Consider the following 144179-nt stretch of genomic DNA (forward strand, 5'->3'; position numbering starts at 1 on the left):
AAGCCCCAAGCCATGATGAGCACTGCTGCACTCAGGATCATTTCAGTGGGGCACATGGAAGAATGCAAACCTACCAGACTCCCAGTGCCTACAGATGTGTCTTCAGATCAACTACTAAGCAAAGGAAAAACAAATGCTAGCCATCTTTGCTGACTTTCAAGAAGGCAAATGTCTCTGTGAGATTATTTCTCCATTCAGTTGAACTAAGTAAACCTATGCAAAGAGCCTTGCGTGCCTGGACTGGACTACAGTACTAGAGCTCAGTGCTGTGGTACAGATCAGGACACTGGCCTTACCTGACATTGTGACCGTCCTAGAGGCTCTTGCCCCAGCTGAGGGAAATAGGTATGAAGGAATTCTTGTTACAAATGCTCCTTCAATGGCTCTGTCCACACAGATGATATGATCAGTTTGCTTTTTGCTTAAAAGGTCGCAATACACCTTTAATGTCCTTGCATAAGGCCATGAGCAGGAAGAAGTCCCATTCCCAGATGGAGCACTGGGCTTCCACACTATTGTTGACATCCGCATCCTTCTGGTACATCCTGGCATGTGTACGATCCCACAAGGCCAGATGCTATGTTGACCATGCTTAGCAGCATAGCAGGGTCATTAACAGAAGCATGGACAAGGACCTTGTAGGAATACACATCATTCTAGAGATATCTTCCAAAATTTGTCCTGTCAGTCACAACAAATGAGAGCCCCCCAAACTCCGTGGAACTATTCTGCTACTGGCACTCTTGCATTCCCCTCATGGGCCCTGATTGCAACCATCTACTAAGTTTCAGAAAACACATCTGCATATGAAAGGATCTCAACTAATAGGATGGTCTGGAGGTAAACAAAAAAATCTTCCCAGTCACATTTTCCCTTGAAACTTCTGATCTGATTTCCAGATAAAATTCTCAGCACTTCTCTGTTCATCAGTTAGTCTTTGGAAGATGGCAATTCCACAGGACAGGGGATTAGTCTGTGACTCTCTATGTCTAACTTCCTGGAGTAGGGTGAAAGGCACATACCTCTTGAAGACAATTATGTGCCTTTTATTGGTTTGTTGGATACTGAGTGCATGACCCATGACTAAGAAAAATACTACAATCAGAAATATTGACCAAGTATTTCACAACTTTAGTTTTTATCCTCTAGTTATCTTAGGATATTTATACATTAGGTCAAAGTATAAAATATCTACTATATATATGTATACACACACAATTTATGAAGCAAAGAATAAGGTCATTGGCTGTAATTAACTTTAAATAATTTAAAGTTATCTATAATTAGTATACTTACTGTGTTTTTTCTCTTTTTGCTGCTTTACTGTCATTTGGCTTTTTGACATTGATTCTTGATGGTCACGCATAAGATTTGCATCTGATATTTCCTCTTGAGCTACAAGAGAGATATAGTTAGCCCACTGAACAGAAAAATACATCTATTATGAAATCTCTACATATCAAATTCATCATAAGCAAACAGAAATATTCTAATTTTTCTGAAGTTATAGTGTAGTTACCATAATGCTAGATCTGATAACACTGTGAGAGGAGTTTTAATAGATGTGTTTTGAATCTTTCTCATTATCTTATAAATATTTCCAGGCATTATATATAGTTTGTATTTGTCTCTGTTTCTCTTAGGTTATTTATATTTTATAGATTGACATAGACTTCAGAGACCAACGAACAAAACATATGTGTACTATTTGCTAATTACAGTAATATTTGTAACTGCATATAAATGTTCATGCATGGGAAATTGGATAAACAATCTAATATATGTACTATAAACTTTGTGAAGTGAAGTGAAAGTCGTTCAGTCACGTCTGACTCTTTGTGACCCCATGGACTATACAGTCCATGGAATTCTCCAGGTCAGAATACTGGAGTGGGTAGCCTTTCCCTTCTCCAAGGGATATTCCGGACCCAGGAATCAAATCAGGGTCTCCTGCATTGCAGGCGAATTATTTACTAACTGAGCTATCAGGGAAATTCCATAAACTCTGTAAATTATGCTAAATAATATGGTATCATCAGATGTATGTAAAGATGTAAAAGGAATCAAATGAATCGCTATAAACTGACTTGGAGGGATTTCAAGGAGATAATATTAAGAGAGGGGAAAAAAAACCAAAAAGATAAATGTATGGTACCTTTCAGATAAGGAAGATGGGGGGAAAAGGAAATAAATAAGAAAGAGGAAGGGAGAGAATTAGAGAGACAGTTACCTTTACAAAATGACACACAAGTGAGATAGAAAAAAATGTAACTGGTTACCTACAGGATGCAAAGGAGCAAATTGAGGAAGAAATGGTACTCCTTTAAGTATACCTTTTTGCATAGTATTTACTTTTGGAAGCAAGTTCAGGTTCCACATGTTTCAAAAATAAAATTAAAACAAAAAAGAGAAACTAAAACTGAAAGCAAACTTAGAGAAATTAACCTACTGCAAACAACAAATACTAATGCAAGTAACTCATCAGTACAACATTTGACATATACCCTCATTCATGGGCAGAAGCGTGGAGAGATTGTCAACACATGACAAAGTATTTCCAGTAGGCTTTTTTTCCCATACTAATAGGCAAAACAATTTCAAAATCATTTTCATAGTCTAACAAATGCGTAAGTGTGTTATTTAGAGAGAACAGTTGTAGAGTGTGTGCATGTGTGCTAAGTCATTCAGTTGTGTCTGACTCTTTGTGACCCTTTGGACTGTAGCCCATCAGACTCCTCTGCCCAAAGGATTTTTCAGGCAAGAATACTGGAGTGGGTTGTCATTTCCTTCTCCAGGGGATCTTCCTGACCCAGGGATGAAACCTGCATTTCCTGCGCTTCCTGCACTGCAGGAGGATTCTTTACCCACTGAGCTATGAGGGGAGCCCCTTAGAAAGAAAATACACACATGAAATGAAAGAATGCACAACAGTCCTGAGGGGGTCCTGAGGGGGTAAAGCAGAATTGAAGATTTCCAAGATTTATCATGAATTCTAAACATGTCTATGCAGGTTTATATACACATATATAGGTATACATGCTAATGTACATGTATAAAAATATGTATGTATGTGTAAGTACATATATAAAAATGTGAACATACTTTAGAAACCTGACCAGTCTAGATCTTATATGTGATCTTTCAGGCAGAATCAGACAACTATAAAGGCATTACCCGGAGTTAACTTTGGGGCTTCCCAGGTGGCGCTTAGTGGGAAAAAAAATCCTCTTGCCGATGCAGGAGACAAAAGGGACACAGGTTCAACCCCTGGGTTGGGAAGATTCCGTGGAGCAGGGCATGGCAACGCACTCCAGGAGTCCTGCCTGGGGAATTCCCTGGACAGAGGAGCCTGGCAGGCTACAGTCCATGGGGTCACAAAGAGTTGGACACAACTGAAGCAGCTTTGCACACATGCAGCATGTACCATGGGGAAAAGAAGTTTAACTCACAGAGACTTGATGCACAGCCAGTGCACTGCAGCCACTGGAGAAGCTGCAGTCATGGACACAGCCCTCCCTTCCCACCACTCTCTTAAGCACACTGCATTCTTAGCTCAGTCACCATCAACTGGAAGCCTCAGTGTGGCAGTAGTAGGGGTGGGCTTGATTAGGGCGTCGTACTATTCCAGTACTGCCACTGACTACATTACCTTATGGGAGGAGGGTGAGGAGGGACTGAAGAAACTTTTCTCAGTTATGATTCAGTATTCAAGATGTCTCAGAGGATCCATAAGATACCAAGAGTCTTTTGTCTGGTGCTCCTTCAGCTGTGAGGTGATACTCTTCTACATCTCATACCAGGTTTGCACCGGTATTAATACATCTAACCCTCACCTACTGCTGCTCCAAGTGGGGAAACAGAACATGGCTATAGCTTGGGCCCTTTCCTGCTTGAACAATTGCAGTAAGTGAGTAAACATTTATTACTTTTAGTTTGGCTTGCTGTTTTAATTGGCCAACTCAAAAACTGGTATCTCTCTCTCAGACAAATTGGAGCAGCAAGCAGGGTAAATGAAACTCAAAGCCTTTCAGAAGGCACACTTTGGGATGGCACACTTTGGGATGTGCTTAGTAAATCTGTGGGACATTCTGGGGTGAGGTGGGGGAGGGTACCACAGGAGCATTAGCAAGAGTCTGAGGGGACCCTGGGGCGCTGTGACAGCCAGGCCAGTGTGTTTTGGACAGGGCTAGCAACCACACAGGGTGCCCTAGGAGAGTGCAACTGTATTTCTTTAGGCTTTTCAGTTCTGAGGGGGAACAGTTTCTTTTCTCTAGACCTTGATTCATTAGCCAAGACACCTGCTGGGTCAATCAAATAAGATTCACCAGAGGGGCTCTGAGAAAGCTAGGGCAGCAATTTGTGTGCTACTGCTTATGGTCCACTAGCGATGGGATGTAAAGCTGTGGGAAACCGTGCATGTCGAGCTGTACCCACTAACTACTGTTAGCTACTGTTAAATTTGCTCCTAGGACTGACAATGAGCTATTGAGATGTATGTTTTACCAAAAAAAAAAAAAACAAAAAAAACGAGAGAGAGAGAGAGAGCCGTAGGATCACTGTTCCCAGTAGCAAAAGAAGAGAAATCTGGTAGTTTGCCTTCATACTAAAGGTATTAATCTTGTTAAACTTAGTGAAGGAGAGGGGCACACACACACTGTGCAGAAGGTACAAAATACCTTCTTTAGAGAGCCTTGACAGCAGTCATGTTGGCTGAGGAGGTGGAAGAAAAGTGGGGAATAAAAAGAGCATACATTTGAAACTCTCTCCTTCATCAGCAGGCAATTATTTTGGCTCTCACAGAATGACCAACCTGTGATGAGTTCTCTACCACTGAAAAACATGTTTGGATCATCACTGCAGAAATGATAGTGTCCTTTTGTGCCACACTGGTGGTCCCAGGGTCTACAGTGAGAACAGTGAGATATTTAACCAAATTTGGATTTCTTGATTCATTCATGTCACCCTTGCTAGATAACTATTGAGCTCAAATAAGCCTCCTCATAAGGTCAGGTTATTGGGAACTATACAGTCTAGATATTGACTGACAGATTGTTGGACACGGAATAGCACCTACTGCCAATGTAGCAGTGATTAACAGTAAAAACAATGTGAAAACAGTAATCAGTAACCTATTCCTGAACAATCTAGGCCTGGATCCCCAGAAGAGATCTACCAGTGAATATCCAATATGAGGTGTCAAAGAGGTAGGCTGATGGGATTACTGTCAAGGAACTTAAGACCCACTGCATGCCTAGAAGGAAGCTAAACTAGTGTCCGCCTAGAGATGACTCCTACAACTAATACAGTGTCACTGCTCAGTGCTTTCCACTGAATTTTGACATGAGTATTCTGAGAGCCCACCAACTTCTATCAAGAACTCTCTTGGACTTCCTTGGTGGCACAGTGGATAAGTGCCAATACAGGGGACACAAGATTGATCCCTGGTCTGGGAAGATTCCACATGCTGTGGAGCAACTAAACCCATGCACCACAGCTACTGAGCCTGAGCTCTAAATCTGGTGAGCTGAAAAATAGCCGAGCCTGCGTGCTGCAACTGCTGAACCCATGTGCCTAGAGCCTATGGTCCACAACAAGAGTAGCCACTACAATGATAAGCCCGAGCATTGCAACAAATAGTAGGCCCTACTCACTGCAATTAGAGAAAGCCCACTCAAAGCAATCAAGATTCAGTGAAGCCAAAAATAAGTAAATGTCTTAAAGAAAGAAAAGAAAAAAAGAACACTTTGCTTTCAAAAATGCACAAGACTATGAGTTAGACCAAGTCCCTATGTCCACAGTGGGAACATGAGGACAGAGTTCAGTATATTTCCTGGATCTTTCGGATACGGTGGTTATATGACTATGATCTCAACTCCTGACACCAGAATGATGGAGAAACACACAATATTTACCACATAAGGGAGAGAGATCTGGGTAAGCACCCCAGGCCATTGGGTCTGAGGCCATTACCAGTGGAATCCTTACCAGATCCAACGATGGGTGTGTCCCTTTAAATCACTACAAATTTCCATTGTTTTGGCCCTACTGATATATGTATCATTAGCATAGGTTAACTGTCAGTGTGAAACCCTGCTTTGTATTCCTGAGAGGGACTACCATACTTCCACAAGGCTAACAAAATTCTCTGAATATCTGTCATCAATGCAAAAGTGATGATATGAAAATGTTCCACTATCAAAGGGTGCAACAGACTTCCACTTTATTGATGACATTGTCTTTGGGTCCAATATGCACCCTACTAGACAAAGACTGGATGGATGTGCCACAGACCCACATATGGCAACTCTGTGGAGCCATTATTACGGACAAGGTAGTTACCTGGCACTCTTAATAAAATGACTGAGCATGATCTGTAAGGGGAAAGATATCTCATTCCAGAAAACAGTGCCAAGCTTTGGTCCTCTCTACTTCCACAAATGAAGAGAAGGCCTGGAGACTGGTGGGACAACTAACAGATTACATTCTCATATTCCTTATGTATAGTCTGTGATGACACTCATCTATAGGGTAAATAGAAAGGCTGCTTCCTTTCCATGGGGCCATGACTAACAGGATGCCATGGAGACCCTACAACAGGTCATCAGGCTTCCCTTCCCTGGCACCCTTCTAATCCCTATTTGTTCTTTGAGTTACAGAATTCAGCAGCATTTCTGTTTACCAGTTGGAGGCTGTGGCAGAAGACCACTGACATAGGTCAGAGGCACCCCTTTAGGCTTTCAAACCCACATCTCTAAGAGTCAGCTGAAAGGTAAACATCCTTTAAGAGAAATTTACTGGTCTATTATAGGGCCCTGGTAGATGCTGAGTGATTGACCTATGACCACAAAATCAGAAATACCAAACAAGAGATATGAATAATTTTGCCTTTGTTCTCTAGTTATCTTAGAGAATTCACACAGTAAGTCTTCTATATAGCATATTTCAAATACATACTCATGAGCCAGAGAAATAATCTACTGATGAGTTTAATTAAAAATAAGTTAACATTATCTATAATTATTATACTTACTACTGAGTCTTCTTCCTTTAGAAGGTCTTTGTTTCTTTACTTCCAGTTGAGTTTCTGACATTGACTCTTGCTCAAGCACAGGATTTTCATCTGGTACTTTATCACTAGCTATATAAACAAAGATATTTACTCCAATAAATGGAAAAATAGATACACTGTTTGATTCTATACTTTCAAATTACTGACAAGTGTATGTCAACATTTTCTCACATTTTAAAAAAACTATAGGAAAGTAGTATAATACTGGACTGATATGAGAATGGTAAGAAGAGTCTTAATGATATATACTGAAACTGTCTCATCACTTCATTCATATTCATAGGTTTCAAATATGTTCTGTTAGGTCTCCAGTTTCCTTAACACTTCAGGTTAAAACATAGTCATAACCACAAAATGGTATATGCACAAGATTATTCATCACAGCATATTTGCAATTACAATATACTCAAAATCACTTATACGTGCAAACTGGTTCACCAATAAGCCAAAGTATATACTATAAACTATGGTATTATCAACTACGGTATACAGTATGGCCCAAACAACTGTGCACACAACTGTAAAGGAAATGAAAAAGATACCATAAACTAACATGGAGGTATTTCCAGTATATAGTTAAGTGAAATAAAAAAAACCTAGATATCTAATATACTATCTTTTAGGACAGAACAAAAGAAAACCAAAAAACTTGGCAGTTACCTTTACAAAATGAAACATAAGGTAAATCAGAAAACAAAACAGTTTGTCACCAAAGACACTGCAGACCATGCTCACTGAATTACGCTTGATGACTACTGTTAGTGCTGTTTGTCCCTGGCACTGGTAGACAGCCTACAACACAGAGAATTTTTGAGACTCATTTTTAGTGAAAAAGTATCTAAAGCTCTCAAGGTCATTTTGCCAGTGACCTGAGGAAACCAGTCAGACTGGGATACTTCTCAAGAGGTAATTGCTGAGTCTTGGTGAGGGGGTGTGCCACAACAGACTCCCTCATTCTGAGTGCTTTCACAGTGACCACTCTGCCCAAGAAAGGGGGAAGACAATGATGTGAACACTTGATTCCCTCTCTCCTTCCCCAGCTTGTTTCTTAAGTTTGGCCCACTTATGACGAGTATACTAACACTTAAGAAAGTGATGCCTGATAAGCATCTGATGGTCTTTTGGTTCAACAATGAACATAAAGAAGAGTAGATGATGTGACTGGTAACCAGACTCAGATTACCAGTGTCATTTGTGCCAGCTGTGCTGGTTTCCTAGCTATACTAAGCCTCCTTTTAAGGTTATATCAGTTGGTTCACAAGACAATCCAGATATTCAGTGACAAATTTCAGGGAAAGGAAGAACCAGTCACAGACAGATGTCGTTTGGCCAGTGAAGGAAGTGTCCTAAAAATGGTAATCAAGAACCCACATATGGATGATCTGATTAAGTGGTTTCTCAAGGAAATCTCTGGGTCTAGTTACTTAACCATGGGATCTCAAGAACACTGAAGGGCTGTCCACCAAGGAATTCATGGCTAGGTAGTGGTCCATAGGTGATCCAAAACCCAGAAACTCTAGAGTTCAAATGATGATGACATCTATGATTAACACAAGTGCTCTTCTTTTGCATTTCCCAGTGAATCTTGAGGTGAATCTGAAACACACCCCACCCCTACTACTTTTATGCAATTTCCCAGTATTCTATACAAACAAGGTTAGGCCAAGGTCCACATAGTCAAAGTTATGGTTTTTCCAGTAGTTATGTACAGATGTGAGAGTTGGACCATAAAGAAGGCTAAGCAATGAAGAATTGATGATTTCAAACTGTGGTGCTGGAGAAGACCCTTGAGAGTCCCTTGGACAGCAAGGAGATCAAACCAGCCAATCCTAAAGGAAAGCTGTCCTAAATATTCATTGGAAGGATTGGTGTTGAAGCTGAAGCTCCAATACTATGGCCACCTGATGTGAAGAGTCGACTCACTGGAAAAGACCCTGATTCTGGGAAAGACTGAGGGCAGGAAGAGAAGGGGGGATAGAAAGAGAAGTGGCTGACAGAGGATGAAATGTTTGGATGGCATCACCAACTCAATGGACATGAGTTTGAGCAAACTCAGGGAAACAGTGAAGGGCAGGGAAGCCAGGTGTGCTGCAGTCCATGGGGTCACAGAGAGCAGACTTAGCAACTGAACACAACCAAGCTCCTTAACTTCCCAGTTGTGACATGAGGATACATGATAAAGTCACAGTTCAGTAGAGAGATAGGTGAAAATTGCATATCTGGGCCTTTTGGATACTGATGTACATATGACTAATATCTCCGTGAGCACAGACACAACAATGAGGAGGAACCAGATAATGCTCACTGGTTTTTGGTCTGAGCTCACCAAATGGAATCGTTATCCAAATTCAACTATAGGTGTATCCTTACATGCCACTAAAATTTTCCATTGTTATGGCTTCCATTACTGAAAGTATTATTGGTACAGATGTATTTTCTACAGCATCTCACTCACTTCCACCATTAAGATCTGATGGGACCTACTGTATTTTGGGTCATTTTAATAGGGCATTTTGGAAAACTATTTTTGGGCAAGAGGAGAAGGGGGTGACAGAGGATGAGATGGTTGAATGGCATCACTGACTCAATGGACATGAGTCTGAGCAAACTCTGGGAGATGCTGAAGGACAAGGAAGGCTGCTATGCTGCAGTTCATGGGGTCCAAAGAGTGGGACACAACTTAGCAAATGAAAAACAACCAGACTACCAGTGTCTAGCACCTTTACCATCCAAAAACAGCTCACTGTGCTTATTGCTGAGCTTAATGAAACTAAAGTTCTCCACAAAGTTATTTCTCCATTTATACATACTTTCAGTCTGTGTGTAAGGCCTAGGGATGCCTAGAGACTTGACTGATTCTTGTTTGCTCAATGCCACAGTATAGCTCTGGATACTGGCGATTCATGCTCCTGTGACCTTCATAGAGATTTACTGCCCAAGTAGAGTGAAGTAAGTATGCAGCAACTGATATCACAAATGTCTCTCCCCCTCCCCCACCCCCCCCCCCCCCCCCCGCCACCTTTTAACATTCCTGTTCACACTAATGACCAGGATTGGTTTGCCTTATGTGGAATGGGTTGTGTTATACCTTCATGTCCTTTCACAAGCCCATGACCTAGAAAAAGCCCTGCTCCAAGATTAAGTACTATCCTTCCACTATATTGGACTTACCTGGTGGCTCAGATGGTAAAGCCTCTGCCTACAATGCGGGAGACCTGGGCTTAATCTCTGGGTTGGGAAGATCCTCTGGGGAAGGAAATGGCAACCCACTCCAGTACTCTTGCCCCCAACATCCCATGGATGGAGGAGCTTGGTAGGCTACAGAACGTGGGGTTGCAGAGAGTTGGACATGACTGAGAAACTTCACTTTTACTTTTTTACTTTCCACTCTATGGATGGCATTCTCCACTGGACCCAAACAAGTGTACTACCCAACAAGGACTGGATTCCATGATGACCCACATATGACCATATCTGAGTCATTAATGTAAAGATGGTACAAGGACCTAGTATTTAACTGAAATCCCTAAGGGCAAAGTGGAAAGGGGTACATTGTCTCATTCCAACCTTCAAGGGACCGAGGTTTTCCCTTCTCTATCCCCCCAAAATACCAAGCAGGCCAAGCTTTTTTTGAAGCACTCCAAAGTGTCAATCTTATTTCAGTCTCTACCACAACAAACACAAAGGACACTCAGTGTAGGTGTATGAATATATGTATGTTTATGTGCATGTTTATGTGCATGTATATGTACATATATATGTATACACGAGTTCAACTCCAGGTCAAAATCCTATGTTTGATTTTGCAGGTCCAACCACAGATAATTACAAAGTATCCATCTGACAGTTCTCATGGGGGAATACTTATCACCTCATACCAAATTTGATGCATATCCAGTGAACTTTAAACACCGAAAGTAGTTGCAGTAGAGGACCAAGGCCCATCCACACCGTGTTTTTATGCATTCTAGATTCCTATACCAGCTGCCTCTATTAGAGGCCTCCCTATGAAAGGGAGAGGAGGGGTTTGTACTTTTCAGGTGCCTCTCACAGACCACTTTACTGGGGGAATCTGAAGATCGTTTTCTTGGTTACTACTCAGTATTCAGGACTTACACTCCTAGCCATCCTGCATCAGTATTCACAAGGTTATTTGGGCCACAGTAAGGAAGAGCCTTCTGTGTGGGGCTCCTTCAGATATGACATCATCTTCCCTCAGCCCCTACTCCCATCAGTATTGATACATCTGACCCTTGCCTATTTTCTTTCTGTGGGGAAAATTAAACAGTGGTGGAGCTGAGGCCCTTTCCATTTAGACTTACTTATACTATTAAAGGAAGTGAATAAAAGCTTGTTACTTTCAGTTTGGCTTGCTCTCTTAATTGACCAAGTCAAAACAGGCAGCTTTCTCTGCCAGATTAGTGCAGAGAACAAAGTAGTCACTAAAGTAAAATTCTTTTCTGGAAGGAGCACTTTGAGAGGTGCTAGGGAGACTCTTTCAAGGCTCAGGGTTGGATCATTTGCAGGAGTCGAAGGGCCCCACAATGCACATTGTCCGTTGGACTAATGTGTCTCCAGAAGAGCCAGTGGACACCATGGGGCTCTCCAGCAGAGTACCACTGTATTGTCTACGTGCAACTCTACTCACATTCTTCTAAGCCCTGCTTAACTGCAGTTAAGGCCATGTTAAAGGAGGATAGGAAGATTGTGAACCTATCCAATTTGAACACCTGTCTCTCAAAAATTTGCCTGGGAAAGAAACAGAAATAACTGCCCTCTTTTCTAAGCTTCATGCAGAAAAAGTCCTTGAGACTATATCCCTATTCAGTAACTCATCTTACTTGTATACCAGATCATGAGTTCACAGTTACTCAACTGATTTTGGCTGTTCAATCAACAGAACAACCTTGACAACAGTAGTATCTGACATCATGATGATTGCAAAAACTTATCCAGAGTGTGGGAACTTGTTAGGCAGCAACTGATGCCACAAATGCCCTTTTCCATATTCCTTCAAACAGGGATGATTCAGATCAGTTCATCTTTGTGTGGAATGATAACAACTCACCATTTACACCCTTCCACAATGCTACTTGAATTTCCTATTTGTCAGCAATGCATCACCTGGAAAACCTCCCACTACTAGAGGAGGGGCTTGTCTTTCTACTCTGCTGATAATATCATTCTATTGAGTCCAGAGAAGAGAGCTACCCAGCAAGGGCTGAACATCCTGCTAACACATAGGTGGCAACTTGCTGGGCCATTTATTACAGAAAGCGTACAAGCACCCAAGTGAACTTTCTGGGCATGATCAGGATATGGTGTCTCATTGTCTCATTCCGTGGGAGAAGACTACTTCTGACCCTCGCCACTCCAACAATTAAAAAGGAGATCCATGGACTGATGGAACTCTTCACCTGCCTGCATTCTTAATGCCAACCATTTACAGGGTTACATAAAAGGTCATTTCCTTTCAATGGGGCCACAGCCAAGAGGATGACCTGGAAGCCCTTCAACAAGCCCCAGGCTACCCCCTTTTTTGGGGCCCCTCTGATCCATTTTGCCTTTTGAGTTAACAGATATCAGCAACCACTCTATTCACCAATTGGACTTAAAGGCAGAAGGACACTGCCAGAGGCATCAGCTGGAGTTTTTAATTCATCATCTCTAGGAATAGCTGGCTGAAAGGTACACAGCCTTTAAGAGAAAATTATTAGTCCATTATTGGGCTTTAGTGCATACTGAGCACATGACCCATGACTGTGAAATAGTCTCAAGAGAAGAAGTTCCAACCAAAAGTTATCAATAGTTTTGCTTTTGCTCTCTAATTATTTAAGGGCATTCCCACTTTAGGTCAGTGTAAAATTTGTATAAAAATATGACCAGATAGAATTCCTGGAGTGGAGATGGCCATGCTTGCTCTGCTGCTCCTATAGTTTAGGAGCATACAGCATCATCTGAGGATGGCTCATAAGCTGGACAAGTAAGACCTTGTGGTTTATTACTGTCTTTTCTATGTGATGCAAACTGGAATGAAGATTGACAGTAGAAACTAAATGTCATAAATTTTTATAAAAGCTAATGAATCAGTTAAAAGTTCTTAAACAGTTGGGTGATAATGAATGTTACTCAAGAAATAATAGTTGTTGTTCACTCAGTTGTGTCTGACTCTTTGCAACCCCATGGACTGCAGCATGCCAGGCTTCCCTGTCCTTCACTATCTCCCAGAGGATGTTCAAACTGATGTTCATTGAATTGGTGATACCATGCAACCATCTCATCCTCTGTTGTCCCCTTCTTCTCCTGCCTTCAATCTTTCCCAGCATCAAGGCCTTTTCCAGTAAGTCAGCTCTTTGCAGCAGGTGGCCAAAGTATTGGAGCTTCAGCTTCAGCACCAGTCCTTTTAATGAATATTCAGGGTTATTTTCCTTTAGAATTAACTGGCTTAAACTCCTTACTGTCCAGAGGACTTTCAAGAGTCTTCTCCAGCACCACAGTTTGACAGCATCGATTCTTTATTGCTCAGCCTTCTTTACAGTCCAACTCACATCCACACATGATTACTGGAAAAACCACAGCTTTGACTATACGAATCTTTGTCAGCAAAGTGATATCCGTGTTTTAATATGTTGTCTAGGTATGTCATGGCTTTTTTTCCAAGGAGCAAGTGTCCTTTAATTTCATGGCTGCAGTCTCTGCCCATTTGGAGATCTATGCTTTGAAAATGTTTTGTATACAGATAATGAAGTTCATGCTGGGTGATTTCACAAAAACATGATCAAGTCCCACTATACTGCAAGTCTTTTAATAGATGTCAAAACAGTGTTGGAGAACTCACCGATGAAAATGTATGGAAGATGAAAGGCAACATGAAAGATAACATATATTTATAATTGTTTAAAGAATGGAGAGACTTGGGACTGGTGGGACTGAAGAATATACTGATGTTGAAGAAAAATGAAAATATGGGAGCAACCTCTCTGCTGACTCAGCCACTTCAGCCATGATCTTCAACTTAGGACCCAAGCAACATGACATCAGGCAGCTATGAAAGTGAAAGTGAAGTTGCACAGTCGTGTCCGACTCTTTGTGACCCCATGGTCTGTAGCCTACCATGCTCCTCCATCCATGGGATTTTCCAGGCAAGAGTACTGGAGTGGGTTGCCATTTCCTTCTCCAGAGGATCTTCCCTACCCAGGGAGTGAACCCGGGTCTCCCACATTGTAGACAGACGCTTTACCATCTGAGCCACCAGGGAAATTTGAACACAAATTCCTCCTGGTGCCCACAATCCAGCATTCCAGCAAATATCCCAGCAGAAGTTCCTCACAGTTCAAGTTTAGCAAGTAACACTACCCAGCCTACTCCACAGACCACTCCAGGCATTGATTCTGCACTGTACTGCAGTTTCCCAGGGAGATATTCAACTAACATCAGAGGACTCTGCTAGAGCTCAGAAATATACCAAATATGCAGGCAGAGCTTTGCACTATGATGTCACCAATGCAGTGCAAAATCTAGAGAAGGCCCTCAAGTTACTGGCTATACCTAGAGAATGCAGTCTTTGTAGAAAAGATCCATGCTTAAAGAATTAACAGACTAACATGCTTAAAGAACTCAATCTTCAGCTTATCATGAGCAGTTTTAAAGACTTCATTTCCACTATCTGTAACAATGAAATCTGTGTCTGTGTATCAGATTCCTGTTGATGCTTTCAACAGACTTAACCCGTTTTCTTTGTCCTTTAGTGGATCCAGAAGTGACTGGATATATGGGAATGATGTGAGCAAGGTCCTAAAAGTGCCCACTGAACCCTGCTTGTTCTAAAAATGAAACATACATCTATAAAATACTTTGGAAATTAGCTTAGTATTTTAATCTACATAAATTAAGGAATCTTTAAATCTATAATTTGGACCAACAGTCCATATTACTTTGCTATAAAATGCTAAATTGAACTTTTAATAAATACTACCAGAATACTCTACACTCAGTTCAGTTCAGTCGCTCAGTTGTGTCCAACTCTTTACAACCCCATGAATCGCAGCACGCCAGGCCTCCCTGTCCATCACCAACTCCCAGAGTTCACCCAGACTCACGTCCATCAAGTCAGTGATGCCATTCAGCCATCTCATCCTCTGTCGTCCCCTTCTCCTCCTGCCCCCAACCCCTCCCAGCATCAGAGTCTTTTCCAATGAGTCAACTCTTCGCATGAGGTGGCCAAAGTACTGGAGCTTCAGCTTTAGCATCATTCCTTCCAAAGAAATCCCAGGGCTGATCTTCAGAATGGACTGGTTGGATCTCCTTGCAGTCCAAGGGACTCTCAAAGAGTCTTCTCCAACACCACAGTTCAAAAGCATCAATTCTTTGGTACTCAGCCTTCTTCACAGTCCAACTCTCACAGCCATACATGACCACAGGAAAAAACCATAGCCTTGACTAGATGGACCTTAGTTGGCAAAGTAATGACTCTGCTTTTGAATATGCTATCTAGGTTGGTCATAACTTTTCTTCCAAGGAGTAAGAGTCTTTGAAACCAGATGCCATGATCTTCGTTTTCTGAATATTGAGCTTTAAGCCAACTTTTTCACTCTCCTCTTTCACTTTCATCAAGAGGCTTTTTAGTTCCTCTTCACTTTCTGCCATAAGGGTGGTGTCATCTGCATATCTGAGGTTATTGATATTTCTCCCACCAATCTTGATTCCAGCTTGTGTTTCTTCCAGTCCAGTGTTTCTCAAGATGTACTCTGCATATAAGTTAAATAAGCAGGGTGACAATATACAGCCTTGACGGACTCCTTTTCCTATTTGGAAGCAGTCTGTTGTTCCATGTCCAGTTCTAACTGTTGCTTCCTGATCTGCATATAGGTTTCTCAAGAGGCAGGTCAGGTGGTCTGGTATTCCCATCTCTTTCAGAATTTTCCAGTTTATTGTGATCCACACAGTCAAAGGCTTTGGCATAGTCAATAAAGCAGAAATAGATGTTTTTCTGGAACTCTCTTGCTTTTTCCATGATCCAGCGGATGTTGGCAATTTGATCTCTGGTTCCTCTGCCTTTTCTAAAACCAGCTTCAACATCAGGGAGTTCACGGTTCATGTACTGCTGAAGCCTGGCTTGGAGAATTTTGAGCATTACTTTACTAACATGTGAGATGAGTGCAACTGTGCGGTAGTTTGAGCATTCTTAGGGATTGCCTTTCTTTGGAATTGGAATGAAAACTGACCTTTTCCAGTCCTGTGGCCACTGCTGAGTTTTCCAAATTTGCTGGCATAGTGAGTGCAGCACTTTCACAGCATCATCTTTCAGGATTTGAGACAGCTCAACTGGAATTCCATCACCTCCACTAGCTTTGTTCGTAGTGATGCTTTCTAAGGCCCACTTGACTTCACATTCCAAGATGTCTGGGTCTAGATGAGTGATTACACCATCATGATTATCTGGGTCATGAAGATCTTTTTTGTACAGTTCTTCCATGTATTCTTGCCACCTCTTCTTAATATATTCTGCTTCTATTAGGTCCATACCATTTCTGTCCTTTATTGAGCCCATCTTTGCATGAAATGTTCCCTTGGTATCTCTAATTTTCTTAAAGAGATCTCTAGTCTTTCCCATTCTGTTGTTTTCCTCTATTTCTTTGCATTGATCACTGAAGAAGGCTTTCTTATCTCTTCTTGCTGTTCTTTGGAACTCTGCATTCAGATGCTTATATCTTTCCTTTTCTCCTTTGCTTTTCGCCTCTCTTCTTTTCACAGCTATTTGTAAGGCCTCCCCAGAGAGCCATTTTGCTTTTTTGCATTTCTTTTCCATGGGGATGGTCTTGACCCCTGTCTCCACTACACTACACTAGAGACCATGTTTCTGTTTTCCTCAGAAAAATGGATATGAATGTCTCAAACTGTTACATGAATCTGAAAGAGACTTTTTAAGTTTCAACTTATATTCATACTAAACATAAATGCATTTAAAGTTAAAATGTTCATGGAAGGAAATATATTAAGGTAAAGAGGCAGAATCAGTTTTAGATGTAAGAATGACATTGGCTTCCTAACTGTTTTCCCTTATCCATTGAAGGTGAAGATGAATTGTGATTTGCTTCACAGGAATTTAACCATGTATTAGAGAATGAAAACAACATGTTTGCAGTAATGCCTGGAAACTTGGTGCTTTGAGATAAGGTTCTTTGCTATAATGGAATGAATTCCAAAGAGTGTACAGCTATGAAAGATGGAGATCATAAGAACATAGATTCTCAGTTGCTAATTATATAAGTTTTGTGAGCAATTGTGGATTTACAATGTCTCCAGCATTTATACTATGTAAAAAATAAATACAAGGACTCTTTGAACTAGTTTTTTTTTTTAAATCTCAAATACATCTTCATGAACCAAAGAAAAGATCTTCTGATGAGTACATTTAAAATTTTTTTCATGTATTCAAAAACTATTTATTGGATGCCTGTTTTGGGTCAGGCACTGCACTTTTGCTGAGGATATACTAGAAGCAAGATAGCCCAGGGTCCATCCTTGTGGTGCTTACAGCTTATTCAGAGAGACAGCAAGGAAACATAAAACAGTGTGAAAATTGGAACAGGTTAAAAACAAGGTTATCCACAATTATTTTACTTACTAATGACACTTTCAGGTCCAGAAGATTTTTGTTTCTCTACATGAATTTCTGTTTCTAACTTTAAGTCTTGCTGCATAAACATGAGACTTTCATCTGATACATCATCACGAGCTACATAGAGAGACACATTCAGTGCATTAAGCAGAAAAATGGATCTTGAAATCCCTATATATCAAGTTTATACATGTGTTTACAGTATTTTTTCCTTTTTATAAATATATAAATAAACTACCATCATGTTAGACCTGATATGAAAATGGTGAGAAAAATTTCAGTGTGTCTAAGTCTCATTATTTCACAAATGTTTGCTGATGTCAAATATATTTTATATTAGTCCCTACTTGTTTTACATTATTATAGTTTAGGTTAATACATACTCATAGACCAAATGATGAAAATGTATATGTAAAGGTTATTCATCACACCACATTTTTTATCACAAAATACTCAGAAGCCCCTAAATATATTAGCATATAAGATTACTTGAATAACAAGGTACTTACTATAAATTAGGGTAATATAAATTATTATTTATATAAAGAGTTACACATAAAGCTATAAAAAAGATACTTATAATCCAACTTGGAAGTATAGCTAGATGAGAGGTTAAGTATAAACAAAATAATGGAAAGAGAAGATATAAAATATTCTATTTTTTAGGAAAGAAAAGAGTAAGAAATAAAAAGAAAATATAAGATATTTACCTTTAGAAAAAGAAATACAGGAAAGAGAAAGAGAAAATAATGTATTTGGTCACCAAAAGTTGCATGCAGAACTGGTCGCAATGACTAGTATTAAATCTAAACATGTTGCTGGCAGTGATAACATCCTCAATACAAGAACTGTTTCTCATATTTAATGACAAAGTAGGTAGAGCCCCAGGGATTGCCTTGCCCAGCGACACAAAGAAATGATAGAGATTTGGATAGTTTGACTCCACTATAAGGAAAGTAATATTGTTAGAGTTAACTGGAGACAGCAGCACCTTTTCTGGTGTGTCACTGCAGACCCTCTCTTTCAGAGGTTACTGTCACTGCAGACCCTCTGTTTCATGGTTATTATGCCCAAGGAGGATGAAGAAAGGGGTAGGTGGGAGAAAAGTCATGTACACCTGAGCCTCTTCTTCCTTTACTAGCTATTATTTGCTCTTGACTGGTCCAATGGTGGTTAGTTCTCAAACAATTCTCAAAAAACTTTTTTGGCCCACCCTTACAGCCACCTGGTAAGGTGTTCTGCAAGCCACTTGATAGTCCCTTGATTCAACAACAACAACAACAAAAAAAGTGAGAAAAGTAAATGATTAGATTGTTTACCAGACTCAGATCTAAGGTCATTCTTGCCACTCTAACTGGTTACCTGGCTCAATTAAACCTCTTCATAAAGTGATGTCAACTGGTTCACAGCAATCTATATGTGAACTGAAAACTTTCCAAGCAAAGAAAAAGCAGTAGTAGTCAGAGTGATGTAAAAACGGTAATAGGGTACTTACTCCTGGATCACAGGGTCAAGATCTTTCCCAAAGACATCTATGGGTTTTCTTACCCAACAGTAGGTCTCAAGGAGGAGACTGACAGGCTCTACATCAGATATCTGGGACTAGATAATGACCTTTGGGCACAATGGGGTCCACATACTAATGACTAATGAAAGTAACATTCTCTCCAACCCTTCCAGTGAATCTTGATATGAATCTTGATATGAATCAGAGTGCATCCCCTTACTTGTATCCAGATCTCTTAACTTTAAAAATAAACAAGGCTATGAGTTAGGCCAAGGTCCTTCTGTCTCCACTGGGAACATGAGAATGTTTTACAAATCTCCCCTGTCCCCAACATGAGGATGGGGAGGTGAGGAAGAATTTCATTCTTTGGTCTTTTTAGAGCAAGATGAGGGGAAAGTTTGTGTGTGTGTGTTTATCCCCAATCCATGCTCAGAAATCCTATAACTGAGGCCATTTCAGAGGCCCTACATAAAAAACCGAACCTAACAAACTACCAGTACCTAGTGCCTTCGACAGCCAAAGCAACTACCTAGAGGATTAAAACCTCATTACTGAGCTTAATGCAGCAAAAGTTCTCCACAAGACTATTTCTCCATTTCAGTAACCCCATCTGGCCTGTGGATGAGGCCTCAGGTATATAGAGTCAATTGATTATTAGAGGCTTAATGCTGAGCACAGAAGAATTGATGCTTTTGAACTGTGGTGTTGGAGAAGACTCTTGAGAGTCCCTTGGACTGCAGGGAGATCCAACCAGTCCATTCTGAAGGAGATCAGCCCTGGGATTTCTTTGGAGGGAATGATGCTGAAGCTGAAACTCCAGTACTTTGGCCACCTGATGCAAAGAGCTGACTCATTTGAAAAGACCCTGATGCTGGGAAAGATTGAAGGTGGGAGAAGGGGATGACAGAGGATGAGATGGTTGGATGGCATCACTGACTCGACGGACATGGGTTTGAGTGGACTCCGGGAGTTGGTGATGGACAGGGAAGCCTGGCGTGCTGCAGTTCACAGGGTCACAAAGAGTCAGATATAACTGAGCGACTGAACTGAACTATGGAGAACAGTATGAGGGTTCCTTAAAAAACTAAAAACAGAACTACCATATGACCCAGCAATCCCCCTACTGGGCATGTACCCTGAGAAAATCATAATTCAAAAATACACATGCACCTCAATGTTCATTGCAGCACTATCTACAATAGCCAGGACATGGAAGCAACCTAGATATTCACTGACAGATGAATAGGTAAAGAAGATATAGTATGTATATACAATAGAATATTACTCAGTCATACAAAAGAAAGAAATTGGGTCATTTGTAGTCACATGGTTGAACCCAGAATCTATCATACAAAGTGAAGTCAGTCAAAAAGAAAAACAAATATCAAATATTAACAAATATATATGGAATCTATAAAAATGGTACTGATAAACCTATATGCAGAGAAAAAAAAGACATGCAGGCATAGAGAATGGACTTGTGGACAAAGAAAGGGAAAGAGAAGTCAGGACAAACTGAGAGATTGGGACTGACGTAAATACACTACCACGTATAAAATGGGTAGCTGGTGAGAACCTGTGTACAACACAGGGAGCTCAACTCGTTGCTCTGTGGTGACGTAGATGGGTGGCAGGGGGGACACAGGGTGAGAAAGATCCAAGAGGGAAGGAATACATGTATACTTACAGCCAATTCATGTTGTACAGCAGAAACTAACACAACATAACATTGTAAAGCAATTACACTCCAACTAAAAAAAGATCCTATGATAGCTGAGTGGGCTATCATCCATGGAGTCACAAAAGAGTTGGACATGACTTAGCAACTAAACAGCAACAGCAACAATGAAAAACCATAATGGAAAAGAATATTTTAAAAAAGAGTGTATATATATATATATATATATATATATATATGTATAACTGAATCACTCTGGTATGTAACAGAATTAACAACAATGTAAACCAAGTACACTTCAATAAAAATAAATAAGAAAAATAATATTTAAAATAAAATAAAACACATGCCATATACATATTTATGAACCAAAGAAAAAAGATAATTTGATGAGTTTAATTTAAAATATTTATTAAAAATTATCTATATTTATTATACTTACTAGTGTGTCCTTCCCTTCTGTGACTTTTTCCTTTCTTTACATATTGTTGGATTTTTGAATCTTGATTCTCACGCATATGCTTTTTATCTCGTACTTTATCATGAGCTATATAGAGAGATACATTTAGTCCACTAAGTGAATAAAACAAATATTATTGTGAAATCTCTAATTTCAAATTTATAATAATTGTGCAATAACATATTCTCTTATTTTAATAAAAATTTAAATGAACTGCCACAATGCTAGATCCACATGAAAATTTTGAGGTAAATTCTGATAGATGTAAGTTGAAGCTGTCTGTTTCATAGGAATCAAATATTTGTATATTAGTCTCCAGTTTTCTTGTGTTATTTACACTTTAGGTAAATACATATAGACTAAACAATGAAAATGTGTATGTACAAGTTTTCCATTACAATATTATGTGTAATTACAAAATAATTAAAATCACCAAATATATAAACATAGAAGATTGGTTGATCTTTGGTTGATTGGTTGAGTCAACTAAAGTATATATTATAAACTATGGTAAAGTATAAATTACAGTACTTGGTAGCATAAACAAGTGTACCTATTGCTGCAAAGGAAATGAAAAAAAACCTCTACAAAATGATTTGGAGGGATTTCAAGGAGGTAGTATTAAGTGAAAAAAAAAACTTAAATAAGTATCTTACATACTACCTTTTGTGAAAGACAGGGACATAAGAAAGAAATATAAAAACAGGGGAAAAATGAGTTATTTTTCAATCAAACATGGAGAAGACAAATCAGAAAACAATTTAGTTGGATACCTACAAAAGGAGGGTGAGGACTAAGGAATGCAGGGAAGGTATAAGAAAAGGAATGACAATTTACATATATCACTTTGCCCAGTTATTACTTTTGGGAAAAGGTTCATGTTTTATATATTCAAAAAACAAAACTAAATTAAAAAATAAAAAGGAAGACTAACATTGAAAGCAAACTTGAAGCTACTGAATGAAAAGATAAGCACAAATACAAGTAACTCATCAACTACAGAACAACCATCAGCTGCTGAACCACTATTAACAGGAGGATGTTGGAATCCACCAAGAAAAAGATACTCCGTGTCCCAGAACAAAAGAGATGCCACAACAAGGCAGTAGGAGGGAGACAATCACATTAAAATCAAACCTTATACCAGCCAGAGATACTTGGAGGGCACAAACAAAACCTTATGTGCACCAGGACCCAGGGGAAGGACCAGTGATCCCTACAAGATCTAAGCCAGGCCTGTCTGAGAGTGTTTGAGGGTCTCCTGTAGAGGCATGAGTCAGCAGTGGACTAACATGGGAACAGGAGCACTGGCAGTAGTAGTCCTGGGAGGTGTGGCATGTTGGCATTAAGTTCTCTTGGAGATCACCATGGGTCCTACTAAAGAGCCTACAGTCCTGACACAGAGACTGCAGACTCTAGGAATGGGCCACCTCAGGCCAAACTACAGGGAGGGAGCACAGCCCCACCCATCAGCATAAAATTGTGTAACAGATTTACTGAGTATGGCCCAGAGTAAGACCCAGGTTTCCCCAGAGCCAGCGACTTAGCAGCAGTAGCAGCATGCCCCAACTGATGCCGAAGAAGCTGAATGATTCTATGAAGACCTACAAGACCTTCTAGAACTAACACCAACACAAGGTATCCTTTTCATCACAGGGGATTGAAATGAAAACATAAGAAGTCAAGAGATAGCTAGCTGCTGCTGCTGCTAAGTTGCTTCAGTCGTGTCCGACTCTGTGCGACCCCATAGACGGCAGCCCACCAGGCTCCCCCGTCCCTGGGATCCTCCAGACAAGAATACTGGAGTGGGTTGCCATTTCTTCTCCAATGCATGAAAAAGAAAAGTGAAAGTGAAGTCGCTCAGTCATGTCCGACTGCTAGCGACCCCATGGACTACAGGCTACCAGGCTCCTCCATCCATGGGATTTGCCAGGCAAGAGTACTGGAGTGGGTTGCCACTGCCTTCTCCAAGAGATAGCTAAAGAGCAAATTTGGCCTTGGAGTACAAAATGAAGTAGGGCAAGGATGAGTTTTGCCAAGGGAATGCACTGATCATAGCTAACACTCTCCCAACAACACAAGAGATGACTCTACAAACGGACATTCAGTTCAGTTCAGTTGCTCAGTCGTGTCCGACTCTTTGTGACCCCATGAACTGCAGCACGCCAGGCCTCTCTGTCCATCAGCAACTCCCGGAGTTCACCCAAACTCGTGTCCATCGAGTCAGTGATGCCATCCAACCATCTCATCCTCTGTCGCCCTTTCTCCTCCTGCCCTCAATCTTTCCCGAGGTACTCTTGTTAAACAATGGGCCATGAGGACCTAACATGTAGCCCCACTATGGTTCACTTTTTGCTGGCCGCTATGAATAAAGCAAGTGCTATTTTCTATACTTTTATCAATAAATCTTGAGACAGATCGGAAACTAGCATATACACTTATCCTGATTCCCAGCTTTCAAAAATAAACAAAATAGGACTATAACAAAGCACCTATTTCCCTGGTAAAAATATGAGAGCCTATTCCAGGACAAAGTTTGAAAGGCAGTTGGAGGAGAATTACATTTCTTGGGCTTTTTGGATCGTGGTACACTAATATCTGTAATCCTCACAAGCCCTGGCACTAGAACGAGGGGGAAACAGATAATGCTGTCTGTTTTGGGGCCACCACCACAAACAGAAACCTTTTCCAGGCCAGACTATGGTACGCTGTATTGTTATTGCCTTCATTGCTGAACGTATTATTGGTAGAGATATATTATTTAGGTGTCCCACCACTTGTATTCACTTCCAAGCTGTGACAGGATTTGATAATGTTAGGATATTTTAATGGGGCAGGCTGGAAGATCTTGAGCCATCCAATTACCAGAACCTAGAACCCTTATCTGTTAAATTCCAAAAACAATACTGACATGCTGGGTGTAAAAAATAAATAGCTGCCCTTGTTGCTGAGCTTAAACAAACCAACAAATTCCACAGACTATATCTGCATTCAATAGCCCCATCAGACCTGTGCACAAAACCTCAGGTGCCTACAGACTAACATGATTAAGGCTGCACAAAGTGTTAGTACCAACCTCACACTGGTATTGTGACTGTCACAGAAGCTATTGCCCAAGGTAAAGGAACTCAGTATATAGCAACCAACAACTTGAATACTGTTCAGCATCTCTCTTCATGCCAATGACGATGATCAATTTACCCCTATGTATAATTAATTGAAATATGCCACTAATGTCCTTCCACAGGGATCTCTCAATTCCCCATCTGCCTATCTTCAATGGGTAGAGCATGACTGAGATTAAGTCCCACTCACAGAGGGAATGATAGCCTTGCTATATTGATGACATCTTTCTGATCCCACAAGCGCTGAACATCCTGTTGATCCATATGGGACAACATAGCTGGGCCATTAATATAGACAAGGACCTAGTATCCAAGTGAAATTCCAGTGTGTGACCTGTAGCAGATAAAAATCTTACTCCAGAGATGTTTGCAAACCTTTGGGCCCTCTCTTCCTCAAATTATTTATTTTAAATGTATTGATGGGACTTTTGATGGGATTTGTTGACTACTAACACATTTGCATGCTGCCCACAGGGATGTGATGGCGCATTTCTAAGAAATTACCATAAAGGCTATCCCCTTTGAGTGGAGACCCAGCCAAAAAGATGCTCTGGAAGACTTCCAGCAGATCGTTCAAGCTCCTTCCCTGGACTCTTCTGAGTCCCCATTTGTTTTCTGAGTTACTGACCTCTTTGTAGCTTACTGACATTGTAGCCTATAGCAAAAAGACACTGACAGAGGTCAGAGGCAGCCATTGGTTGTTCGGAGCAGAAATTTCCCAGGTTGGCTGAAAGGTACATAGCCTTAGTGAGATAACTACTGATCTATTATTGTCCTTAATGGATACTGAGCATGAAATAGTCTTAAGGTCAGAAATCCCAACTAAACTGTATCAAGAACTTTGTTTTTGTTTTTAAGCTGCCTTAAGGTATTCACATTTTAAATCAAAATGTAAAATTTTATCCATACAAAACATATGCTGAGATATATCTTCAGGAAACAAAAAAGATCTGATAAGTTTAATTTTAAATGATATGAAGTTATTTATGATTATGATGCTTACGAGAGAGTCTTTCCTTTTTCAGAGTTCTTTGCTTCTTTACTTGCATTTGGGTTTTTGACACCAAATCCTGATGGTTAAGCATAACCTTTTCATATGATGCTTCATCATATCCTACATAAAGAAGTACATTTAGTCCACTGAACAGAAAAAAACAGATCTACTGTGAAATATCTAAACTTCAAATTTATACAAGTGTACAACAGAATTCTCTTTCATTTTGATAAAAAAAATTATCATAAAGCTAGATATGACATAAAAATTGTGAGAAAAGTTTTAGTGAGTGTTTTGAATATATTTCTATCAGTCTCTAGTTTTCTTGGGTTACTTATACTTTAGGTCACTATCAATCATAGATCAAACAATGAAAACACATAGGCACAACATTACTCATCAAAGCATCATGTGTAATTGCATAATATTCAAACTACCTGAATATTCATAGATCATTGCTTGAATAATCTAAGATATGTACCATAAACTATGATATAAATAATGGTTTAAAATGTGACACAAACAGCTGTACATTCAGCTATAAATTGAATGAAAAAGTTATCCAGACATGAAAGAATTTCCAAGAATGTTATGTAAAAAATAAAAGTGAAAAAGTATATATTTAGTATATTACCTTTGAGGTAAGAAAGAAGGGGAAGTTAAGGGGAAAATTAAGAAAAATAGACACATTTACAAATGATTTAAAGAAATAATAAACCAGAGGACAGTATAATACATGGTTACTTACAACAGAAGGGATAAACTGGGGCATACACGGGAAGGGATTCAGGAAAGCATGATCTCTTGCAATCTCTTTTAGAGGTAGGTTAATATCCTATATATTCCAAATGTGAAAGCAAATTAAGGGGGCAGTCCTAAGATGGTGGAGGAATAGGATGGGGAGACCACTTTCTCCCCAACAAATTCATCGAAAGAACATTTGAACGCTGAGCAAATTCCACAAAACAACTTCTGAATGCTGGCAGAGGACATGAGGCACCCAGAGAGGTACTCCATTGTCATCAAAAGGAAGTAGAACAAAATATAAAAGGTAAAAAGAGAGACAAAAGAGGTAGGGATGGAGATCCATCCCGGTAAGGGAGTCTTAAAAGAGAAGTTTCCAAACACCAGGAAACACTCTCATGGGGGTCTGTGGGGAATCTTGGAATCACAGAGGGCCACATAACCGGGAGGAAAAATTAGTCAATCAATAATTAAAACCCACAGATTACAGTGCCTAGTTACAACTCCCAGTGCTCCCAGCTGCCACCAGCAAGCAGGGGATGAACAGGGAGGCCCAGGCTGCATTGCTTAGGGTAAGGACTGGGCCAGAATGCCTTGAGGGCAATCTGAGGGAACTAAAGTGAGATAGCAACCCAAACTGTGGGATAGCCAGAGAGAGAGAGAAAAAGAGAGAGCGAGAACTGTCCTGCGAAAAGCCCTAACCTGAGGCACTGCCAGGCCTGCTCACAAAACAAAGGACTGAGCAAACACCAGAGGAGAGCTAGCAGGCTGCAGACTGGCCCATCCCCCGCCGGAGACAAGCAGGCAGGGAGGCAGCCAGAGCCAGAAAGGGGCAATCACGGCCCCAGAGAGGCATCCTCTACCAAACTGCAAACAGGCCCCATTGCTAACCAAGAGTTCTTGGGTTTCTGGATGGTTGACATCCACCGGGAGGGTGACAGCCAGAGATCAGCTCCCCAGAAGAGACACATGGCACACCTGAGAAGGCACGCCCATTGTACACCCAGAAAACCAAGCTGCTGGGATGGGGCAGGCGATAAGACACACACCCCCCCACCTGGAGGAGACTGTGCTCGCCAAGCACCTGGTCACCAGAGCTGCTCGGACCTGGGAAGGGCACAAAACACAGGGCCAACTGAGTCTGCCATTTGGGGAGTACTTGAGAACCTGAGCAGCTTAGACCTGGAAAATGAACGCAACCCACGGCCAGCCTCAGACAGTTCCCGGCAGAGCAACTTAGAGCCTGAGCTGTGTAGACCATGAAAGCACACATGCCATGAGCGGGGGCAAACCCAGTGCAGCAGAAACACTGCGAGCACTCCCCACACATGCCAGTGATATTTGTTTGCAGTGTTCTTCCCTCCCCACAGTAGGACTGAACAAGTGAGCCTAAATAAGTGACCACCATTGCCCCCTGGTGTCAGGGTGGAAATTAGACACCGAGAGACCAGCAAACAGAAGAAGCTAAAATAAACAGAGGGAACGGCTTTGGAAGTGACAGGTGCAACAGATTTAAACCCTGTAGTTAGCACCAACTACAGTGGAAAGGGCCTATAAATCCTGAGAAGTATAAGCCGGATCAAGGAACTATCTGAAAATGAACTGACCCCATACTGTCTGCAACAGCTCCAGAGAAATTTCTAGATATATTTTTACTATTATCATTTTATAAATTTAAAAAAAAAAACCTGTTTTTAATTTTAAGGCCTCTATACTCTTTTAATCTTCATTTTTATAATCTATTACCTTGCAAAAAGAGACTATTTTTAAAGCAAATTTCATATATATGTATTTTATAATGTTTGAGACTTTATTTTGTTTATTAATATTGTATTTTTGAGAGTCTAACCTCTACTCTAGATTTTTAATCTTTGCTTTCTGGTATTTGTTATCAATTTTGTACCTTTAAGAACCCAATCTGCAGTACCCATTTTTACTTGGGAATGTGATTACTGGCTTGATTGCTCTCTCCCCCTGTTGACTCTCCTTTCTCTCCATCAGGTGGCGCCTATCTCCTCCCTCCCCCTTCTCTTCTCTACCCAACTCTGTGAATCTCTTTGTGTGTTCCGGGCTGTGGAGAACACTTAGGGAACTGATTACAGGCTGGATCTGTCTCTCTCCTTTTGATTCCCCCTTTTCTCCTCCTGTAGTCAAGTCTATGATTTTTCCAGTGGTCATGTATGGATGTGAGAGTTGGACTGTGAAGAAAGCTGAGCACTGAAGAATTGATGCTTTTGAACTGTGGTGTTGGAGAAGACTCTTGAGAGTCCCTTGGACTGCAAGGAGATCCAACCAGTCCATTCTGAAGGAGATCAGCCCTGGGATATCTTTGGAGGGAATGATGCTAAAGCTGAAACTTCAGTACTTTGGCCACCTCATGAGAAAAGTTGACTCATTGGAAAAGACTCTGATGCTGGGAGGGATTGGGGGCAGGAGGAGAAGGGGACAACAGAGGATGAGATGGCTGAATGGCATCACTGACTCGATGGACGTGAGTCTGAGTGAACTCCAGGAGTTGGTGATGGACAGGGAGGCCTGGCGTGCTGTGATTCATGGGGTTGCAAGGAGTCGGACACAACTGAGCAACTGAACTGAACTGAACTTTCTCCTCCTGGTCACCTCTGTCTCCTTCCTCCCTCTTCTCTTCTCTGTGTAACTCTGTGAACATCTCTGAGGGGTCCAGACTGTGGAGAGCACATAGGGAATTGATTATTGGCTAGCTTGCTCTCTCCCCTTTTGATTCCCCCTCTTCTCCTCCTGGTCACCCGTCTCTCCCTCATCCCTCGTCTCTTCTCCATGTAACTCTGAGAACCTCTCCAGGTGGCCCTCACTGGAGAAACTTTTCATCATTAACCTAGATGTTTTATCATTGGTGCTGTATAGATGAAGAAGTCTTGAGGCTACAGTAAGAATAAGACTGAAATCCAGAGGCAGGAGGCTTAAGTCCAAATCTTGAGAACACCAGAGAACTCCTGACTCCAGGGAACATTAATCAATTAGAGCTCATCCACATGCCTCCATACCTACACTGAAGCCAAGCACCACCCAAGGGACAACAAGTTCCAGAGCAAGACATACCACACAAATTCTCCAGCAACACAGGAACATAGCCCTGAGCTTCAATATACAGGGTGCCCAAAGTCACACCAAACCCACTGACATCTCAAAACTCACTACTGAACACTTCATTGCACTCCAGAGAGAAGAAATCCAGCTCCATCCACCAGAACACTGACACAAGCTTCCCTAATCAGGAAACCTTGACAAGCCACCTATCCAACACCACCCACAGTGAGGAAGCTCCATAATAAAGAAAAACTGCAAACTGCCAGAATAGAGAAAGGACACCCCAAACACAGCAAATATAAACAAGATGAAAAGGCAGAAAAATACTCAGCAGGTAAAGAAACAGGATAAATGCCCACCAAACCAAACCAAAGAGGAAGAGGTAGGCAATCTACCTGATAAAGAATCCTGAATAATGATAGTGAAAATGATCCAAAATCTTGAAAACAAAATGGAGCTACAGATAAATAGCCTGGAGACAAGGATTGTGAAGATGCAAGAAATATTTAACAAGGACCTGGAAGAAATAAAAAAGAGCCAATATATAATGAATAATGCAATAAATGAGATAAAAAACACTCTGGAGGGAACCAACAGTAGAATAACGGAGGCAGAAGATAGGATAAGTGAGGTAGAAGATAGAATGGCAGAAATAAATGAAGCAAACAGGAAAAAAGAAAAAAGAATTGAAATGAGGAAAATCTCAGAGACCTCTGGGACAATGTTAAATGCCCCAACATTCAAATCATAGGAGTCCCAGAAGAAGACGACAAAAAGAAAGACCATAAGAAAATACTTGAGAAGATAATAGTTGAAAACTTCCCTAAAATGGGGAAGGAAATAATCATCCAAGTCCAAGAAACCCAGAGAGTCTCAAACAGGATAAACCCAAGGTGAAACACCCCAAGACACATATTAATCAAATTAACAAAGATCAAATACAAAGAACAAATATTAAAAGCAGCAAGGGAAAAACAACAAATAACACACAAGGGGATTCCCATAAGGATAACAACTGATCTTTCAATAGAAACTCTTCAGGCCAGAAGGGAAAGGCAGGACATACTTAAAGTGATGAAAGAAAATAATCTACAACCCAGATTACCGTACCCAGCAAGGATCTCATTCAAATGTGAAGGAGAAATCAAAAGCTTTACAGACAAGCAAAAGAATTCAGCACCACCAAACCAGCTCTCCAACAAATGCTAAAGGATCTTCTCTAGACAGGAAACATAGAAAGGGTGTACAAACTTGATCCCTAAACAATAAAGTAAATGGCGATGGGATCACATTTATCAATAATTATCTTAAATGTAAATGGGTTGAATGCCCCAACCAAAAGACAAAGACTGGCTGAATGGATACCAAAAAAAGACCCCTATATATGTTGTCTACAAGAGACTCACCTCAAAACAAGGGACACATACAGACTGAAAGTGAAGGGCTGGAAAAAGATATTCCATGCAAACAGAGACCAAAAGAAAGCAGGAGTAGCGATACTCAGTTCAGCTGCTCAGTCATGTCCGACTCTTTGCGACCCCATGAATCGCAGCACGCCAGGCCTCCCTGTCCATCACCAACTCCCAGAGTTCACCCAAACTCTTGTGCATAGAGTCAGTAATGTCATCCACCCATCTCATCCTCTGTTGTCCCCTTCTCCTCCTGCCCCCAATCCCTCCCAGCATCAGGGTCTTTTCCAATGAGTCAACTCTTGGCATGAGGTGGCCAAAGTATTGGAGTTTCAGCTTTAGCATCAGTCCTTCCAATGAACACCCAGGACTGATCTCCTGTAGGATGGACTGGTTGGATCTCCTTGCAGTGCAAGGGACTCTCAAGAATCTTCTAAAACACCACAGTTCAAAAGCATCAATTCTTTGGTGCTCAGCTTTCTTCACAGTCCAACTCTCACATCCATACATGACTACTGGAAGAACCATAGCCTTGACTAGACAGACCTTTGTTGTACTCATATCACATAAAATAGACTTTAAAACAAAGGCTGTGGAAAGAGACAAAAAAGGACACTACATAATGATCAAAGGATCCATCCAAGAAGAATATATAACAATTATAAATATATATGCACCCAATATAGGAGCACTGCAATATGTAAGGCAACTGCTAACAAGTATGAAAGGGGAAATTAACAATAACACAATAATAGTGGGAGACTTTAATACCCCACTCACACCTATGGATACATCAACTAAACAGAAAATTAACAAGGAAACACAAACTTTAAATGATACAATAGACCAGTTAGACCTCGTTGATATCTATAGCACATTTCACCCCAAAACAATGAATTTCACCTTTTTCTCAAGCGCACATGGAACCTTTTCCAGGATAGATCACATCCTGGGCCATAAATCTAGCCTTGGTAAATTTAAAAAAAAAACTGAAATCATTCCAAGCATCTTTTCTGACCACAATGCAATTAGATTAGATGTCAATTACAGGAGAAAAACTATTAAAAATTCCAACATATGGAGGCTGTACAACACACTGCTGAATAACCAACAAGTCACAGAAGAAATCAAAAAAGAAATCAAAACATGCATAGGAACGAATGAAAATGGAAATACAACAACTCAAAACCTACGGGACACTGTAAAAGCAGTGCTAAGGGAAAGGTTCATAGCAATACAGGCTTACCTCAAGAAACAAGAAAAAAGTCAACTAAATAACCGAACTCTACACCTAAAGCAACTAGAAAAGGAAGAAATGAAGAACCCCAGGGTTAGCAGAAGGAAGGAAATCTTAAAAATTAGGGCAGAAATAAATGCTAAAGAAACAAAAGAGACCATAGCAAAAATCAACAAAGCCAAAAGCTGGTTCTTTGACAAAATAAATAAAACTGACAAACCATTAGCCAGACTCATCAAGGAACAAAGGGAGAAGAATCAAATCAACAAAATTAGAAAGGAAAATGGAGAGATCACAACAGACAACACAGAAATACAAAGGATCATAAGAGACTACTACCAGCAACTATATGCCAATAAAATGGACAACTTGGAAGAAATGGACAAATTCTTAGAAAAGTACAACTTTCCAAAACTGAACCAGGAAGAAATAGAAAATCTTAACAGACCCATCACAAGCATGGAAATTGAAACTGTAATCAGAATCTTCCAGGAAACAAAAGCCCAGGGCCAGACGGCTTCACAGCTGAATTCTACCAAAAATTTAGAGAAAAGCTAACATCTATGCTACTCAAACTCTTCCAGAAAATTGCAGAGGAAGGTAAACATCCAAACTCATTCTATGAGGCCACCATCACACTAATATCAAAACCTGACAAAGATGCCACAAAAAAAGAAAACTACAGGCCAATATCACTGATGAAAATAGATGCAAAAATCCTTAACAAAATTCTAGCAAACAGAATCCAACAACATATTAAAAAGATCATACATCATAACCAAGTGGGCTTTATCCCTGGGATGCAAGGATTCTTCAATATCAACCAGTGTAATACACCACATTAACAAATTGAAAAATAAAACCCATATGATTATCTCAATAGATGCAGAGAAAGCCTTTGACAAAATTCAATATCCATTTATGATTTTAAAAAAAAACCCTCCAGAAAGGAGGAATAGAAGGAACATACCTCAACATAATAAAAGCTATACATGACAAACCCACAGCAAACATTATCCTCAATGGTGAAAAATTGAAAGCATTTCCCCTAAAGTCAGGAATAAGACAAGGGTGCACACTCTCACCACTCCTATTCAACATAGTTTTGGAAGTTTTGGCCACAGCAATCAGAGCAGAAAAAGAAATAAAAGGAATCCAGATTGGAAAAGAAGAAGTAAAACTCTCACTGTTTGCAGATGACATGATCTTCTACATAGAAACCCCTAAAGACTCCACCAGAAAATTACTAGAGCTAATCAATGAATATAGTAAAGTTGCAGGATATAAAATCAACACACAGAAATCTCTTGCATTCCTATACACTAACAATGAGAAAATAGAGAAATTAAGGAAACAATTCCATTCTCCATTGCAATGAAAAGAATAAAATACTCAGGAATATATCTACCTAAAGAAACAAAAGACCTATATATAGAAAAGTATAAAACACTGGTGAAAGAAATCAAAGAGGACACAAATAGATGGAGAAATATACCATGTTCATGGATCGGAAGAACCAATACAGTGAAAAATCAACATAGTGAAAATATACTACCCAAAGCAATCTATAGATTCAATGCAATCCCTATCAATCCACCAACGGTATTTTTCACAGAGCTATAACAAATAATTTCACATTTTGTATATAAATACAAAAAACCTCAAATAGCCAAAGCAATCTTGAGAAAGAAGAATGGAACTGGAGGAATCAACATCCCTGACTTCACAGGGATGAAGCCACAGTCATCTACTACAAAGCCACAGTCATCAAGACAGTATGGTACTGGCAAAAAGACAGAAATATAGATCAATGGAACAAAATAGAAAGCCCAGAGATAAATCCACACACATATGGACACCTTATCTTTGACAGTGGAAGCAAGAATATACAATGGAGGAAAGACAATCTCTTTAACAAGTGGTGCTGGGAAAACTGGTCAACCACTTGTAAAAGAATGAAACTAGATCACTTTCTAACACCATTCACAAAAACAAAATGGATTAAAGATCTAAACATAAGACCAGAAACTATAAAACTCCTAGAGGAAAACATAGGCAAAACACTGTTCAACATAAATCACAGCAAGATGCCCTATGACCCACCTCCCAGAATATTGGAAATAAAAGCAAAAATAAACAAATGGGACCTAATTAAAATTAAAAGCTTCTGCACAACAAAGGAAACTATAAGCAAGGTGAAAAGACAGCCTTCTGAATGGGAGAAAATAATAGTAAACAAAGCAACTGACAAAGAATTAATCTCAAAAATATACAAGCAACTTATGCAGCTCAATTCCAGAAAAATAAACAACCCAAACAAAAAATGGGCCAAAGAACTAAACAGACTTTTCTCCAAAGAAGACATAAAGATGGCTAACAAATACATGAAAAGATGCTCAACAGCAGTCATTATCAGAGAAATGCAAATCAAAACCACAATGAGGTACCATTTCATGCCAGTCAGAATGGATGCTATCCAAAAGTCTACAAACAATAAATGCTGGAGAGGGTGTGGAGAAAAGGGAACCCTCTTACACTGTTGGTGGGAATGCAAACTAGTGCAGCCACTATGGAGAACAGTGTGGAGATTCCTGAAAAAACTGGAAAAAGAACTGCCATATGATCCAGGAATCCCACTACTGTGCATACACACCAAGGAAACCAGAATTGAAAGAGACAAGTGTACCCCAATGTTCATCACATCACTGTTCATAACAGCCAGGACATGGAAGCAATCTAGATGTCCATCAGCAGACGAATGGATAAGAAAGTTGTGGTTACATATACACAAGGAGTATTACTCAGCCATTAAAAAGAATACATTTGAATCAGTTCTAAAGAGGTGGATGAAACTGGAACCTATTATACAGAGTGAAGTAAGCCAGAAAGAAAAACACCAGTATAGTATACTAATGCATATATATGGAATTTAGAAAGATGGTAACAATAACTCTATATGTGAGACAGCAAAAGAGACACAGATGTATAGAACAGTCTTTTGGACTCTGTGGGAGAGGGCAAGGGTGGGATGATTTGCGAGAATGGCATTGAAACATGTGTATTATCATATGTGAAACGAATCACCAGTCCAGGTTCGATGCATGATACAGGGTGCTCGGGGCTGGTGCACTGGGGATGGTATGGGGAGAGAGGTGGAAGAGGGGTTCAGGATGGGGAACACATGTACACTTGTGGTAGATTCATGTCAATGTATGGCAAAACCAATACAATATTGCAAAGTAATCAGCCTCTAATTAAAATAAATAAATTTATATTAAAAAAATAAAAATAAAGGTTGGGTTAAAAAGGGAAAGACTTAGTGAAACTGAACAGAGGTAAACTGAGATTATCCAGTCTGAGGACCATGAAGAGAAATAAACAGAGCCTCAGAGATAGATGGAAACAAGCGTATCAAGATAAGCACAATGGGCAACAAAGAGGAAAAGCAGAGAAAGAAGAAATAATGATCAGTAACTTCCCCAATATTATGAAAAACAGTAACCTTCACATAAAGTAGCTCAACAAGCCCTAAGTAAAGCATACTCAATGAGATCCACACATATACATATCATAGTCAAGCTGTCAAAAACAGTTTCCTAGAACTTCCAACATTCTTAATTTGAGGTGGGATTTTTGAGATTAAAACTTCATCTTCATTTGACATATTTTCATCTGATACCCATTTTCTCAACTATAAGAAAAGATTTTAATCCACTAAAACAGGAAACTTTTATTGTGAAGCTTCTGAATTAAGATAGACCAAGTATCACCTAAAGTTTCCTTTCATTTTTGTAACAATTTAAGTAAATGACCACAATTTTTTAAAAGATCAAAATATAAGACTGGACTATGATGTTTAGCGTAACCATGAGAGTGTTTCTACTGAAAAAATGTGTAGGCACTCTGTTATTTCATACATATACTTAAAAGTTGAAGGTAACTTCATTTTTCTAAGCATATTCACTTTTTTTAAGTTTTCACATTTTAAACCATGAGATTGATTTTAAAACTGGAATAAAAAATAGTGATTCAATATTCATTTAAAAATGAAAAATGGAATACGAGGGTAAAAACATAGTATCCAAGGATATTTATATCCAATATATTTATAGTTTTAATAATTATAGATTATGTGTTCCTGGAATAAAGGAAAAGATATTGGATTTGTAAACAATCTGACTATAAACTATTTATAAGATACACCACACCAAAGCTTAATAATACATAAAGGTGGAAAGCAAATATATGAAAAAAGATATGTATGCATATATTAATCAAAATAGATCTGCTATAGTTATATCAACGTCAGACAAAACAGAATTTAAGTCAAAGGAACTTACCAAAGATTAAGACAGTCTCTTTAATAAAAAGTTGAGTTCACTAGAAACATGCACTTTTATAAAACTGTATATACTTAATAACACAGGCAGTATAAGGAGGCCAGTAATACAAAAATAGATAAATCCAAAATTATAGCAAAAGAATTCAATATGCATGTTTCAGCAAATGGTAGAATGAACCAAAAATTCAAGAAAACCAAGAAATTAAAAAAAATTTTAATATAACTTTTAAAAACTTTGCAGTGATATTGTAAGTCTGAATCAGGCTACATGTCACTTAATTAAAATCAATTAATTCAATTAAAATAATTTAATAATTTTTATAATAATATTTACCACTGAATTTTTTCTATCGACTCCAAGGAAAATAATTTATCTGATACTTCATGCATACTCTGAGCTATAAGATGACTTTCAATGTACTAGACAACCAGATTTGTGCTATAAGCAATATATGCAATATATGTTAATTACCCAACAATATTTTGTCTCATTTATTAAAATATAAACAAGTCATACTCTGTGGTAATAAAGCATTAAAAAGATTATTGAAGAATAAACATACGTGACTACATTTTTCATGTCTATAAATAGAATCAGTCTTGTTTAGATATTCAGAGATATCAATAATCTAAAGTGAATAATAATTTAATATTGGCTAAAGCTCAACATTCAGAAAACAAAGATCATGGCATCTGGTCCCATCACTTCATGGGAAATAGATGGGGAAACAGTGGAAACAGTATCAGACTTTATTTTTTGGGGCTCCCAAATCATTGCAGATGGTGACTGCAGCCATGAAATTAAAAGACGCTTACTCCTTGGAAGGAAAGTTATGACCAACCTAGAAAGCATATTGAAAAGCGGAGACATTACTTTGCCGACAAAGGTCCGTCTAGCCAAGGCTATGGTTTTTCCTGTGGTCATGTATGGATGTGAGAGTTGGACTGTGAAGAAAGCTTAGTGCCAAAGAACTGATGCTTTTGAACTGTGGTGTTGGAGAAGACTCTTGACAGTCGCTTGGAATGCAAGGAGATCCAACCAGTCCATTCTGAAGGAGATCAGCCCTGGGATTTCTTTGGAAGGAATGATGCTAGAGCTGAAACTCCAGTACTTTGGCCACCCCATGTGAAGAGTTGACTCACTGGAAAAGACTCTGATGCTGGGAGGGATTGGAGGCAGGAGGAGAAGGGGATGACAGAGGATGAGATGGCTGGATGGCATCACCGACTCAATGGACGTGAGTTTGAGTGAACTCGGAGAGTTCGTGAGGGACAGGGAGGCCTGGCGTGCTGTGATTCATGGGGTCGTAAACAGTCGGACATGACTGAGCGACGGAACTGAACTGAGCACTATTTAAAATATTATTTCACTTTCTTGGCATATTCACACTTTCATTTCAGTTCCGTCGCTCAGTCGTGTCCGACTCTTTGCGACCCCATGAACCGCAGCACACCAGACACTTTAGAATAAAGTTAAAATTTGCAGTGTTAGATATGTCTAAGAAAAAATATGTAATTATACAAAAATATATATCAGAAAAAGAGTAAAAGAAACTTATAAAGCAGGAAGAATTGAAGCACAAAGAAAATGGCATAACTTTACTCTCAAAGCATCAATATTTGATGAAGTGTGACTATGACTGCTAATTAAAAGACAAAGATATAGGGACTTCCCTTGTGGTCCAGTGATTGAGACTCCACCTTACAATGCAGGGGACTTGGGTTTAATCCCTGGTCAGGGAACTAAGATCCTACATGCATGGTGCAACTAAGCCCATGTGCCACAACTAAGACCCAACAAAGCCAAATAAACAAATATTCAAAGAAAAAAAGACAAACATTTCAAGCTGATTTTGAAAAATACTCAGTTATAATCTTCATACTAAAAGAAAAATCATAATGATACAAAATGATTAAAACGACAGGACAGAAAAAAAAAATGTGTCATGAAAATACCAGTCAGAAGTTAAAGCCACATTAAAAGCAGGCATGGTAGTTTTTTTATGGCAAAAAAAAAAAAAAAAAAAAACCTATAAAAATGATAAAGTGGGTCCTTTATTAGAAAAGGGTCTGTCCTCTCGGGGCTTCCCTGGTGGTTCAGATGGTAAAGCATCTGCCTGCAATGCAAGAGACCTGGATTTGTTCCCTGGCAACCCTGGAAAATCCCCTGGAAAAGGAAATGGCAGCCCATTCCAGTACTCTTGACTAGAAAATTCTGGGAAAATTATTCATTTTAACTTTATATGAATGTCAATGATAAAGTATCATAAGACAAGACTTGATACAACATAAGAACAGAACAGAGTAATTCATAATCATAGCAGGAAATTTAACCCATCCAACTCAGGAATTATAGAACACAGATAAATAATCAATGAACAAAATACTTATAGATACATTCATAAACTATGGATCTAAGCTCTCCTGAATTTAACTGAAAATATTTTTCAAGATTTTAAATTAATTACTTACTATCAAAACTGCCATTTCCTGAAGCTTCAAGGTTAATTTGAGACTTCCTGTTGAAAACTGAAGCTATATCCTCAGGCAATTGATCATCAATAGTTATAGCTTTTGGCTCTGTTATAAGAAACGCTAAATAGAAAAATGGATCTATTACAAAACTTCTGAATATACCAAGTAATCAGCAAAGTTTCTTCCAATTCATTCAACACTAAAGGAGGAGGACTGCAAAGCAGTGAATTATAATACATATTCAGAGAGACCCTGGAAGAGAAGTAGGCAATTTGTGTAAGCAGTTTTCATGAGTGTGTGTGGAGGCAGTCTTGTTATATACTAGTCATTAACCATGCAAATACCAAACAAAGTTGATCAAAGGTTTCATTTAGTTTTCTAGTTATCTTAGGGTATTTACACTTACATCAAGGCGTAAAACTTCTATAAAATATATGCACAAATATTTATAAGGTGTTGTTCAATTTTTTTGCTCTATCTTGATCTTTGTTGCTTTATCCATTATTTAATGAAAATTAAAGAAAAAGTATCTTTTAATGAGCTTAACTTCAAATAATTTAAAGTGAAATTTGCTCAGTTGTGTCCGACTCTTAGCAACCCCACAGACTATACTGTCCATGGAATTCTCCAGGCCAGAATACTGGAGTGGGGAAGACTTTCCTTCTCCAAGGGATCTTCCCATCCCAGGGATCGAACCCAGGTCTCCTGCATTGCAGGTGGATTCTTTACCAGCTGAGCCACAAGGGAAGCACAAATAATTAAAAGATATCTATAATTCTTACCATTGCGTCTATTTGCTCTAGCAGTTCCTGGTTTCAACAACTGTTTTTTAGCTTCTGATGGTGTTTCATTCTCAAGCAGAGGATTTTCATCTAATTCTCTACCAGGAGCTACATAAAGAGATGCATTTTAGTCTACTAAATAGATAGAACTATTGTGAAATCTCTATATTTATAACAAACACACAGCAGAATTTTCTCTCATTTTTTTAAAGTTATAACTAAATTGCTGACAAAAGTTCATATAGTCAAAGCTATGATTTTTCCAGTATTCATGTAAGAGAGTTGGATCATAAACAAGGCTGAGCACTGAAGTGTGCTTTCAAAGTGTGGTGCTGGCGAAGACTCTTGAGAGTCCCTTGGATAGCAAGGAGACCAAACCAGTCAATCCTAAAGGAAATCAACCCTGAATATTCATTGGAAGGACTGATGCTGAAGGTGAAGCTCCAATACTTTGGCTATGGTCATGATGGGTAGAGCTGACTCAGTGGAAAAGAACCTGATGCTGGGAAAGACTGAAGGCAAAAGAAGTGGGCAGCAGAGGGTGAGATGGTTAGAGAGCATCACCGACTCAATGGACATGAATTTAAGCAAACTACAGGAGACAGAGATAGTGGAGGACAGAAGAGCCTGGCATGCTCCAGTCCATGGGGTTGTGATAGTCACACATGACTTTGCGACTGAACAACAACAACTAAATTACCATAACGCTAGGTCTGACATGAAAATAGCTTCAATGGGGTTGTGTTTTATTATTCTAGCACATAATGTTAAATGAGAAAAAAAGAAAAAGAAGATATTCAGTATGTTACCATTTGAGAAGGAAAACATGGGAAATGAGGGGGTAAAGTGGAGAGAAACAGGGACACTAATCTTTACAAAACAAAACACTAGAAATTTAAATCAGAAACAATATACTTATTTGCCTTCAAGGGGGTAATAGTAGGGCTGGAGAGTACAGGAGGAATGACAGTTCTCTAAGTACAGTTGGCCATTTGTATCTGTGGGTACCACCATCTGCAGATTCAATCAACTGCAGGTTGCAAACATTCAGAAAAAATTCCACAAAGTTACAAAAAGAAAAACTCTGCCATGTGCTGGCAACTACTTAGCTAATATTTCCATTGTAGTTACAACTATTTACATACTGTTCACATTGTATTAGGTACTCTAAGTAAGCAAGAGATAATTTAAAATATTTGGGAAGATATGCATAAGCTATATGCAAATATAGCAAATATATGCACCATTTTATATAAGGGACTTAAGCATCTCTGGATTTTGGTATCTAGGAGGGTCCTGGAACCAATCTTTTGTGGGTACCAAAGGACAACTGTACATCCTTTGCATGCTTATACTTTGGGAAGTAGGTTAATGTTGCACATATCACCTGCAAAATAAAAGAAACAAAATACTAAAATGGAAATAAAATGGCAAAGAATTCTCAAACAAATTTAGCAGCATTATAGGATACATCAAATGAGTAAATGTGCTGCTGTTGTTCAGAGTCAAGTTCACACTGTAGAAGGAAGGACATACACATACAAAACAAAAGAAGGAAAAAATAAGACCTGAGAGGATAAATTAGAATTGAAGACATTCATGAGAACTCGTGATTTTAAAATATATCTATGTATATGCATTTATGTCTATGTAGGTATATATGTGTATGAATATGTGTATCTATATTTGTGTATGTATATTGAGGAGTCCACCTCCAGACCAAAATGTTATGTGTGATATTTCATGACTGACCATATGAAGTTACAGACAGACACTACAACAATAATATTCAGAGACTTTAATAGTCCAAATTTAACCATGTTCATGGATCGGAAGAATCAATATAGTGAAAATGAGTATACTACCCAAAGCAATCTACAGATTCAATGCAATCCCTATCAAGCTACCAGCCGTATTTTTCACAGAACTAGAACAAATAATTTCAAGATTTGTATGGAAATACAAAAAAACTCAAATAGCCAAAGCAATCTTGAGAAAGAAGAATGGAACTGGAGGAATCAACTTGCCTGACTTCAGGCTCTACCACAAAGCCACAGTCATCAAGACAGTATGGTACTGGCAAAAAGACAGAAATATAGATCAATGGAACAAAATAGAGAGCCCAGAGATAAATCCACACACCTATGGACACCTTATCTTTGACAGTGGAGGCAAGAATATACAATGGAGGAAAGACAATCTCTTTAACAAGTGGTGCTGGGAAAACTGGTCAACCACTTGTAAAAGAATGAAACTAGATCACTTTCTAACACCATTCACAAAAACAAAATGGATTAAAGATCTAAACATAAGACCAGAAACTATAAAACTCCTAGAGGAAAACATAGGCAAAACACTGTTCAACATAAATCACAGCAAGATGCCCTATGACCCACCTCCCAGAATATTGGAAATAAAAGCAAAAATAAACAAATGGGACCTAATTAAAATTAAAAGCTTCTGCACAACAAAGGAAACTATAAGCAAGGTGAAAAGACAGCCTTCAGAATGGGAGAAAATAATAGCAAATGAAGCAACTGACAAACAACTAATCTCAAAAATATACAAGCAACTCATGCAGCTCAATTCCAGAAAAATAAACGACCCAATCAAAAAATGGGCCAAAGAACTAAATAGACATTTCTCCAAAGAAGACATACGGATGGCTAACAAACACATGAAAAGATGCTCAACATCACTCATTATCAGAGAAATGCAAATCAAGACCACACTGAGGTACCATTTCACCCCAATCAAAATGGCTGCAATCCAAAAGTCTGCAAGCAATAAATGCTGGAGAGGGTGTGGAGAAAAGGGAACCATCTTACACTGTTGGTGGGAATGCAAACTAGTACAGCCACTATGGAGAACAGTGTGGCGACTCCTTAAAAAACTGGAAATAGAATTGCCTTATGACCCAGCAATCCCACTGCTGGGCATACACACTGAGGAAACCAGAATTGAAAGAGACACATGTACCCCAATGTTCATCGCAGCACTGTTTATAATAGCCAGGACATGGAAACAACCTAGACGTCCATCAGCAGATGAATGATTAAGAAAGCTGTGGTACATATACACAATGGAGTGTTAATCAGCCATTAAAAAGAATACATTTGAATCAGTTCTAATGAGATGGATGAAACTGGAGCTGATTATACAGAGTGAAGTAAGCCAGAAAGAAAAACACCAACACAGTATACTAACACATATATATGGAATTTAGAAAGATGGTAAGGATAACCCTGTATGTGAGACCGCAAAAGAGACAAAAATGTATAGAATGGACTTTTGGACTTTGAGGGAGAGGGAGAGGCTGGGATGATTTGGGAGAATGGCATTGAAACATGTATGCTATCATGTAAGAAACGAATCGCCAGTCTATGTTTGATAAAGGATACAGGATGCTTGGGGCTGGTGCACGGGGATGATCCAGAGAGATGATATGGGGTGGGAAGTGGGAGGGGGGTTCAGGATTGGGAACTCATGTACACCCGTGGTGGATTTATGTCAATGTATGGCAAAACCAATACAGTATTGTAAAGTAAAATGAAGTAAAAATAAAAAGTTAAAAAAAAATAATGGTCCAAATTTAAACAATGAATACAGCAACTAAGATCAAGAGGGAAACAGAATTGAACAAAACTATAAGAGTTCTGCAGAGGTTTTTTTATTTCTATAGAACATTCCATCTAACAACAGCTAAGTCTGTATCCTCCTTAAATGCATATGGAAAGACACTGTAGCCAGCTTTCAGAGATAACTGGAGTTCCTGTGACTGCAACTTCTACCAGTGGCTAGAGCTGGCACTGCAGTGAGACTAACCCCACTGACCCAAAATGCTCTCCAGAATCAGGATACTACAGCAACTTTACCATCTATGGGACTGGAACTGTTGCTCTATCTACATCCCATTTCAGATCCCAAGTCATTGCTCTGACCAACCATTAATAGGTATGAGCTGCTATTTGTGAGTGAAAAGCATATACTGATACTTTTGCAGAACATACCATATAAAACAATTAACTCAAAACTAAATTCATAAATCTCCTATAGCAAAACATAGGAATAAATCTCTATTACCTTGGATTTTGCAATGGATTCTCACATATAACACCAAGAGCACAAGGAACAACAACAAGAAAAAGATAAGGTGAGCTTTGTAAAATTGAAAATTCTTATCCATTAAAGGATATTATCAAGAAAATGAAAAGATAACCTATAGAATGACAGAAAATATTTGCAAACCATATATCTGATAAAGGTTTAATAGCCCAAACATATAAAGAACCTCTACAATTCAACAAAAAGAAATGACCCAATTAAAAAATGGGTGAAGCACTACTATTCAACATAGTTTTGGAAGTACTAGCCACAACAGTCAGAGAAGGAAAAGAAATAAAAGGAAACCAGATGAGAAAAGAAGTAAAACTCTCACTGTTTGCAGATAACATGATCCTCTACATAGAAAACCCTGATGACACCACCAGAAAATTACTAGAGCTACAATGAATAAAGTAAATTTGCAGGATATAAAATTAACACACAGAAATCCCTTGCATTTCTATACACTAACAATGAGAAAACAGAAAGACAAATTAAGGAAACAATCCCATTCATCACTACAACAAAAAGAATAAAATATTTAGAAATAAATTTACCTAAAGAAACAAGAGACCTATATATAGAAAACTATAAAACACTGATGAAAGAAATCAAAGATGACACAAATAGAGGAGAAACATACCATGTTCACAGATCAGAAGAATCAATATAGTGAAAATGAATATAATACCAAAGCACTCTATAGATTCAATGCAATCCCTATCAAGTTATCAACAGCATTTTTCAAAGAACTAGAACAAATAATTTCACAATTTGTATGGAAATACAAAAAACCTCGAATAGCCAAAGCAATCTCGAGAAAGAAGAATGGAACTGAAGGAATCAACCTCCCTGACTTCAGATTATACTACAAAGCTACAGTCATCAAGACAGTATGGTACTGGCACAAAGACAGAAATATGGATCAATGGAACAAAACAGAAAGCCCAGAGATAAATCCATGCACCTATGGACAACTTATCTTTGACAAAGGCAAAACTATGCAATGGAGAAAAGACAATCTCTTTAACAAGTGGTGCTAGGAAAATCAGTCAACCACCTGTAAAAGAATGAAACTAGAACACTTTCTGACAGCATACACAAAAATAAACTCAAAATGGATTAAAGATCTAAATGCAAAACCAGAAACTCTTAAAACTCCTAGGGGAAAACATAGGCAGAACACTCTCTGACATAAATCACAGGAAGATCCTCTATGACTCACCTCCCAGAGTAATGGAAATAAAAGCAAAAATAAACAAATGGGACCTAATTAAACTTAAAAGCCTTTGCACAATGAAGGAAACTATAAGCAAGGTGAAAAGGGAGCCTTCAAAATGGGAGAAAATAATAGCAAATGAAGTAACTGACAAAGAATTAATCTCCAAAATATACAAGCAGCTCATGAAGCTCAATACCAGAAAAATAAAGGACCCAGTGAAAAAATGGGCCAAAGGACTAAACAGACACTTCTCCAAAGACGACATACAGATGGCTAACAAACACATGAAAAGATGCTCAACATCACTCATTATCATAGAACTGAAAATCAAAACCCACAATGAGGTACCATTTCATGCCGGTCAGAATGGCTGCCATCAAAAAGTCTACAAACAATAAATGCTGGAGAGGATTTGAGAAACCAGAACCCTCTTACACTGTTGGTGGAAATGCAAACTAGTCTGGCTACTATGGAGAACAACGTGGCGATTTCTGAAAAAACTGGAAATATGACCCAGCAATTCCACTACTGGGCATACACACCAAGGAAACCAGAATTGAAAGAGACACATGTACCCCAATGTTCATTGCAGCACCGTTTACAATAGCCAGGACATGGAAACAACCTAGATGTCCATCAGCAGATGAAGGGATAAGAAAGTTGTGGTACATATACACAATGGAATATTACTCAGCTATTAAAAAGAATGCATTTCAGTCAGTTTTAATGAGATGGATGAAACTGGAGCCTATTATACAGAGTGAAGTTAAGTCAGAAAGAAAAACACCAATACAGTATATTAATGCACATATATGGAATTTAGAAAGATGGTAATGATGACGCTATATGCAAGACAGAAAAAGAGATATATGTTAAGAACAGACTTTTGGACTCTGTGGGAGAAGGTAAGGGTGGAATGTTTTGAGGGACTAGCATTGAAACATGTATATTACCATATGTGAAACAGATGACCACCACAATATTGTAAAGTAATTAGCCTCCAATTAAAATAAATAAATAAATAAATAAATAAATAAATAAAATTATTTAAATTTTGAAATTCTCTAAGAACCATTTAAACAATATTTTTCACATTGGGATATATAATATTTCCCTTATCATTAAAAGTTCTATTTCTAATTCCATTTTTATATCTTATTTGATTAATAAATTATATACAATTTATAAAAATTATATAAAAATTTTAAATGGCCAAATACATGATTTTAAAGTATTTATTTCCAAGTTAATTTAATTTTGATAAGCAGATATCATTTATATGGTTGCACAATTTTGTTGTGTTTTATTGAGACTTGGTTTAAAGTCAAGTAGGTAATAAATACTCTAAATATTTTTTTTTAAATGGTGAAGGAGTTGTAAAGACATTTTTTTCCAAAGAAGATATACAAATTACCAATAAGCACATAAAAAGATATGTATAATCTTTAATAATTAAGTAAATATGAATCAAAATTATAATGAGATATACTTCATACCTACTGGAATAAACATAATTCAAACAAAAAGGAAAACAAGGGTGTGTACCATTGTACATTGTTACTGAGAACAGAAAATGGTGCTGCCGCTGTGGAAAACAGTTGTGCAGTTCCTCAGAAAGCTAAACTTGAAATTATTTTATGATCCAGCAAATATACTCCTACCCAAACAATTGAAAACAGAGATTTAAACAGATATCCTACACCATGTTCAGTGTAGAATTATTCACAGTAGCCAAAAGTGGAAACAATCTAAATGTCCATCAGCAGATGAATGGATAAACAAAATGTGGTATGTACATACAATAATACATTCAGTTCAGTTCAGTTGCTCAGTTGTGTCCGACTCTTTGTGACCCCATGAACTGCAGCACGCCAGGCCTCCCTGTCCATCACCAGCTCCCAGAGTTTACCCAAACTCATGTCCATTAAGTCAGTGATACAATCCAACCATCTCATCCTCTGTTGTCCCCTTCTCCTCCTGCCCTCAATCTTTCCCAGAATCAGGGTCTTTTCAAATGAGTCAGCTCTTCGCATCAGGTGGCCAAAGTATTGGAGTTTCAGCTTCAGCACCAGTCCTTCCAATGAACACCCAGGACTGATCTCCTTTAGGATGGTATGGAATGGTTGGATCTCCTTGCAGTCCAAGGGACACTCAAGAGTCTTCTCCAACACCACAGTTGATAAAAAGAAACAAAATTATGACATATGCTAAACTGTGGTGAACCTTGAAAATATTATGCTAAGTGAAACAGGCCAGGTGCAAAAGGACAAATATATAATTCCACTTACATGAAACATAATAGCCAAACCCACAGAAAGTGAGTAAGTGAAAGAAAGTGAGTAAGTGAAAGAAAGTGAGAGGTTACCAGGGGCGGGATGGAGGCAGGAGTGGGAGTTACTGCCTAACATGTTTATTTTCAGGGTGATGAAAGTTGTGGATATAGATGTAGTGATGATTGCACAACACTGTGAATGCAGTTGATGCTATTGAATTTTATACTTTAAAGATGATTAAAATGTCAAATTTTATGTATCTTTTATCACAATGAAAAAAATGTGTCAATTAATTGAGTTCAACCACTGGTTAAAAAATCATGATAAACTCTGCACAAAAGAAAACATCCTGACCATAATCAAAATATTTATCTCAGGTAACTAATCATCATAGGTGAAACCACAGAAACACTCTCATTTCAAAGCACAAAAGAAGAGCGATGCTTCCATACTCTCAGTTCAGTCACTCAGCCGTGTCCAACTCTTTGCAACCCCATGGACTGCAGCACACCAGGCTGCCCTGTCCATCACCAACTCCTGGAGCTTGCTCAAATTCAAGTCCATCAAGTTGGTGATGCCATCCAACCATCTCATCCTCTGTTGTCCCCTTCTCCTTCTGCCTTCAATCTTTTCCAGCATCAGGGTCTTTTCCAATGAATCAGTTCTTCATATCTGGTGGCCAGAGTATTGGAGTTTCAGCTTCAGCATCAGTCCTTCCAGTGAATATTCAGGACTGATTTTCTTTAGGATTGACTGGTTTGATCTCCTTGTATCACAACTGTTTAAAAAAAAATTACTTTGGAAGTTTCAACCAATGCAATAAGATATGGATGGGTTATAATAAAAGCTACGTATGTTGGGAAAAAAGAATAAACTCATGTTTTATAAAATATACATTGAACACCCCCAAACCCAGCTAAAACATTAATTATTTATAACACAAAGCATATTTTTTTTCCTGCTATACTCTGATGGATTTAGGGTATAATATGTTAAGAATTCATAATGCCAAATAGTGTTATTTGTTTGAGACAAAGCTATCACTTTCCTTTTACACACAGTTAAGATAGACTGAGCAGTATGTTAACTCACCAAATTAATCTTTACACATTGGTCAGCATATTTATATATTATCTCATGACTGTCTAAAAAGTTATTTCTATACTTAGTAATGTTCTCACTTCATTTACTTATAACATGGGAACACAAAATCATTAACATCTTTTTCTTACAAGACATAATCTTTTTACCTTGAAATTCTCTTGCTTCTTGGTAAGTTTGTTTTTCAATCTTAGTTTGTAAATTCTCTTCTAAAATATCAGCCTTAATCACAAAAGTTAAAACAAGTAATTACAAATTATACATCATAGAACTCTAATTACCTTCTTCTATAACTACAATGTCATTAAAGAAACTTTTTATCTTTCATTATTTCTTGAATGTATCAAACTTAAAAATGAAAACAATTAATATATATGAGGGGCATTTGGGAACACTTCATAGTGTGGAAGGACCTTTCCCAAGCAAAATTGTGATTCTTCTTCATAAATAATTCCAAATAAATCAAGTTAATATTTTAAAATTATGAGTCTAGTTTAGATTTATATTTTCACCTAATTCAATCTCTAGAAAAACTCAAATGGCTTTACAAAATTATTTTTATAATGCCACTTAATAGCTTGCATAAAAAATATTGTGAATATGTTAAATATAATTTATATATATGAATATGTCAAATATCATTATCATTTTTCTTTTTCCCAGAATTTTAACTAAGAATTTTCTAGTTAAATAGTATCTTAGCAAAGGCAACTTTAATAATTTTCTAAGGCATGTTTAAGGTATATAAAATTATTTCCAAACAACTATGCTCTCACAATTATCTTAATATGTAAAAATTTTTATAGATGAACATGAAATAATTTCTGTCTCAGAAATCACATATCTTTCAATTTATCATTAAAATTATAACTCAAGCCACAAATTCTTTGTTGGTACAGATGAGAACTTTTACATTAAAATATTGATTCCCAAACATCCCTTTAAAATTCTAAATATATAACAGGTTTTATCATAGTTAGGGAGTTTGGGATCAATATTTACACATTGCTATATTTAAAATGGGTAACCACAAGGACCTACTCTATAGCACATGGAACTCTGATCAATGTTATGTGTCAGCCTGGATGGAATAGGGGTTTGGAGGAGAATGGGCACATGTATATGTATGGCTGAGTCCCTTTGCTGTCCACCAGAAACTATCATGACATTGTTAATCGGCTGTACTCCAAAACAAAATAAATTAAAAAAATAATAATGAATTGAATCAAATGGCAAACTTTTAATTCCATTTAAATAAGAAAATATTGATGTTTTAAATTAACATTGAATGAAAATATTGACAAAGTATAGCAATTAAAATAAAAAGCTTTCAATATATTATGCTATATCTTACCACCTTTGAGACATCAGTACCCAGCACCCTTCTTTTAACAACAGAAGGTGAGATGAATGGTGCTGTAAACATTTCATTCTCTTGAAGCAATTTTCCAACAGACTGTGCATCTTTAATTTCTTCATGCCATAACATTGTTGTCAATGTTTTATCATAGTTCTTTGATGAAACTATACGGGATAGATCTTCATCAGTTAAACGTTCACTTGGAGTCTTTAAAAAAGGTGATCCATCTTGAGACTTGAGGATCTGTGAAAGATCTGAAATAGCAGGGCTAGCTCTTTCCTTCTCTGAGCTTTAGAATTACAAAACATCTGGTATTAGATTATATGAACAACATTTTTCATTTGTAACTAAAGAATCATTTGCATAATCTATAAGGATATTAAATGAGTAATTATAATTATTCACTAATTAATAGTAATACAAATGTGAAATTGATGCTAGATAACAAGCTAAGGATAATATATTTCATGGGTTTTAAAATAGAGACAAAGAGTCTCAAACTGGCCAAGACAGCAGAGTGGGAACACCCTGAGCCCACCTCCTCTAATGGGCATACCAAAATTACAACCATTTACAGAGCAACTATTGATGAGAAAAACTGGATGGTTAGCAGAAAAGATCTTCTACTAAATATTTAAAGAAGGAACCACAAGAAGATAGGGAGAAGAAGTGGAGTCAGACTATAGTCAAGATCCACAGCCCCAAGTGAGTAACCCACAAAGGGAGGATGATTACAATTGCAGAGGTTATCCCCAAGGAGCAAGAGGTCCAAGCCCCACACTGGGGTTGCCAGCCCAGGAGTCCTACACCAACACAAGCCATCTAGAACATTTGGCTTTGAAGGTCAATGGGACTTACTTTCAGGAAAGTCAGAATATTATGGGAAATAGAGACTCCCTTCTAAGAAAACACACACATCATCTCACACACTCCAGGAATCGTAGCAGAAGCAGTCATTTAAAAGGAGACTGGATTACACCCACCTGCTGCTCTTGGAGAGCCTACCAGAGAGGCAGAAGGAAACTGGAGCTCACCACGGGGACACAGACACTGGTGGCAGGCAATTTTGAAAGTTCTTTCTACCACATGGTCACTGGCATAACCAAGCTCCACTCTGGAATACTCCCTCTAGCTTATTGGGACCCAGCCTCACCCATCAGTCTGTCAGAACCAGAACTGGGACCCCTCAGGCCAAGCAACTAGCCAGGAAGGGACTTACTCAGTAGCTGCCTTCAGAGGACCTGAGCCCACAGCCACCCTGGGACATAGGGTGTCCTATCCAACAGCAGTCAGACACCAGCCCCAGGACCACTGTAGCCTGCAGCCTGCCATGGTAGGACCCAGCCCACTCACCAGCAGGCCAATACCAAGTATTTAAACACCTTAGGCCCCTTAGCCAGCTGCCCAGGGATTTGGCCCCATCCTTAACCAGGCTGGAACAAGCGTCAGATAACCACTGATCCTGCAGCCAGCTGTATCATGAACCAGCCCAACATCAAACCCCCTAATATTGGCATTATAGAAATCTCAGAAGGAGAAGTGAGAGAAAGGGGGCAGGACATATCTGAAGATAAAATAGCTGAAAAACTCCCATAGCCTGGGAAAGGAAATGGTATCAAGGTCCAGGAAGCACTGAGAGTTCCAAACACAATCATCCCAAAGAACCACACCAAGACACACCACAATTAAAATGAGACAAATTTAGATAAAGAGAGAATAGTAAAACAAGGGAAAGCAACAAGTTAGGTAAAAGAGAACTCCTATAAGGCCAGGCTATCAGCTAACTTTTCAGCAGAAACTCTATAGGCCAGAGGGGAGTGGCATGATGTATTTTAAGTGATGAAAGGGAAAACCTACAACAAGAAATGCTCTATCCCATAACGCTTTCCTTCAGATTTGATGGCGAGATCAAAAGTTGTACAACCGAGCAAAGGCAAAGAGTTCAGCATTACCAAGCCAGCATTACAAGAAATCTTAAGGGAACTTTCCAAGTGAAAAGAAAAGGCAAAAACTAGAAACATAAAAAGCACAAAAGTGAAAAGCTCATTGTTAAAAGCAAATATACAGTAAAGGTAGTAAATCAACCACATACAAAGTTAGTAGGAAGATTAAAAGACTAAAGTAGTAAAATTTTCTATATTCACAATAAGCAGTTAAGAGATACAAAAAGATATAAAAGATGATGTCAAAAACAGTAATCATGGGGTGGGGGTGGAGAGAAGTGAAAACAAAGGGTTGTTAAAATGTTTGAAATGCAGAAATCAGCAACTGAAAATAATCACATGTATATTGAGAGATTCCTAAATATAAAACTGCTGGTAACCACAAATCAAAAATCTACTCTAGATACACAAACAAAAGAATCCAAACATGACACTTAAGGCAGTCGTCAAAACACAAGAGAATGAAAGAAAGGGGAAAAAAGGTCTAGGAAACCAATTCTAAAACAATTAACAAAATGTCAATTAGAACATACCAATCAAAGTCACATTGAATGTAAACAGAATAAATGTCCCAATCAAGACACAAAGTGACTGAATGGATACAAAACAAGATACACACACACACACACACACACACACAGCCTACAAGAGACTCACTTCAGACCTAAGACATCCAACCGTCTAAAAGTGAGGTGGTATAGAAAGATGTCTCATGCAAATTAAAATCAAAAGAAACCTGGCATAGCAATACCTAGAAAAAAGTATATAGATTTAAAACAAAGACTATTATAAGAAACAAAGAAAGGAATTAAACAATGAGAAAGGGATCAATTCAATAACATAAAACTGTAAATATATATGCACCCATTGTAGGAACACCTAAATGCATAAAACAAATATTAATAATACATAAAGAGAAACTGGCAGTAACACAAAAATTGTAGGGGACTTTAACACCCCACTCACATCAAAAAGATAGATGATCCAGACAGAAAATCAATAAAGAAACACTAACTTAAATCACATATTAAACCACATGGATTATGTATATACATGGAACAGTCCATACAATATCAGCAGAATACATATTTTTTCAACTGCACATGGAATATTCTGTAGGAAAGATCCCATGTGAGGCCACAAAAGAAGTCTCAGCAAATTCAAGAAAGCTGAAATTATATCAACCATCTTTTCTAATTGCAACACTATGAAACTGGATCAACTACAAGAAAAAAAACTGCAAAAAAAACACAAACATGTGGAAGTTAAACAATATGCTACTGAACAACCAATAAGTCACTGAAGAAATCAAAGAGGAAATAAATACGTAGAGATAAAAGATAACAACATGACAATCTAAAACCTATGGGATGTAGCAAAAGCAGCGCTAAGTAGGAAGTTAACAGCAATACAAGCTTACCTCAGGAAATAAGAAAAACATCAAATAAACAACCTAATCTTACACCTAAATGAGCTACAGAAAAAAACAAACAAAACCTATAGTCAGTCAGAGGAAAGAAATCATAAAGATTAGAGTAGAAGTAAATAAAATAGAAACTTAAAAAAAAAAAATCAATGAAGCTAAAGGCTGGTTATTTGAAAAGATAAGCAAAATGAATAAACCTTTAGCCAGACTCACCAAGAAAAAAAGGAAGTGTCCAAATCAATAAAATCCCAAATGAAAAAGAAGTTACAACCAACATCACAAAAATAAAAAGAATCATAAGAGACTACTTGCTGCTGTTCTTTAGCATTCAGTTGTGTCCAACTCTTTTGCGATCCCATGGACTGTAGCCTGCCAGGCTCCACTTTCCATGGGATTCTCCAGGCAAGAATCCTGGAGTGGGTTGCCATTTCCTACTGCAGGGAATCTTCCCAACCCAGGGATCGAGTCTGCCTCTCCTGCAGCTCCTGCATTGGCAGGTGGATTCTTTACTACTTCGGGAACAGACAACCTAGCTTTTTTGGACAAATTCTTAGAAAGGTACAATCACCTAAACTTAAACCAGGAAGAAACAGAAATATGAACAGACCAACTACCAGTACTGAAACTGAATCAATAATTTTTTTTTAATTTTTATTTTTTTAATTTTAAAATCTTTAATTCTTACATGTGTTCCCAAACATGAACCCCCCTCCCACCTCCCTTCCCCATAAAATTCACAAGAAACAGAAATCTAGCTTCAGAGACTTCACAGGTAAATTCTACCAAACACTTAAAAACTTAACCCTATGCTACTAAAACTATTCCAAAAAATTGCAGAGGAAGGAACACTTCCAAATTCACGGTATGAGGCAGCATCAATCTGACACCAAAATAAGACGAAGATACCACAAAAAAAGAAAATTACAGGCCAAAATCACTAACAAACATAGATGGAAAAATCCTCAATACTAGTGAATTATATTCAACAGTACTTTAATACATGATTAAGTGGGATTTATCAGAGAATTTGGCTTAAAACTCAACATTCAAAACACTAATATCATGTCATCTGGTCCCATCACTTCATGGCAGATAGATGGAGAAACAATGGAAACAGTGACAGACTTTATTTTGTGGGGCTTCAAAAAATTTGGGGGCTCCAAAATCACTGCAGATGGTGACTGCAGAAATTAAAAGACGCTTGCTTCTTGGAAGTAAAGCTATGACCAACCTAGACAGCATATTAAAAAGCAGAGACACTACTTTGCAAACAAAGATCTAGTCAAAGAGATGGTTTTTCCAATAGTCATGTATGGATATGAGAGTTGGACTATAAAGAAAACTGAGTGCAGAGGAATTGATACTTTTCAACTGTGGTGTTGGAGAAGACTCTTGAGAGTCCCTTGGACTGCAAGGGGATTTGGGATCTAACCAGTCCATCCTAAAGGAAGTCAGTCCTGAATATTCATTGGAAGGACTGATGCTGAAGCTGAAACTCCAGTACTCTGGCCACCTGATGCAAACAACTGACTCATTTGAAAAGACCCTGATGCTGGGAACGATTGAAGGTGGGAGGAGAAGGGGATGACAGAGGACGAGATGGTTGGATGTCATCACCGACTCAGACATGAGTTTGGGTAAACTCTGGTAGTTGGTGATGGACAGGGAAGACTGGTGTGCTGCAGTCCATGGGGTCTCAAAGAGTCTGATACAACTGAGCGACTGAACTGATACTGATCACACAAATGCAATGATTTTTCATTATCTGCAAATCAATGTGATATGTAACACATTAAAAAATTTAAGAATAAAAACCATATGATTATCTCAATAGATGCCTTTGATGAAATTCAACATCCATTTATGATTAAGAAACTCTCCAGAAAGTGGGCTTAGGGGGAACATATTTCAACATAATAAAGGCTATATATGACAACCTTAGCTAACACATATTCAACAGAGAAGATGAAAGCATTTTCTCTAGTATCAGGCAAAGAACAAGGATGCCCACTCTTGCCATTTTTATTCAACAGTCTGGGAACTCATGAACACAGCAATCAGAAAAGAAAAAGAAATTTTAAAAAATCCAAATTGGAGAGAACAAGATGGCGGAGGAGTAGGTGGATGTGGAATACATCTCTCTCCACAGATACATCAGGAATACACCTTCAGACACAGAAGTGCATGGAGAAAACCAGCTGAGAGCAGACAGGAGTACCTAACCAGAGGAAAAGAAGATATAGAACCATGCAAAACTCGGTAGGAAGAAAGAACTAGGGGGAAAAACAGGAGTGTTAGTAGGACTGGACCTGAACTCAGCAGGTGAGGGAACTGAAGCAGGGGTCCAGTCCCCACATCGGAGCAACTGTCCAAGTCAGAGGAGAAACATTTAAGCCTGAGAGTGAAACAGCTCATCTGTGGCAGCCTAAATGGAATGAGAATCAGACAGTTCTTGCCGCAGCCATACATATCTCAGACAAGAACACAGGTCCTCTGGAAGGCGCAGCAGCTGGAAGCTGGAGTTTGGGGATTGTGGAGCAATCCCAGAGCAAGGGCTGCTGTTGACTGCAGAGAGATGATTGAGGGGATGTGAGGAAGGAGACTGTGGTGGGAAATGCCTGTGGAGGAAAGCCGGGCAGCCATGGAGGCAAGGAGATACTCCTGAGTCACATGTAGGGAGTGGATTCATCACTATAGCCTCTCTCCCCACATGCCAGCATTGGCAGCTGAATAATAGAGAGGATGGCTCATCAAACACCTAAGGCACTGAACTACAAAGTAGGGCCCCACCCAGACTGCTCCTTTAAGTGTCTGGTGCACCGAACTACAGAGTAGGACTTCACCTAGGGTGCCCCTTTAAGTGCCTGACGCACTGATCTACAGAGTAGGACCCCAGCCAGGGGGGCCCCCTCTAAGTGCCTGAACAGGCAGAGCTATGGAGAAAGACTGGCCATAAAGGCCTTCTGATGGCCAGCTACAAGAGGCTAGAAAAAAGACTCTCATAGGGCCATAACTCCTGCAGTGGAGGCAGTCCGTGTCCCTGAATACTTGGTGCCACCAGGGTCCCCGCAAGCCAAGCAGCTGTGCCACCTTCATGCTAAATTCTGATTGAGGCATAGGTGCCACAGGCAAAAAAAGGTCTTTCATCTATGCGCACAGTGTCAGACTCCTTGCGACCCTGTAGACTGTGGCCTGCCAGGCTTTTCTGTCAGGGAGGGGTTTCTCCAGGCAAGAATACTGGAGTGTATTGGCCAATACTGGTTGCCATATCCTTCTAGAGCACTATATATCCTGCTGCCCTAGCCACCAACTCCCCTGAGTACCTGGTGCTGCAAGATCCCCTGTGACCCAAGCAGCTACACCACCTCCACACCTGGGCCTCACATGGGCAAACCCAAGTCCTCCAAGGCAGCATCAGGAGCAAACTCCAGTGGACAACCCACATGCAGAAGTGGAAATAGAACCACAGTTTAAACCCAGCGGCAGTGTGGCTAAGGAAGAAGACCCAAAACCTTCCCACCAGCTGTACAAAATGAAGATTAAGTCCACACAATCAACTAGGAAGACTCTGTGTCTATGGAATATATAAAAGGTCATTGAGAGTTCCCACAAAAGACAATGCACTAGTTCTGATAGCTGTAGACACTGGAGGCAAGAACACACAAGTTGGACCAGATTAGAATCTGAGCTGCCCCCACAGCAGGTCCAGAGATAAGCACAGTGTTGGAGGGCCTCCTAGGGTAGTGAGGTGGACGTGACTCCCAGCAAGGGAAAGGACTCTGACAGCAATATGACTCAAGAAAAACATTTATTATTGTTTTGACTTGTTCTGTTGATTCTTTTGGATTTTTTTCATTTTTCCTTTTTCGTACCCCTCTGCTGTAGTTGTCGATTTTATTGGCACTATGAAATCCAATTAAGCTTTTGAGCATTTTTTTTTCTCAGTCACATTTTTTATTGTTGTTATAAACCTCTGCCTCTACATTGGGCTTGTCCAGCTCTGTGGAGTTTCCTTCTTTCTCTCTTTTTTTAATTTTTAAACCTATTATTTTTCTACATTTATTCCTTTGTTTGCTTTTCCTACCATTTTTTTCCCCTTGCACTTAATCTTTAATGTATATAAATCTTCTTCATCTACCTCTATTTAACTGTGCATATCTATTCTTTCTTTCCTTTCCTCACAACATATTTCTTAGTTGTGTTTCCATTGCTTTATTCCCCACTTGGCACCTTGCTGTAACTTTGTTTTCCAGTTTGTACTTTAGTTAGTTTTGTTCTTAACTGGTAAATACAATTTTTTATTTCCTTTGTTCGCTGGGTCAATCTACTGTATGTTATTTTTGTTGGACTGTTTTGCCTTTGCTCATGGGTGTATATATGTATATATTCCATTATTTTAATTCTTATTTGCCTGATTTTGTAACTGCCATGTATCTGGGGTTCATCTTTGGCTTCTCATTTTTGGATATTTGTTTTAATCTCACTTAATGCCATAACAAACCACTTGTGGAATCTTCATTCCTGACCAGAGATCAAGCCAGAGCCTTTGGAGTGGGAGCACTGACTCCAAGACCTTACACTACCAGAGAACTAACCCTAGGGAGTATCAAATAGTGAGAACTCAAAGGAAATCACTTGAAAACAAGACCCGGCAACACCTAACCATGAGTAACACTCTTTGCAGGACGCTTCATCTAAACAACAAACAAAGCAAAAATATAAACCCAATTATTAGAAGACAGGAATACCACCTCACTCAGCCTTGCCCATGAGGGGAAAAACAAACAAACAAAAACTCATCACAGATCTCACCGTATACAAAGCTTGCAAACCACTGGACCAAACTTAGGAGGGCAGAAATCAAAAGGAAGAAAGAACTTAACCTTGAAGCCTGGGAAAAGGAGACCTTAAACACAGTAAGTTTTAAAAAAATGAAAAGGCAGAGAAATACTACACAAATGAAAGAACAAACTAGAAATGTAGAAGTCCAAATAAATGAAGCAGAAATAGGCAAAACACCTGAAAAAGAATTTAGAATAATTATAGTGAAGATGATCAAAAACCTTGAAAACAAAATGGAGAAAATGCAAAAATCAATTAACAAAGACCTAGAATAACTAAAGAATAAACATACAGAGACATACAACACAATTACTGAAATTAAAAACACTCTAAATGGAATCAATAGCAGAATATCTGAAGGAGAAGAATGAATCAGTGAGCTGGAATATAAAATGTGGAAATAACTTCTGAAGAGCAGAATAAAGTAAAAAGAATGAAAAGAACTGAGGACAGTCTCAGAGACATCTGGGAAAATATCAAATGCACCAACATTCAAATTATAGGGGTCCCTGGAGAAGAAGAGAAAAAGAAAGGGTATAAGAAAATTTTTGAAGAGATTATAATTGAAAATTTCCCCCAACATGGAAAAGGAAATAGCCAATCAAGTCCAAGAGGCACAAAGAGTCCTATTCAGGATAAACCCAAGGAGAAACACACTAAGATACATACTACTCAAACTAAAAAAGACTAAACACAAAGAAAGAATATTAAAAGCAGCAAGGGAGAAGCAACAAATAACATACAAGGGAAACCCCATATGCTTAATAGCTGATCTTTCAGCAGAAACTCTGCAGGCCAGAAGGGAATGGTAGGATATATTTAAAGTACTGAAAGGGAAAAATCTACAACCAAGATTACTGTACTGGCAAGGATCTCATTCAAAATTGATGGAGAAACAAAAAGCTTTTTCAGACAAGCAAGTTAAGAGAATTCAGTACCACCAAACCAGCTGTACAACAAATGTTACAGGGACTTATATAGTCAAGAAATACGGAAAAAAAAAAAGATCTACAAAATGAACCCCAAACAATTAAGAAAATGGCAATAGGAACATATATATCAATAATTACTTTAAATGAACATGGATTAAATGCTCCAACCAAAAGACACAGACTGGCTGAATGTATACAAAAACAAGACCCATATATATGCTGTCTACAAGAAACCCACTTCAGACCTCAAGACACATATAGACTGAAAGTGAGAGGATGGAAAAATATATTCCATGCAAATGGGAAGCAAAAGAAAGCTGGAGTAGCAATCCTCGTATCAGACAAAGTAGACATTAAAATAAAGAAGATTACAAGCAATAAGGAAGGACACTACATAATGATCAAGGGATCAATCCAAACGGAAGACATAACATTTGTAAATATCTATGCATCCAACATAGGAGCACCTCAATACATAAGACAAACACTAACAGACAATAAAAGGAGAAATTGACAGTAACACAATAATAGTAGGAGACTATTATACACCCCAATCACACTGACGGACAGATAATCTAAACACAATAAGGAAACACAAGTCTTAAATGATACATTAGATGAGCTGGATCCCACTGATATCTTCAGGACCTTCCATCCAAATTCAGAAGAACACACGTTCTTCTCAAGTGCACATGGAACATTCTCCAGGATAGACCACATCTTGGGTCATAAATCAAACCTCAGTAAATTTGAGAAAACTGAAATCATATCAAGCATCTTCTCTGACCACAATGCTATGAGACTAGATATCAATTACAAGAAAAAAAACTGTAAGAAACACAAACACATGGAGATTAAACAACACATTTCTAAATAACCAACAGGTTACTGAAGAAATCAAAAAATTTCTAGAAACAAATGACAATGAAAACACAACAACACAAAACTTATGGGATGGAGCAAAAGCAGTTCTAAGAGGGACGTTTATAGCAATACAATCTTACCTCAAGAAACAAGAAAAACATCAAATTGACAACCTAACTTTACACCTAAAACAATTGGAAAAAGAAGAACAAAAAACCCCAAAATTAGTAGAAAGAAATGTCATAAAGTTTTGAGTAGAAATAAATGAAAAAGAAATGAAAGAAACAATAGTAAAGATTAATGATTTGGGAGAATGGCATTGAAACATGTGTAATATTATATAAGAAACAAATTTCCAGTCTAGGTTCGATGCAGGATACAGGATGCTTGGGGCTGGAGCACTGGGATGACCCAGAGAGATGGTATGGGAAGGGAGGTGGGAGAGGAGTTCAGGATTGGGAACATGTGTACACCCATGGTGGATTCATGTTGATGTATGGCAAAACCAATACAGTATTGTAAAGTAAAATAAAAATAAAAATAAAAGCTGGTTCTTTGAGAAGATAAACAAAATTGACAAGCCTTTAACCAGACTCATCAAGAAAAACAAGAGAAGAATCAAATAAACAAAATTAGAAATGAAAAAGGAGAGGTTACAACAGACAATGCAGAAATACAAAGGATTATAAGAGACTATTATAAACAACTATACGGCAATAAAATAGAAAACCTGGAAGAAACGGACAGGTTCTTAGAAAAGTTCAATCTTCCAAGACTGAACCAGGAAGAAATAGAAATTATGAACAACCCAATTACAAGCACTGAAATTGAAGCTGTGATCAAATATCTCCCAAAAAACAAAAGCCCAGGAACAGACAGCTTCATAGGAGAATTCTATCAAACATTTAGAGATGAGCAAATGCCTTTTCTTCTAAAACTCTTTCAAAAAATTGCAGAGGAAGGAACACTTTCAAAACTCATTCTAGGAGGCTACCATCCCCCTGATATCAAATCCAGACAAACGCACACACACACACAAAACTACAGGCCAATATCTTTGATGAACATAGATCCAAAAATCCTCAACAAAATTTTAGCAAACAGAATTCAGCAACACATCAAAAAGCTCATACACCATGATCAAGTTGGGTTTATTCCAGAAATGCAAGAATTCTTCAATATATGCAAATCAATCAATGTGATACACCATGTTAACAAACTGAAAGATAAAAACCATGTGATAATCTCAATAGATGTAGAAAAAGGCTTGGACAAAATTCAGCACCGATTTATGATTAAAACTCTTCAAAAAATGGGCATAGAGGAACTTACCTCAACATAGCAAAGGCCATATATGATAAGCCTACAGCAAACATTATTCTCTGTAGTGAAAAACTGAAAGCATTCCCCCTAAGATCACGAACAAGACAAGGATGTCCACTTTTATCACTTTTATTCAACGTAGTTCTGGAAGTCCTAGCTACAGCAATCAGAGAAGAAAAAAAAGGAATCCAGATTGGAAAAGAGGAAGTAAAGCTCTCACTGCAAATGACATGATACTGTACATAAAAAGCCCTAAAGATATTATCAGAAAATTACTATAACTAATCAGTGAATTTAGAAAAGTTGCAGGATACAAAATCAATACACAGAAATCACCTGCATTTCTATATACTAACAATAAAAAATCAGAAAGAGAAATTAAGGAATAAATCCCATTTACCACTGTAACAAAAAGAATTAAATATCTAGGAATAAACTTACCTAAGGAGACAAAATAACTGTACACAGAAAATTATTAGACACTAATGAAAGAAATCAAAGATGGCATAAACCAATGGAGAGATATTCCATGGTCCTGGGTTGGAAGAATCAGTACTGTGAAAATGACTATACTACCAAATGCAATCTACAGATTCAATGTGATCTCTATCAAATTATCAGTGGCAATTTTCACAGAACTAGAACAAAAAATTTCACAATTCATATGGAAACACAAAAGACCCCAGAATAGCCAAAGCAGTCTTGAGAAAGAAGAATGGACCTGGAGCAATCAACCTGCCTGACTTCAGATTATACTACAAAGCTACAGTCATCAAGACAGTATGATACTGGCACACACAAAAAAGAAAGAAATAGAGACCAATGGAACAAGACAGAAAGCCCAGAAATAAATCCATGCATCTATGGGTACCTTATTTTTGACAAAGGAGGCAGGAATGGAGCAAAGACAGCCTTTTCAATAAATGGTGCTGGGAAAACTGGACAGCTACATGAAAAAGAATGAAATAAAAACACTTCCTAACACCATACACAAAGATAAACCCAAAATGGATTAAAGACCTATATGTAAGACTAGAACTAGAAAACTCATAGAAGAAAACAGAGGCATAACACTTGATGATAAGTGTTTGATAAAAAAGCAAGATCCTCTATGACTCACCTCTTAAGAGTAATGGAAATAAAAACAGAAGTAAACAAGTGGGACCTGATTAAACTTAAAAGATTTTGCACAGCAAAGGAAACTATAAGCAAGGTGAAAAGACAGCCCTCAGAATGGGACAAAATAATAGCAAATGAAACAATTGATAAAGGATTAATTTCCAAAATATACAAGCAGCTCATAGAACTCAATGCCAGAAAAACAAACAACCCAATCAAAAACAAACATTTTTCCAAAGAAGACATTACAGATGGCTAACAAACAAATGAAAAGATGCTCAACATCACTAGTTATTAGAGAAATGCAATCACAATTACAATGAGCTATCACCTCACACCGTTCAGAATGGCCATCATCAAAAAGTCTACAAACAATAAATGCTGGAGAGGGTATGGAGAAAAGGGAATGCTTTTGCACTGTTGGTGGGAATGTAAACTGATACAGCCACTATGGAAGACGGTATGGAGATTCCTTAAAAACCTAGGAATAAAACCACCATGTGACCCAGCAATCCCACTCCTAGGTATATACCCTGAGGAAACCAGGGTTGAAAAAGACACATGTATCCCACTGTTCACTGTGGCACCTTTTACAATAGCTAGAACATAGAAGCAACCTAGATGTCCATTCACGGATGAATGGATAAAGAAGTTGTGGTACATACACACAATGAAATAAATATTACTCAGCCATAAAAAGGGACACAATTGAATCAGTTCTGATGAGGTGGATGAACCTACAACATATTATACAAAGTGAAATGAGTCAGAAAAAGAAAGATGAATATTGTATTCTAACACATATATATGAAATCTAGAAAATGGTACTGAAGAATTTGTTTATAAGGCAGCAATGGAGAAACAACCCATATAATCATGATGTGTGATCACTCACCTAGAGCCAGACATCCTGGAATGTGAAGTCAAGTGGGTCTTAAAAAGCATCACTATGAACAAAGCTAGTGGAGGTGATGGAATTCCAGTTGAGCTATTTCAAATCCTAAAAGATGATGCTGTGAAAGTGCTGCACTCAATATGCCAGCAAATTTGTAAAACTCAACAGTGGCCACAGCACTGGAAAAGGTCAGCTTTCATTCCAATCCCAAAGAAAGGCAATCCCTAAGAATGCTCAAACTACCACACAATTGCACTCATCTCACACGCTGGTAAAGTAATGCTCAAAATTCTCCAAGCCAGGATTCAGCAGTACGTGAACCATGAACTTTCAGATGTTCATGCTGGCTTCAGAAAAGGCAGAGGAACCAGAGATCAAATTGCCAACATTCACTGGATCATCGAAAAACCAAGAGAGTTTCAGAAAAAACATCTATTTCTGATTTATTGACTACGCCAAAGCCTTTGACAATAAACTGTGGAAAATTCTGAGACACCTGACTTGCCTCTTGAGAAACCTATATGCAGGTCAGGAAGCAACAGTTAGAACTGGACATGGAACAACAGACTGGTTCCAATAGGAAAAGGAGTACGTCAAGGCTGTATATTGTCACCCTGCATATTAACTTATATGCAGAGTACATCATGAGAAATGCTGGGCTGGAAGAAGCACAAGCTGGAATCAAGATTGCCAGGAGGAATATCAATAACCTCACATATGTATATGACACCACCCTTATGGCAGAAAGTGAAGAAGAACTAAAGAGCTTCTTGATGAAAGTGAAAGAGAAGAGTGAAAAAGTTGGCTTAAGGCTCAACATTCAGAAAACTAACATCATGGCATCTGGTCCCATCACTTCATGGGAAGTAGATGGGGAAACAGTGTCAGACTTTATTTTTTGGAGCTCCAAAATCACTGCAGATGGTGATTGCAGCCATGAAATTAAAAGGTGCTTACTCCTTGGAAGGAAAGTTATGACCAACCTAGACAGCATATTAAAAAGCAGAGATATTACTTTGTCAACAAAGGTCAGTCTAGTCAAGGCTATGGTTTTTCCAGTAGTCATGTATGGATGTGAGAGTTGGACTATAAGGAAGGCTGAGCACCAAAAAATTGATGCTTTTGAACTGTGGTCTTGGAGAAGACTCTTGAGAGTCCCTTGGATTGCAAGGAGATCCAACCAGTCCATCCTAAAGGAGATCAGTCCTGGGTGTTCATTGGAAGGACTAATGTTGAAGCTGAAACTCCAATATTTTGGCCACCTGATGCAAAGAGCTGACCCATTTGAAAATACCTTGATGTTGGGAAGGATTGAAGGCAGGAGGAGAAGGGGAAGACAGAGGATGAGATGGTTGGATGGCATCACCGACTCAATGGACATGAGTTTAGATAAACTCAGGAGTTGGTGATGGACAGGGAGGCCTGGCACGCTGCAGTTCATGGGGTCGCAAAGAGTCGGACATGACTGAGCGACTGAACTGAACTGAACTGAAGGGACAAACAGACATAGAGAATAAACTAATAGACGTGGGGAGAGGGGAGGAGAGGGTGAGACGTATGGAAACAGTAACATAGAAACTTAATTACCACATGTAAAATTGATAGCCAACAGGAATTTACTGTAAGGCTCAGGAAACTCAAACAGGGGCTCTATATCAATCTAGAGGGGTGAGATGAGGTGGGAGATGGGAATGAGGTTCAAAAGGCAGGGGATATATGTAAACCTGTGGTTGATTCATGTTGAGGTTTGACATAAAACAACAAAATTCTGTAAATCAATTATCCTTCAATAAAAAATAAATTAAAAAAATCCAAATTGGAAAGGAAGTAAAACTGTGATTCTTTGCAGATGACATGGTGACATGGTGACATACACAGAAAATCCTAACCATGCCACCAGAAAACTACTCAAGCTCATTTTGAATCTGGTAAAGTTGGAGGATACAAAACTAATATAGAGAAATCTGTTTCATTTCTACATGCTTACAATGAACCATCTGCAAGAGAAATTAAGGAAATAATCTAATTTACCATCACTTCAAAAGGAATAAAATACCTAGGAATAAACCTACATAAGGAGGCAAAAGAACTTCACTAGGAAAACTGTAAGACACTAATGAAATAAAGAAAACTCAAACAGATGGAAAGACATACCATGTTCTTGGATTGGAAGAATTAATATTGTTAAAATAAACATACAATACAGGACAATCTACAGATTCCATGGAATCCCTATCAAAACGGCACTCCAGCCACTGTGGAAAATAGTATGGAAAGTTCCTAAAACGTAAAAAGAGAACTTCCATATGATCCAATAATTCCACTCCTAGGTATAGTTGATTTACAATTTTATAGATATATATATATGTGTGTGTGTGTGTGTTGTTTTATTCAATATTTAAATTGAAGTATATAGTTTTCTACTATTGATGTATACTATTATACACCAATTTTTAAACTGGTATACTATTTAAAATTGATGTATACTATTATACACTATATGTTGGCTCTATTTCTCAACTTGTACAATGCATCCAATATTTTGTAATAACTGTAAATGGAGTATAACCTTTAAAATTGCATTAAAAGTTTCTTATTTTTTAAAAAGTACCAATGGAAACAGAAAAATGCTTAAATAAATAGGTACTGCAAACTAGTAAATATAACAGAAAAGCAGCAGACTCACACATACAGGGAACAAACTACTAGTTACCAGCAGGGAGAGGGAAAGGTGGAGGGGCAATATAAGATTAGTGGATTAATGGCTACTAATGACCTGGATAACCACAGTGGTGTGGTTGCTCAATTAGAGCCAGACATCCTGGAGAGTGACATGAAGTGGGCCTTAGGAATCATTACTATGAACAAAGCTAGGGAAGGTGATGAAATTTCCAGTTGAGTTATTTTAAATCCTAAAAGATGATACTGTTAAAGTGTTGCACTCAATATGGCAGCAAATTTGGAAAACTCGGCAGTGGCCACAGGACTGGAAAAGGTCCGTTTTCATTCCAATCCCAAAGAACCCAAAGAATGTCCAAACTACCGCACAATTGCACTCATTTCACATGCTAGTAAAGTAACGTTCAAACTCCTTCAAACAAGGCTTCAATAGTATGTGAACCAAGAACTACCAGATGTACAAGCTGGATTTACAAAAGGCAGAGAAACCAAATCAAATTGCCCACATCCGTTAGATCATAGAAAAAAGCAAGATAATTCCAGAAAAACATCTACTTCTCCTTCACTGACTGCTAAATAAGGCCTTTGACTGTGCGGATCACAACAAACTGTGGAAAATTCTTAAAGAGATGGGAATACTAGACCACCTGACCTGCCTACTAAGAAATCTGTATGCAGGTCAAGAAGCAACAGTTAGAACCGGACATGGAACAATGGACTGGTTCCAGATTGGGAAAGGAGTATGTCAAGGCTATATATTGTCACCCTGCTTATTTAACTTATATGCAGAGTACATCATGAGAAATGCCAGACTACTGAACCTCAAGCTGGAATCAAGATTTCAGGGAGAAACATCCATAACCTCAAATATGCAGATGACACCACCCTTATGGCAGAAAGCAAGAGGAACTAAAGAGCCTCTTGATGAAAGTGAAAGAGAAGAGTGAAACAGCTGGCTTAAAACTCAACATTCAAAAAGCCAAGATCATGACATCTGGTCCCAACACTTCATGGCAAATAGATGGGGGCAAAATGGTACCAGTGACAGACTATTTTTTTGGATTCCAAAATCACTGTAGATGGTGACTGCAGTCATGAAATTAAAAGACGGTTGCTTCTTGGAAGAAAAGCTATGACAAACCTAGACAGTGTATTCAAAAGCTGAGACATCAGTTTGCCAACAAGGGTCCATATCCTCAAAGCTAATGTTTTCCTAGAAGTCATATACAGATGCGGAGAAGGCAATGGCAAGCCACTCCAGTACACTTGCCTGGAAAATCCCATGGACAGAGAAGCCTGGTAGGCTGCAGTCCATGGGGTCGCTGAGTCGGACACGACTGAGCAACTTCACTTTCACTTTTCACTTTCATGCACTGGAGAAGGAAATGGCAACCCACTCCAGTGTTCTTGCCTGGACAATCCCAGGGATGGGGGAGCCTGGTGGGCTGCTGTCTATGAGGTCGCACAGAGTCGGACATGACTGAAGCGACTTAGCAGCAGCAGCATGTACAGATGTGAGAGCTGGACCATAAAGAAGGCTGAACACTGAGGAATTGATGCTTTGTGGTACTGGAGAAGACTGTTAAGAGTCCCTTGGACAGCAAAAAGATCAAACCAGTCAATCTGAAAGGAAATCAACCCTGAATATTCATTGGAAGGACTAATACTGAAGCTGAAGCTCCATTACTTTGGCCACCTGATATGAAAAGCCTACTCATTAGAAAAGACCCTGATGCTGGAAAAGATTGAAGGCAGGAGGTGAAGGGAATGACAGAGGATGAGATGATTGGATGGCATTACCAACTCAATGGACATGAGTTTGAGCAAACTCTGGGAGATGGTGAAGGACAGGGAAGCCTGGTATGCTGCAGTCCATGGGGTTGCAAGAGTCAGACATGACTGAGTGACTGACCAACAAGAATATACCTATCAATAATCACTTTAAAATAAATAAATTAAATTCTCAAATCAAAAAACATATGAATATATTACAACAAACACACACACACACATGCATGTGCATGCACACCCCTACATGCTGCCTATGAGACCCATTTCAAATCCAAAGACACAGACTGAAGGTGAGGGATCCAAAAAGATACTCCATGCAAGTGGAAACCAAAAGAAATGGAGTGGCTCTACTTTTATCAGACAAATAAAATTTGAAATATAACTATAATAAGTGTCAAAGAATGGTATTACATAAAGATAAAAGGGTCAATTCAACCAGAAGATGTAACATTATGCACTCAATATAGGAGCAATAAATATACAAACCAACTGTTAACTGATCTAAAGGAAGAAATATACAGCAATAAAGGGGCCTTTAATAAGGGGGCTTTAATAACCCCACTTGCATTAACAAATAGAGCATTCAAACTGAAAATCAATAAGAAAGCATTGTCAGGAATTTCCTTGTGGTCCAGTGGTTAGGACTCCATGCTTTCACTGCCGAGAGTGTAGGTTCAATCCTTGGCTAGGGAACTAAGATCCCACTAGCTATGTGGTGTGGCCAAAAACAATAACACAATCAAACAAAAAACATAAGAAAGTATCATATATAAATGGTATATTTGATCATATTAACTTGACAAATATATATAAATAGAACATTCCATCCAAAATAAACAGGATACAGATTCTTTTCAAGTAGACATAGAACATTCTCCAGAACAGATTGTATGTTAGGCCACAAAACAAGTTTTAACAAATTTAGGATTAGATTAAAATCATATTAACTATCTTTTCCAACCACAATATTATGAAAGTAGAAATCAATTACAAGAAGAAAACTGGAAAATTTACAAATATGTGAAGATTATATAACATGCTACTGAGCAACCAATGGATCAAGAAAGAAATCAAAACCAAAATTAAAATAGTACCCTGAGACAAAAGAAAATGGATATACCACATACTGAAATTTATGGGATGCGGTGAAAGCTATTTTACAAGGAAAGTTCAGAGTAATAAATGCCTACTTTACAAATAAGAAAAATCTCAAACCAGTAACAAATTTATATTCCAAGGAACTAGAAAAAGAAGAACAAAGTCCAAGTTTAGTAAAAGAAAGGAAATCATAAATAATTACAGCAGAAATAAATGAAATGGAGGCTAAGAAGACGTCAAACAAACAAAAAAATCAATAAAACCAAGAAGCGGCTCTTTGAAAAGATATACAAAACAGACAATTAGCTAGACTCACAAAGAAAAAAGAAGGCTCAAATTAATAAAAGAAGAAATATGACATCTGATATCACAGAGATACAAAGGATCAGAAGTGACTACTATGACAATTATACAGCAATAGTACTAACAATTGAGAATAAATTAATCAATAACTACAACATACAATCTTCTAAGATTGAATCATGAGGAAACAAAAATTACTCTTTACTACTATTAAAGATAACGAATCTGTATTTTTAAAACTCCTTACAAACAAAAGTACACGACCAGGACATTTCCCTCCTGAATTCCACCCAATATTCACAGAAGGATTACTACCAATTCTTCTGAAACTCTTTCAAACAATAGAACAGAAGGCGATATTTCCAAACTCATTTTATAACACCAGCATTATTCAGATACTAAAACCAAAGACACCACAATAAAAGAAAATTACAAATATCCCTGATAAACAAAGATGCAAAAATAACAAAATATTAGCAAACTGATTCTAACAATCTATTAAAAGGATCATACAACATGAACAAGAGGAATTTCTACCAGGGGTATAGAAATGATTCATTATCTAGAAATTAGTCAATGAGGTATACCACATTAACAAAATGAATAATTTGGAAGATCATCTCAGTAACTGTAAAAAAACTGAAAGCATTTCACAAAATTCAACATTTATGATAAAAGCTCTCAATTAAGTGGGTATAGAGGGAAAGAAAATACTCAACATAAAACTGGCCGTGTATGATAAACCCATAGATAACATCACACTCAAAAGTGAAAAGCTGAAAGCAATTCCTCTAAGATCAGAAATAAGAAAAGGATGCCCATTCTTGCTGCTTTTATCCAACATATTAGTGGAATTCCTAGACAGAGCAATTTGCAAACAACAAACAAAAGCTGTCTACATTGGAAAAGAGGAAATAAATCTGTCACCATATTCAGATGACATGATAGAGAAAACCCTAAAGACTACCCCAAAACTGTTAGAATAAATAAAGTTGCAGGATATACAATTGATGAATAGCAATCTACTGTATTTTTACATGCTAAAAATGAACTATCTAAAAGAGAAGTCAAGAAAACAATCTCATTTGCAATTGCATCAAAAAGAATAAAATACCTAGGAATAAATTTAACCAAGGAGGTGAAAGACTTATACACCAAAAACTATATGATACTGAGGGAATAAGACAGAAAGAAGTGGAAAGATAGTCTATGCTCATAGACTGGAAGAATTAATACTGTTAAAATGTCCATACTATACAGAATAATCTATAGAATCCATGAAATCTATCAAAATTCCAATGACATTTTTCACAGAAATAAAAGAAATAATTCTCAAATTTGTATGGGACCACAAAAGACCCTGAATAGTCAGAGGAATCTTGAAAAAGAATAACAAAGCTGGAGGCATCATGTGCCCAATTTCATATTATAGTTGTCATATTCTATGGCAATCAAATCAGTAGGAGATGCGGGGAGGAAAACAGACATATGGATTAATGGAACCGAGTAGAGAACCCAGAGGTAAACACACATACACAGAGTCAATCAATTTATGATGAAGGAGCCTCGAATATACAACAGAGAAAAGGCAATCTCTTCAATAAATGGTGTTGGGAACCTGGAAAATCACATGCAGAGAATGAAACTGGACCATTTTCTTACACCATATACAAAAATTAACTCCAAATGAATTAAACACTTGAATGTAAGACATGAAACTATAAAACTTCTAAAAGAAACATAGACAATAAGCTTAACATAGGTCTTATTGAATTTGGGTGTCTGACATCAACAACAAAAATAAAGTGGAATTACATCAAACTAAAAAGCTTCTGCACATCAAAGGAAACCATCAACATAATGAAATGGCACCCTACTAAATGGGAGAAAAACATCTAAAAATCACTTATCTAATAAAGGGTTAATATCCAAAAATACATAAAGAACTCATACAACTCAATTGCAACACAAACAAAAAACTGAGTCAATCTGAGTAAAAAATGAACAGCTGATCTGAATAGACATTCTATGAAAGAAAACATACAGGTGGCCAACAGATACATGAAAAGATGCTCAACATCACTAATCATCAGAGAAATACAAATTAAAACCAAAATGAGATATTACTGCACACCTGTCAGAATTGTTATTAGCTAAAAAACAAGAAATAACAAGTATTGTTATGTAGATAAAAGGGAACCCTTGCACACTGTTGATGAGAATGTAAATTGATGGAGCCATTATGGAAAAGAGTATGGCGGTTCCTCAAAAAATCTAAAACTAGACCTACCAGATGATCCAGGCAACACCCACTTCTAGATATTTATCCAAAATAAATGACAACACTAACTAGAGAAGATATACGTATCCTATGTTCACTGCAGCATTATTTACATTAGTCAAGATGTGGAAATAGTCTGTATATCCATTGATGGGTGAATGGATAAAGAAAACATCACTTATGTACATATATTCCCTGGTGTCTCAGACAGTAAAGAATCTGCGTGCAATGCGGGAGACCTGAGTTCAACTCCTGGGTTGGAAAAATCCCCTTGAGAAGGGAATGGCACCTCACTCCAGTATTCTTGCCTGGAAAACTCCATGGACAGAGGAGCCTGGCAGGCTACAGTCCATGAGGTCGCAGAGAGTCAGACATGACTGTGCAACTAACACTTACACACACACACACACATATACATACAGTAGAATATTATTCAGACATGAAAAATAATGAAACTTTGCCATTTGTGACAACATGTATGGATCTTGAGAGTGCTGTGCTAAGTCAAATAAGTCAGACAGGGAAAGACAAATACCATACAATCTCACTTATACATGGAATCTAAAACAAAATGAAAACTATGCTCATAGATACAGAGAACAGATTGGTAGTTGCCAGAGGCATGGATTTGGGGGTGGGCAAAACGGGTGACAGGAGTCAAAGGTACAAACTTCTACTTTAAACAATTCTAAGTGGTGTAAAGTACAGCACAGTGACCACAGTTAATAATACTGCATTGCATAGTTGAAAGCTGCTACTACAGCAAATCTTAAAAGTTCTTGTCACAAGAAAAAAATTCTGTAATTGTGTACAATGTTATTAACTAGATTTATTGTGGTGATTCAGTCACAGTATATTCAAAATACTGACTTATTAATCTGTATACCTGAAAATGTCAATTATATCTCAATAAAAAATTTTCAACATAAAACATAATTTTATATCTGACAAGTCTACCATATCAACTATTCTGAAGAAAAACGCAAATTTTTGGATTACCAAAAACCCACAAAAATCAATACACATTTAATTTAGATTTGAATTCAAGATGTTAATGAACTGATACATCCAAAAGGAACAATTCTAAGTAAAAAAAGAAAAAGCATAGAAAAATTTAAAAAATAATATACAAATGAAGTTAATATTATAAAAGGGTAAATTTCTTACTGCAAATATTACTGTTTCTATTTTGATTATTTCTTTACCTGTGGATGTGTAATTTTATCATTTGTTTTTTGTCCACCTGAATCTCCCACTACTGCTTTTCTTGTTTCATTTTCCAATGGTATATATTTTGAATCTTCAGCTTTAACTTTTAATTTACCAGTACCCATTTCTGTGGGTGTCTTGGTCTTTGCCTCACTTTTAAGAAACTCCTTTTCTTGATTTAGGAAATAGGCAAGTTGCTGTTTAGCTCTTTCAGCTTCCTGTTTTTAAAAGAGTAACTGTCAAGTATCATTTCTGTGACATTTTCCTGCCAATATTATAATTTTCAGGAATCTTCATATATTCATGCCCATACTAATTCTCAATTTTATTTTTACAGAGTAAAAGAAAGTTAAATTAAACCATTGGCATAATACATAGTTTAACAGATCCATAATTAAAATTAAAAATTATGAAGAAATCTCTTCTACTTAAACAGCTATTTTTATACCCAAGAGGTTCTCCTGCCCACTGGTTTTTAAGGTTCTAGTTATAATATAGGCACAATAAAAGTTAATAAAATGCATACATTATAGAAGGTGATAGAATGTATCCAAGATAATTAAGACCTATAATATCAAACAGTAAATGTGAAAAATAATTTATTTCTTCTAGAATTAAATCTTTCTTTAAAAGTCACTTTTAATAAATTTTAGTTTCATTAAATTACTTGTATAAAAGAATATATAAATCAATAAAAAAGTTCACAATCTCTCCACAAACAGAAAATGTACTGTTGACATATATACTTTTAAATTATTTCTAATATGTTAGTGCTGCTGCTGCTGCTGTTAAGTCGCTTCAGTTGTGTCTGACTCTGTGAGACCCCATAGATGACAGCCCACCAGGCTCCCCTGTCCCTGGGATTCTCCAGGCAAGAACACTGGAGTGGGTTGCCATTTCCTTCTCCAGTGCATGAAAGTGAAAAGTGAAAGTGAAGTCACTCAATCGTGTCTGACTCTTAGCAACCCCATGGACTGCAGCCCACCAGGCTCCTCTGCCCATATGCATATATAAATTTTTAATTTTTATCCAGATTGGATCATACTATACACACACACATATAAGCTCTTTTCATTAAATAATGTCACAGTATGTTCTCATTGGAGAAGGCAACAGCAACCCACTCCAGTTTTCTTGCCTAGAGAATCCTATGGACAGAGGAGCCTGGCAGGCTACAGTCCACAGGGTTGCAAGAATCAGACATGACTTAGCGACTAAAGAGAGAGAGAGAGATTCCCATGATGATAAATATACATCCAAATTAGAACAGCTAACAGAAACAAAGTCGCTCAGTCCTGTTTGACTCTGTGACCCCAAGGACTATACAGTCCATGGAATTCTCCAGGCCAGAATCCTGGAGTGGGTAGCCTTTCCCTTCTCCAGGGGGTCTTCCCAACCCAGGGACTGAACCCAGGTCTCCCACACTGCAGGCGAATTCTTTACCAGCTGAGCTACCAAGAAAGCCCTAGGTAACAAGTAAATATTAATAATATATCTTAACCAATTTAGCAAATTGCTTATCAATGGATATATTGGAAATTTTAAAACTTTTGCTATTAAAAATTTCCTATTCTACATAGTTGTACAAACTTTGTACACTTTTTTATTATTTACAATAAATTTTAGAAGTGGAATGGTTCACTGTAAAGACTATGTTTTTCCAAGACTTTCTTTATATATTTTCTTCCTGAGAATAATCAATCCATACTGACAATAGAAGTATATGGAAGACCTGCTCATCTCAACATAAACCCTCAAATATTAAATATTTCTGTTCCTTCAATTTTTAAAAAATAGTAGGTAAAATATATCTGTACTGCTGCTATTTTAATGTTTTTTATTCGGCTGTACTGAGTCTTAGTTGCAGCACACAGGATCTTCATTGCCCTGTGCAGGATCTTTGAAGCATGCGAGCTCTTAGCTGCAGCCTGAAGGATCTAGTTCCCTAACCAGGGATTGAACCCGGCACCCCTGCACTGGAAGCATGGAGGCTTAACCACTGAACCACCCTCTCTGTGTTATTTTTCAACTGCATGTACTTGGTAATTCGTAGAGTTTGTATACATTTATTGGCAATGCGTGTTTCTCAATTGATGTGCTTATGTCCTTTGTGTATTGAGGAGGAAGATCATCCATATTTTCTGTAGATATGTAAAAGATCTTGATATGGAACATTTTATAAAGATCTTCCATTTATCTTTATATCTTAAAAATTTTAACCATAAAAAGTTTTATTTTATATATATATAGCCAAATATATTAACATATTCTTTTTTGGTATAATGCTTAGAAAGCCCTGCTTTAGCCAAAACATGCAATTGTTATTCAGTGTTTCTTCCATTTTATACATAGCTCAATTATGCCTAAATCTTAAATCAATTTTTAATTTGTTTCAGTATATTAAATCAACTAGAAATCACAAGTTTTTCATAGTAGTTTACTTTTGTGACTTTTATCCTTCTATAAAAAAATTTAATAAGCCAAACAATAAAATACAAAATTATTATATTCATTTGAATCTGTTTCTGGACTTTTCATTCAGTACCAAATCTAGAACCACACTGCTTTAGTAATATATTTTTATGTCTTATATTAATTTTTGATGAGCAAATCATAATTGTTCCTTTGTAAAACAACCAGTTTCTTATCTCAATATATCTTATAATTCTGCTAAGTTCAAAAAGACTCCATCTATATCTAGAAATAAATTGCTTTAAGTGTGTACATCAGTTCTTTCTCTAGCTTACTATTTTGGAGAGAATAAATATCAAATTTTATCAATATATTTCTACTACATTAAATGAAAATACTATAAGCTGGCAAAACAATATAATATATAGATTATTGGTTTACAAATTAAAAATTATTCATTTAAAAAGCTGTTTAAGGATATTTTCTTCAATTTTTCACAATATGAAGGAACATGACATCTTTTACCTGTAAAGCTTGTTTCAGTTGTTCCCGAAGAACTTTGTTCTCAATTTCCAGAGCATGTGCTGCTTTCTAGGATGTAATAAGGGATGGGGGAGAAAAGTATTCATTTTTTTAAACTAATTTATTGTCATAATTATTATCTTTCTAAAACCCATAGATAGCCAAGATGATGACTTGAACACAAACATTTATTACACACTTCTTAGGCACAATGACAGATAACTTATACCTCAGCTGGTGAAGAATCTGCCTGCAATGCAGGAGACCCTGGTTTAATTCCTGGGTTGGGAAGATCCCCTGGAAAAGGGCTAGGCTACCAACTCCAGTATTCTTGGGCTTCCTTGGTGGCTCAGCTGATAAAAGAATCCACCTGCAATGTGGGAGACCTGTGCTCAAATCCCTGGCCCTGGGATGGGAAGATCTCCTGGAGAAGGGAATGGATACCCACTCCAGGGTTCTGTCCTGGAGAATTTCATAGACTGCTTAGTCTATGGGGTTGCACAGAGTTGGACAGCGACTTTCACTTACCCTTTCCTAAGAATATAGCAGAACCCAGAGCTTCAGTAATGTGACATTCCCAACGTCTGAGATATAGTTAAGAGTAATTCGAATTTGAAGAAACAGGAAAATGAGACTTACTCTTAAAAGAAAATCTACAGGGAAGGTGATTGAAGATGGGGCAGAGCAAGAACCTCTTCCCATGGATCAACAAATATACACCTGCAAAGAGATCAACTCCCTGTGAAAAGAACCTTAGAACTAGTCAAACATGCTCCACAACAAAGAATATAAAGGACTACATCAAGACAGGTAGTAGAGGAAAAGAAACACTCTCACTAATAACCATACCCCGAGCATGATGGCACACAACAGAGAGGGATCTCACCAGACAGGCACTTTTGCCAGGTGAGCAAACGGTTGGTGCCCACGTCAGAAACCTTGGCTCCTGGATCTACACCAGGGAGAGGAACCCCTGAAATGCTTGGCTTCGAAAAGCAATAGGGCTGACATACAGTGGTCCAAAGTGCTACAGAAAACTGAGACTCCCTCTTAAACAAGGGCTTGAAAGTGAAAGTGAAGCCGCTCAGTCATGTCCTACTCTTTGCGACCCCGTGGACTGTAGCCCACCAGGCTCCTCTGTCCATGGGATCTCCAGGCAAGAATACTGGAGTGGGTTGCCATTTCCTTCTCCAGGAGATCTTCCTGACCCAGGGATTGAACCCAGGTCTCCCACATTGCAGGCAGATGCTTTAACCTCTGAGCCACCAGCTTACATGTGCTCAATTAAACTATGACAAAAGAAGCAAGAATATACAATGAGGAAAAAAGAGCCTCTTCAGTAATTGGTATTTGGAATAGAGTGGAACTGGATTACCTTTTACATCATATACAAAAATAATCTCAAATGGATTAAAGGCTTAAATATAAGACCTGAAACCATAAAACATCTAGAAGAAAACACAGGCAGTAGCTGTCTGAAATAGGTCTTAGCCAGATTTTCTGTATATGTCTTCTCAACAAAAGGAAACAAAAGTAAAAATAAATGGAACCCAAACTAAAAAGTTTTCATACAAAGTATCACCAAAACAATACAGTTACCTAGTAAATTGGAGATGATTATCTGCAAATGAGATATCCAATAAGAGATAAATGTCCAAAATATACAAAGAACTTGTACAAGTCAACATCAAAAGATCAAACCTAGAGGGGTGGGATGGGGAGGGAGATGGGAGGGAGCTTCAAAAGGGAGGTGATATATGCATATCTATGGCTGATTCATGTTGAGGTTTGACAGAAAACAACAAAATTGTGTAAAGCAATTATCCTTCAGTCAAAAAAAAAATGAATTTAAAAAAAAACCTGGGCAGAGTACCTAAACAGACATTCTTCCAAAGGAGACAGACAGACAACCAATACATATAAAGATACTCAATATCACTAATAATCTGGGAAATACAAACCAAAACCACAGTGAGATACTCCCTTTTCCCAGTCAAAATCATGAGTATCAAAAAGAAAAGAAATAACAAGGGGAAGGATATCAGGAAAAGGGAAAATTGGTACAGCCATTGTGGAAAGTAGAATAGAGATTCCTCAAAAAATTAAAAATAGAATGGCCATATGATCCAGTAATATCACTTCTAGGTACTTACCACCTCCCCCAAATTCAATGCTATATGTACCTCTACATTAACTGCAATCCCTGATATTTTGTTAAAGCAGTCTGAAGGGATTAAGACATGGCCCAAATGAACTAAAACACTAAAGACTTAAAACATGATGGAATTATAATTTTTTAAATACACAAAATGCTGTTCTATATAAAATCACGACAGATTTCTAAAATGGCCTCCAGGATCTCCATCCCTAAGGTTAAATGCAAGTCATAGGTGGTATCCACATTCAAAAGGAGTGGACTATACAGAGCATAACCTTAGGGATGGAGATCCTGGTTATTAGACTGCACTACATAGTTGACCTTTGAACAAGATGGGTTCAAATCACATGAGTCCACTTATACAAGGATATTTTTCAATGAATATAGTATCCATATTTTCACTTTACAGATGTTTAACTAAATGTAGGGGAAGTTTATGTCTGGTTAGAGATCACAATTTGTGGAATCAAAGAACTAGGGTTTGAGTCCTGATTCTATCCAAGTCATTTTACCTTTGTGCCTTTTGGTGAGTCATTTATCAATTCTTTTGTTTTTGAGGCATAGATAGCAGTATGCAAATTTTCAGCTGTGAGGGAGTGGGTGGTATCTCTAACCCTCATGTTGTTCAAGGATCTATTATATAGCTACAGTGAAAAGGTATCATCCATGATCATGTTATTCATGTTATATTACATAAGACTGTCTTAGCAAAAAAGAAAAAAGAGAGAGAGACTCTTAGCTGGCCTTTAAGAAGATGTCAGATGCTATAAAGTAAACTGTTTATGGAGAAGGCCACTGGCTAAGTGCCCTAGTCCAACAACCGCAAAGAACTTAAGTTTGCCACTTCCACTTGAGCTTGGAAGAGGACCCCCATGTGACCAAAAAAAAAAAAAAAAAGAGCCTAGCCAACACCATGACTGCAGTTTGGTGAGTCCTTGAGCACAGGATACAGCTAAGCCATGCTCAGACTCCTAAGCCATTTAAACCATGAAAACAATTTAATTATTTTAAGCTGTAAAATGTGAGGTAACTTGTTATATAGGAATAGAAAACTAATACCATAAAGTTGTTCCTTTTATATTCAGTATCTCAAGAAGTACTCTCATTTTCTTCCCAAATGTATGCTATTTGATTCTTGGAACATGCAAGTATATACTTGTGGGACAGTTAAGTCCAGTCACTCACTGGAAGAGAGTAACCAAATGGGTGACATGATGCTCTGATGGTTAAGAAGTTTTAACTTTCAGCAAAAGAAAGTTTATCAAATAGAAGATAAAATAAAGGGTTACTTGTATTCTTTTCAGAACACACATGGATCAAGAATGAGCTACATTAACAATCTCTGAAATATTTTCCTACTTGCCGCTTGCATCTTACACCTTTCTGAGATAGATGGGACAGCTATTATTTTACCCATTTTAGATGAAACACAAAGTTTAAATAGGTTAAAGGGACTTGTCTAATGTCACGTAACTAGCAAGTCTGTTCTGACTCATAATATGGTGTTCTTTCCTCTATGACATTGCCTATAATTGAGTGAATAACAGTAATTTTCATAACCTTGACAGTAAACATACCCGAATTCACCATTTGATTTTCTAAAACTTGCTGAAAAAAGTCAACCAATAGTAAAGAAGCATTGTAAGAAGAAATTTAGTACATATGCACACACATAAACACATATACACCTGTATTCACATACATATGTTGTCTATATAAACAGTTATCAGAACATCATTAATCAAATTTAGATGCACAGGGAGAGATTCTGTTACCTGGACTTGAGGCATATTTTCTTTTACTTTAAGCTCTTTCCCTACAGACTTCTTCCTGAAAAAGAAATATTTTTAAATATATCAAGATGTTTTATGATATCTGATGACTATGCTTTCTTGGTGAGTACTTAAATCAATTTAAAGAAATGAAATTTTGAGAGGTGCACTCAAGACGATGGAGTAGGAACACCGTGAACCTAACCTCCTCCCAGAGGCACATCAATTAGAACTATTTACAGAGCAACTATTGATGAGAATGACATGAAGACCACCAGAGAAGATTTTCCACAAATAAAGATATAATCAAGTTAATTACTATGAGATGAATATGAAGGGCAAAGACTCAGTATAGTGAAGAAACACACTCCTGAGTAAGCGAAAGTGAAAGTGAAGTCGCTCAGTCATGTCCGACTCTTTGCGACCAATGGACTGTAGCCTATCAGGCTCCTCCTTCCATGGGATTTTCCAGGCAAGAGTGCTGGAGTGGATTGCCATTTCCTTCTCCAGGGGATCTTCTCAACCCAGGAATAGAACCCAGGTCTCCCTCATTGCAGGCAGATGCTTTGCCATCTGAGCCACCAGGGAAGCCGTGAGTAGGTGACCCACAAATGGCAGCACAATCACAATTGCAGTGGTTCTCCCCCAAGGAATGAGGGGTCTGAGTTCCACATCAGGCTCCCTACCCCAGGGGTGCTATACTGAAAAGACAAATCCCAAGAATATCTGGCTGTGAAGGACAATAGGGCTTGCATATTGGAGAGCAAGAGGGCTGAATCTATGTAGGAAATACAGAGCCTACTCTTACAAGGAGCATGCAAATCTCACATGCTCTTAGTCCCCCGGTACAGAGGCAGTAATTTAAAAGAAGCCATGGGGCTTCCTTGGTGGTCCAGTGGTTAAGAACCTGCTTTCCAATTCAGGGAACACAGGTTCAACCCCTGATCAAAGCACTAAGATCCCATATGCCATGGGGCAACTAAGCCTGCATGCCACAACTACAGAGCCCAAGCACTACAACAAAGATCCTGCAAGTTGCAACTAAGATCCAGTGCAGTCAAAAATTAAATAAACTGTTTATAATAGCCAGGACATGGAAGCAACCTAGATGTCCATCAGCAGATGAATGGATAAGAAAGCTGTGGTACATATACACAATGGACTATTACTCAGCCATTAAAAAGAATACATTTGAATCAGTTCTAATGAGGTGGATGAAACTGGAGCTGATTATACAGAGTGAAGTAAGCCAGAAAGAAAAACACCAATACAGTATACTAACACATAAATATGGAATTTAGAAAGATGGTAACGATAACCCTGTATGCGAGACAGCAAAAGAGACACAGATGTATAGAACAGTCTTTTGGACTCTGTGGGAGAGGGAGAGGGTGGGATGATTTGGGAGAATGGCATTGAAACATGTATAATGTCATATAAGAAACAAATCGCCAGTCTAGGTTCGATGCAGGATACAGGATGCTTGGGGCTGGTGCACTGGGATGACCCAGAGAGATGGTATGGGGAGGGAGGTGGGAGGAGGGGTTCAGGATTGGGAACATGTGTACACCCATGGTAGACTCATGTTGATGTATGGCAAAACCAATATAGTCTTGAAAAGTAAAATAAAGTAAAAAAAAAAAAAAGTAAAAAAGTAAAAGAAGCCAGGGTTTGACCCAGTTTCTGATACTGGAGAGCCTCCTAGAGAAGCAGGAGGCAGCTGAGACTCCCTCTGGGGACACAGAGGCTGGTGACAGCCATTTTTGTGAGCTCATTCCACCATGAGGACAAAGTGCTGGCAGAACCATTTTAGAGTCTTCCCTTTAGACTACTAGTAGTTAGTCTAATAGTCTAATTGGCTTATCCACTCACCAGCCAACTGACACTAACCCAAGACATCCCTGAACCCCAGCCTGGGTACCCAGCCCTGTCCACCAGAAGGCCAGCAGCCACTACATGAGGCATGGTCTAGCACCCTACCTCAGGAAACAAAAAATCTCAAATAAACAATCTCACCTTACACCTAAAGGAATTAGAAAAAGAACAAAGTCCAAAAATTAGTAGAAGGAAAGAAAAAAGAGGTTGGAACAGAAATAAATGAAATAAAGATTAAAAAATATTTTTGAAAATCTATAAACCTAACAGCTGGTTTTGAAAAGTCAAAAAAATTGATAAAACTTTATCCCAGCTAAAAGAAGAAAGAGGGGGCCCAAATAATAGAAAATGAAAGAGAAGTTATAAAAAAAATTAAAGAAGTTATAACACACACCACGGAAATACATAAGAGATTAGCACAATTATACACAATAAAAAGGACAACTTAGGAAAAAATGGACAAATTCCTAGAAACAGACAATTTCCCAAGACTGAATCAGGAAGAAATAGAAAATACGAATAGCACAATTAACAGAAATGAAATTGAATCAGTAATCAAAAAATTCCCAATGAAAGAAAATCCACAATCAGATCGCTTCATAGGTTAGTTTTACCAAACATTTAAAAAATAACACTTAGCCTTCCCAAACTATTCAAAAATTTAAAGAGAAAGGAACACTCTGAACTCATTCTATGAGGCCAGCAAAACCCTGATATTAAAACTAGACAAAAATACCACAAAAAGGAAAGTTACAGATCAACATCACTGATAAATATAGATATAAAAATCTTCAACAAAATACTAGCAAACCAAATTCAACAATATACTAAAAGAATTACAGGACTTCCCTGGTGGCCAGTAGTTGACAGTCTGCCTGCCAATGCAGGTGACATGGATCTGATCCCTACTCTGGGAAGATCCCATATGCTGTGCAGCTACTAATCCCATGCACCACAACTACTGAACCCATGCTTTAGAGTGTGTGTGCCACAAGAGAAGCCACTGCAATGATAAGCCTGTGCACCACAACCAGAGAGGAGACACTGCTCACTGCAACTAGAGAAAGCCTGCACGCAGAAATGAAGACCCAGTGCAGCCACAGATAAAATTTTTTTTAAAAGGATCATACACCATGATCAAGTGGAATTCTGACCATTGTGGCAAGGATAATCTGACATCCAAAAGTCAATCAACATGATAAAGTACATTAACAACAAACAATAAATATTATATGATCATCTCAATAGATGAAGAAAAACTTTTGACTAAGTTCAAAATCCATTTACGCGAAAAACTCTAAACAAAGTAGGTACAGAGGGAATATACCTCAATATAATAAATGTCCTATATGACAAACCCAAAGCCAACAACATACTCTATGAGAAAAAACTGAAAACATTTTCTCTAACATCAAGCACAAGACAAGAATGCCCACCGCTTTTATTCAGTATTTTCCAGCCACAGCAATCAGATAAGACAAAGCATAAAAGGAATCCAAATTGGAAAAGAAGAAATAAAACTGTCATTGTTTCCACATGACATGATATTATACTTAGAAAATCCTAAATATGCTATCAAAAAAATTATTAGAAATAAGTGAACTCAGTGACGTTAAAGGACACAAAATAAATGTACAGAAATCTGATGTGTCTCATACAGTAACAACAGACTACTAGAGAAATTAAGGTGAGTCCCTTCACTGTTCATTTGAAACTACAACCACACTGTTAATTATACCCCAATGCAAAATAAAAAGTTAAAAAAAGAGAAATTAAGAAAACAATCCCAGTCACAATTGCATCATAAAAGAATAAAGTACTTAGGAATAAATCTCAAGGAGGTACAAGACCTGTACCCGGATGCCCATAAGAAGATGATAAAAGAATTAAAAATAACATAAGCAAATGGAAAAATAGTTCATGTTCATGAATCAGAAGAATTAACACTGTTAAAATGACCATACCATTATTCAGAGAAATCTATCTATATAAAAATACCAAAGGCATTTTTCACAGAACTAGAACAAATAATTCTAAAATTTCTATGGTAACACAAAAGACCCCAAATAGCCAAAACAATCGTGAGAAAGAAGAACAGAACTGGTGGTTATCATGTACCCAGATTTCAAGATTTGGTAATACAGTTTGAAATCAGAGCATAAAAACAGACACACAATTCGATGAAACAGAATAGAAATTCCAAAAATAAATCCATATGTATGTGGTCAATGAATCTAAGACATGAAGGCAAAAATGTACAATGGGAAAAAAAGCATCCTCTTCAATAAACAATGCTGGGAAAACTAAACAGTTACATGTAAAAGAATTATATTGGACTACATTTTCACATCTGATACAAAAATAAACTCAAAGGCTTAAATATAAGACCTGAAACCATAAAACTCCTAGGAGAAAACGAAAGTGGTACACTCTTTGACACTGATGTTAGCCATATTTTTGGCATATGTCTCCCCAGGCAAAAGAAACAAGAACAAGTAAACAAATGGAACTACATCAAATTAAAAGGCTTTGCACAACAAAGGAAACTATCAACAGAATGAAGTCAGGCTACTATACGGGAGAAGATATTTCCAAATAAGATATATCTGTTAAGGGTCAATATTCAAATACAAAAAACTCCCACAACTTAACATAAAAAAACTCCAAAACCTGATTTTAAAATGGCAGAGAATCTAAATAGATATTTTTCTAAACAAGGCATCTAGACAGCTGACAAGGTATATGAAAAGATGCTCAACAATACTAATCATCAGGGAAATGCAAATTAAAATCTCAATGATATATCCTTACACCTGTCAGAATAGCTATTATCAAAAAGACAACAAGTAAGTGTTGGCAAAAATGTAAAGAAAAGGGAACTCTTGGTGCTTTGATGTTGGGAAAGGAAATTGGTGAAGTCACTATGAAAACTGGTACAAGAGTTCTTCAAAAAACTAAAAATAATACTACCACATGATCCAGCAAATCTACTTCAAGTATTTTTCCAAAGAAAACAAAAATACTCTCCCCAAAATGCCCCACGTTTATTGTAGCATTATTTACAATTGCCAAGTCATGAAAGCAAGTGCTTAAGTACCCATCAACAGATGAATGGATAAAGATGTGGTGTATGTATATGTGACATATACATACAAACACACACACACGTATATGTGCTTAGTCGCTCAGTCGTGTCCAACTCTTTGCGACCCCATGGATTGTAGCTTGCCAGGCTCCTCTGTCAATGGGGATTCTCCAAGCAAGAATACTGCAGTGGGCTGTCCAGGGGATCTTCCCAACCCAGGGATTGAAGCCAGGTCTCCCGCACTGGAGGCAGATTCTTTACCATCTGAGCCAACAGGGAAGCCCCATATATAAATGTGTGTGTATACAAACATACATACACACACCCATATATATATATATATATTTATGACAGAAAATAACTCAGCCATAAAAAAGAATGAAATCCTGCCATCTGTGACAAAATGGATGGACCTAAAGGGTATTATGCTAAATGAAATAAGTCAGGTAAAGAAAAATACTGTATGACTTCACTTATACATGGAATCTGAAAAACAAAACAAATGAACAAACACAGCAAAACAAGCAAACTTATAGATACAGAGAACAAACTGGTCATTACCAGAAGGGAGGAGGACAGAGGGATAATTAAATAGGTAAGGAACATTAAGAAGTACAAACTTCTAGTTATAAAATTAGTAAAAGGCATGGAGATATAATGTACAGAATAGAGAATATAGTCATTAATATCATAACTGTCTGTGACAGGTATGATTATTTTGAAACACATTAAAATATCAAATTACTATGCTGTATGGTGGTGGTGGTAGTTTAGTCACTAAATCATGACCGACTCTTGTGATCCCATGGACTGAAGCCCGCCAGGCTCCTCTGTCCAAGGGATTCTCCAGGCAAGAATACTGGAGTGGGTTGCCATTTCCTTCTCCAACTATGCTGTATGCCTGTAACTAATATATCAATTATACTTCATAAAAAAGAAATCAAATTTCATAAAAAATGCATATTTTTATCAACTATACTTCAATTTAAGAAAAGAAATTCCTATTTTTAAAAGCCATAAAATTCATAAAGCTTAAATGATAAATAACTGAATAACATTTGTCAAACTAACATCTCATTGGTATGATTAAAGTATGCTAAGCTGAGATGGGAAAAGGATTTTCAAAGTACACTGGTCATTTTTTCTTCTCTGATTTTCTTTCCTTCTCTTAAGAAAGGCCATTTGTCTGGTAAGTTTCTTTTTAGAATTTGTGGAACTCTACAAAGATTGAATTAATAGTTTCCTTTTTAAACTATATATTTATATTAGGGTTTGATCAAGAAATTTCCAATGGCATAAATTATTTTATATTAATAAGGAAAATATTCTCTTAATAAGGCCACTTTAAAATAACCTACATTAAAATCAGATACTTTTCTTCATAAAATAAGACAACTAAGAAGTGCAGTAAAAAGGAACAGCCCAGACTGGGGAGAGGGGTTAACATACAAATCACAAATCATGAGCTAACACATCAATGAAACATTGTAAATCCTTTCATCTCTAAAATTATTTGGGTTTAATTTTGTCTACCTATACCTGAATATCTTGTGATTCTCTCTAACCCATTTTTAGTTCTTTGTTTCTCCCTTCTCAGCTTTGTTCCACCCATATCCTGGTCTGCTTATAAAACTATACATTTGCTAACGTTGTGTTTTTATAAACCTGTTAATAAATTATGTTTATATGACTGTATAAAATGAAAATATAAATTTATAAGTAAAAAAATATTAACAAGTATTTTTTTGTCTTACGCTTCTGAATCTTCAGACTTTCCTTTGTCCTTTTTCTTCTCTGTTTTCATAACTTTCTTTGTTCGCTCACTTGTAGCCTTTGTTTTCTGTGTAGTTTTATATATGCCAGAAATAGGAAGAAAATATATCATAAGTAAATACATGATAATATACATTACTTAGATTTCCATTTTACTCTGAGAATCACCACACTGTGTTTTAAGGGAAATTATTGAATAAAATAAAATAAAAATAAAATAAAAGCAAAATAAAAATAAAGATATAGCCAGTGCTATATTGTTACAGTGCTATATAGAATATATATATTGTTACAGTGCTATATAGAATGTAATTTGCCAAATAAGCTAATACATATGAAACAAATTCATCTGACAAATTACAGTCAGTTCTTCTATAACATTGTATATGCCATCTTGAAAATCACCTCCCTGTGAAAAATCATATGATAAAAACTGCAGGATACACGGGGGGAAAGAGTCTAGGTTATGCAAAAACACTGTCGATGATACAGGTAAAAAACTAAAACCAATTAGGAACATTAGTTCAGTTTTACATAGTTAAATGATTAAGAAATAAGATACTATGAGAAACATAGCTCTTTATCCTAAAAAAGAAATAAAGTTTCTTTGAGGAAATGAGCATCAAACAGATTTCAAGTTGAGAGCTATTAAGCAGTATTGGAAGGAGGGTTTCTGAAATTGGACAAAAATTTCTAACACCTGGATTGGTGTGGTACACTATATACCTGGTAAACTAAGGAAGCTTGCAGAAGCTATTTTCTACCTTCACCTAGTATTATTTCCAGATGAATTTGTGTGTAAGCAATTGTAAAATTCACATTATGCTCAAACTGTTCAGTCACATTGGAAAAAGTTTGCCTTTCAAAACAAATATTATAGCAGAACTGGGATGTTTTGAAATACTATGTAGTATCAGGTTATTTTATACAACAAAGTACAAAAAATTGACAATTAGATTACTAAAAAATTTAGACAAGCTTAATAATAGAGACCTATTATGATACTGAGTGGTTATTTCCTACTTCAGACCACAACTTCCAACAGATACCAAATTCATCATAGCAAAGTTCTCACAAGTTAAACACCAAGTGTAATAATTTCCTAAAACACAAAGTTAGTATAATAATACATTTTTAATGAAAATTGTTAAGGTTGTGAATAGTTTTCCAGTTTAAATCTGAATTTTGGTACGTATTTCCTATTTAGAATAATCTAATATATGGGCAATCAAAACACACTAAAATAATGAAAGGGATAAAAGAATTAAAAAATAATGAACATATCATCAGTGAGCTACGGGATAAATTCAAATGGATTAATATGCTTACAACTGGAGTTCATGATGGAGAAAAGGGGTGGGAAAAGAATATTTGAAGAAATAATGGCCAATTTTTTTCAAATTTGATGAAAACTGCAAATCTACAACAGTATAAGGAAAACTAACCCCCAAGACACATAATTAAATTACTTTAAAGCAGTAATAAAAAGAAAATCTTAAGAGTGGACAGAGAAAAAAAACACAAACAACAACAAAAAAAGAGTGGACAGAGGAGACACAATAAGGAGAACAGACACAATAAGGAGAACACAGACTTCTTGCAAGAAATACTGCAAGCCTGAAGAGAAAGGAACATCTTTAAAGCACTGGAAAGGGGGGAAAAGGTAAACCAAGAATTCTTTATTCAGAAAAAATATCTTTCAAAACTGAAGGCAAAAAAATTTGTCCAGAAATCAAAAAGCAGCAACCCTGCACAACAAAATGACAAAGAATCCTTCAAAGAGAAGAAAAATGATACCAGATGGAAATAAGGAAATAAACAAATAAAGAATACAATAAATGATAATTATTTGGGTAAATATAAACACTGTTTTCCTGTTAATTAAATTTCTTTAAAGGGCAATATTTTACAACAAAACTAATAACAATGTGTTATACAGTAGTAAAATGTTTAAAAACAATAGCACAAAGCTGGAAAGGGACAAACGAAAGTATGTTTTAAGGTTCTTATACATAAAGTAATTCAATATCACTTGAACAGAGACTACAATAAATTAAAAACAAGATTGTAAACTCTGAAAGCAGGGTGCTACCGCAACACAACTAAAACTGTGGAAGTGGCTTTGAAACAAGGCATTGGACAGAGGATGGAGGAATTTTATGCAGTATAAAAAGAAATTCATGAAAAAATATGACAAAAGAAAAAATCCTTTCATCTGATACATTGCTTTAAGAGACAGAGAAACAGAAAGGCAGGCTGCCTGATCACAAGAATAAAAAAAAATTTCCCTTGAAATCAGGAATAAAAAATGCCCGCTTTCAATGTGTCTACTCAGTATTATTCTAGAGATCTTTGCCAGTATAAGAAAGAAAATTTGGGCTATCATTTACAGATATGTCGATTATGCAAGTAGAAAAATAAAAATCTAACCATTATGATAGTGTGACGAGGTTTGTAGATGCAAATACACAAAAATTTGATACATTTCCCTAGCAATAGCATTAAAATATTTTAATATATCAACTAACAGCATAGAAATAAAAGCTCCTAACATTAACATAACAAAGACAAATAAGACCTTTATGAAGAAAATCATAATATTCACTGTGTTATGAAACATTCCAAAATTGAGACATTTAGTATTTGTTAATGAAAAGATGTATATTGATAGCCTATACATCTCTCATGTGATGTATAACTTCATTGCAAGTGTAGAATTTGACAATTCTAAAATTTATAAGAAAGTGCAAAGGTCAAAAATAAATAAATTCTCATAAATAACAAGGTGGATTCACTTGCTCTACAAAATATCAGGACTTACTTTAAATATATAATCATTAAAGGTCTCAAGTATTGGTATAGGAATAGACAAGGCCAACAGAAAAGAATAGAAAGAGCAGAAACAGATCTTTTTATGCAGAGATATTCTCTAGCAACATCATACCAAAACATACATATCTAGGAGATCCTATTTAGGAAGCTATAGCAGAAAGCCAGGTGATAGCAGGAAACGAATAAGGAGTCAGCAGACTGCTGTTGTTCAGTCACTCAGTGGCGTCTGACTCTTTGCGACCCCACGGACTGCAGCATGCCAGGCTTCCCTGTACTTCGCCCTCTACCAGAGCTTGCTCAGACTCATGTCCAGTGAGTGCATTATGCCAAACAACCATCTCGTCCTCTGTTAGGCTGTATATTGTCACCCTGCTTGTTTAACTTATATGCAGAGTACATCATGAGGAACACTGGGCTGGATGAAGCACAAACTGAAATCAAGATTGCCGGAAGAAATATCAATAACCTCAGATATGCAGATGACACCATCCTTATGGCAGAAAGCGAAGATAAACTAAAGTCTCTTGATGAAAGTGAAAGAGGAGAGTGAAAAAGTTGGCTTAAAACTCAACATTCAGAAAACTAAGATCATGGCATCTGGTCCCATCACTTCATGGCAAACAGATGGGGAAACAGTGGAAACAGTGAGAGACTTTATGTTTTGGGACTCCAAAATCACTGCAGATGGTGACTGCAGCCATGAAATTAAGATGCTTGCTTCCTGGAAGAAAAGCTATCACCAACCTAGACAGCATATTAAAAAGCAGAGACATTACTTTGCCAACAATGGTCCATCTAGTCAAAGCTATAGTTTTTCCAGTGGTCATGTATGGATGTGAGAGTTGGACTATAAAGAAAGCTGAGCACCGAAAAATTTATGCTTTTGAACTGTGGTGTTGGAGAAGACTCTTGAGAGTCACTTGGACTGCAAGGAGATCCAACCAGTCCATCCTAAAGGAGATCAGTCCTGACTTCATTGGAAGGACTGATGCTGAAGCTGAAACTCCAATACCTTGTCCACCTGATGTGAAGAACCAACTCATTGGAAAAATATCCTGATGCTGGGAAAGATTGAAGGCTGGGGGAGAAGATGACAGAGGATGAGATGGTTGGATGGCGTCACCAATGCAACGGACACAAGTTTGAGTAGGCTCTGAGAGTTGATGATGGACAGAGGCCTGACGGGCTGCAGTCCATTGGGTCACAGAGTCAGACATGACTGAGCAACTGGACTGACTGGTGGTAATTTAGAACACAGCATTCTTTTTTTTCCAAAGCACAGCTGCTGCCAATTAATAGGGCTTCTCAAGTGGCACTAGTAAGAAAGAATCCGTCTGCCAATGCAGAAGACATAAGAGACCCTGGTTGAATCCCTGGGTCAAGAAGAGCCCCTCGTGTAGGGAATGGCAACTGGATCCAGTATTTTTGCTAGGAAAATTTCAGACAGAGAAGCCTATAAGGCTACAGTTCACGGGGCTGCAGAGTTGGTCATTACTGAGCACAGGCTACCAATTATTAGTACTGGTATGTATGCCATTTTCAGACACTAAAATTAACTAACCTCTGTACTTTTCAACTTTTGTAGTTCATTTTCCAGCATTAATTTCTCCTCTGATAATACTTGGAGATCACTTTGAATCTGTGTGCATTTCTAAAAACAAATATTATAACTTCACTAATAATGAAAAGCAAACATATCAATATGGAGAGGTTATTTGGGTACTTAATTATTACAGTAAAAAAGTCTTTATTAACTCAGAAATCATGAACCACTGGTATTAATCTGCATAGTGAAGTTACAACAGGTGCTGAAAGAGGCAAAGGTATTATGATTGACTATGGAAGTTCAGAGACTGTGGGATATTATAGTTCAGTATTTCAAAAGTCGAGTGTTCCTGAATGATAATAAAGTCTACTAAAATCAAAGAATAGACAAAAATTTCTAGCTCTCATATGCATAAAACTCTCTTGAATAAACTAAGTATTAGATCTTTATTTAAGATTACATATCCTGACAATTTCTAGAATCTATCAGCAACATCAAGGAAAAAGTGCAAATTCAAACTGAGAGGACTATACTTACAGCCTCTAACATCAGCTGCTCATTCATAGCTCTGAAAAACAAACCAAAAATACCTAAAATGTATTATAATTTAAAATTTTTATTTATGTAGTATCATGTATTTTCTAAGTAAAAAAATTAATATAAATAAGTTTCAGTTCAGTTCAGTCGCTCAGTCGTGTCTGACTCTCTGCGACCCCATGAATTGCAGCACATCAGGCCTCCCTGTCCATCACCAACTCCTGGAGTTCACTCAGACTCATGTCCATTGAGTCAGTGATGCCCAGCCATCTCCTCCTCGGTCATCCCCTTCTCCTCCTGCCCCCAATCCCTCCCAGCATCAGAGTCTTTTCTAATGAGTCAACTCTTTGCATGAGGTGGCCAAAGTACTGGAGTTTCAGCTTTAGCATCATTCCTTTCAAAGAAATCCCAGGGCTGATCTCCTTCAAAATGGACTGGTTGGATCTCCTTGCAGTCCAAAGGACTCTCAAGAGTCTTCTCCAACACCACAGTTCAAACGCATCAATTCTTCAGCACTCAACTTTCTTCACAGTCCAACTCTCACATCCATACATGACAACCGGAAAAACCATAGTCTTGACTAGATGGACCTTTGTTGGCAAACTAATGTCTCTGCTTTTCAACATGCTATCTATGTTGGTCATAACTTTTCTTCCAAGGAGTGAGCATCTTTTAATTTCATGGCTGCAGTCACCATCTACAGTGATTTTGGAGGCCCCAAAAATAAAGTCTGACATTGTTTCCACTGTTTCTCCATCTATTTCCCATGAAGTGGTGGGAACAGATGCCATGATCTTCGTTTTCTGAATGTTGAGCTTTAAGCCAACTTTTTCACTCTCCTCTTTCACTTTCATCAAGAGGCTTTTTAGCTCCTCTTCACTTTCTGCCATAAGGGTGGTGTCATCTGCATATCTGAGATTATTGATATTTTTCCTGGCACTCTTGATTCCAGCTTGTGCTTCTTCCAGCCCAGCGTTTCTCATGATGTACTCTGCATAGAAGTTAAATAAGCAGGGCGACAATATACAGCCTTGACACACTCCTTTTCCTATTTGGAACCAGTCTGTTGTTCCATGTCCAGTTCTAACTGTTGCTTCCTGACATGCATATAGGTTTCTCAAGGGGCAGGTCTGGTGGTCTGGGATTCCCATCTCTTGAAGAATTTTCCACAGTTTATTGTGATCCACACAGTCAAAGGCTTTGGCATAGTCAATAAAGCAGAAATAGATGCTTTTCTGGAACTCTCTTCCTTTTTTGATGATCCAGTGGATGTTGGCAATTTGATCTCTGGTTCCTCTGCCTTTTCTAAAACCAGCTTCAACATCTGGAAGTTCACAGTTCACGTATTGCTGAAGTCTGGCTTGGAGAATTTTGAGCATTACTTTACTAGCATGTGAGATTTGTGCAGTAGTTTGAACATTCTTTGGCATTGCCTTTCTTTGGGATTGGAATGAAAACTGACCTTTTCCAGTCCTGTGGCCACTGCTGAGTTTTCCAAATTTGCTGGCATATTGAGTGCAGCACTTTCACAGCATCATCGTTCAGGATTTGAAATAGCTCCACTGGAATTCCATCACCTTCACTAGCTTTGTTCGTAGTGATGCTTTCTAAGGCCCACTTGACTTCACATTCCAGGATGTCTGGCTCTAGGTGAGTGATCACACCATCATGATTATCTGGGTCATGAAGATCTTTTTTGTACAGTTCTGTGTATTCTTGCCACCTCTTCTTAATATCTTCTGCTTCTGTTAGGTCCAGACCATTTCTGTCCTTTATCAAACCCATCTTTGCATGAAATGTTTCCATGGTATCTCTAATTTTCTTGAAGAGATCTCTAGTCTTTCCCATTCTGTTGTTTGCCTCTATTTCTTTGCATTGATTGCTGAAGAAGGCTTTCTTATCTCTTCTTGCTATTCGTTGGAACTCTGCATTCAGATGCTTATATTTTTCCTTTTTTCCTTGCTTTTTGCTTCTCTTCTTTTCACAGCAATTTGTAAGACCTCCTCAGACAGCCATTTTGCTTTTCTGCATTTCTTTTCCATGGGGCTGGTCTTGATCCCGGTCTCCTGTACAATGTCACGAACCTCATTCCATAGTTCATCAGGCACTCTGTCTATCAGATCTAGTCCCTTAAATCTATTTCTCACTTCTACTGCATAATCATAAGGGATTTGATTTAGGTCATATCTGAATGGTCCAGTGGTTTTCCCTACTTTCTTCAATTTCAGTCTGAATTTGGCAATAAGGAGTTCATGATCTGAGTCACAGTCAGCTCCTGGTCTTGTTTGCATTGACTGTATAGAGCTTCTCCATCTTTGGCTGCAAAGAATACAATGAATCTGATTTCGGTGTTGACCATCTGGTGATGTCCATGTGTAGAGTCTTCTCTTGTGTTGTTGGAAGAGGGTGTTTGCTATGACCAGTGCATTCTTTTGGCAAAACTCTATTAGTCTTTGCCTTGCTTCATTTCGTATTCCAAGGCCAAATTTGCCGGTTACTCCAGGTGTTTCTTGACTTCCTACTTTTGCATTCCAATCCCCTATAATGAAAAGGATATCTTTTTTGGGTGTGAGTTCTAAAAGGTCTTGTAGGTCTTCATAGAACCATTCAACTTCAGCTTCTTCAGCGTTACTGGTTGGGGCATAGACTGGATTACTGTGATATTGAATGGTTTGCCTTGGAAACGAACAGAGATCATTCTGTTGTTTTTGAGATTGTATCCAAGTACTGCATTTCAGACTCTTTTGTTGACCATGATGGCTACTCCATCACTTCTGAGGGATTCCTGCCCACAGTAGTAGATATAATGGTTATGAGTTAAATTCACCCATTCCAGTCCATTTTAGTTCGCTGATTCCTAGAGTGTCTACGTTCACTCTTGCCATCTCCTGTTTGACCACTTCCAATTTGCCTTGATTCACGGACCTGACATTCCAGGTTCTTATGCAATATTGCTCTTTACAGCATCGGACCTTGTTTCTATCACCTGTCACATCCACAACTGGGTATTGTTTTTGCTTTGGCTCCATCCCTTCATTCTTTCTGGAGTTATTTCTCCACTGATCTCCAGGAGCATATTGGGCACCAATCAACCTGGGGAGTTCCTCTTTCAGTATCCTATCATTTTGCCTTTTCAACTTATAAATAAGGTTAGAGTATACTTTGACTAGCATTCCAAAATTTCAATGTTCTTCCTAGAGATACTGTTCGATTGCTATGTATCTTTCCAGAACTTGTTCCATGGATTTATATGACACTTTACATACCTATTCTACACTTTTTCTTAATGAGCTGGATGTTTGTTTTGTTTCCTTTTTCACATAAACGACATCACTGGATATGTTGTTTTCAACATTTTTTTCACTTAACACCACTTCTGAGATCTATTTATATAGGTAAACACAGATTCCTCTCACTCCCTTTAAATACAACTTCTTATTCCATATCAAGATTTGGCAAACTTTTTCAGTAAAGAGCCAGATAGTGAGTCTTTTACACTTACAAACCAGATGGTCTTGTCACTACCAGCCAGTTCTGCAGTGGATATGGCTGTGTTCTAACAAAACTTTACAAATAAAAACAAGCTTCAGGCTAGATTTGACTCATGGACTGCAGCTTGCTGACAACTGTTCCATAGTACAGATAAAGTATTTTTTGGACTAATGAGCTTTTTATTAATTATAATCAGACTTTTTTAAAAGTTTTATTATGATTAACATACTATAAAATTAACTCACTTAAAAGTATACAATACATTTTAATATATTCACTGAGTAATAATTGTTGTTGTTTAGTTACTAAGTTGTATCCAACTCTTTTCTGACCCCATGGACTGTAGCCAACCAGGCTCCTCTGTCCATTGGATTCTTCAGGCAAGAATACTGGAGTAGGTTGCCATTTCCTTCTCCAGGAGATCTTCCTGACCCAGGGATTGAACCTGTGTCTCCTGCATTGCAGGTGGATTCTTTACTGCTGAGCCACCAGGAAAGCCCAACAGTAACTATTACCACTATCTAATTTTAGCACATTTTAATCACCCCAGAAATAAATGTGGTAGCCATTAGCACTCACTTGCCATTTCTCCCAGCACTACCTCAGTCCTGGCAGTCCGAAGTCTATTGTCTGTCACTATATATTTCATATAAAAAGAATTACAAAATATGTGGCCTTTTGAGACCATTTTCTTATACCTAGCATAATGTTTGTAACATGTATTAGTACTGTGTTCCTTTTATAGCCAAATAACATTCCATTGTATGGATATAATCACTTTATTAATTCATTTATCAGTTTATGGGCATTTGGGTTGTTTCCACTTTTTGGCCACTATGAATAAACATACTTGTCCAAGTTTTTGTGTGGACAAATATTTTCATTTCTATTAGGTATAAACATAGAAAGAGAATTTAAACATATGTCAACTGTATATTTAACATTTTGAGCAACTAGCAAACTATTCCATAGCAGATGTACCATTTAAATTCCCACCAGCAATGTATGAGGGTCCCAATTTCTCTACATCCTTGCCAATACTGGTTACTGTCCATTGTTTTCATTGATATTATAGCCATCACTGTGCTAGTGGATATGAAGGGGTATATGACTATAGTTTTGATTCCCTAGTAACTAATGATGTTCAGTATCTTTTCCTGGGCTTATTGATCCTTTCTGTATATTGTGTGGCAAAATATTTATTTGGATTATTTGCCCATTGTCAAATATGATTATTTATCTTTTTTATGATTGAGCTTAAGAGTTCTTGTGTATATTCTGGGTGTAAGTTCCATGTCAGATACATGATTTATGAACAGTTTTCACATTGTATAAATTGTCTTCTCATGTTCTTAATGGTATTATTTGCAGCACAAGTTTTTAATTTTTAAGTTAATTTTTCTTTAGTTGGTTGTTCTTTTGATATCTTAAGAAACCATTGGCTAACTCTAAGTAAAAATACTTACTCCTATATTTAAAAAGTTTAATTTTAGCTATGAAATTTACATCTGGTAATTTTGAATTAATTTCTGTGCATGGCACAAAGAAAAGGATCCAACTTCATTCTTTTGCATATGGATATTCAGTTCTCTAAGCACAGTTATTTAAAAAAGTATTCTTTCCTTAGTGAATGGTCTTGACCTCCAGGTGGGTAATCAGTTAACCATAAATGTAATGATTTATTTCTGGACATTATTTCCATTCATTCTAGTCCACTGATCTATACAGGTTTATCCTTACACCAATATTACATTGTCTTGAATACTATAGGTGTATACAGAGCTAAAACTACTGAAGTATGAGACTTCTAACTTTGTTCTTCTTAAGATTTCTTTGACTATTCTGAGTTCTCAGAGCTCTTTTCATCTTGCAAAACTGAAACTCTATACCCATTAAAAAACAACTTCCCATTCCTCATCCCTCCTGGCAATCACCATTCTATTTTCTCTCTGGGTGAATTTGACTACTTAAAATGCCTCATAAGTATCACACAAAATCACACAATTTTGTCTTTTATGACTGGCTTATAATTACTCAGCATTAAGGTCCTCAAGACCCACTCCAGTGCTCTTATCTGGAGAATCCCAGGGACGGGGGAGCCTGGTGGGCTGCCGTCTATGGGGTCATACAGAGTCGGACACGACTGAAGCGACTTAGCAGCAGCAGCAGCAAGGTCCTCAAGATTCATCCGTGTTGTACCATATGTTTGAATTTCTTTCCTTTTTAAGACTGAATAATATTCCATTGTATGTATAAGACACATTTTCTTTATCTATTTATCCATCACTGGATACTTGGGTTGCTTCCACCTCTTTGCTATTCTGAATGATGCTACACTGAACATGCTGTACAAGTATCTCAAGACTGTAATTTCAATTTGGGGGGGTTACATTCCCAGGAATGAAATTGTTGTATTTCCACCTCATGATCCAAACAAATGAATCATATTTTTTGAGGAACTGACATACTATTTTCCATTGTGGTCATACAGCTTCACATTCTGTATGATTGTAATTTTAAGCTTCAAAATTAAACATATCATAAAAATTAACAAAATTAAAATTTTTAACAGTAATTTTATTTTCTATGTTTCCAATTTATCTGCAATAAATATGCACTTGTATTTATAATGAGGAAAAGGAGTTATTTTAGAAGCTTACCTTTCCAATTTATTTGCCTGATTTTCAAATATTTTCAACATGGTATTCAATTGATTAGTTAAAGGAGAAGTTTCTACTGTTAAAAAAAAGGAAAACATTTAAAGGAATTACAAATGGCAGAGGCTATATGTATATGCTGACAAAACTCACTGCTATATGTGAGAACCAAACAACGAGGAAACAGCAGAAATGTGCAACATATAACAAGGGGACCAAATAAATCAAGTATATCAAGAATCTAAGTAAACCAGAGACCTTGCTTTGGGAGGGTCAGTACTCCCTGAATATTCAAGGAGTATATTGGGAGAAGTCAGCTTTAGAAGAATAAAGTTCAGAATTTCTTATAGGTAAGAAAGTATTTAATAATGCTTGTATAGAAAGTAATATGGTATAACAAACAATATTTTAAAATTAATCCAATAAAAGCATAGCACATAATTTTAAATTATGTCCTGTATGCAGTAAAAGTTTACAAAGAAATAAACTATTATTTATGTCACAATCTGAAAAACAGTTCTCAAGAGGGAGAGAGGACCCTGCTATGGACTGATTATTTGTGTTCACCCAAATTCATGTTAAAATCCTAATCTCCAGTACAAAAATAATTAGAGATGGGGTCTTTGAGAGAAAATTAAATCATGAGAATGGAGCCATGTGAGACACAAGAGAGCTTGCTTGCTCTCTCTTAGTGGTCTCTCCATTATTTAAGGACACAGCAAGATGTCCATCTGTAATACAGGAAGAAAGAACCTGACCAGGATGGAACTCTGATTTGAACTTCTCAGCCTCCAGAACCATGAGAAATACATTTCTATTGCTTAATCCACTCAGTCTATGGTGATTTGTTATGGCAGCCCCCCTAAAATGGGCCCATGTCTATAATTTTACTAGTTCAGGAATTTCAACTCAGTAGCATAGAATGTGTAGATGAGAATATTACATATCCATTGCCAAATGGAACAGCTTAGGAAATCATCCAAGTGCTCTTCCTCAAGACCTCATTATGAATGACCTTAAAACAGAAGAAAAAAGATCAGAGAATCCAAGTCTCATTGAACTGTTCTATTCTAGTTAAGACCCTTTTCTGAGCAGAGTGTCTCTGGTTAACAAAGTGGTTTAAAAGTTACTTTAAAGTAGCCCAAATTTTTTCCTTAAAAATTATGAGTAAAATTTCTACTTGTATATTTCACTATTTTAGAACGGTTTTATGATTAGATGTGTTCCATTGGTCTATAAGTGGGCATAGAGACCTCTGTTTTTGTCCATGATGGTGCATCAGGGACCAGAGTTACACTTTCACTTTAAACCTATTAAAAACTAGACAAATATATGATATAGTATTCAGACACCAGAAAACAGAAGGGACAAGGCAGTAATCTCTCACAGAAGGAAAACAAAGAATTGCTCAATGACGACCCTACCTTACTGCCTGAAGTTCCAGACCACAGGCATAAGGAAGGGAAACCCAGATAAAGTTACTGGTCTCCTTGACTTCAGAGACAAGGTTTAGAGACTGGAGAGGCCAAAGCAGCTAGAATTCACAGGGCACAGTAGTAGACAGAAGATAGCTGCATAGATTGAGGAAGAGCGAGCTCCACAGACATGCAAATGGTTCCCCCTAAAGCAGAGAAAGACTTTTACTGTCTCCTCCAAAGCTCTAGATATCTTTCTATCCAATCTGGTCAGTCAGGGCTGCCTCAGATCAGAAGTCTCTATAGATCTTGGGAGTACTGTAGAATGTAGAGAAGGCCTTCATTTAAACATGACACTGTTAAGAGTTTATAGCTGAAGCTGAAAGAACAGGATTACCATCAACTTTTCCAACCAAGTCTTATTTTCCACTTCCAAAATAGTATTCCACAGCACACATGATTGTTTGAAAATTCTCCCCAGTATTAAGACATAAAAAAGGCAGTTTCTCCTTTCTGTTGATAAGTAGTCAGAAGTTTGAAGTCTAGCAGCTCTTTATATTCATGAACTGATAGGTACGCAGCTACAGTCAATGTATAAGTGTATACGGGATGATCTGTAATTCACAGTAACAGAGTCTACAAATGACCTCTTAAATTTATCACTGTTCCTTCCTCAAAGGTCTATCACCTCTGCAACATTTTTGTAGCATATTCTAATCATAATTAAAAATCCTCCACTCCAAGTAATAACATGGAACTCCTTAAAAATGAGTCTATTAAAAAACAAACAAACAATATTTTTGGTAGGCAGTAGCTAACTACGAATTTCAATATTTACTTGATAGCCAGCTCAACCGTATGGCTCCAAACTCCAGGGAATTTATGCTTTAACAAGTATTATTTTAAATTATAGAAAATTATAGAAATATACATAACAGAGGTTATTAATACAATGATGTTTAATGAGTAGAAACTTACATGGCTCAGTCACAGAAACATCTGTAATTTCTTCAGTTGAGTGTGTTTTTATGAATTCTGAAATAATAGTTATAAGTTTCAATATCAATCATATATATCAATTGAATTTAAATTTCATAGTTTTTTTAATAACTCATTCAAGAGAAAATTCTTGGGCTTCCCTGGTGGCTCACTGGTAAAGAAGCCACCTGTCAGTGCAGGGGACACAGGTTCAATCGCTGGTTGGGGAAGATGCTGCATGGAGCAGAACAACTGAGTCTGCACCACAACTATTGAGTCCGAACTCAGGAGCCTGTAAGTCACAACTGCTGAGACCCAAGCATGCTCTGCAACAAAGAGAAGCCTGTGCACTGCACCTAGAGAGTAGCCCCAGCTCTCTCCAACTAGAGAAAATCCTGCACAGCAACGAAGACCCAGCACAACCAAAGGGAAGTAAAGATTTTTTTAAAACGAGAACACAAAAAGTCTAAGAAAAGCAACAAAGCTGCCAATATTGTAGATCCTCTAAATCAGGCAACAAATTGGAACATCTAAAAAAATGAGTAACAACTGAGTGATGTGAACTCACCATTTTCTCAACAAAACTTGTTTTTCCTCTTATATTCTCCCATCTAATCTCCCTTCCTTTCATATCCAAATCTGCCCCCTTTCCTCTTTTATTTGTACTCTAATACAGGCACTTATTACACATTTAAGATACAACAGTTAACTTCCCTTTCTTACTCCCAACCCCCAAATCTACCTTCTCTATGTGGTCAGAATAATCTAAATTTCAACATGCCACTTCCCTATAAAAAAAGTCTTCAATGATTCCCTAATTAAATATATTGGCGGGGAGGAGAAAGTGTTCCTTAGCACAGAATCTAATCCCGTGGCATAGGCTTTCTCCTATCTTATCCCTTCCTATTACTCTATACTTGAATACCATACCAGTAGTAAGGTGGCGCTAGTTGGACACGACTGAGCGACTTCACTTTCACCTTTCACTTTCATGCACTGGAGAAGGAAAATGGCAACCCACTCCAGTGTTCTTGCCTGGAGAATCCCAGGGATGGGGGAGCCTAGTGGGCTGCCGTCTATGGGGTCGCACAGAGTCGGACACGACTGAAGTGACTTAGCAGCAGCAGTGATAAAGAACCCACCTGCCAATGGAGGAGACAGAGGAGATGCAGGTTTGATCCTTGGGTTAGGAAGATCCTCTGGGGGAGCGCATGGCAACCCACTCCAGTATTCTTGCCTGGAGAATCCCATGGACAGAGGAGCCTGGAGGGCTATGGTCCATGGGGTCGCAGAGTTGGACATGACTGAAGCAACTGAGCTCACACATGCATAATTCCCTATTCATGCTGTTTCTCGTGCTATACCTTCTTCTTAAAATACCAAATATCTCCCTCCTCCACTTGACAAAATCTTACTGATCCACTATTGTTGTTTAGTCACAACGTTGTGTTTGACTCTGCAACCCCATGGATTGTAGCCCTCCAGACTCCTTTGCCATGGGAGTTCCCAGGCAAGAAAACTGGAATGGGTTGCCATTTCCTTCTCCAAGGGATGCTGCAGACCCAGGGATGAAATCCACATCTCCTGCACTGGCAGGCAGATTCTACACCACTGAGGCCACCAGGGAAGCCCTTTAAGGTTGCATAAAACCTTAAGTCTCTCAGGCTGAACAAGCTGGCTCCTTTCTGTGGAATCACTGCAAATAACACGTATCTTTTTCATAATACATAATGTGCTTGTATCCATATCATGTTGTGGATTTTGAGGGTAAAAACCAAGTTTTATTAATTTTGTATACTCCCAGAATTTGAAACATAAGAACTTCTATGAAAAGATCAACTACAATTGAATATCTTTAAATTTATCATATAATTTATATGGCTATAAATTTTTACACTTTAAATCTCAAAAAGTGTATTTAGGAAACTCTATAAATGCTGGACTTGTGCAAAATATTATCACCTTCAATTTTCTGCTTCATAATTTCATAAGTTTGCACATCTTCTGGTGGAATTCCACTATCCCTGTTAAAATTTAAATAAATAAAACATATCAAACAATTTAAGAACCAGAATACATGCTCTAGACATATGCAGTTTGTAAAATAAAATTTAATGTTTTCTTTAACCTTTATTCAGACATTGAGGTAAATTATCTAGTAAATAAGTAAAAAATATCAAACTATGTAATTCTATGAATTCTATATATTGACAGAATGTATTCCATGGATATAACTGGGCATAGTCCATGAATATAATTAGGCATACCATGTATATGACGTATTCCATGAATATAATTAGCTATACCAACTACCACATAAACGAAACTAGTAAAAAATATATTTGGTATAAGCATGACATTTCTTTGTATCAATGTATTATTAATATGTAATCAATTGTTAAGAGCACAAGTTCTGGAGTCAGACTACTTGGCTCAAAACCTGTTTTATCCATTTACTAACTATGTGATCTTGGGTAAGTCATTTAACCTGAGCCTCAGTTTCTTAATCTATCAAAATTGGGTATTAGGGTACCTATTTCATAAAGTAGTTGTAGGACCAAAAGACACACATAAAGTTACTAGGAAAATACCTAGCACACATCTGATGCTTAAATTTCAAGTATTAACATATGAAATTAATCCTATGCTTCACAATAGATAGCACAGGTGAATTTCTAACTGAACCTCTGAACCAAGGCTGTTGTGCAGTTCCCATTGAAGCCAACACAGGTATCATTCCTTTCATTCCTTTAAGTCTAGTAATTGACATATGGAGATATCAATGAAGTTACTGCATAATAAATAGTAGCCTCTACCAACTACGGGTATTTTCTATTTTAACACTGTAAAATGAAAGGATTTTGTTCATGTTTAATGTAACAAAATGGTTGTTGATTAAACAGAAAGTTTTATTAGGATAAGTTACTATACCAGATATGGTTAGGGATGGGGAACAAATGAGTTGAATTCAGGTAGCCATAAAAATTCCTATTTATTTACTATTTATTACACGTGATAGGAAATATGTAGATGTGCATGACTAGTTCTTAAGAAAGTAACAATCTTGACAGGAAAACTTACACATGAATAATCAAATTAATAACTTATGAAGTTACATTGGTAGCTAATCATTGATTAATTCACAAGAAAACTATTGGGTATATTATTTGTTGTCAAACAATAGGGGACAAGAAAGAAGTAAAAAAAGAAGAGATCACTATAGGATGGATTTCTCAACCCGAGTACTATCGACATTTTAGACTGGATAATTCTTTGTTGTAGGGGCCTGTCTTATGTATTTTAGAATGCAGCATCTCTGACCTATACCTAGTAAGTGCCAGTAGCATTCTCCCACTTCCTAGTTCTGACAATCAAAGTGTCTAAATACAAATACAAATGTCTTCTGGGGCACAAAATAGCCCTCATGTAAGAATCAGTGCTATAAAGAAGCTCTACCATGGCACTCTATCAACATTACACAGGTCCATAAAGTCTATATAAATAATACTTGACAGCAGCCAGATCCAAATCTTGATAGAATGTCCTAAAATTTCTGCTAGAGAAAGAGAAGATAAGGCTGGTGAACAGAGTCCACTAGATAGCTTCTCATTCCTGTCTCATGGAAGACTGACACAAACTTATTTTTCATCTATCCCCTATTTCCAGTTGAACACGGGGCCTTCTACCCCTCTCTTCCTTACAGCCCAACTGAAGGATTCCGTTAAGACTATAAAGATGCATACAGCAGAAACTAACACAACATGCAAATCAACCATACTCCAATAAAAAAACAATCAAAAATAAAACATTATAAAGATGCATGGCTCTAGTTTAGACTTTGCTCCTTTCACGTCAGCAACAAATTGCTTCTCTAGCCTGTCACCTGGTCCCTTCTGCTGTGTCATCCTGTGGAGCAAGGAACACAGGGAGCTGACACCATGCTGATCCTGCTCTTGCTGCTGGCCTAAGTAATTCAACACCGTTTGTGCCCACTGTCTCTGTACTTCCTTAAGATTCCGAAGTATGATAAGCCAGTCTCATAGCTACCACTATGCTGCTACTTCGGGGCTGCCTGCTTGCCAATAATGTTAACAAAAGTATATTTGAAAAATAGTTTTAAGATACAATGAAAGGGGATAGAAAGTACTGAGGAATTTTACCAGAATGAGTTGGAAATAATTGGGCAAATTATGAAGTTTATGAAGATTATAAATCAGACAATACTAAGTGAAATATCTCAAAACTGGAATTTTGTTCAGGCTAACTTCTCACTAAGGGAGAAAAGGTCTGATATTCATACAGTGGTGCTATATAACAGTAACACTGGAATTCCACTGACCCAATTGGAAAATAGCTCTGCCCTGAGCCATTCAAGTTTCTGCTAACTGCCCTGGCCCCTCAACCTTCCCAGGATTCAGCACCTAAAGGAGTAATCCTTAGCACAAACAGGACCCTGCTTTGGTGATAATATCTATTCTAATCAGTTGGTGCCCATATTATCCTGGTTCTTCATATATTTGGCACTACCACCAAGAACAGAACAGTATGTGCCTAAAGAATATAAATTACACATGCACATTTTTATCTAGTACCAAAAAAATTTTTAAAAGGAAAATTATAGTTTGGGTTGGAAATAAAAGCAGAGTAAAAGTATTTTATGTCAAATATAGAAGGAAATGCTGCCATTTGTGACAATATGGATGAACCTGGATGATGTTATACCAAGTGAAGTAAGTCAGAGAAAGATGATTAATGTGTTATTTCGCTTACATGTAGAGTCTAAAAACTCAAATTCTTAGAACCAGAAAGTAAAATGGTGGCTGCCAGGGTTGAAGAGGGTTAGGAAGACAGGGAAATGTTGGTCAAAAAGTACAAACTTTCAGTTATAAGTTGAAAAAGTTCTAAAGCTCTAAAGTACAGCATGGTGTTTACTGTTCATAACACCACTGTTATCATATACCTGAAATTGCTAAAAGAGTAGATCTGAAGTGTTCTCAAGGAAAAATAATAACCACAGAGGTACAAAATATTCTATGAAGATACCCTATGAAGATATTATATGATGATTTAATTACTCATCTATTTCATTTCAATAGAGCTAAACCTCAATAGACAACAGAAGTATTCTTATAATCATTCATTTTAATCTCCCTCCCACCTACCAAAAAAGAAAAAGGATTTTCTCAACTATAAAGTAGTAATTCGTTTTTTGGAATATATCCCTGTTCGTATGCAACACCAGTGATGGTGTTCTTGAATAATGAAATATTTCACTATGCCTTAAATATATTATGCTGCTAAGTCGCTTCAGTCGTGTCCGACTCTGTGCGACCCCAGAGACGGCAGCCCACCTGGCTCCACCATCCCCGGGATTCTCCAGGCAAGAACACTGGAGTGGGTTGCCATTTCCTTCTCCAACACATGAAAGTAAAAAGTGAAAGTGAAGTCGCTCAGTCATGTCCGACTCTCTGAGACCCCATGGACTGCAGCGCACCAGGCTCCTCCGTCCATGGGACTTTGCAGGCAAGAGCACCGGAGTAGGGTGCCATTTATGGAAGCCACCACATCATTCTGAGAAAAAAGTTTATAAACCAGATATTTCGAAGCCAATAGTGTTCAACAGAGCTTTCAAACAATAGCTACATGTGGCTACTAAGCACTTGAAATGTTGTGAGTATGACTGAAAAATTGGTTTTTTAATTAAATTGAATTTTAATAGGCACAGGTGCCTAGAACCATTTCAAACCACTAAAAATTTCAAGTAGGAGTGAGCTAATTATATCTTCTAATTTTATTTAGAAGCTCTATGTACAGTATAATACCTGAACCATTATCTTATAAGCGTTACTAATTATATACCTACTCTTACTTTTTAAAATTCTTTTAACACTTTTAACATTTTACTTACTTGGGTTTAGACAACAGTTCTCTGAAGTTGTATTTAGACCCTTCTTTAAGGCGATTTTTCAGTTCTTCAAGTTTGTGTACCTGCTTTACTATTTGTGCAATGCTTAAACTGACTGTTTTATCCGGTGTTGGAAACTCTGCTTCTGAAAAAGTTTGATCTTTGCTTATCTAAAAATAATAAAATTATCCAATTACTTGGGAAATACTCATTTTGCTCCCATACCTCAAAGAAACTTCATTTCACTTATCATACCTAAATAAATTTTATATTGTCAATCTATAGCTACAATCAAATACTAATTTTACAAATATATGAGCAACTCCCTAGCAACAGAATTACAGGAAGTGTTGGGTTTTATATGTCAAAACTCAAATTCAATCTTCTGTTTACTTTTTTAATATATAAGGATTTTAAATAAGTTAAATAACAATTTTAGCAGGATCAATTACAGGCAACTCAAAATATTTAAAAAAGAATGCTAATCCTTGGGATGAGAGGATAAGTTGGGAAAAAAGTAGTTAAGCCATAATCTTTGGGGCATAGCAAAGAGAAATTCTAACACTGGGAATTTAAAACAGATACTTCACCTTACGAACATTAACCTGGAATGGGATTAAAGATATAACAGCATGAAGTACTGGGCAATGTACTAGACGTCTGAGATTGTGGGATGAAGAACAAATGGAAGGGAAGCAGGAGATAAAGAAATACCTTATGGACAAAGGCAAGATCCCAAATAAGAGGACACCAATTACAAACTGAACCTAAAAAGTGACATAGCAATCAGCTATAATTATCCATATACTGCATGTCATCAAAAATCCACTCTCCATTGTCCCTGTTTATAGCAGTGGAACATTTCTATCTTGACAGGCAGCATAGTATTAACCTTTGTCAACAGAGGGTCCTGAAAATTTAGAGGAGGAAGAAGCTTTTCTTCCAAGTCCTGTCATCTCTCTGCTTAATCCTAGGGCAGTACACAGTGTAACTAGTAGTACTCACCTACAGCAAGTTTTAACAGCACCCACCCCATGGATGGCTTTCTGACAGGTCCCTGGTATAGCACATTCCCCACAGGCATCTTCTCTCAAAACTTTAATTGGACTAAACAATAAACACAGCAGCCAAGGTAGAACTAGTATAATTCTCTAACTCCCTAAAGCTACCCAGGAAATCATTCTACTGTATTAATAACATACATAAAATCTTTTTCAAAGTGGAATTTAAAGCCCATAAGGATAGGGACCAGTATTCCTCAAACTGGTGGCAAAAATGTGAAAATGAAAGTATTAAAAAAATCATTAAAGTAACATTACATTTAAAGAAAAACAAATATAAAATTTTATGAATAAGCATATATCATACTATGAATTTTTACACAGGAGAAATCTTTAAGTTGATAAGGCCTCTTGTCACTTATTTACTATTTTAGTAAATTATGGAAAAAATTTAGTTACAATTCCATTTCAATTTTAGAAGAATGAGTCAAATTCAGAGTAAGCTAGACAATACAGGAATATTGTGTATAAATCACTAAAAAACATTTTATTCTACCTATTTATTCCTCTTCTTTCTAAGTCAAAAGATTATAACCAATAGTTATTAAAATTCTTAAATTTATACTTCAAATTGGTTTTCAAATGAGATAAAATATTAATTTAATTAATAAGAAATGTTATGCTTACCTCTTCCATCTGATTGACCTGTCGTTGAAACCACTTTTAAAAGAAAACAAAAAGAAATATTGACAACTTAATTTCTGCAGTGAAATAAATGAGTCCATATGTCTATGTGTATGTGTGTGTCTGTGTATCAAATATTAGCCCTACATCAAATATCATTTTATCCTAGTGTTCAGAATGGAGCTGATGCCACATAAAACTGAAACATAAAATTTTTAAATATATATAGCAGCAAGTTTGGGAGCTTTGATTTTTCATTTCTTCAAAACTTAGAAAACTCTTTTTCATTTATATGCATTTCTGTTAAATTATAGTAAGCAATATATTGAACATACCTTAAAAAGAGATTCCAAAATCTGGAAAATAAAGTTTTAATTAAAACACTTAAAAATAAAATTCTCACAACATAAAATATCTAATTCAAATCTCTTGAAATTTTTAATCACGAAAATACACTAGTTACTAAAATACACCTATAAATCTATAATCCAAATCACAACAATTTTATATTTACAGGTGGTTTTTAATATATCTTGCCAAGACAATTTAGTTCTAGGAAAAAAAAGAATTTTCCATCCTTATAGATCTATATTAAAAAAACTCAATTCACATTTATGATTTCATGTATTTTCTTAATATAGATAAGAAAAAAATTTTTAATTCCTCTCAGAAAAACACTATTTTTTCCACAGAGCAGATAGTACAATAATGAAAAGCATTATCTTATCATTATTATTTCTTAAATATAACTTTGCTATACTAAAAGGTCTAAGAATCAAGATATAAAATACTACACTACTACTTGTTTTTTTTAATGGAAAATGCAAAGAACTAGTTTTGGAGATTGAGAGAAAATGAATACACAAAACCCATCACACAGTCTAAAATACTAATATTTACCATTTCAAAATGTAATGCTAAACTGATAATCTTTGCCACAAAAACAACGAAACTCAATCACAACCAAGTAAAACTTCTGAGTTACACTATTAAAGAAAAATTTTATTACATACATTCAGGCAGAAGAAAAGTTGCTTAACTGAAAAAAAAAAAAGAAAAGCATAGGGACCTTCCTGGCAGTCTATACTTACTTTAAAAACAATAAAATGTAAATACTAAATATGAAAATACTAATGACCCAGTCAATGCTGTACATAAAGGAAAATTCACAGAAATAAATGCCTATGATAACAAATAATGCTTTTCAATGCCTTTTATAACAACTTAAGGCACTATACCTAGACTAATATTGCTGACTGGATTGTCATATTTAAGATAAACAGCAAATATAACTGTTTTTTTACTAAAATATTACTAATAACTAATAATAATTTAATTAGTAATTATCAGTTTATATTGTTTTATCATTTTAAACTTATGATTAAAATATTAAGTAATATCTTATACTTGGCAGTTTACACTGAATACATACATTATGTTCTTCCTTAGCTGCTGCTTCTAACTGAGTTGCAAATTGTGAACAACATATTAAGAATGAAGTCAGATCATCCCCAACCTTATGAAAAAAGCAGCAAAACACAGTCACTTTTATTTCAGAATTCATACGCATATCCATCCATATTTCAGTATATTTAACTATTTTTGAAAATAGTTTTGTACATGTAAGTTATATCCCTTGAAATGCATCAAGATAGGAAACCATGTTCACTACACTAGCAAATTCTCCCAGAAAGAAAGTACATTCTGAGAAGTGGTTCAATAACGACATATACCCAACTATGTCTTTCCTTACATTCTCCTCTACACAGATGCAGAATATCAGGCATTCCAGCCTCAGACTCCTGAAATTTGGGAGTACCAAAAAAAAAACCCAAAACATACACTTAAATATGCATTATAGTAATGCTTTGTGTTAAAAACGAATGCTGACTATGACTTCTGATTATAAGTATACTTACCAAGAGGTATAGTCTTTCATCCTCACTTAATGAGCAATAGAAATTTTTGAAGAAAAAGTTACATATTAAAATGTCATAATGACTGAATCTCTTTTAGTAGAGCTGCTGCTGCTAAGTCGCTTCAGTCGTGTCCAACTCTGTGTGACCCTACAGACGGCAGCCCACCAGGCTCCACCATCCCCGGGATTCTCCAGGCAAGAAAACTGGAGTGGGTTGCCATTTTCCTTCTCCAATGCATGAAAGTGAAAAGTGAAAGTGAAGTCGATCAGTCGTGTCCGACTCTTGGCGACCCCATTAACTGCAGCCTACCAGGCTCCTCCATCCATGGGATTTTCCAGGCAAGAGAACTGGAGTGGGGTGCCATTGCCTTCTCCGTTTAGTAGAGCAATGATTATCAGACAATTGACCAAAGGTTTTTTAAAAATCTCAGATCCTTATACACAGTTATAACATTCTCAAGAGAATGTTCCCCAGGAGGAATATGTTCCCTCAACATTACATTTTAAACACACTCAAATTCATATTTTTTTTATCATGGTAAAAACCGATAGTCATATAGGAGACAGAGGGGGAGATTAGTCCTTAAGGAGAGTGGTAAAATGAATTAACCAGAATTACTATTCACCAGTAGAAAATGAAACCATTTGAATACTTGGGGATTTCCTCCCACCTACATTCAGGTCACAAATAAAAGATGAAGATCAATTTGATCAAGATACACATTCTTTTTCAAGTATACATGGAAATTACCCAGGACACATGCTGGGCCACAAAGTAAGCCTCACTAAATATAAGAAAATTGAAATCGTATCAAGCAAACTGTCTGACACTATGATGCCAGAAATCAACTACAAGGAAAAAAACCTGCAAAAAACACAAGCACATGGAGGCCAAACAATATGCTACTAAACAACCAATGGTTCACTGAAGAAATCAAAGATGAAATAAAACCATATCCAGAGACAAATGAAAATGAGAACATTATGACCCAAAAACTATGGAATGCAGCTAAAGCAGTTCTATAGAGGGAAGTTTATAGCAATACAAGCTTATCTCTGGCAAGGAGAAAAATCTCAAGTAACCTAACCTTATACCTAAAACAACTACAAAGAACAAATAAAACCCCAAGTTAGTAGAATAAAAGAAATCATAAAGAATCAGAACTGAAATAAATTATAGACTAAAAAAAAATAGAAAAGACCAATGAAACTAAAAGCTAGTTCTTTGAAAAATTAAACAAAATTGATAAACTTTTAGCTAGAGTCATCAAGAAAAGAAGGGAGAGGACACAAATCAATAAAATTAGAAGTGAAAAACCAAAAGTTACAACCAAACCATAGAAATACAAAAGATTATGAGACTACCATGATCAACTACAGGCCAATAAAATGGACAACCTCAAAGAAAACAAAAACAAATAGAAAATATGAACAATTATCAGAAATGAAATTGAAAGAGCAATTTTAAAACTCCTAACAAACAGAAGTCCAGGATCAGATGACTTCACGGGGGAATTCTACCAAATATTTAGAAAAGAATTAACACCTATCCTTCTGAATATATTCCATAAAACTGCAGAGGAAACAACACTTCCAAACTCGTGCTATTAGGCCATCATCAGTTCAGTTCAGTCGCTCAGTTGTGTCCAACTCATTGCAACCCCATGAATTGCAGCACGCCAGGCCTCCCTGTCCATCACCAACTCCCTGATTTCACTCAAACTCATGGCCATCGAGTCGGTGATGCCATCCAGCCATCTCATCCTCTGTCGTCCCCTTCTCCTCCTACCCCCAATCCCTCCCAGCATTAGAGTCTTTCCAATGAGTCAACTCTTCACATGAGGTGGCCCGAGTATTGGAGTTTCAGCTTTAGCATCAGTCCTTCCAAAGAACACCCAGGACTGATCTCCTTTAGGATGGCCTGGTTGGATCTCCTTGCAGTCCAAGGGACTCTCAAGAGTCTTCTCCAACACCACAGTTCAAAAGCATCAATTCTTCGGCGCTCAGCTATCTTCACAGTCCAACTCTCACATCCATACATGACTACTGGGAAAACCATAGCCTTGACTAGATGGACTTTTGTTGGCAAAGTAATGTCTCTGCTTTTGAATATGCTATCTAGGTTTGTCATAACTTTCCTTTCAAGGAGTAAGCGTCTTTGAATTTCATGGCTGTAATCAACATCTGCAGTGATTTGGGAGCCCCAGAAAATAAAGTCTGACACTGTTTCCACTGTTTCCCCCATCTATTTCCCATGAAGTGATGGGACTGGATGCCATGATCTTCATTTTCTGAATGTTGAGCTTTAAGCCAACTTTTTCACTCTCCTCTTTTACCTACATCAAGAGGCTTTTTCGTTTCTCTTCACTTTCTGCCATAAGGGTGGTGTCATCTGCATATCTGAGGTTATTGATATTTCTCATGATGTACTCTGCATATAAGTTAAATAAGCAGGGTGACAATATACAGCCTTGACGTATTCCTTTTCCTATTTGGAACCAGTCTGTGGTTCCATGTCCAGTTCTAACTGTTGCTTCCTGACCTGCATATAGGTTTCTCAAGAGGCAGGTCAGGTGGTCTGGTATTCCCATCTCTTGAAGAATGTTCCACAGTTTATTGTGATCCACACAGTCAAAGGCTTTGGCATAGTCAATAAAACAGAAATAGATGTTTTTCTGGAACTCTCTTGCTTTTTCGATGATCCAGCGGATGTTGGCAATTTGATCTCTGGTTCCTCTGCCTTTTCTAAAACCAGCTTGAACACCTGGAAGTTCATGGTTCATGTATTGCTGAACGTCCAAGGAGCGGTGGCTGTGCGGGCGCAGGAGGACCGAGAGGAACTACTCCTTGTTCAAGGTCAGGAGGGGCAGCTGTGAAGAGATACCCCTCGTCCAAGGTAAGAAGCAGTGGCTGCACTTTGCTGGAGTAGCCATGAAGAGATACCCCATGTCCAAGGTAAAAGAAACCCAAGTAAGACGGTAGGTGCTGCAAGAGGGCATCCGAGGGCAGACACACTGAAACCATAATCACAGAAACTAGCCAATCTAATCACATGGACCACAGCCTTGTCTAACTCAATGAAACTAAGCCATGCCTGCGGGGCAACCCAAGACGGGAGAGTCATGGTGGAGACGTCTGACAGAATGTGGTCCACTGGAGAAGAGAATGGCAAACCACTTCAGTATTCTTGCCTTGAGAACCCCAGGAACAGTATGAAAAGGCAAAATGAGAGGATACTGAAAGAGGAACTCCCCAGGTTGGTAGGTGCCCAATATGCTACTGGAGATCAGTAGAGAAATAACTCCAGAAAGAATGAAGTGATGCAGCCAAAGCAAAGCAATACCCAGTTGTGGATGTGACTGGTGATAGAAGCAAGGTCCGATGCTGTTAGGAGCAATATTGCATAGGAACCTGGAATGTTAGGTCCATGAATCAAGGCAAATTGGAAGTGGTCAAACAGGAGATGAACATCGACACTCTAGGAATCAGTGTTCTAAAATGGACTGGAAAGGGTGAATTTAACTCAGATGACCATTATATCTGCTACCGTGGGCAGGAATCCCTTAGAAGAAATGGAGTAGCCATCATGGTCAACAAAAGAGTCTGAAATGCAGTACTTGGATGCAATCTCAAAAACTACAGAATGATCTCTGTTTCCAAGGCCATCATCACTCTGATACAAAAACCAGACACACCATGAAAAAGAAAATTATAAGACAGTATCACTGATAAACAAAAATCCTCCAGATACTAGCAAACCTACTCCAACAATATGTTACAAGGACCATAAAATAAGATCAAGTGGGATTTATCCCAGGGATACAAGGGTTTTTCAATATCTGCAATCAATGTGATACACCATATTGATAAATTGGAAAATAAAAACCATATGATAATCTCAACAGATGCAGAAAACATTTCTGATAAAATTCAACATCTACTTATAACGAAAAAAAAAAAAAACTCTTTAGAAAGTGGGAATAGGGACTTCCCTGGTGGTTAAGAATCTGCCTTGAAATGAAGGGCATGTGGGTTTGATCCCTGGTGGGGGAACTAAGAGCCTGCATGCTATATAGCATGACCAAAGAGAAAGAGAGAAAGGAAGAAATAAAAACATTCATATTGAACAAGAAGAAGTAAAACTGTCCTTATTTGAAGATGACATAATTGCTTAGGTGAGCTTCCCTGTTGGCTCAGATGGTAAAGTGTCTGCCTGCAATGTGGGAGACCCGGGTTCAATCCCTGGGTTGGGAAGATCTCCTGGAGAAGGAAATGGCACCCCACTCCAGTACTCTTGCCTGGAGAATCCCCCGGATGGAGGAGCCTGGTAGGCTATAGTCCATGGGGTCGCAAAGAGTCGGACACAACTGAGCAACTTCACTACACTACTAATTGCTTAGGTACAAAACCCCAAAGTATCTATAGAAAAATCCTAAAATGAAAAACAGTACATTGAGCAAGTGTGTAAGATACAAGATCAACACATGAAAAATCATATTTTTATATACTAATAAGGGAAAAAATAAAAAAATATAATGCCATTAAAAATCATTCCAAGTAGCATAATATTAATGTATAAATCTTAAGAAAACTATACCAGATCTGTATGATGAAAATCACAGTTGCTGAAAAAATAAAACAAGAAAAAGAAATCAAATAAACCAAGAAACATACTGTGTTTGAAAGACTCAACACAGTTGTTGGGTCTGAAAGATCCAACATAGTTATTTTATTACATGAAGCCAAACCCAATCCCTAACTAACAAAATTAATTATAAAATGTAATCACTTTAATAGTTACATCATTTCAATATATACAACAAAGATATTTGTTAAAATTCAATAATCTCTTTAATGTTTGGGGTTCTTTTATTTAGTAAACCAAAAAATAGAAAATTAATTTCTTAACCCAATAAAGACTACACATTTGCAAATCAACTCCAACCAAAGCTTAAATATTAAGCAGGAGATACATTAGCACCAAAAGTAAGCTCAAGATACAGATATGCCTTAATTAAACTTTAAGATAAGTATTTGGCAGAGGATGGAAAAAATCAGTACAGTACTTTCAGGTTTCCTAAGACAATCATTTTCATGGATGGTGAATTCAGAGAACATATACAGATTCTAAAAGAAAATCTAGGCCCTTTACAGCATGAATGTCTCCACATTAGCATTACACACACTTACAGAAAAGGTTAATTCTTCATGTTCAGGCTTCACAATTTCTTTCTCTCCATTTTGAGTGCCATATCCATAGGTTTCTTCCAAACTGGCAACCACCTATGAGAAATATCAAAGCGAATTATATACTTATGGTGCAAAAATTGTTTTTATTAATATGCTAAACATAAAAATATACTTAATCAACCATGTCAGAATCATTTTAGCAGTAAGACTTATTTCTGCCAGTGCCATACACTTAAATTTTCCATCTCATGCCCCACCTCATATCATCCTGAAGAAGCAGTGTAAGTAATAGTCCTTCATGTCTCTCAATGAAGACAGGCCCTATGACTCTTCCATTTCTGCATTGAAGGAAGAGTCTATGAACAGCTGAAGCCTCAACTCTACTTACCACCTCAAAATCTGACTTGACTTTCTTTTCTTCCTTGAAGAGAGTAGGAAAAATAGAGAGATGGAGACCACAAAACAATATGTTTTTAAAGGAAATTCTCGGAGCTAACCCTTTGAACTTTGAGCAAACTTGTACTTTGGAAGTTTGATGAACTATACTTTTTGTATATTTGTGCTATCCCTCACTGTTCTCACTTGGTATTGGGTGCATGTACAATTACTCAATTCTGGATCAATGTGCAAAAAAGAATCTCAGAGAAAAGGAGATTCCCGCCCCACCCCCATCACTGAAAGCTAGAGTTTCTAAAGTGCAGAGAAGAGCTAACAGAGCAAGCATGAAACTTAGAAAGGCCTATTCTTAGAAAGATCTGCTTATGTCTCAGAACCTGTATTTCAGGAGGATTCCCACTGTTCGCTGACTGATGATAATGGCTCATTGTCCCTAAATTCACTGTACAAACTGTACGATTTATGCTGAACACCTGCTTTCCTTCAGGGAGTATGGAATTTTGGTACATGCAGTCACGAAATTAAAAGATGCTTGCTCTTTGTCTATGACAAACCTAGACAGTGTATTAAAAAGCAGAGACATCACTTTGCCCACAAAGGTTTGTATAGTCAAAACTATGCCTTTTCCAGTAGTCACATACAGATGTAAGAGTTGGACCATAAAGAAAGCTGAGCACTGAAGAATTGATGCCTTCGAATTATGGTGCTGGAGAAGATTCTTGAGAGTCCCTTGGACAACAAGGAGTTCAAACCAGTCAATCCTAAAGGAAATCAACCCCGAACAATCCTTGGAAGGACTGATACTGAAGCTCCAATACTTTGGCCACCTGATGGGAGGCTCCAATTCATTGGAAAAGACTCTTCATGCTGGGAAAGATTGAGGGAAGGAGGAGAAGGCGGCAACAGAGGATGAGATGGTTGGATGGCATACTGATTCAATGGACATGAGTTTGAGCAAACTTTGAGAGACAGTGAAGGACCAAGAAGCCTAGTGTGCTGCAGTCCACAGATTCACAAAGAATCTGATACAACTGAGCTAGTGAACAACAAAAAGGCAGAGAGTACCAAAGCGACCAACCTCCAGTGAAACCCTGGACACTGAGTCTCTAATAAATTCTTCTGGTATACATTTCACATGTGTTGCCACAATTTGCTGTTGGGGGAATTAAGCATGTCCTGGGTGACTCGAAAGGTAAAGAAATCTAGGAAGCTTGGACCTGGTTTCCTCCAGACTTCATCCCATGTGCCTTTTCCTTTCGCTGATTTTGCTTTTCTTTCACTATATCTTAGCTATCAATATGACCATATGCTGAATCCAGTGAGTCTTCTCAGGAAATCAATAAACCTGGAAATGGTTATGGGGATCAAGCAACAAGTATCTTACCATCTTCAGATGTTTGGTAATTTTCCTGATCAATTCATCTTCTGCTATTAACTCCTTTGTCTTATTTGATGGAATGGGCAAAGCATACCTTACAATGGATTCTCCTGTTGGTGGAGATCTTAAGACCATCGGTTCAAGTTTATCACGTACTAATTTTGCACTATGTTTTTCCTTTGGTTTAGGTGACAATGGTGAATTAAATAGTCCTTTTTTAAATGTTAATTCTGGAACGTTTACCAATTTACTACTAGAGGTCAACAGATGCTTTACTGGCTTCATTTTGTTATTTACTTAGCTTCTGAATTATAGATGAAAAATCTGTTTTCCTCCCTGTGAATAAAGCATTAAGATTTCAGATTAAAAATAATGAAATAATGCCATTTGCAACATGCATGGACATGGTGATTTTCATACTAACTGAAGTAAGTCAGAGACAAGTACCATATGATATCACTTATCTGCAGAATCTTTAAAAAAAAAAAGATACAAATGAACTTATTTACAAGACAGAAACAAAATCACAGACTTAGAAAACAAACTTCTGGTTACCAAAATGTAAAGGTGAGGGGAACAGATAAATCTGGAGTTTAGGGTTGGCATGTATACACTACTATATTTAAAATAAATAACAAGGACCTACTGTATAGCACAGGGACCTCTACTCAATACTCTGTAATAACCTAAATGGGAAAAGAACTTGAAAAAGAATAGATATATATGTACACACTAACTCAATCAATTTGCTAACTAAGTGCTAATTCTGAAACTAACATATTATAAATCAATTATATTTCAATACAAAACAAAAAAATTTTTAAAGAAACAAAAAGGATAGCAGGATTATCAATTGACATGAAGATGGTGAACCCTAAAATCAACTCTGGAGAAATTACAAAATGGAGAGGGAAACGTTCCTAACAGCAACAACTAAAACCCGTGAAAAACCCCTAGACGTGTGATTTATGAGTGGGCATTTAGGACAGGTGCTGAAAGGCAGGAACAAGACAGTGGCAACAGTGAAAGAATGTATTTAGAAAACTTTACAATTTTATTTTTACTTTTCCCCCATTCTTGAGCAAACACATGCCTTTTATGAATATTATTATTTCCACAGAAAGTAATAGCCTTTCAGCAGAGCAATATCAGGGCAGCACCAAAGTCATGCTGGACTAAGCAAGGAAGTAAGACTGGGCAGGCCTTAAGCTTTCATCCGCCTACTTCGCTTTGTCCAAAGCTGATTAACATTCAGGACAATGCCTCCTCCCCAACAGTTTAAATGCATGTGCCTGACCCTGGGAGTTGTCTGATAGACTGGCATAATTAAGATGAAATAGCATTGGTTCCCTGTTGTCTGAAGCACTCCACACCTAGATTAGTCTGTTGTAATCTGAAGTATGTCCTCTAACAACACATGTTCAAGTCCTAACCCTTGATACCTGGGAATATGATCATATTTGAAAAGTCTTTGTAGATATGATCGAGTTAAAATTAAATCATATTGGATTAGGGTGGGCCCTAAACCCATTGACTGGTGTTACTACAAGAAAGGAAGATGAAGACAAGCCATGAAATGACAAGGGCAGAGATTGGAAGGGTGCAGCCGTAAGGCATGGAATATTAAGGATTGCCAGCATCTACCAGAAGCTGAAAAGCAGCAAGAGAGGATTCTTCCCTAGAACTTTCAGGTGGAGCACAGCCCTGCCAACATATTGATTTCAGACTCAGGCTCCAGAATAATGAAAGAATAAATTTCTCTCACAATAAACTGTTTCAGGGACTTCCGAGGTGGCCCAAGTAGTTAAGATCCTGTGCTCCCCAATCCCTGGTCAGAGAACTAGATCTCACAAGCTGAAACTCAGAGTTTGCATGATGAAATGAAAGATACTGCCTGCAGCAACTAAAGATTCAACCTGCCACAACTAAGACCCCACACAACCAAATACATTTTAAAAATAAAAAATTGTTTTAAGTCACCTTATTTGTGGCACTTTGGTACCACAGTCCTAGGAAACTAATTTGCTGATTGAAATGATTCAATAGAAAGAAAAAAGTATGACAGAGAGAGGGAATTGCTGTGAAGAAGTCCTTGTGTAAACAGAAAAGGGTTTTAAGGCACAAATGGGCGTTTAGAGGAGGGAACAGAGCAAGTTTATCTAAGAAGATGGGAATGCGGAGATAATGGGCTACTTTAAGAAACCAACAGAAAACGATGGGAAATTCACCAGGTGCTAGTAATTAACCTAACAAACCACTCCATCAAGCACACCACAATTTTTTAAAAGTTACATGTGGTGAAAACATACAAGAAAATACTTAGAATTTTACACCGCTGTTCCATTTAATCCTCCTAACAGTGCCAGGAGGTTGATTCTGTCTCACCAGAAATTTACCCAAGGTTACCAGTCACGCTGGTTCAGTGGTAAAGAAACCGACTGATAATGAAGGAGATGCGGGTCTGATCCCTGGGTCTGGAAGATCCCCTGGAGGAGAACAAAGAAACCCACTCCAGTATTCTTACCTGGAGAATCCATGGACAAGAGAAGCCTGGCGGGCTACAGCCCACGGGGTCACACAGAGTCAGACTCAACTGAGCAACTGAGCAACAACAACCAGTCACTTTTAAACACGAAGACAAATGTATAGTGTTCCTTCAAGGATTCGCTTGATACCATTTCAAGCACTTTAAAGAGACATTATAGAAAAGGGGGAGCGAGGGGAGGAGAGATGTGGGTACAAGGATCACTGGCCTTAAAGTCTGCATCAAGATAAGAAAACAGAGAGAAAAACAAAGATGCCTCTGCCAGAGAAACTAGTGGAAACGCTCGGAGAGGACGAGGGAGGTAGCTCATCCCCTCGGTGTACCTGCTGACGCTGCGGGCACTCGGGCTACTGGGTGGGCTGGCGCTGCCGTGGCTGGCTCTAAGGTGAACACGTTGGAAATTCTGAGCCTCCCGCCCTTCCTACAGGACTGAAGCCTGCAAATCCTGCAGACGCCAGCCCTGCTGTTTTACAAACGGACATTTGTGCTGAAAGGAAAGGGCGGGCTCCGACGACCCGCGGTGGCAGCTGCCAGCCGTAGCCCGACGGCCGTTGACGCCACGTCACGCCGCTGTCGCCCAGTAGCAGCGCCAGCGGCGGGAGCCGAGAATCACCTGCGGGAGGGGGAGGGGCGAGGGCTTCCGCGCCCCCTACTGGCCCGCCCCGCCCGCTCTCCTAGGTGATTCCTTCCAGGTGATTCACGTGCGCAGGTGCTTCTAGGCTTTCGGCCTGGAGAGCTAAAACACCATCCTATGTGGTGCTTTGAGAGCTTGGGCTTCACTGGCAAAACCTGAGTCCCAGGACCTCCTCTGGCATCAGCTAAAGTTTTCACTGGGAGGTGTTGTGGAGTCAGTTGCCACGCTTTTATTTATTTATTTTAGACCACCAAATGTTTTGTTGAGAAATAATTGATTTGCCTGCTAAGTCACTTCAGTCATGTCCGACTCTGTGACCCCCACGAACTGTAGCTGGCCAGGCCCCTCTATCCATGGGGATTCTCCCAGCAAGACTACTGAAGTGGGTTGCCATGCCCTCCTCCAGGGGATTTTCCTGACCCAGGAATTGAACCCACATCTCTTCTATCTCCTGCATTGGCAGGCGGGTTCTTTACCACTAGTGCAGCCTGCTTGCTGCTTCTGCTGCTAAGTCGCTTCAGTCGTGTCCAACTCTGTGCGACCCCATAGACGGCAGCCCACCCGGCTCCCCCGTCCCTGGGATTCTCCAGGCAAGAACACTGGAGTGGGTTGCCATTTCCTTCTCCAAAACATGAAAGTGAAAAGTGAAAGTGAAGTCACTAAGTCAGTCCCACTCTTGGCGACCCCATGGACTGCAGCCTACCAGGCTCCTCCGCCCATGGGATTTTCCAGGCAAGAGTACTGGAGTGGGTTGCCATTGCCTTCTCTGAGCGAAGCCTGAGAAGCGTGTAATTTATGGATACTCATTAAGTACTCACAGGAATTTTGCCTCAGGAGGTGGTCAAAACTAGTCTTACACTAAACACTTTCCTTAGTTCAGTTCAGTCACTCAGTCGTGTCTGACTCTTTGTGACCCCATAAATTGCAGCACACCAGCACACCAGGCCTCCCTGTCCATCACAACTCCCGGAGTTCACTCAGACTCACGTCCATCGAGTCAGTGATGCCATCCAGCCATCTCATCCTCTGTTGTCCCCTTCTCCTCCCGCCCCCAATCCCTCCCAGCATTAGAGTCTTTTCCAATGAGTCAACTCTTCCCATGAGGTGGCCAAAGTACTGGAGTTTCAGCTTTAGCATCATTCCTTCCAAAGAAATCCCAGGGCTGATCTCCTTCAGAATGGACTGGTCGGATCTCCTTGCAGTCCAAGGGACTCTCAAGAGTCTTCTCCAACACCACAGTTCAAAAGCATCAATTCTTGGTGCTCAGCTTTCTTCACAGTCCAACTCTCACGTCCATACATGACTGCTGGAAAAACCATAGCCTTGACTAGACGGACCTTTGTTGGCAAAGTAATGTCTCTGCTTTTCAATATGCTGTCTAGGTTGGTCATAACTTTCCTTCTAAGGAGTAAGCGTCTAGACCTGGCAAAAATGAATCTTCAAAGTAATACCTGAGTGAAATACTTTCAATAATTTGACTAAGAGTTCAAGAATATTTACAGGCATATTAAAACATCCAGTACCCAACAAGGTAAAAATCAGTCAAGTATGCAATCAAAATTGCCTGGCTGGGGGAGGGTGGTGTCTATCTCTCAGAGTTTGCTCAAACTCACGTCCACTGAGTCTATGATGTCATCCAACCATCTCATCCTCTGTCATCCCCTGCTCCTCTTGCCCTCAAATCTTTCCCAGCATGAAGAGTCTTTTCCAATGACTCGGTGCCTCCCATCAGGTAGCCAAAGAATTGGAGCTTCAGCATCAGTCCTTTCAATGATATTCAGGGTGATTTCCTTTAGGACTGACTGGTTTGATCTCCTTGGTGTCCAAGGAACAAGAGTCTTCTCCAGCACCACAGTTCAAAAGCATCAGTTCTTTGGCACTCAGCCTTCTTTATGATCCAACTTTCACATCTGTACATGATCACTGTACATGTACATGAAGAGATTATCTGGGATAATCTGGGTGTCAGCAAGTGAGAAAGAAGCAGAGGGGGACTTCCCTGGTGGTCCCGTGGTTAAGACTCTATGCTTCCACTGCAAGGGGCACAGCAGGTTCCATCCCTGTTCAGGGTACTAAGATTCCCACATGCTTCCAGGCACGGCCAAGGGGGAAATAAAAGGCAGAGGGAGATTTGACATAGAAAAAAAGAATGCAACGTTACCAGCAAGGCAAAGACTCAAGCAATGTGTTCATAAGTCAAGGATTGTCAGCAGCTTCCAGGAATTGGAAGAGGAAAGAGGCAAATTCCCTTCTAGAGCTTCTGGAGGTAGTGTAATCCCGCCAACACTATGACTTTAGCCCAGTGAAATATTTCACATTTCATGAGAGATTATTTTGTTTTAATCCACCAAGTAATAATTTGGAACAGAAGCTATAAGAAACTAATACATGTAGTAAGTTAAAGACAGATACTCTAAAACCTAAGTGTTAGTTGTTCAGTCATGTTCAACTCTTTGCAACCACATGGACTGTAGCCCGCCAGGCTCCTCTGTCCATGTTATTCTCCAGGCAAGAATACTGGGGTGGGTTGCTATTCCCTTCTCCGGGAGATCTTTACAACCCAGGGATTGAACCTGGGTCTGCCGCATGGCAGGCAGGGTCTTTACTATCTGAGCCTAAAGTGAATCATAAAATAAGACAGAAAAGAGTTGTAACCAGTGACTCAAAAGTAAAAAGGAGCTAAAATGGAATTTTAAAGATATCATGGGAAGTGAAAAAACTGGGGCCATTTGCTGCTATTTCCAATATTGAGAAGTAAGATTAAGAGAACAGCGGTTAAACTGCAATCAAAGCTCTCTAACAGACAGCAACCCAGGAGTCAGTTAAATTAAAGGAACTTGCAGTAATTTGGGAAAGTTGCACTAAGGCATTTTCCTTTGTGAGGAAGAGTCCTAGAGTTGTTCTAAAAGACAAAAAAATATTAATGTCCCTTCATTTCCCTCTACTTCTCAGTGCTTAAGTTGCTCCCTCCCCAGATGCTTTTTGTTTTTTCCCCCTATCTTTCCATTGCCACAAAATTCATGGGTCCCATTCCAGGAACTATAACTACATCTTTCCAATAATCCTTTATTGTCACCCAAGCTTTTTATCTGGAAGAATCAATCAGGAGCAAGAGAGACAAGAGGATTTTTATAAAACTTATAAAGATCCATAATGTGTCTGTCTTTCAGCCCATGAGGGCCAGTATAGGGGAGCATACAGGCAAAAGGCAGAGCAATATATGCCCAGATACTATGCAGGGCTTTATCTGTGACTTCTCATGGGATTTTTCTATCTCAGGGAACTTTTACTAAGAGGACCAGGGTGCCCTTATGACCAAAACCCACTTCAAAAAAAAAAAAAAAAAAAACTTTGAGGCTTTTTAATGTGATCTTTGAAAGGATCTGAGATTGGCTTGATAGAATTCAGGAGAAGCTGAGCTGTAAGAGGGCCAAGCTATTCCCATCAAACAGCTTGTGAAAAGAAATAGTTCTGCCTAGAGTGCTGAACCAAACTGTCTTTTACAGCACCCTGGGAAGAGCTATTCCTTCCTTTTCGCACATCTGACTGCTTAACAAATAGTATGTGTGCCTTCCTTTTATCTCCCAAGCTAACCAGTCAGAGTTCTGTAAATGTGCAAGATTTCTACTCAGAGCATACATAAATTTCACTCTTTTTGCATTTGGCATAGGTGAGTGTCTCTGTAATTATTGTCTGAAAAGGATCAGAACTTTCCTCTAAACCAGGGTGAATCTTAGCATTGGTTAGGATGGGTGTGCGGAGAAGGCAATGGCACCCCACTCCAGTACTCTTGCCTGGAAAATCCCATGGATGGAGGAACCTGGTAGGCTGCAGTCCATGGGGTCTCGAAGTCGGACACGACTGAGCGACTTCACTTTCACTTTTCACTTTCCTGCATTGGAGAAGGAAATGGCAACCCACTTCAGTGTTCTTGCCTGGAGAATCCCAGGGATGGGAGAGCCAGATGGGCTGCCGTCTATGGGGTCGCACAAAGTCGGACACGATTGAAGCGACTTAGCAGCAGCAGCAGCAGTAGGATGGGTGTGAGGCTGATCATATGGACCCTCTAGCCCTCATCCCAAGAATAACAACAATCAAGTCACTGTTCAGGCAGCTGTCTTTGAACCTGCTTCCCAGTGCTCAGTACAGCCTTATCCCTAATTCCTCCTCAGTGAGAGAATAGAGGATTATTTATTGCCAGATTGAATAACATAGTTGTTACTAAATCCAAGGACTTTTTTCAAATCATGTTGCTGTTGTTCAGTCACTAAGCCGTGTCCGACTCCCTGAGACCCCATGGACTGCAGCACACCAGGCTTCCCTGTCCTTCACCATCTCCCAGAGTTTGCTCAAACTCATGTTCATTGAGTCGATGATGCCATCCAACCATCTCATCCTGTGTCACCCTCTTCTCTTCTTGCCCTCAATCTTTCCCACTATTAGAATCCTTTCCAGTGAGTCAGTTCTTTGCATCAGGTGGCCAAAGTATTGGAGCTTCAGCCTCAGCCATCAATCCTTCTAATGGATACTCAGGGTTGATTTCCTTTAGGATTGACTGGTTCGATCTCCTAGGAGTCCAAATCATGTTAAATGTACTAAATGGACTGTGGAGAAGCTCTTATATTTCCTGTTCTAGGAAGTCATGTCTTGTTAGTATTCCATCTTTGTCACTAAAACTGCCAACAACTGGGAAGGGTCTACAGTTTTGCTTATTTGTTAGAAAACAAGTCAGCATACCACAGTATCATAGATCCTGGCAGAAGCTATGAGCCTCCTGAGCCAGAGTCAAAGGAAAGTTTATTAATCATAGCAATAGCAGCAGCCAGAATAGTAACACTTGTGCTCGTTCCCAAAGCCCTGACTCCTACAAAGCAATGGTGGCCAGCTGATGCTTGTAGAGTTGAATTGGGTTCCTTGAGAGGAATCCTGTTTAAGAAAGCCCTATCTTTTCTCCCCCTCTGGGAACTCACCACCCTGAACCTCAAGAAGAGTCCTTGTCTCACACCTTCCTGAAGACTGTGGGGTAGAATGACTAAATCTGTTCAGCTCATAGCCCCACCCATGAGCTTCCCTCCACCCTATCCCTCATCTTTTCTGAAAACCTCATCTTTTTTCAGTGGGAGACATTGTCTTTACTATCATGATGAGTCAACAAATCTGCCCTCTGCCCCAAAGAGGGATGTTAAATTTCTAAAAACCGTTTGCTATACAAATATCCTTGAAAAGATAGTCCAAATCAAAAAGGTACGAGGAGATATGCAGAAACATGAAAGACTGATGGAGAATTTTAAAGTCACAGTGAATATAATCTTTAAAGATTTAGAATTTTTTTTTTTTAAGTTTCATTCCTAGTCAACAGAACATGCTGTCCCTGGATCCTTAGTTAAAGCTATGCATGCAATATATCTTAGTTAACTGAGTAATACATTGTATTCAATTCCAGCTATGGCCAGTTTAGGTTGATCTAAAGTAAGTTTATAATAGTTCTTCCTAGGGAATATTAAACATATGTAGTTGTACAGCCAGGAAATGAAAGCAACCTAGATGTCCATCAACAGATGAATGGATGAAGAAGCAGTGGTACATTTATACAACAGAATATTACTCAGCCATTAAAAGGAACGAATTTGAGTTAACTGTAATGAGGTGGATGAACCTGAAGCCTCTTATATGGAGTAAAGTAAGTCAAACAAGTATCATATATTAACACATATATATGGAATCTAGAAAAATGGTACTGATTAATCTAATAGAGAACAGGCTTATGGACACAGCAGAGGAAGGTGAGGGTGGAACAAACTGAGAAGGTACCATTGACATATATACACTATCATGTATAAAATAGGTAGGTAGTGGGACATCACTAGGTAACAGAAGGAGCCCAGCCTGGAGCTTTGTAATGACCTAGAGGGGTTGGATTGGGGAGGCTCAGGAGGGAAGGGATATACATATACATATATATATATATATATATATATATATAAAATTATGACTGATTCATGTTGTTGTATGGCAGGAAACAACACAAAACTGTAAGGCATTTTTCCACCAAGTAAAAGATGATTTTTAAAAAATATGTAGTTTAAAAATATTTTTAATTCCCTAGTTGTTTTGACTTTATCTTGAAATTAGGACTAGAAATGTCCCTTTAAGACTTTATGTTCAAAAACAAAAGAGGTGAATATAAATTTATATATATGGGGCTTCACAGGTGGCACAGTGTTGAAAGAATCAGCCTGCCAATGCAGGAGCCCCAAGAGATTCCGGTTTTATCCCTGGATTGGGAAGATCCTCTGGAGAAGGAAATGGCAACCCACTTCAGTATTCTTGCTTGGAAAATTCCCTGGACAGAGGAGCCTGGTGGGGCTCCATGGGGTCCATGGGGTTGCTGTATATACACATCATATATACAATGGGCCAATTCACGGTCATGAAATTAAACTGATTTTCATAGACAGTACATAACTTTTCGTATGGGAGATTTAAACTTGCCTTTAATATCAGAATGTTGAAACACACTATTTTACGTATAAGTCTTAAAGGGTCTTTGAACCATAACACTGGAAGCACATAATACGAAATACACTTGTACAAGTAATAAAATAGTTTGTTTCAAAAGGCCCCTGATGCTGAGGTTAAAATCTACCACATAAATCCATAGTCTTTGATTTCTCTCCTTCAGTGTCATGGGTATTTGTTACATTTCATCCCAATCTGTGAAGGGTTCATATTTGTTAAAACCTAAAGAGTCGGACACACTGAGAGACTGAACTGAACTGAACTGAACCACGGGTTGGGGTGGGGGGGCAGGAAATGAAACAAGTATGTAGAAAATTGGCTTATACTTATGTGGACTTCTTAGTTAACTGAATAATAAATTTAATTCAATTCCAAGTGCAGCCAACACTTCTTTCAAGTCTTTTCTTAAGTCAGTTTACAATAGTTCTTATTAAAGAGCATTAGATAAACATTTTTATAATCCCTAGTTGTTCAAGTTTTTTCCTTGAAATTTCAGTTTCTGTTTTGCACTTTGTAGCTATTCCTTGTTTTTTTAAACTGGGAGGAACGATTCCTAGGATTCATTTTAACTAAAGGAACTTATTTCCAATCAACACCTCACAAAATACACTTTTTTGTTTTGTGGGCTGGAGATCCTCAAAAACACCTAATACTTTGGAAAATAGGGAGACCTTAAACTAGTCACAAATGCAGTACTTGGACGCAATCTCAAAAACGACAGAATGATCTCTGTTCATCTCCAAGGTAAACCATTCAATATCACAGTTATCCAAGTCTATGCCCCAACCAGTAATGCTGAAGTAACTGAAGTTGAACGGTTTTATGAAGACCTACAAGATCTTTTAGAACTAACACCCAAAAGAGATGTCCTTTTCATTATAGGGGACTGGAATGCAAAAGTAGGAAGTCAAGAAACACCTAGAGTAACAGGAAAATTTGGCCTTGGAATACGGAATGAAGCAGGGCAAAGAGTAATAGAGTTTTGCCCAGAAAATGCACTGGTCATAGCAAACACCCTCTTCCAACAACACAAGAGAAGACTCTACACATGGACATCACCAGATGGTCAACACCAAAATCAGATTGATTATATTCTTTGCAGACAAAGATGGAGAAGCTCTATACAGTCAGCAAAAACAAGACCGGGAGCTGACTGTGGCTCAGATCATGAACTCCTTATTGCCAAATTCAGACTGAAATTGAAGAAAGTGGGAAAACTGCTACACCATTCAGGTATGACCTAAATCAAATCCCTTATGATTATACAGTGGAAGTGAGTAATAGATTTAAGGGTCTAGATCTGATAGACAGAGTGCCTGATGAACTATGGAACGAGGTTCATGACATTGTACAGGAGACAGGGATCAAGACCATCCCCATGGAAAAGAAATGCAGAAAAGCAAAATGGCTGTCTGGGGAGGCCTTACAAATAACTGTGAAAAGAAGAGAGGTGAAAAGCAAAGGAGAAAAGGAAAGATATAAGCATCTGAAGAATGCTATCCAAAGAATAGCAAGTAGAGATAAGAAAGCCTTCCTCAGCGATCAATGCAAAGAAATAGAGGAAAACAACGGAATGGGAAAGACTAGAGATCTTTTCAAGAAAATTAGAGATACCAAGGGAACATTTCATGCAAAGATGGGTTTGATAAAGGACAGAAATGGTCTGGACCTAACAGAAGCAGAAGATATTAAGAAGAGGTGGTAAGAATACACAGAAGAACTGTACAAAAAAGATCTTCACGACCCAGATAATCATGATGATGTGATCACTAATCTAGGGCCAGACATCCTGGAATTTGAAGTCAAGTGGGCTTTAGAAAGCATCACTACGAACAAAGCTAGCGGAGGTGATGGAATTCCAGTGGAGCTGTTTCAAATCCTGAAAGATGATGCTGTGAAAGTGCTGCACTCAATATGCCAGCAAGTTTGGAAAACTCAGCAGTGGCCACAGGACTGGAAAAGGTCAGTTTGCATTCCAATCCCAAAGAAAGGCAATACCAAAGAATGCTCAAACTACTGCACAATTGCACTCATCTCACATGCTAGTAAAGTAATGCTCAAAATTCTCCAAGCCAGGCTTCAGCAATACGTGAACCGTGAACTCCCTGATGTTCAAGCTGGTTTTAGAAAAGGCAGAGGAACCAGAGATCAAATTGCCAACATCTGCTGGATCATCGAAAAACTAAGAGAGTTCCAGAAAAGCATCTATTTCTGCTTTATTGACTATGCCAAAGCCTTTGACTGTTTCCACAGTAAACTGTGGAAAATTCTGAGAGAGATGGGAATACCAGACCACCTAACCTGCCTCTTGAGAAATCTGTATGCAGGTCAGGAAGCAACAGTTAGAACTGGACATGGAACAACAGACTGCTTCCAAATAGGAAAAGGAGTACGTCAAGGCTGCATATTGTCACCCTGCTTATTTAACTTCTAGGCAGAGTACATCATGAGAAACGCTGGACTGGAAGAAACACAAGCTGGAATTAAGATTGCCGGGAGAAATATCAATAACCTCAGATATGCAGGTGACACCACCCTTATGGCAGAAAGTGAAGAGGAACTAAAAAGCCTCCTGATGAAAGTGAAAGAGGAGAGTGAAAAAGTTGGCTTAAAGCTCAACATTCAGAAAACGAAGATCATGGCATCTGGTCCCATCACTTCATGGGAAATAGATGGAGAAACAGTAGATTGTCAAACTTTATATTTTGGGGCTCCAAAATCACTGCAGATGGTGACTGCAGCCATGAAATTAAAAGATGCTCACTCCTTGGAAGAAAAGTTATGACCAACCTAGATAGCACATTCAAAAGCAGAGACATTACTTTGCCGACTAAGGTCCGTCTAGTCAAGGCTATGGTTTTTCCTGTGGTCATGTATGGATGTGAGAGTTGGACTGTGAAGAAGGCTGAGCGCCAAAGAATTGATGCTTTTGAACTGTGGTGTTGGAGAAGACTCTTGAGGGTCACTTGGCTGCAAGGAGATCCAACCAGTCCATTCCTAAGATCAGCCCTGGTATTTCTTTGGAAGGAATGATGCTAAACCTGAAGCTCCAGTACTTTGGACACCTCATGCAAAGAGTTGACTCATTAGAAAAGACTCTGATGCTGGGAGAGATTGGGGACAGGAGGAGAAGGGGACGACCCAGGATGAGATGGCTGGATGGCATCACTGACTCGATGAACATGAGTCTGAGTGAACTCCGGGAGATGGTGATGGACAGGGAGGCCTGGCGTGCTGCGATTCATGGGGTCGTAAAGAGTCGGACACGACTCAGCGACTGAACTGAACTGAACTGAAACTAGTCACATGGGATTCCCAGGTAAAGAATGCCAGTGGTAAGAATCGGTCTGCCAAATCAAGGGACGCAGGAGAGGAGGGCTGGATCTCTAGGTCGGTAAGATCCCCTGGAGAAGGAAATAGCAATCCACTGCAGTATTCTTGCCGGGAAGGGAAAATCCCGTGGACAGAGGAGTCTGGCGGGGTTCTGTGCGGTAGCAAAGACTGGAATAGGACTGAGAGCACACAGAGCACCAATCAGTCACACAGCCGAACTCTGTGGCTACAGGCATTCCATGCATCCTTTCGTAATCAATTCTATTCAGAATTAAGAATCACTGCAGAAACGAAGCTTGCCCGCCAGCCTAAACTTGACAGTTGAAACACTCCTCCCTTTTGTGCAGCAAAGGGCAGCTGCTCAGAGAAACTGTAGTCTGTACCCAGGTTTAAGGACCAGGAAGGCTCCTCCTAGTCAACAGAAACTCAAGAAAGGTAACTCAGCAACAGCTTCTAAACAGGAAGACACCGGAAGAAGCGTTCTTCACGGGAAACTCCGCTACTTCCACGCACTCCCCCGCTTTCCACCCCTCGGATAGCTCGGAGCCCGCCCACCGGAAGTGAAACTTGAGGAAACGCCACATCGAAGGCGTGTGCTGACGTAAGCGCGCCGACGTCCGGCGCCGTGCTTCCGGCGATGGGCGGTCCATGGATCGAGAAGGGAGGCGGAGCGGAGGCGGGGCTTGGGGCTGGTGGAAGCTCTGGTGGGTAGGTGGGTTCAGACCGAGGGGACTACGGGTCGGCGTTGGGCTCAGTGGGCTCGAACAAAGGACTCTCGGCCAGGGGCTCGGCGCAGTGCCTTCTGACGGGTAGCTGAGCGCCAGATCTCGGCTTCTCCGCCAACCAGTGCCCTCGCCGCGCGGTCCCAGTCGGCTTTACCTCGGTGCCCTACGGCCAGTCCCGCGGTGGGGGGCCCGGCGCAGCGGCACCTGCTGCTGAGGGACCCCGCGGCCCGCCAAGGTGCTCATGATGGGGCTGATCTTCGCAAAACTATGGAGCCTCTTCTGTAACCAAGGTGAGAAGGATGGAGCTGCGCAACGGCTCGAATCCGAGGCAGAGGGTCTAACCGCTGGAGGGGACAGCTGTCTGGGGGTTAGGGCAAGGTAAGGCAGGGCCCTCACAAACGTTCTGAGACGCAGAGAAGTGACTTAGTCAAGGGAGGTGGGTAGAAACTCACTGTTTTAGGTTGGAAGAAGGTGCAAGTGATGGTTGCGAGAAACGGAATGTTAGTTGCGAGAAATGGAAAGTCAGAATAGGAGGCATTTGGTGTCCTGGGATCCAAACCAAGAATTTGGAAATTTTACCGAAGGAAAGCGGAGAGCAACCTAATGTTACCCGGAGACATTTGGAGGGCCTTTTCCTTTTCTAATTAAGTATCCTAAGTCTTGCCCCAGGATGTGTTCGCCCAGAAATCTATCAACTTAAAAAAAATAACGTTACTAGTGCTGCTTTGTTTTCCGCCCTGCTCTTTTATCTAGTTCGCCGTCACGTTCTTTCTGATTTCACCCGCTTTCCCGGACTTGGGAATGAATTGAGATACACGGGTTTCTGGAAATCTTCGTACTAAACCCTTTAATCCTTTCTTCGATATTGAAAAACTCAATGCTTTTCGTTCTGTGGAGGATATTGCGTGTCCGTAATTAGTTTAGAAACTGGTTCTGAGATGTCTAAAAGTTGCAAGTCCAAACGGCCGAGAAGCTGGTAAAACCTGTTCTCAGTCAGAGTGAGTAAGACGTGATGGCTTATGAAGAGAATATACCCAGACAAAAGGGCCGGCTGTAGGTAAAGTTTTAGGCATTCTTTTAACTGTTATCTCAGTAATTAAACAGTTTTATTTTGCATTTACCATCCGAACATAATAAAAGCCAGTGTATTATGATAGTACCAATCAGTTATTGCTAATGTGATTTATTTTTTCTGGATTTAAGAAGTTAGGAGAATGAAATGACTTTAGTCACTTGTTCTTTTTCAAGGTTACAAGTTAATAAAGATGGATATATGCATACACATATACGTGTGTGTATAAATGAAATTACTGCAGGTTTCAAAGTGGCCAGAGTTTTAATTACATATGGATATTATCCATAACTTTTATACATTATTTTTTCAGCAGGGTATGTTTTCTAGTCCTCATTACATGAATTTACTATAAAGCAACATTTTAAGACATGTTTGAAAGTATAGAGATTAATAATCACCTGCTTATCTTTTCTCATAGTTTAAGAGTTCTCTGTGTGTAACTTGTCCCATCCCCTTTTCTCTCCTTTCTGTTTTATTACTGTGTTTATCATTTTTTTATAGATTTTTTTTTGATGTGGACTATTTTTAAAGTCTTTATTGACGTTTTTACAGTATTGCTTCCCTTTTATGTTTGGTCCTGGGGCATGTGGGACCTTCGCTTCCTGACCAGGGCTTGAACCTGCAGCCTCTGCATTGGAAGGTGAAGTCTTAACCACAGAACCACCAGGGAAGTCCCTGTGTATCATCTTTTTGAGGCTTCTTAATCAGACTAGGCTTCCTTGGTGGCTCAGAGGTTAAAGCGTCTGCCTGCAATGCGGGAGACCTGGGTTCGATCCCTGGGTCGGGAAGATCCCCTGGAGAAGGAAATGGCAACCCACTCCAGTATTCTTGCCTGGAGAATCCCATGGACAGAGTAGACTACACAGTCCACGGGGTTGCTAAGAGTCGGACACGACTGAGTGACTTAACTAACTAACTAATCAGACTAGAAGGGAATAAAGTATGAAGAGGGAAAATTCAGGAGATGATGAAAGACATTCAGTGGGCTACTTCTATAAGTCATAACTGTTTCGTTTAGGAATTTTTCTTTTCCATTAACTTCCTTGTTTAGAAAATTTAGAACTATGTGATGATTATTCTGTCATTGTATTCGTTCATACAACTAACATTTACTCATAGGCTATAAAGCCAGACATGAGATTTAGGCATAGGAGAGACAAAGGTTAAAAATAAACAGAAAAGTTAAAGTTAAGGTAGTTACTTGCTCTCAAAGTACTAAAAAAAGATGCAGCATGGTAAATTATTTCACAGATAATGTAATAAAAGCGTGGTGATGGTCACTGAGAAGGAAGCAATAAATTTTTTCTCAGGTTGTTCCTAGAAGACATTACAGGAAAAGATATACTTGGACTTTAGTGATTAATAGGTGTTTATGAGGCATGCTAAGCAGTCTGAGTGGAAGGACTGATATGCAAATAGGAGAGGAATGAAATAGTGGGGTAAGTAGTTTTGTTTGGCTGTATCTTAGTTTGCCTGTCGGGGTAGTTAGAGGAGATGAAGTTGGAGAGGTAACTGGGAGAACCAGATCATAGAAGGTCTTGTGTGTAGACCTGCTAGTCATAGAGCCCCTCAAGAGTTTGGTCCTTGTATGTTATTTTTAGAGCAGGGGAATAATATGATCAGATTGATACTTTACTTCTGTATTTTTACTTTCTATTTGTATCATCTGACAGTCTCAGCATTTTCCATTTTCACTACTGTGACACATCCAGTGATACTCAAATCACTCAGTCTTGGTTGCATATTAGAATAATACGCCCAAGGCCCCACCTCAGACCAGTTGAATCAGAAGGGGGAGGAGTGGCCCTGGGCGTCAGTGCCAAGATGACTGGAATATAAAGAGGGAATTGAGGACTGTTTATCTTGCCTTAAATAGTCCTTTCTCTTATCTTTCTTCCAACTTTTGTTTCCTATAGTATTTTAGAGCACCAGGCATCTTCTCATAAATGTGATACCTTTCTGGGAATAAGTATACTAACAGCACGTTTGGCTAAATAAAGATAATGCAAAGTACATACTTAATCTCTGTGATTTTTGTGCTTCCTTATTTTAAGCTAGGAGACTGATTACTTCAGTGTACTTATCAATGAAGGAAGTAATTTTAAATCTGATTATCTTTGCAAACTATTGTATATATCTTTGGTTGTTTCTGTGTTTTGTACAAGCATACCTCAGAGATAGTCTGAGTTTGGCTCCAGACTACCAGAATAAGGCAAATATTGCAAAAGAGCCGGTTACATAGTTTTTTTGCTTTACCAGTGCACATAAAATTTACGTTTAGGCCATACTGTAGTCTGTTAAATGTGCAATAGCATTATGTCTGAAACACAATGTACAGATCCTAGTTTAATTATGGCTGAAAATTGCTAGCCATCATCTGATAATGCAGGATTGCCGCAAACCTTCAATTTGTAAAAAATGAAATTCCTGTGAAGTGCAATAAAATGAGCTTATGCCTGTAGAAAATACATATGTTGATATCTGTCTTTAGATTCACCTCTGAAATTGAGCACTCTTCTTTTTTTTTTTAAACTTTCTTAACTCTCTTAGACCTTGGTCCTTTTTTCTATGTGTTGTCACCACTATACAGTTGGTCATCAGTTATTTCTTATTTTACCCAGAGTTAGGAATGAGTGGACTATGATTTTAATTGTAGTTCATTTTCAGAACCAAAGAACAATGGCATTTTAATTTCATTAACTCATCGTTTCCTTCTCATTGGTTAATTTCATGCTATCATTTTGAGCAGTGATAGCCAATTTGTATGACATTGTTACTGTTCACTTCTGATGGCTTACATCTGATGTCTCCTATTAGTATTTTGCTCTTAATTCTGGATTTTTTGCTAGTTTCAAACACAGCAGACTTAAATTTATCACTGCCCTATTTTCTAAAACCTGCTTTATCCATACCTTCAAATGGTTCAGATTTCTGATCAAATGTCATTCCTCAGAGAGCCCTTTCCTTTCCTGACCACTTTTACCCCAACATTCACTGTGTCTACCCACCTTGTTTTTCTGAGTAATATTTACCACTCCCTGTAATCATATAAATTTAGTTGTTTACAGTACTTATCTGTTTGTTTCAGTAGAAATGAATTCCTTGAGGCATGAACTTTGTCTTGTTATTGTATCCCCAATATAAAAGAACTTTTTTTCTTGTTTTTCAAACAAAAATTTTATATCAAAGTAACACACTTTTTAAAAAGTTAAATAGTTCTAAAGTCTGTAAATGATATATTAGTCAAATCACACGTTTCTGAATAATATGCATATTCTGGATAACATGGAAATTTTAAACATAATTTGGGGTTTTTAAAGAATTGAGGTATAATCAACACATAACATTATATTTGTTACAGGTGTACTAATTATTTGTGTTATTGTGGTAGGAGAGAAATTAGTATTTTTATACCCTTTTCCGTCATTATCCTAGGATAGTATTTTGGGTTAATCTGCATCTTGTCTTTTCATTTTTGTGACTGTAAAGTTTTATTACTACTGAGCTGCAATATGCTATAATTATGTTTCCCTTTTTTCTACAGCTTTCGCCCCCCTTGAATAATCACATCTCATTGCCTTAGTTTTCTTTGTGCATGCTGTGCATGCTGTGTGCTAAGTCGCTTCAGTTGTGTCTAACTCTTTGTGACCCCATGGACTGTAGCCCCCCAGGTTCGTTTGTCCGTGAAATTTTTGAGGCAAGAACAGTAGAGTTTCTGCATCACACCTATCATGATCTATTCTTCCTACTCGCTCCCTCAGTATTCCATCCTGCTCTTAGTGGGCCTGTTTCTCATCTTTGACTGCTATACTACTATTCTGGACTTGTCTTTGCTACCATTCTAGGAATTTCATTTGCTTTTTGATTTTATTATAAATTTCTTTTTTTCTTATTTCCTGACTGTACTCCTTGATGAAGTTCATCTTTCAGAAATTTTCTGCAAAGGTGTCCAAAGTGATAATTTTTTGTGTGTGATTCCAAATACCTGAAAATATCTTGGACTCCTCATTTTTGATTTATACTTGAGCTGGATATAGAATTCCAAGTTGGAAAGCATTTCTTTCAGAATTTTGAAGGTATTACTGTCTTCTAGCTCCCAGTATTTTTCATTCTAGGAAATCTGTTTTCTTTCTTCTTAAATTTAGGATTTCTTCCTCTACTAACCTGTAAATCTTATTGGTCATATGGTACTAAATGTCCTTTCCATTTTTCTGTCTTTTGAGTGTGTGTGTGTGAGTTCTGGGCTATTTCTTTGTCTTCCAATCCTGTTGACTATTTTTAGCTGTTATTTTTCTAATTTATAAAAACTTATTATTTGCTAAATGTTATTTTGTTGTTGTTCTTATGTCATTGCTTCACAATGCTATGTCTTCCAAGTGTCTTAGGTTTGTTTCTGTCTCTGTTTATTTTCTGTTTCTGTGTATTTACCCTGGGAGCTTTCCCTATAGAGCTGTTATAAGTAATTCCATTGCATGAATATACCACAGTCTGTTTATTCATCTGCATCATGATGGGTTGTCAGATTGTTCTAAAGTGGTTTTACTTTTTTTTTTACTTTTACAGCAACATTTGAGGCTTCTTCTTGTTCCATATCTTTACCAACATTTGGTGTTGTCAGTATTTTAATTTTAGCTATTTTGTTGGGTGTGTAATGGTGTCTCATTTTAGTTTTAATTCGCATTTCTCTGGTGACTTTAGATGGGGAAACAGTGGAAATAGTGGCTGACTTTATTTTTCTGGGCTCCAAAATCACTGCAGATGGTGATTACAGCCATGAAATTAAAAGATGCTTACTCCTTGGAAGGAAAGTTATGACCAACCTAGACAGCATATTAAAAGGCAGAGATTACTTTGCCAACAAAGGTCTGTCTAGTCAAGGTTATGGTTTTTCCAGTAGTCATTGTATGGATGTGAGAATTGGACTATAAAGAAAGCTGAGCACCGAAGGAAGAATTGATGCTTTTGAACTGTGGTGCTGGAGATGACTTGAGAGTCCCATGGACTGCAAGGAGATCCAACCAGTCCATCCTAAAGGAGATCAGTCCTGGGTGTTCATTGGAAGGTCTGATCTTGAAGCTGAAACTCCAGTACTTTGGCCACCTGATGCAAAGAGCTGACTCATTGGAAAAGACCCTGATGCTGGGAAAGATTGAGGGCAGGAAGAGAAGGGGACAACAGAGGATGAGATGGTTGGATGGCATCACCGACTTGACAGACATGGGTTTGGGTGGACTCCAGGAGCTGGTGATGGACAGGGGGGCCTGGCATGCTGCAGTTTCATGGGGTCGCAAAGAGTTGGACATGACTGAGTGACTGAACTGAACTGATGACTTTTGGGTATTAACACTTCTTTATGTGCTAACTCAGAGAAGGCAATGGCACCCCACTCCAGTACTCTTGCCTGGAAAATCCCATGGACGGAGGAGCCTGGTGGGCTGCCATCTATGGGGTCACACAGAGTCTGACACGACTGAAGCGGCTTAGCAGCAGCAGCAGCATGTGCTAAGTGGCCGTTTGTGTATCTTTCTTTGCAAAATGTTTGAATCCTTTTCCCTGCCCCTTTTTTGGGGGTCGAAAAACTTTTTATTTATACTGGAATTGTACTTCCCAGGTGGCGCTTGTGGTAAAGAACCTTCCTGCCAGTGCAGGAGAGGTAAGAAACATGGGTTCTATCCCTGGGTTGGGAAGATCCTCTGGAGGAGGGCATGGCAACGCTCTCTAGTATTCTTACCTGGAGAATCTCATGGACAGAGGAGCCTGGTGGGCTACAAGTGGACACAACAGAAGCGACTTAGCATGCATCCTGGAATTAAGTTTTCTGTCACATGTGTCTTGTGAATATATCCACCCCTAACCCCCCAGCCTATGACTTCTCTATTCAATTTTTAACGCAGATTTTTGCTGATTGGAAGTTTTGGTTTTGGTGAAGTTTCATTTCTCTATATATTATTATTTAAGTGATTGTTACTTTCTGTGTCCTGTTCCTTTCATCTAGAAGCTTTAGATTTGATGCTTTAGTCTGTGAGTCATCTCAGATTGTTTTGGGGTTGGGATTCATTATTTTATTTTATTTTTTAAAGTGGATATTTGTCCCAGTAGAATTTACTGAAGGCTTTTTTTCCCCCAGTTGATTACTTTGGCGTCTTTACTGAAACAGAAATGTTTCTCATTTGTTAGTCACTCAGTGTCTTGACTCTTCCTAACCCAGGAATCCCGCATTGCAGGCAGATTCTTTACCCTCTGAGCCATCTGTTACCTTTAGACTTTCTCTTTTCTTGAAGTAACTTCACCATCAATTTTAAAGCTGGTATTAGTCCCACCTTTGTTTTGTTAGATATTTTCAAAGAAAAGGTTTTAATTTTTCTCTTTTGTTTCTTTGTTTCTGTTCCACTAATTCTTGTTTTTCATTTCCTCCCATCTACTTTTGAGTTTCCTATCCTCCCCTCCCCCTACCTTCTTAAAGGTTGGGTGGGTGCCACTCCAGTATGCTTGCCTAGAGAATCCTGTGGACAGACGAGCCTGGTGGGCTGCTGTCCATAGAGTTGCATAGAGTTGGACACGACTGAAGCAGCTTAGCATGCATGCATGCATTGGAGAAGGAAATGGCAACCCACTCCAGTATCCTTGCCTGGAGAATCCCAGGGATGGGGGAACCTGGTGGGCTGCTGTCTATGGGGTCGCACAGAGCTGGACATGACTGAAGTGACTTAGCAGCAGCAGCAGCAGCAGGGTGTCATTGTTTTTATCTCTTTTTCCTTTCATATATAAACATCTTAAAGCTTTAAATGTTCCTCTTATGTACTGCCTGGCTTTATTCCCCAGATTTTAATGTATTGTATTGCATTCAGTTTTAAGAGGGGGTAAAATGTTCTCTAACAGGCAAATTTGGCCTTGGAATGCGGAATGAAGCAGGGCAAAGACTAATAGAGTTTTGCCAAGAAAATGCACTGGTCATAGCAAGCACCCTCTTCCAACAACACAAGAGAAGACTCTACACATGGACATCACCAGATGGTCAACACCGAAATCAGATTCATTGTATTTTTGCTGCCAAAGATGGAGAAACTCTATACAGTCTACACAAACAAGACCGGGAGCTGCCTGTGGCTCAGATCATGAACTCCTTATTGCCAAATTCAGACTGAAATTGAAGAAAGTAGGGAAAACCGCTAGACCATTCAGGTATGACCTAAATCAAATCCCTTATGATTATACAGTGGAAGTGAGTAATAGATTTAAGGGTCTAGACCTGATAGATAAGAGTGCCTGATGAACTATGGAATGAGGTTCGTGACATTGTACAGGAGACAGGGATCAAGACCATCCCCATGGAAAAGAAATGCAGAAAAGCAAAATGGCTGTCTGAGGAGGCCTTACAAATAGCTGTGCAAAGAAGAGAGGTGAAAAGCAAAGGCAAAAAGGAAAGATGTAAGCATCTGAATGCAGAGTTCCAAAGAATAGCAAGGAGAGATAAGAAATCCTTCTTCAGCGATCAATGCAAAGAAATAGAGGAAAACAACAGAATGGGAAAGGCTAGAGATCTCTTTAAGAAAATTAGAGATACCAAGGGAACATTTCATGTAAAGATGGGCTCGATAAAGGACAGAAATGGTCTGGACCTAACAGAAGCAGAAGATATTAAGAAGAGGTGGCAAGAATACATGGAAGAACTGTACAAAAAAGATCTTCACGACCCAGATAATCATGATGATGTGATCACTAATCTAGAGCCAGACATCTTGGAATGTGAAGTCAACTGGGCCTTAGAAAGCATCACTACGAACAAAGCTAGCGGAGGTGATGGAATTCCAGTGGAGCTGTTTCAAATCCTGAAAGATGCTGTGAAAGTACTGTACTCAGTATGCCAGCAAGTTTGGAAAACTCAGCAGTGGCCACAGGACTGGAAAAGGTCAGTTTGCATTCCAATCCCAAAGAAAGGCAATACCAAAGAATGCTCAAACTACCACACAATTGCACTCATCTAACATACTAGTAAAGTAATGCTCAAAATTCTCCAAGCCAGACTTCAGCAATACATGAACCGTGAACTTCCTGATGTTCAAGCTGGTTTTGGAAAAGGCAGAGGAACCAGAGATTAAATTGCCAACATCCGCTGGATCATGGAAAAAGCAAGAGAGTTCCAGAAAAGCATCTATTTCTGCTTTATTGACTATGCCAAAGCCTTTGACTGTGTGGATCACAATAAACTGTGGAAAATTCTGAAAGAGATGGGAATACCAGACCACCTAACCTGCCTCTTGAGAAATCTGTATGCAGGTCAGAAAGCAAGAGTTAGAACTGGACATGGAACAACAGACTGGTTCCAAATAGGAAAAGGAGTATGTCAAGGCTGTATATTGTCACCCTGCTTATTTAACTTCTATGCAGAGTACATCATGAGAAACGCTGGGCTGGAAGAAACATAAGCTGGAATCAAGATTGGCGGGAGAAATATCAATAACCTCAGATATGCAGATGACACCACCCTTATGGCAGAAAGTGAAGAGGAGCTAAAAAGCCTCTTGATGAAAGTGAAAGAGGAGAATGAAAAAGTTGGCTTAAAGCTCAACATTCAGAAAACGAAGATCATGGCATCTGGTCCCATCATATCATGGGAAATAGATGGGGAAACAGTAGAAACAGTGTCAGACTTTATTTTTTGGGGCTCCAAAATCACTGCAGATGGTGACTGCAGGCATGAAATTCAAAGACGCTTACTCCTTGGAAGAAAAGTTATGACCAACATAGATAGCATATTAAAAAGCAGAGACATTACTTTGCCGACTAAGGTCCGTCTAGTCAAGGCTATGGTTTTTCCTGTGGTCATGTATGGATGTGAGAGTTGGACTGTGAAGAAGGCTGAGTGCTGAAGAATTGATGCGTTTGAACTGTGGTGTTGGAGAAGACTCTTGAGAGTCCCTTGGACTGCAAGGAGATCCAGCCAGTCCATTCTGAAGGAGATCAGCCCTGGTATTTCTTTGGAAGGAATGATGCTGAAGCTGAAGCTCCAGTACTTTGGCCACCTCATGCGAAGAGTTGACTCATTGGAAAAGACTCTGATGCTGGGAGAGATTGGGGGCAGGAGGAGAAGGGGACGACCGAGGATGAGATGGCTGGATGGCATCACGGACTCGATGGACGTGAGTCTGAGTGAACTCCAGGAGTTGGTGATGGACAGGGAGGCCTGGCGTGCTGCGATTCATGGGGTCACAAAGAGTCGGACACAAGTGAGCGACTAAACTGAACTGAACTGAAAATATTCTCTTATATTTATCCACGTTCCTGTTTTTCATGTTTTGAATTTCCATCTTGTATAATTTCCTTTCAGGCCAAATCAACTACACTACCATTTTTGTCATGTGGTTTTGCTGGTGAATCAGTTCTCTTAGTTTCCTTTCATCTGCAAATGCCTGTTTTACCTTCATTCCTAAAGTGTATTTTTGCTGAAAATAGCATCTTGAGTTTTTTTTTTTTTTAACTTCATAGGCCTGTAATTTCTTAATCTATAAAATACACAAGGTGGCCCAAGTCAGTATTTTTGTGCCTTTTTGGAGACCTAGGTTCCTCCGATTTGCTGTGTAGGTAACACATTCTTTGATGAGGAGGTGGGAGAGAAGGAGCAAATAAAGCTATGATGTTTTATGATTCTGTAGTAGTATAATATAGGACAGGGACTTTAAATGGGTCTCCCTTTTGCCTTCTCCAGAAGGCAGGCTACGACTCATTGCTGTCCAAGCCTTCAGGTCTCAGGTTGTGACCTCATATTCTCTGACATTTTACTCCCTACCTATTGCAGTAATGCAAACTTATTTTTTATACATGCTGTATTTTAAATTTCCAAGTCACTAAATTTTGGCATAGGGCATCTTTATTTGTTAGTTACATAGTTGTTCACATTCTCTGTGTTCATAGAGGGCTTGTTCTCATTATATGACAATTTTAGTGCAGATATTATGTATCTAGAAGATAACAATCCCTATTTCATGATATTTAGGTGACTATCTTTTGTCTTAAGATTAAAAATTGGTCATTTTATATACTTTTTTTGGCATTAGTCCATTTTCATTGTTTAATAGTCTATGCTAAAACTATAAATTCTATTTGTTATCCTTACTAAAACTACAAATTAAGTATATAAAAATTTTTTTAGTTGGATAAAAGGAGAAACTTTTTTTGTTCTTTTTCCTACTTTTTTTTTTGAAGTTCCTTTTTCATCATATATTTCCTGTTAGCCATCTTACCTATATTTGTCTACAAGCCAGTGAGCGTACTAGTTTTCTTTGAAGGCTTGTCCTGTATAGTCTTTATGTCTTCCTTGCTCGGGGGTGGGTGGCGGGGGTGGGTGGTGGGGAGTGGGTGGGTGCAGCTTTTGAGGAAATCCAAGAGAATAAACACCAAAGCCAAGCCCTGTCAAAAAACTTCTGTGCAAACACTTGGTCAAAATGAAACAAAAGCTCTATGATTGAATATTTTCCTTCATTTAATACAAATAAACCTGCTTTGTGCTGGCTCACACACCATGAAATGGTCTCTGTGGGCACCTTACTTCACTAGAAATCTCTTCCAGGAGACCAAGCTGCACCTCTACTCTCAACAAAGGTCTGAGAATAATGTTTCCAATGCTACTAGTTAATGCATCTCCAGAGCCCAAATGATCTGGAAGAGATTTCTAGTGAAGTAAGATGCCCACAGACACCATCTCATGGTGTGTGACACAGTTCTAAAATGTTCGGATTCCTTGTCATTCTGATTGTTATGGCTTAACCCCAGAATTACTTGGTTTTCCACACACAACCATGCCTAAAACACACATTCCTTTCCCTAAGCGTGGGCAGCCTATTACTCTATGACAATGTGTTTTTTAAATAAATAATGCTATCTGGAAACATTGGGGAAAAGACAGTAAATCTTAATTTAATAACATTTGTAAAGTCCATTTGAAATAAAGAATTTAGTGTTACCCATGTTATGATTTGCCCTCTTTAAGCTTAACTAAAAATTAACTTTTTTTGTATTCATGGAGAGTAGTTTGAAGAGCTGGAAGATAAGAATATATGGCTTACATATACATGTTGAAGAGAAGTTGTAGTTATAAAAATACACAATTGTATAATTTTCTCCTCATAACTTTAGAAATTTCAGTTTTAGTGAAATGGAAATCTCTATTCCCTGCTCTGTAAATAAAAATGACATTAAAATATTTCAAGTTCATCTCAGAGGTAGCAGTTTGCAGTTCGACCTTTGGCATAAATCCTTTCTCACCTTAATTTGAGACTCACTTGAACCATAACTGATATATTTTGAAATATGTTTTTTTAGCATACTAGGTAAATAAATAATAAAAGGACATCTATTTTAGTTAATTATGAAAGGCAAAGGAAATTGTTTTTAATCGAAGCTACTCTACAGGAAATCACTGACAGTTACGTAGCTTAGTCTCTTAGTTGATCTTTGGTTATCAGTGAGTTAAGATAAGCGAACAAGTTGTGTTTCTTTTTTTGGAAAGTAACTCCTGCCATAGTGAAAATAGGCTTTCCAGAGGACATGTCGTTTGTCTTGCAGTACTATAGACAGTGCCCGTGTAGCATGTGGGTCATGAGAAGACAGAGATGTTTTGTCACATGAGAACTCGTATGTGAATTATGGCTCCTCTTTTTGACGGGTGCAGTATTGATACTATTTGATGAGATGTATAATCAGAACTTTGACATTCATCAGCGGTTACCAAGAGCATCAGGGATCTGATGTGAAATGTAGCAGATTGACCACAAATCTGATGTGGCTGTGCTTATGACAACTTCCTTACATACCCTGTTGAATTCACTGGTAACTTTTAAAATGTTCTGCCCTGGGAAAGAGGAATCATATATTCTGTATAGGCTAAAAGTCTAGCAAAGATGATATGTAAAGTATTTTCTGAATTCTAAGGCAGTTCCCAAATATCTACTACTTAACAGAATAATTAGCTGGGACTTAAAAATGTGTTATGAAAGAAATGGCACATCTAACATAAGGCACTAGAAGGAGGGAACTGAAGAGTTGTTTTTGTATGAAGTGTGGAAACAGTTGAAAAAGCATGAAAAACTCAGTAATTGCTTATTTGTCTGGAAATTAATGGGAGGAAAAAAGTCTGGCTGAAATTATGTGTCTTAAAAAAAGAAATTATACGTGTTATTATTGACAGGGAATACTTTTAGGTTTTTTTGGATTTTTAAGTGGAAAGAAAAAAAGTCTTGGTATGGGTAGGTCGGAAAACATCCGACTGTAAAAACAACTTGATAACTAATTTGATTGGTAGAGAGGGCAAGCAGGTCTGTACAATGCTTTTTTTTTTTTCTAAACTTACATTCTAAGTCATACTGTCTCATCAAGCTTACTGTTTGGGTTTTTCCCTCAAACTCAGTATAACTGACAAAGTTCTCTCGTGCCTGCATCTTACCCATCTCCCAGATTCTTTTACAAGAGAAAGAGAACGTCATAACAATTACCTCACTTAAGGCAAATAGTCTTGACATCATAAAGTTTTCTTTCTGTCTGTACCTTAATCCAGGAATAAATATCCAGTGAATGATTCTCATTAGAGAGCTGACTAATAATCATTGTTGAAAGCGTGTAATTGAAGTGCACAGCAGTGTTAAATGTTTCTGGTTTGCTTTCTTTTTGTAGAACACAAAGTAATTATAGTGGGACTGGATAACGCAGGGAAAACCACCATTCTTTATCAATTGTAAGTATGGGTGTTTAATTAAACAGTTTTTATTTTCAATATTGGAGCTAATTTTGTATAATTAATAAGAATGAGATGCCATTATAAGGGGAAAACTTAAACATATGGTTTTGTATTTAGCCAAACACAAAATTTATTAAGCAGTTTTTAAGGTAAATTTGCTGTATGTTTGCTACAACCTTCAAAAACACTCATTTTTTTCCAGCCTTTAAAAAAGAATTAATATTAAACTAAAAATAACTGAAGCACACATTCCTGTGAGGGAAGGATGGGATAAAGTACATTTTGCTGAGCTCTTCCCTCTCTGAAGTCCATGTGAATAGAATGATATATTAAAGCTATTATTGCTCTCCTGACTAACAGCTCAGGAATTGTTTAACATACCCAGACTTGTCAAATCAAAAGAAATGAAGATCACACCTGAAAATACTGCTTTAGCGGCTTGCAACAAGAGGCTTGAGACTTCCAGAGAAATATATTACTTTCAGGATATTTTAACAGCCCATCAATCCACTTGTCAGACTGCCTCCCATTATCCTCTCAGTGCCAATGCAGTGATCCTTGTTAAACAGTGGAAGTGGATCTGTGTCCCAGGCATTTTAACAAATAATTATAAAATACAGTGCTCCATTGTGTGCTTCTTGTCTCTTGCCGCCTCATCTTAAGTACATCAGCTGACAACTCTCCAGAAATACTTCACTTAAGCAATGCTTAGTGTTTTTTTTCAGCTGCTTTGCTGAAAAGCTACCAACTTACGGCTTGTTGTTTCAGAGTTGAATGACTACTTGTTTTTCTTTAAAACATTCATCCATTGGTCATTA

At 38.1% G+C, this 144179-nt stretch overlaps 1 protein-coding gene and 1 pseudogene across 1 annotated transcript; one reads left to right on the forward strand and one right to left on the reverse strand.

Moving 5' to 3' along the window:
* The first annotated feature begins 3425 nt into the window (after positions 1–3425).
* Positions 3426–14664, forward strand: LOC128058646 (vacuolar protein sorting-associated protein VTA1 homolog; annotated as a pseudogene).
* A 3024-nt stretch (positions 14665–17688) lies between these two features.
* Positions 17689–116085, reverse strand: CCDC7 (coiled-coil domain containing 7). The gene is made up of 23 exons (XM_052651139.1): positions 115807–116085; positions 114027–114119; positions 108351–108434; positions 107254–107274; positions 106922–106954; positions 105237–105403; positions 101291–101352; positions 99329–99385; positions 96939–97014; positions 90787–90817; positions 90265–90354; positions 85853–85938; positions 79142–79196; positions 75212–75277; positions 72271–72492; positions 70919–70937; positions 51427–51580; positions 49564–49858; positions 48359–48431; positions 39510–39617; positions 38725–38847; positions 25464–25574; positions 17689–17807 (listed from the first exon to the last, which is right to left on the reverse strand). The coding sequence occupies exons 1-23, from the start codon at positions 116083–116085 to the stop codon at positions 17689–17691; spliced, it is 2424 nt and encodes an 807-aa protein (XP_052507099.1).
* Between the last annotated feature and the right edge of the window lie 28094 nt (positions 116086–144179).

The sequence above is a fragment of the Budorcas taxicolor genome, chromosome 13 (genome assembly GCF_023091745.1).
Source record: "Budorcas taxicolor isolate Tak-1 chromosome 13, Takin1.1, whole genome shotgun sequence".
In the NCBI taxonomy this organism is placed as follows: Eukaryota; Metazoa; Chordata; class Mammalia; order Artiodactyla; family Bovidae; genus Budorcas; species Budorcas taxicolor.

Coding starts and splice junctions, on each gene's coding strand:
- CCDC7 (XM_052651139.1), bottom strand. CDS start 116,085: ATGAAGCCAGTAAAGCATCTGTTGACCTCTAGTAGTAAATTGGTAAAC. Junction 114,120..115,806: donor TTACCAAACATCTGAAGATG/GTAAGATACTTG, acceptor TATTTCTCATAG/GTGGTTGCCAGTTTGGAAGA. Junction 107,275..108,350: donor CAGCTAAGGAAGAACATAAT/GTATGTATTCAG, acceptor TTTATTTTCCAG/ATTTTGGAATCTCTTTTTAA.